General features: G+C 42.2%; 4 protein-coding genes across 5 annotated transcripts; all 4 read left to right on the forward strand.

Annotated features, from left to right (window-relative positions):
- Positions 1-25500: 25500 nt before the first annotated feature.
- Positions 25501-84203, forward strand: LOC105048585 (malonyl-coenzyme A:anthocyanin 3-O-glucoside-6''-O-malonyltransferase-like). Of its 2 annotated transcripts, none has more exons than XM_073261293.1 (2): positions 25501-26291; positions 83295-84203. In XM_073261293.1, exons 1-2 carry the CDS (start codon positions 25629-25631, stop codon positions 83985-83987), a joined length of 1356 nt encoding a protein of 451 aa, XP_073117394.1. In that variant the 5' UTR covers positions 25501-25628; the 3' UTR covers positions 83988-84203. The 2 variants fall into 2 exon arrangements, with proteins under 2 accessions (XP_073117394.1, XP_073117395.1); XM_073261294.1 differs by lacking the exon at positions 83295-84203 and adding an exon at positions 26964-27841.
- On the forward strand, positions 59657-66904 carry LOC140859454 (malonyl-CoA:anthocyanidin 5-O-glucoside-6''-O-malonyltransferase-like). The gene has a single exon (XM_073261295.1). It carries the CDS (start codon positions 59951-59953, stop codon positions 60662-60664), a length of 714 nt encoding a protein of 237 aa, XP_073117396.1. The 5' UTR covers positions 59657-59950; the 3' UTR covers positions 60665-66904.
- Positions 84204-96966: 12763 nt separating the features above from the next.
- Positions 96967-98182, forward strand: LOC140859340 (uncharacterized). The gene is made up of 2 exons (XM_073260990.1): positions 96967-98096; positions 98141-98182. Exons 1-2 carry the CDS (start codon positions 97050-97052, stop codon positions 98180-98182), a joined length of 1089 nt encoding a protein of 362 aa, XP_073117091.1. The 5' UTR covers positions 96967-97049.
- Positions 98183-107015: 8833 nt separating this feature from the next.
- LOC105048586 (pentatricopeptide repeat-containing protein At4g19191, mitochondrial) lies at positions 107016-111840 on the forward strand. Its single transcript, XM_010927932.4, is given in 8 exon segments — positions 107016-107480; positions 107483-108076; positions 108079-108927; positions 108930-109450; positions 109721-109826; positions 110993-111054; positions 111322-111539; positions 111628-111840. Coding segments are annotated over 4 exon segments (1947 nt in total). The 5' UTR covers positions 107016-107344; the 3' UTR covers positions 109298-109450; positions 109721-109826; positions 110993-111054; positions 111322-111539; positions 111628-111840.
- Positions 111841-141284: the final 29444 nt, after the last annotated feature.

Here is a 141284-nt window from a genome sequence, read left to right on the forward strand (position 1 = left end):
TGTTGGATACATTCAGGGCAGTTATGAAGTTCAAGGAGAAAACATGATGAAATATCTTCAAAAGGTTAAAGATCTGGCATTTACTTTCAATAAGTTCGAAATTCAATGGATGCCTAGGTCGAAGAATTCAAAGGCGGACTTATTGTCCAAACTAGCAACATCGATGCCATTCGAGTTGCCAAAGAAAATATTCTTCAAAGTAATGAGCCAACCAAGCATTGGAGAGCCAATGAACGTACTGCAGATTGATGAGAAATCCTCCTAGATTGATCCATTGGTTGGCTATCTCAAGACGGGATCCAGCCTGTAGATCAAAAGATGCTCGGAAGATCAAATATCAATCGGCCAGATATCTCCTTCATAAGAAAAAATTGTACAAGAGGTCTTATTCACTACCTCTTCTGAAGTGTCTGCGATCATCCGAAGCCGACAATGCTCTCTGAGAAGTACATGAAGGGTTCTATAAGAGCTATATCAGTAAGAGGGCACTGGCTTATAAGCTTCTCAGACAGGGCTACTACTGACCGACCATGCAGAAAGATTCTGAAGATTATGTGCAGTGGTGTGATGAGTGCCAGAAGAACTCCAATCTATAGCGATTGCCCACCATACTGATCACTCCCATCTGCACCCTTGGCCATTCGTGTAATGGAGAATAGATATCCTCGACCCTTTTCCACAGGCATCAGGCCAGTGCAAGTTTTTGCTCATCGCCGTAGATCACTTCACCAAATGGATAGAAGATGAACCACTTACCCGCATTACAGAAGTAAGGATGGTAGACTTCATGTAAAAATTGATTATCTGTCGGTTCGACCTACCTCGAGTGCTAATTACTGACAATAGCTGTCAGTTCATAGGGGCTAAATTTGAAGGATTCTATGATGAGCATGGGATAGGACAACACCTCACTTTCGTCGCCCATCCTCAAGCTAATGTTGAGGCCGAGGTGACAAATCGCATAATTCTGCAAGGGCTGAAGATAAGGTTGGACAGAGCCAAAAGATCTTAGACTGACGAGCTTCATCATGTATTCTGAGCATACAGGATGACCCCAAGAGTTTCAATAGGGGAGACTCCATTTTAGCCTAACCTTCAGGATGGAAGCAGTGATACCAATCAAAATTGGGGTCTCATCGACAAGGATAGAGAATTTTGACGAGCAAACCAACTCACAAAAGCTATGCACCAATCTCGATCTACTTAAAGAGGCTAGGAAAAAGGTGCATGTCTGAATGGTAGCATATCAACAAAAGACCATCTGGTATTACAATGCCAAGGTCCGAAACAAGATCTTCAGAGTCGACAACTTGGTGCTGCATAGGACGGAGGTATCACAACCAGAGGAGTGACGCAAACTGGCCTCAGTTTGAGAAGGTCTATATCAAATCGAGGAGGTCATCAAGTCAAAACTTATTGACTCAAGCAACTGACAGAACAGTAATCTTCGACCATAAAATTAAAAAATCTCTGAATCTATTATTGGTATGTATCACACACCCTCCTCAATGAAATTTAATTTGCTAAAGGCATCGTTCCTTATCTTCTCATCAATTATAGGAAATATGAGCGGCCTCTGACTGGCTAGTCATAAAAATGGGAAGGCTTCAATGACTGAGAAATAGGGGCTAACCTATAAGATCCTCAAAGGCTATACTCACTCTTCAATGAGTCAATGTTCTTGAAGACTTTAATCGTACGAGAAGCGAAAAAATCAAAGACCTTCGAAGGGCTAACCTACAATACCTTCATATGATGCCTTGATTGTCCTGTCATGAAGACCATAGATATCCTTTGATCGTTCTATCATTGAAGATCATATAACGGTGTTTGATCGGTCCTATCATTGAAGACCATACAAGGTTCTTAATCAGCCAAAGAAAAAAGAAATTGACAAGCATCTACAATGCACAAAGACATGGAGGAAGCAAAATGATACTTTCATTTATAATATTTACAAAAAATATGGTGCCCACAACACTTTTCAAAAAAGAAAAAAGAAAGCAGAAGAAAGATGAGGGGGCTCAATCCTCATTTGAGGAGAAGGCCCCTACCTATCACTGTTTCCCGACTGAAGATGGTGGAGTCCAGCTGGGCATCATTCGCCACAGGAGGGCCTTACAATCCTCAAATCTGAGGATAGGTGGCAGCGGTGATGTCGTGGCCTTTCTTTTGAACACTGTGGAGGCCTGGAACTCCCAATACAATGCTCCCGACCAAGGGGGATCATCTCGAACTAGGGGGCACCCTCATCCCCAGAAGATGATGAAGACCATGAGGCGGATGGTGCCCTGTGGGAAGAGGACGGACCAACATGCCTGGCCCTCTTCTGAGCCCCCTTTTCGGTAGCTCTCCTCTCCTTCATCTTGTCTTTGATGGCTTCGGAGTTGGCATCAATGGTGGCGGAAGGGAGAGAAGTTTTTTTGCAAGAACAAGGGAAAAAAGATAGAAGATTGAGTTCAACCAGCCCCTATTTATAGGCACCAGCACCCATGCTAACCACCAATCGCCAGCTTGAAAAATGCAGCCATCATCGGCCATAAATGGCACGTCTTTCCAACTCCAGAAGTTAAAAAAAAGATGGTTCATGAACTAATATACCACCACGTGGCGCATTCCTAAAGATCACTGTCCTTTTCTAGACTTCATCCTATCAGAAGGGGCAGTAGCCGCTATTCCCTACGACTAACATGCATGATGGTCAAATCCGGCATAAATACATGGGAATCACAAAGCGTTAGAGGGCCATACATAATTAATGTGTGAAAATCTGATAGAAAGAGTGCCAAGAGGTCTTCATCCGAAAAAAGAGTTATACCAATCAAAGGTCAGCAATGACATCAGACGGCTTTCACATAAAAGAAGAAAAGACAACATGAGATAAGTGCTTGTCACAATATTTATGTGACTCATCATAATTACAGGAACGTCATCATCGTAAGTAAGATGACTTCAGATATTTTTACAATCATCATGACCAACCTCAGTCTTCGAAGTCTTGTCAAGAGCCTCTTCACCAGCGGACCGAGTTTCTCAGATCTCCATGCTCTTGGACCTACCTTGAGTGGTGAAGGTCTCGATGCTGCGATCGAAAGAAATAATGAAGAGATCAAGTCCCGAAAACACCATCCTGACCCGATTTGACATGTCCAAAGCCCATCATGTACCCCGCATCGAACATACGCCTGACCGTGTCATCTAGAGACATGGGATCGACTAATTCATGTCCGACCATGCCTCAGGATCCTCTGGTTGTCCATACTATCCCTCAAATCGTATTCGACGATCGCATTCCTCAAATGCTCGAGCTTGGATATTTTCTCGTAAATAGCATGGAGATCTTTTTGAAGCTGTGCCACATGATTGGCGGAATGTCTTCTTACCTTATTGGTAGCAGCCTCCAATGACTTCAGCTTCAAAATTCTACTTTCAGACCAACAAAGCCAGACACAAAGATCTTATTCCCAAACAGCTGCATCCCAAGTGGCATCCTCAATAAATTTCAACAGTCGTGCAAACTCAATGGCAAGTTGGGCCTTTTCGACAGAGTATGCCACGACACTCCGATGATTGATTGTCCTTAGTCGGTCGGCTTCCACCAAGATTCATTTAGAGCTATTTTGATCTTTGACAGCTCCTTTCGAGTAGAATCCCTTTTATTTAACTTCTTAATAGTCTTTTTAAGGTTGCCTATACGGGACTTGATCCTTGCTGCACATACTGCTGATAAATGCTCCACGAATAAAAGCTTGGCAATAGGAGTTGCAGGAGTACATTCGACAAGAGCACACAAACGGAAGTGGATAAACGAAGAAAAATATGAAAAAGATAAAATATCATATTATTAGTGATTACTCTGTACAAAGTGAAGAAGAAGAAAGTACAGGCTTCATTTTTCGATCTCGTCCAAAGATCGGGGGGATTAGGCGCGGCTTCTAGGGGACCCAGAGATGCTCCCAATGGACCGACCATGGGAAGTAGGAGGAGCTGCCTCCTCCATATCCTCATCATCATCTTCATCCTCATCCTTATCCAGGAAGGAGAGATCGATGTCAGAAACTTAGGCAGCAACCCAACGGCAACAATCTTCAAGTCCGATCCCATATCCCACATTGAAGGATTCCTAATCGAATGCAACCTGAGCGTCGTAATACTCTTCTGATGCCTTGAAGCTATCAATCGCCCGAGCTAGCTCCTACTTGAAATCCTCCGAAGCCTTGAAAAGATTCCACGATCGAGCGGTGGGCCTCGTCAATCTTCTCTTCGACCTCCCACCTAACCTCAGTGATTTGATTCTTGAACTCCGTCGTCGCTCCTCGACCTTTTGCTCAGCCTCGGCAAGCTTCGCATTGGCCGACCAAAGTTCTTTTCCCCACCGTGCGAGATCGATGGAAGTTTTTTGAGGGACTCTTTTAGCCTATCGGCTTTTACCTTGACCGCTTTGGCTTATTCGCGCTTCTCGACTATGTCAGATTCGGCTTCTTTGAGCAAAATCCTATTCATCTTCTCACTACACAAATGGTCCAAGGCATCGACCAAAAAATGGAGAACCTACAAATAAGTTATGATCAGCAAAGGAATGAGAAGAAAAATTCTAGAAGGAGACTAGAGATAAGAATGGCACCCGATGAACGACAGTCATGGAGAATCACTACCAAGTGCTAAGGGATATGCCGTCGATGCCCCTCATCTCCACAAGAAGCATCACCCTTTCGGTCAACTCTTTGATAACACTCCAGTCATCAAAGATCACATCCTCAGGAATAAAGGTGAGGCAAGCATCTGGATCCCTCTCATCGAGAGGAGGATGCACGCTGCTTGAGCCTATTGCGGCAAGAGGCTGAGCAGGAGAAGGTTGGCCCCCAATCTTTCGAGGAGGCATCGGAGTAGCAGATGAAGAAACCACAGATGGAGGAGATGTCGGTGTTGGAGCAACTATAGAAGTCGGACCCACAGTCGATGGAGTTGAACTTATAGGAGGAGCGGCCAAGATAACGATGGCCTCGACCAATGAGCCACGCTCGTCCGCAATCTTTTCTCAATGGGTCATCGACTTTTTGGAGGCACCTTCGGACATGGTAGCTTTCCTTTTCTTCGGAAGGTTCCGCTTCATCTTAGTAATATTTTCCGATCTCATTTTTATAATCAGCTAAACTTAGTCAACAGCACTAAAGAAAGAGACAAGTAAGGAGGATAGTTGTAGCATTCAATCCTGGGGTTAGCCTGACTAAGTCTAGCATTGAATGGTACCTCATCGGATATCAATTCATCGATTGAGGGAGCATTGAACTCTCTAAGGACCTTGAAGCGACCTTCTTTCTCAGTCTCCAACTTTGAGATCTTAAACACTGAAGTCTACGACTACGACCGACCCCAGCTCAGCCAGTTTCAATCTTTGACCATAAAGCTAGAAATAAACAAAAATTGCTTCTTCCAACCATGAACGGAAGATGAAGTGCCTTTAATCAAAGGAGAAATCCCCCTCCAAGAGAAAAAATATCACCAATCCTTAAAGTGAGGATATTTTTTGATGGTGAAAAAAATCCAAAGAGATCGACAGACAGCTGGATGCTAGCCATGAAATAAAGAACCAAAAAACCTATGGCAAATCTAAAAGAGTTTAGAACAATGGTACAAAAAATAAACCATAAAAATGAAAGAGATAGAAGATGAATGGATGAACGAGAAATCTTGAGCCCACTCGGAGCACTTCCTCGTATACAACAAGCCGATTGGGGGGCAGATTGTTGACACGCTCATCGATCCTGAAAAGGCTAACGTCAAAAGCTAGAGGGATTCTGTACCAGATCCAAATTTGGCTTGGATCATCCAGGTTCAGCATGGAGCGATAGTCATCGGGACCTAGCTCACCCTGCTTGGCCATTTTCAAGCAAAAAGATTGGAAGGATTCCGAAAGAGAGAGAGGAGGAATAGAGGAATAGATGGGTGAGAAAAAAAACCCATATGGAAGCGAAGTAAGGAGAGGGAGGACACGAAGCATTCGCCAAGAACCTTCAAAAATTCTTCGAAAAGGGTCGCATCACAAAAGAAAAAGAAACACCCCTAATTTCAAAAAGCTACTGTAATGGATAAGAGAAAGAAGGAATAGAAGACTCTGACAGCAATTGAGAAAGTTAAAGATAAGCATTTCTTCTATTTATATCCAGGAGAAGATAACATACAGATATCAAATCATATCTTCCCCAACAAGTCGAAGAACGTGGCACATGTGCCATTCCTCTATTCGGCAAATCATTACCATCTATTATGCAAATCGACGTCACAATTCAAAAGCAGATGGTGAGGTGACGGCCATTTAATTCCATCATGATGACTCAAGTTGTGCCGTCTCAAGACTGTCCCGAAAAGTTGTGTACGTCCCATCAGTCATAGAGCCCTTTTCACATCATCGATCTTAGGATGATAGGTGTACTTCCTTCCTCTGATTGAAGTCGGACTCGAGAACAGGGGATATATATTGAAAAAAATTTCATACAGATTGAATTTATGAAAAGGTCCAGAGCCCAAAATGACTGAAGCTTTAACTCGCCAACTCAAGGTCGGCCACTACTTTCTCCACCGATCTAAGGTCTCTTGTTGTCTTCTTCCGCAATCATCCGACTGGAGCTCTATTCATCGACGGTAGGTTAGTGACCCCTACACATCATTATCGATCACTTAGGCATCATTGAACCCATCCTGACTACGGCACAAGGCGATCGACCCCTAGTTGTCGCGGATCAATTCTCGCCTCTACAGTACTCAGATTGATAATTTTATTCAAAATACGGTACCCACTGGGCAACAATTATCGTTGGACTGATAAGACAACTGCAAGCACCACATCTTAAAAGTATCGAGTGACAATCTCGTACCCAACGAATCACATCCTGATTATATGGGATCATGCCAACTAACTTGTTAACTGAAGCTCCAACTCTCCACCATAAAGAAGATAAAAAGAGAACCCCTAAAAAAGGTATGTAAGAACTCTATCTCTCACACTTCTCCTTCTATTGAATGAGATTTTGGCTTGAGCGTCGGAGGATCCTCACCAGAGCCACCTCTGCTTTGGACTTTTTTGCAGTTCGCATGCCCAGGAGGCCCATCTTATCATCAACTCCAGTGCCCCGATCTCGACAATTTCTCGCACCAACAATCATAATAAAGCATAGGAAACTTGAAAAAAGAAAATAAAAGTAACACCTAATAATTTGCATCCAAGAGTAAAATACTAAATCTAAGTGGAAGCCCCAAATGTAGATATTTTGAATGGTTCACTTTGTTTGTTTGACATTGATTATGATATCATCAAATAAATATACTATTATTTTCAATATAATAGTTTGATGCACTTCATCAATATGATATCATTGGAGTCACTAGGTCATCATGAGGATATTTTACTTCTTAAAAGTTAGCATTGGAAAAAGTAATTTCTTCATCCTTAATCTTCCGCTTCTACTTTTCCTCATCGGCTCGGCTTGGATTCATTGAGTCCAGCCCCGTAGCATTTCGATCCACTACTACATCTTCTGAAATCTTTTCTCCACCTCGACATCTCGAGCAGTATAGGACTCTCAATGCCAAGGAGCAAGTTTGTCCGGATTGGAGCCCTTTACCGAATGGAGTCCTTCCCCAACCGTGGAGTCGCTGAGCATTTATGTTGTCCTCAACTGAGATTTATAAGTTGACTGTGTCGATTGTACCCTTGTCTTAAACTATGAGAAAATGAATGCTGCATCACCTATTTAGTTTGATATCAACAAGTAGTATTTAAAACAGATTGAGGTGCGGCAACCTGCCACATTTCTTACACTATGACAGTCAGGACCTGCACCATCGAGGCCCTCCTCACCCTTGAACATGTCCACGCCCTTGGTTTCATCTCCTACAACTCAAGCCTTAGAATAGAACATCATTCTCCATGGGCACAGCCACATCACACTCTCTGTCTTCCACCTTTACTTCTAGCCCAACTTCAATCTCACCCTTTTCCACCATCGTGAGCAGAAGTAGCCCAACTCTCAACCCCATCGCAATCTCACTTCGGTGGCATCCAAACTTTAGATGATGATGATTTAAGGGATGATTAGTATTTCTCTTTCTTTGCTATGCCTAAGGCAAAAGACGACACTTGAAGGTAGGAGTGCCAGTTCTATCAAAGTTATCATTCAGATTCAAACAAACTGAAAGCTATCATTGCTCTCTGTTGGAGCATGCCGATGCAATTACCCTTGCACATGGGGTGATCGGACAGCCCGACAATAATTTTTTGATTCAAATTAGTGATACACACTTTAAACTTTTAGTGATTCACCCTTATAGCTAAAAAAATCTAAATTTTTTATTAGTTTCCAAAAATTACAAACTGATTGTGATATACCTCGAAATCGATGGAGTAAATTTTCATTACAATAGTGATACCGCGTCACCGTTGTAACAAACCAATCCACAGTCGGAAGTGGGTGAAATACAAGGGGGTAGTGTGGGGTATTATCCATGGGAACTGATGAAATACACAGCAACCGATAAAATATAAAAGTTTTCATTAATTTGTTGTAGATTTGACATGGTATCACTATTGCAACGAATATCTTTTTCATTTTGAGGACATGGATAAATTCAAATTTTCTACCACTCGATGATAACTAGACCATAATGGCAAAATAGCCTTTCTAACCGTGAATCCGTGTCTCACTAAATTATAATAAATTTGTGGATATACGAGCGGTTATCCCCAACCTCCTTTGTATGTTCCCATTGCAACAGGCTCTAGCCCTCATCTATATATACTCTTCATTAAGATCCTCTAGGTAATCTTTCCAAGTTTTCTAAAGTCTAAGTCCTTCCAAGTATTGTAAGTCCTTAGAAACTCTCTGAAGTCCAACCGAATCTCTAGAGAAAACTCTGGGCCATCAAGTTCCTAACCCATATGTTTGGAGATCCGTATCAGTGGAGATCCGCTCGAGAGTCTGTCATAGTTTTAGGGTAAGAAATGTCCTGGGGTACTAAACATCTCCTAAACTTACAGAGCTCTTCTCTTTCTCTCTCACATAAACTTAGAATTTTCACTCACTGCCACTATCTGTTTTATCACCATTTCTTATTCTACTATCTCTTTCAAAATCCCTCCATTCCATCGAGGTAGATTAACTTAGGCATTGATGGATCTCCTATCGGGAAACCCCTAGCAATAGAATTTTCTCTACTTATGGTGCTTCAAGATGCTTATAGAGGTTGGAATGAGGATTTGGCTCTCTTCGACTCCCCAAAAATCTTTGACCAGCTTTTAAAGTTCTTGAGTCATCATCCACTACCTCTTGACATCAGCTCCAGCTCACCAACCTGAGCCAGATCAACCATTAGTAGTAATAGATTGCAATATGCCCCAGCCCAGCCACCACCAGAGCTCTCTGCCATTAATGACAAATATGAAATTACTAATTTATCCTCTTGTTTTAAAATTAAATTTAAGAAAAAGAAGTTGTAATGCATGTTTTTGATTCTAAAACATCAAAAAGCATAAGAAACAAAATTTATTTATTTGGTTTGGGCATATTACATCTCTTCCAACGAAAACTAGCGATCAAAGGCTAACTTTTATATAAGAAGGTATAGACGTAGAATATCAGCAGCATAATGTCTTCTATAAGAGATCATAGGTTGGTATCGATGAGATGAGTTTAAAGTGCTACATAATTATTGAAGGTTGATTGCCTTACGATGATTGTGTGCTGGTTCATCTAGAAGAAGCAGAACTAAAGAAAGTCCTTATGAGAAGCATCCTCACCAATGGTGGTTATGCAAGAAGTATCATATTATCTAAGGGGCATGGTGCACTATAGTACTTAGGACTATTGCCAATGCTAATAAGCATCGTTCTCGAAGCTAAAAAGGGTCACAAAATTTAATCCCAACACCTTCAAAAGCATAAAAAATGTAGTGGTAAGTGAAACATGAAAAATTAACTTTCCTATTCTTGAGAAAAGCATCGGCGACTGCCGAAACTTTTTTTAGAAGTGTCGGGAACATCCGATGCATGTTTGCATCACTAATCATGGGGAAGCCGATGCTTTTTAAAAGCATCAATATATTTTAATGAGTTATCGATATTTTGAAGTATTGAAAAGATTACGGGCTGCAGCGATACTTACTGATGCTCATGTGTATCGGTAATACATACAATATTGATACTATAAAGCATCGATATTATAAAGTATACATAATGCCAATGCTTTAAAGCATCGACAATATTTTTTTTTTAAAAAAAATTCAAAATAATTTATTAAATTATACAAAATACATAAATCTATCCAAAATTATATTGTCCAAAATACATAAATTTGTACAAAAAAAAAATCAAACACCAACATCAAGTCACAATAAAAATTCTATATAACATAATAAAATTATGAATACATTGTCCATCATGTTTATTAGTTACAACCCATAATTGAAAAGAAGAAACCAAAAGAAATGTACATCTATGAAACTAAAAAAAATATAGCAACATTGGGCTATCAATGACCTATAGAAGCATAATCATCGTCAACTTTATGACTACTAAAATTATCGAAAGTCTACAATAAAGATATGAAAACATTAGAACTTGATAATAAAAAAATCATAATGTAAATTAAATGATTAAATGTATACAAAAATAAAAATATAGTTAGATATGTACCCTAAAAGAGTCCATAAATGTCTGTAACACAAATGTCAACTGCTCAATCTGAGTCCTCATGAAAGATATCACTATGGCATAGTTCTGTCTAATCACCTCATTTGCACCTCCATCCGTGCCTCTATCTGTGCCTCGAGCATACGAATATTTATATTGTTAGAACTCTCTAATATCTTGAGTGTATCGTGTACTTCAGATAACTAAGTGGGGATGACTCTAACTCCATAATCCCTCATCTGACCATAATGGTTCGATTCCAGCAACTCTATCATCACCTAAGTCTTGACATGATTGATTTTCGTAGATATTGAGGACTCACTGATATGCTCTACAACAAGAGATGAAGCTCTTTTCGATATTCAAAAAATATATATATTAATTTTAGAATCAGACTAGAATCAGATCGATCATATTTGGATTCAAATCCGATCAGATTAAAACTCTATAATAAAAATTCTACATCAATAATTCAAACTGTTGAATGGGATCTATTATCTCATAACTACTTACATATAAAAAATTATATAATTTGAAGACCCCTAGTCTATGCATCAAGTAGTCAAAAATTAGATAGCCTAAATAAAATTAAATTAGATATATTTTTTGATCACTTGATGTATAGACTAAGAATCTTCAAATTATATAATTTTTGGTATGCAAGTAGTTTTGAAATAGTAGATCACATCTAACGGCTTGGATTATTTATATAAGATCTGTATTATCTAGTTTTGATCTAACCAGATCTAAGCCCAAATTTAGCGGACCTTACCCAAGTCTGCCCCTTAATTTTATACTTAAAAATAAAACTACAAATCATTGCATTAAATAATTATCAATATATACAAATATATCTCTCAACTCCTTACTAACAAAATGACCATCTCGATGGACATAAGTCATCCTTTAGAACTCCACCTGACTGGGCTTCCTCCCATGCTCATCTATCTACAGAAAAAATAAAAGAATAAAATAAATGAACCATGATAATGAAAAATCTAAGAGGAAAGGTCTTTTCCATATGGCAAAGTATAACTACAATATCCAACTCTAATTGATCAAGCTCTCATGCATGAATCAAAAATTTTGGAACATGACGACTTAAAAAATGATGATAATTGAGCAACAATGGCAATAACTTGTTTTGACATTGATGATCTTAAAGCTAGTGGTAAAAGATTTTACATCAAAATATAACCATCATGACTTTTAAGATTTAAAAGTTTTCACTCTTTAAAATTTATGCATCTTAAAATATTTGATGCATATCTATCAGGAACCTTAATATTCTTTAGAAACATTAAAAAAAAATTTTCTCTCAAATGGATATTATGTAACATGCAAAAGGTATATAAACTTTACCATTAACGAGCTCTATAGGATGAAGTTTCTATCTTATACCTATCTCTTTCAAATCTAAACATATCTTTAAGTTATCTTTACTCTTTTCATCAAGATTTAATAATATTTCAGTCAAATTATCACAAATATTCTTCTCTATATGCATCACATCAAGATTATACCTAAGAAGATTATACTCCCAATGAGGTAAATAAAAAATACTTTTTTGTTCCACAATTGCTTAACAACTTTATGTAGATACTTTTAATATGTCACTATCATTTCTACTTTTGTCTATATGATCATCACCATCATAGAAGTTATCAGCATCCTCAAAAACTCTTGCATCAAGATTGCGAGTCGTGACATCCTCTATTAACCCTTCATTTATTGAGCTTTCAACATCTTTTCTTTCTATTTTCTTAGAATACTTGGAAACCTTATCATATCTATAATTGTGCCATGCATTTATTTAAGAACTTCAATTCTTGATGATGGTATAGAGGCAGATCATAATTCTATAGTACCATCAAATATATCTTATTGAAATTAAAATGAATGATCGGCTTCTAACGATCAATGATGGCCCATATAGTAGAACATCCATCCATATTTTAACCAATATAAATGGATAGAATTTCCACAAGAGGAACATGCAATATGCCCCTTTGTGGTCTATTCGAATAAATTGACATATATAGGAAAATCATTGATAATCTAAATAAGAGCTACCCTCAGTTTGAATGTCTTACCACTGCAAGTATCAAATGTATCGATATCCTTCCATAGTAATTTCAATTCTTCTATTAAAGATTGCAAAAAGATATCAGTATCATTGTCTGAATCTTTATTGCCTAGAATACCTATTGATAAAATAAGTAAAATTATTTGAGATATATCCATGATGGCAAATTATATAGAATCAAAAAAACCAGTCAAGTGCTATAAGTAGAACTCAATATCTAAAATGGATTGAAGTCATCAGTAACTAAACCTAATAATCTAATACTGTGAATATTTGAGATAAAATTAGGATCCCTATTATCAAATTTTTTTCATTCTAAACTATCAATAGGGTGTCTTAATATTCCATCTTTGGTACGATCTTCATTATGTCATCTCATCGATGAAGCTATCTTCGATGATGCATAGATCCTTTTCAATCTAAATATTTAAAAAAAATAACATAAAATTTTAGCTGATTTTTTTAATTCCGAATGACATCCATTTCATTCAATACATCATTCTTATCTTTTTCATGCGATGCCCATCCTAAAGATCCACAAACATTGTATGATTCTTGATTAGTATTTTTATCCAGATATAATATACAGTCATTTGGATAATTATGAATCTTCTCGTATCCAAGTTCTAAATACTTTACTAGCTTTTTGGTTTCATAAGAAAAAGTTGGCAAAGTAATGCTCTTAGAAAATGCATCCTTTAATAATTAAAGTAGCATAATAAAATTTTTATCAGGCCATCCGTTCAAATATTTCAAATGAAATAGATGCACAAAAAAAATTTCAAAAAATCTTTACAACCTAGATATAGTTCTTGATCATAATCTTTCAACAAATTATGATACCACTATTTTATCTTATCACTAGATGAATGCTGAGGTCTCTCAACATGCATAGGATCAGTAAATATAAATCTCTCAAGTATCATAGTTATTTCTTGTCCTTTATTGAAATCTTCTAAATTTTTAATACCAAATTCCAGAGTATCTCTAAATAAATCTCTCATATCATTTTCTCTTATAGGATTTCTTTGTAGGTTACTGGTTTTAATATCAGGTGTATGTTCTATATGTAAAGGTTGATTATATAGAAATGACAATATGGATTCTCTATGAAATATCCATTCAGCATATCCTTTTACAAAATCATTCCACACCAAATATTTTTCAATAGTTTATGGATCAAGAGAAGAATTATTTACATATTTTCAGCATGGATAAAAAAAATTTTCTATTCATTGATCCTTCTCAACAGCAAATGTAATAAAATTTTGGACTCCTTCAAAATAATCTTTATCAGACCTTGGCTTGTTTATCTAACTTTTGTAATAAGAACAATAATCAAATAATAATTCATCTAAAAAAATTATATAAGTAAAATATTAGCTGAGTTTTTTCTATAAAAAATAAAAAATTCAAACTTACATAAAATTCCAAAAGCTAAAGGTTCAATTTCAAATTTTTTGGTAAATGGCATTGAGCAAGATAGTGAATTTAACGCCTGTAATTTTCAATCAAACTAAAATATATAAGAAAGATCCTAAGATCCATAATGCTTTGGCTCATAGCACTGCATCAATATATTTGAAGAGTTCCAACATGTAGGTCCATAAGCCAGCAGTAACTAATATCTTGTGCAACTGAGCATATGTAACGCCCATTCAATCACCATCAACACTCTTACTAAAAAAAAGGTCACCTATCAGACCCCCATGATGGTGTTTGAGGGAACAAAGTTTTTTGGAGCAATAGAGGCAACCTTATTAGCTCGTAATGATAAAGTCCTCAAGGACATCTCTCTCTATGCTACGAGGTCACGTTGATGCACAATAGTCTATGAAATTTTATTTTAGACATGAGTTTTCCATAAAATCTGAAGTAAGTTGAAATTTCAACACAAAATTGATAACAACTGTGAAGTTGAACCTGGAGATATGGCACTTGGGCTTTACTAGCATGCAGAAATCTAAAATAAGCAAACAAAAGGATTTGAAGGGCTCTTGAATGATTGATCTCCAGTAGTCAGATAAATTCAGGTTATCCACTGCCTCTCCAAGAAGAGAAACCAAACATAACGGAACTCGATGCGTCAACTCTTTTAAAAGGATTTAACCCACACAAATACTGGATATTAGCTTAACGGACTAAGATATAAACCACAAAGCCTCATCCCCTCAATTTTTGGGGTTGGCTACATGGATTCACCTTCCCCTATCAAGAGCCAATCCTCTTGCAACAAAAAAATGTCATCAAATCACATCTCGCTGCATCCATCCAAGTCTTCACTGATCTCAACCAAGCATTAATTTGCAACCATTCGATCTTTATAAAAGACATGATGCCCTCCCTTGCCACTGCATTCTGACCTATACTGAGAACTTTAAACCATCTCAAACAGTTTTCCCCCATTCCTGACCATCATCTGATTTGTGAATTCTGTAATACTATACGTTCGAGCTTCACCACACATCCACCTCAACATCCTCATCTCTCTCACGGTCCTCAACCCCCCGCAGTTCCACTTTGCACATGCAATATCTAAAAGACCTTGATGAAAAAATTATAAAAATTATAACATTAACAACCATAAGAGTACCTTGACACTACATAAGAAAAACCATATCTTGATAACCATAATTATCACAAAACCATATTTTTTTTTATAGATTACAAACATCATCCTGATGTAAATGATCAAAACAAAAACAGGAGGGGGGTATACTTCATAGCATAATACATGAAAAATGAATAAAATTATTCTATGTATCACTATAAGAAAAGAGAGTTTTTACGACGAATTTATTGACGATGAAAATATTTTCGTCGCCAATAAGATTATTTACGATGCAAAATTAAATTCATCGCTAATAATGAAATATTTACGATGAAAATTAGTTTTCATCAAAAATAGCTTCATATTTAGGATGAAAAAAAAATTTCATCGTAAATACCTATTATTTACGACGAAATTAATCATCTTAAATAATAAAATATTAATTTAAATTTTAAATTTTTAAATATTCATGATGAAAATAGTTTTATCATAAATAATATAAATATTTATGATAAAAACTCATTTTTCATCGCAAATACTGGTTATTTACGATAAAAAATTTTCATCACTAATATTTAAAAAAAATAAAAAAATTTAAAAATTTAAAAATTAAAGATTATTTATGATGAAAATATTAAGTCATAAATAATAGAGTATTGATGATAAAAATTAAATTTTCATCATAAATACCTCATTATTTACAATGAAAGTTTGATATCGCTAAAATATGAAAAAAATAAAAAAAATTTAAAAATTTAAAAATTATAGATTATTTATGATGAAAATATTATATCGCAAATATGAGAGTGTTGGCGATGAAAAGTCATTTTTCATCGTCAATATTCGAGTATTTATGATGAAAAATTTTCATCGTTAATATTTGAAAAAAATAAAAAATTTTAAAATTTTAAAAATTATAGATTATTTATAATGAAAATATTACATCATAAATAATGGAGTATTGATGATGAAAATTAAATTTTTATCATAAATACCTATTATTTACGATAAAAAAAATTTATTGCTGATATATAAAAAAATAAAAAATTTAAAAGTTACAGATTATTTACGATGAAAAAATTACATCACAAATACTTGAGTATTGATGACGAAAACTCATTTTCCATCATCAATACTCGAGTGTTTACAATGAAAAATTTTCGTCACTAATATTTGAAAAAATATAAAAAATTTTAAAAATTTAAAAATTATAGATTATTTACGATAAAAATATTACATCATAAATAATGGAGTATTGATGATGAAAACTAAATTTTCATCGAAAATACCATATTATTTACGATAAAATTTTTTTATCACTAATACATGAAAAAAATAAAAAATTTAAAAATTATAAATTATTTATGATAAAAATATTACATCATAAATACTAGAGTATTTACGATGAAAAGCTACTTTCTGTCGTAAATAATATACTATTTACGATGAAAAATTTTTGTCACTAATATTTGAAAAAAATAAAAAATTTTAAAAATTCATAAATTATAGATTATTTACAATGAAAATATTACATCGTAAATAGTAGATTATTTACGACAGAAAGTGACTTTTCATCGTAAATACTTAATTATTTATGATAAAAATTTTTCATCGCTAATACATGAAAAAAATTAAAAAATTTAAAAATTATAGATTATTAGCAACGAAAATATTACGTCGCAAATACTTAAGTATTGATGATGAAAAGCTAGTTTCCATCGTCAATACTCTACTATCTATGATGAAAAATTTTCATCGCTAATATTTAAAAAAAATAAAATTTTTTTAAAAATATAAAATTATATATTATTTATGATGAAAATATTGCATCATAAATAACTTAATGTTTGTGATGAAAACATATGTTCTATTGTAAATAATTTATTATTTATAATAAAAAAATTAAAAATTGATCATTATTTGTGACAATACTTTTCGCCTCTAAGTTTCTCTGAATCTGTCTCATTACTCAATTTTGCATAGGTTGTTGGTTCTATGGACTGATCAAAAGTCACAAAGTACAAAAGACTTATATCTGCCCAAGAACATAAAAAGAAAATGATACTGAATCTTTATACGTTAAAACATGATCTATAAAAAAGTTATTCACATGGTACTTGATCTTTCTATGTTAAAATATGATACTGGATCTTAATTATTTATGATAAAAAATTTTCATCACTAATATTTGAAAAAAATAAAAAATTTAAAAATTATTGATTATTTGCTATGAAAACTAAATTTTCATCACTATATTTTTAAAAATATAAAAAATATAAAAATTATAGATTTTTTATGATGAAATGCTTGAAACATTGTAAATACTTCATTATTTACAATGAAATAATTTCATCGCTAATAATTAAAAAATTATAATTTTAAAAAAATGACTTCTAATACTGAAAAAGAATCATTCTCCCAGTATCCAGATTTTATTGGATGATGCAACAAAATTCTTCACCCACAGTTGAATTAACCATCTGTAAGATCCAGGAGCAAACTGCTTCAGAAAATTAAATACAAAAAATTTGATTCAGAAAAAATATCAACTTCCAACTGTATAAAGAATAAAGCTTTATCAACTATTCGATAGACTAAATTGTATCATATACTTCTAAATTGCATGCAGAAGGCCTTTGCTGGATCTTTCAATATTATTTTTCAAGAGTACATTCACAATCTTAATTAGTATGCGATGATTGTTTGTCACAGATACTCTCTAACTAGCTGTACTCTTATTATTCCTATCCAGTTCAAGATTTATCCTAAGATTGACATACTCTTGAGCAGGTATTATCCTTTCTACTATGCTCCTTTTACGTTAGATCTTAAGGATCTTAGCTGCTCGCAGATTAAATTTAAGTTCAGGTGTCCATTCAAATCTTTTGATTAACTCATGGTAGTGTTGCCATCAAAAAATAAATCTAATTAGTTAATTTTTTTAATTATAAATTATGTTTAATTATTTGTTAACATCTGCAATGTATCAGCAGAAAAATAATTCTCATCCGATGGTACATGATTACATAATTTTTTGACATACGTAATTTTTTTATGTACGTAATTTTTTTGAAAGAAAAATCAAAAATTAATTATTTATATAAATTTTTTTATTAATATTTTATTTTTCATTATGAATATTTTTTTAATATCATTTTTTATTGTTAAATTTTTTAGATAGAAAATTTTCTTAATGAGAAAAATATAAAATTAAATTTTTATGAAATTGTTATTGGAGATTTTTTTTTTGCAAAAATTATTTTCGATGAAAACTATATTTACGTTGCTAATAAGATTATTAATGGCTAAAATTTAGTTTTCATTACAAATAATTTTTTTTATAAAATTTTTTAAGAGAAAAAAAATTTTTAGTGGGGAATTTTTTATTTTTTTGATAGAATTATTGATGATGAAGTTTTAGTTTTCATTGCTAATAACATTATTGACGATGAATATTTTTCATCATAAATAATTTTTTTATTTTTTGGCAAAAATTATTAGCGATGAAAATTATTTTTCATTGCTAATAAGATAATTAATGATGAAATATTTTATTTTTATCGTAAATAATTTTTTAAAAAATGAGGATAATTTTTTTTTGGTGGAAATATTTTATTTATGTCTTAAATAAATTTTTTTGATGAAAATTTTAAAATTTTTTGAAAAATTTTCCATCGCTAATAATGTTATTAGCAACGAAATTTTTTTTTCATCGTAAATAATTTTCTTTTTGTGGTAAAATTTTTTACCAGAGAAATTTTTTTGGTAGGAAGAAAATTTTTTTTATGAAAAAATAGGAGAAATTTTTTTTGGTAGAAATTATTAGCGACAAAAATTATTTTTCCATCGCCAATAAAGTTATTAGCGATGAAAAATTGTGTTTCATCGTAAATATTTTTTTTGTGATAAAATTTTTTTTATCGAAGAATTTTTTTTAAAACTATTAACGATGAAAATTAGCTTCCATCGCTAATACTATTATTAGCAACAAAAAATTGCAGCGCTAATACTCCTACTTTCAATCAATATTAAATCGATGTCTCTTCGCACGAAACCGCATGATACCCTTATTCCCCCCATCCCCTCTCTTCTTTCCCTAATCTCTCTCTCTCTCCTTGAGCTCTCCTCTCTCCATGCTCTCCCCTCCATCTCTTCCTGTTGGTGAGCCCCTCTCCAACGCCACCATTCGTCGTCCGATCGTGTCCGTCGACCACGCCGCTCGTTGTCTGCTGTCCACCGAAGGTAAGGTTTTCAACCTTTTTTTTGTATTGATCAGGCCATCGGGGGGCGGAGCCATTCGCGGGGGGGGGGGGGGGGGTTGCTGTGGGCCACCGGCGGTGCCATGGGGTCGGAGAGGGGTCAATCGACGGGGAGGGGGTGGGATCCAAACGGGGGCGGGATGGGGCCGGAAGGGGGGATGGGGCTGGAAAGGGGGCGGCCGGCGGCGATGGAGATGGGGCCGAGGAGGGGGTCGGCCGATGGGGAGGTTGTTGGCTGATGGAGAGGGGGTCAGAGGCGTAGGCACGCAAGATGGGGCCGGGGGGGATGGGGTCGGGGAGGGCGCTACCGACGGCGATGGAGATGGGGCCGATGAGGCTGTCGCCGATGGAGACGGGGCCAGGGAGCGGGCGGCCGGGGGAGACGGGGCCAGGGAGGGGACGGCAGCGGGGAAGGGTTTGCACGGTGGGGAGGGAGGAAGGAAAGAGAGAAAGGAGGGGGAAAAAAGAAAAAAAGAAAAGAAAGAAAAAAAAGAAAGAAAAAAGAAAAAAAAAGAGAAAAAAGTAAAAAAATAAAATATTAATTAAATATTTTATTATTTAATTAATAAAAATAAAATTTGAATCATGATCCGAATTGGATCGAGGTCGAGATTCGAGTCGAGACCTCAATTCGGATTGAGATCCAGATCGGGATCTGATCCGGGCAGCGCAAGGCCGTGACAATGCCAGCACCGTAGGAGCAGGGGCTGTGGGAGGCCAAGTCCATGCGACGTAGAGTGTGTGACAGCACCAGTGCCGGCACCGTGGGAGCGGGGTTCACGGGGGTCGAGTCCGAGCGGTACGGGGTGTGTGACGGCTTCGGCATCGTTGGAGTAGGGGCCATCGGAGGCCGAGTCTTCGGGGAAAAAATTATTTAGGAAAAAATATTTTTAGAAAAAAAATATTTTTAAAAAATAAAAGATTATAAAATAAAATTTAGGTAAAAAATATTTTAGAAAAAAATAAAAAACCATTGAGTCTTTGAGATTAGATTTCGTATTATTATTTTGCATTAATATTATTTTGCATACTCAACTGCTTATAGTTTATTTTTTATTTATTGTATAAATTTATTTTATATTTATTGCATGCTCAACTATTTGCAGTTTTTATTATTATTATTTAATATTATATTCATTTATATATCAAAAATTACAGATATGGCATCAGGAGACAGACGGCGACGTTCATGTTCGCTGTCTACCTCGGAGGCTAAGACACCTTCATCGATTTCTATTGTCGTACCAGTTCCGTCATCAGAAGGTCTTGCACTGACAGGTCCTAGTGAGATGGGTTTGAGTGAGGCAGATTTGAGTGGTATTATTATTCTTTTTATATAATAAAATTTAATTTTTTTATTTGGATAGTTATCATATTAATGATTTATTTATTATTGTTTCAGGTCGGTCTCCACCGGTAGTGAGATGAGGGCGAGGTCCATCGAAGAACCAAATTTTTTTTTGGTTTAATTATTGAATCATTTATTCTTAAATTAAATTTATTATCTACTAATTTGACTGATAACTGTACAGACCGTACCACATTGTGGAGGTTCGAGATCGTTCGCTCATCACATAGAGCAGATGGTAAGAAATTTTTAATTAGTATATAATTCTCTAGCTATTTAAAATTTTTTTAATTAATTATTCTCAAATTACAAAGAGATACTGAGAGTGACGAGCTTCCTGATAGGATCGATATCTACCAGTGGATCCACCAGTGACGGTCAGGAGAGTGGACGACGGAGAGCCAGGAGCTCTTTGCAAGTTTTTTCAATTATTTTTTCATTCATAGTCTGATTTTTATTACAAAATTAAAATAGCTATAACTTTAATTTTCAGGACCGTATGACAGACATGAGATCCTAGCCTATCTCTGAGGGCTCGATCGCACCCACAGATGATGAGATCTGTGATCAAGTGCTTGGTACGAGATCCTGTTATGTTAAAAATCTAGGGTATGAGATCACTGCTCCCTCATCCTCATGCTCATCTAGGGCTAACATCCATACTGCCAAGCTCATAAGTTGGCAGCACGCATCGACGAGCATCAACGGCTTCAAATCCAAATGATGGAGCAGATGGCGCAGATGAAGCGAACGATAAAGCTAATGAGGCAGCAGTAGGCTGGTCTGAATTCTTCTGAGCGGTTCTCTTCTCCAGCTCATTCTTCTTCTGCATATGCCGACACTTGACGGCCTTTTTATGTAGTTTTTTATTTTTATTTCAAATCTCTTGTAATTTTAATTTAATATAATAAAATTTATTTATGAATTTATTATATAAATTTTTTATTTTTAATTTATAAAAAATATTATAAATATAAATTAAAAATATATATTAATAAATTATTTTTTTAAAAAAATATTTACAAATTATTAGCGATGAAATTATTTTCAATGAAATATTAGCCGTCAAAAATATTTTACTATGATGAAAAATTGATCGTAAATAAATTTTTTAATAAATTTAAAAATATTAAAATTTTATATTAAATTAATAATGGGGAAAATATTTTCATCGCTAATAAGGACATTTACGATGAAAAATTTTCGTCACTAATATTTTTATAAATTTAATTTTTATAAATATTTTTAATTAAATTAATAGTGATAAAAAAATTTTATCGTAAATGTGCTTATGAGCGACGAAAATATTTTCGTCACTAAAAATTTTTAAAAATTTAATTTTTGTAAAAAATTTTAATTAAATTAATAGCGACGAAAATATTTTCATCGCTATTAATCTATTATTTATTAGCAACGTTAAATTTTATCATAAATATTTTTTTTATGACTAAAATTTTTTATCGTAAATAGTTTTCAAAAAAATAAATTTTTTTAACGACGAAAATTTTTCATCGTAAATAAATGATTATTTACAATGAAATTTTTTTTTCCATCATAAAATATTATCAACGACACGATTATTGACGATGAAATATTAACGATGAAAATTTTACCGTTAATAACTATTAACGACGAAAATAGATTATTATTTTTTATCGTTAATAACCTGTTTTGTTGTAGTGTACGGTGGGAAAAAAAATGATGACAAAAATAAAACCAACGAACTCACCCATTGATATAGGACCAATTGCTCCCCAATAGTATAAAGTTGTCAAATTATATCTAAATAGGGCCCGTGTGAATCAATGAGGAATTGAAAGGAAAAAAGCACCACAGAATTCAGTATAAAATCCAGTAGAAAGAACGGCATTCGAAAAAGTAAGAACGGATAGGCTTCGGCTTCCACCATCTCTAACTCTCCGCCCACGGTGTCAAAGAATTAGAATACAAGAAAGTATAGATTCCATGGCTTACCCATGGAATAAACCATACAAGAGAACTAGCAATCGGGATCCATGGAAGCAGAATAAGTTTTACGTAAAATTGATTTCTCAATGAACAATTTTTACCAAAAGAACAATTTCTACCTAAAAAAGAAGTAAAAAAACAATGCAATACCTCATCAAATTAAAAAATAAAATAAAAATTATATATTAGATTAGCTAGATTAGGACCGACAAAATATGACCCAACCTACCAATCCGATCCGTATTCAACCTGTCATAAATATATTTGGATTTAAGCTAAACGAGTTTGGATTATAAATAGGTCAATCCATATAATTCGTTTAATATTTGGATCGAATTTGGATTTCAGATATCTGATCCATTTAACCCATTTAATACTTAAGTCGAATTGAGTCAGATAATCTGTTTAATCCATTTAACCTATTTAAATTGTTTAAGATCTGTTTAATCTGTTTAAAACTCACTTAACCTATTTCTAATTCATTTAACCTGACCTATTTAACCTATTTAATCCCTTTAACTTATTTAACATAATTTGACCTATTTAATAAATATATTAAGCAGATCGAGTCGGATTATCTATTCAATAAATAGGTTGGGTTTAAATTTAAATTTTTAATCTATTTAATAAATAAATCAGATTTGGATTAATGATTTTCTGATCCGACCTGTATTTGATTCAATCTGTATTTGATCTGATCCGATCCAATTGTCATCCCTAGACTAAATCTCAGATGTCAATCTCAATCAAACATCCAAAAATGAATAGTGCAATATCTTGAGGAGAAGGAGTGAAGTGGAAGTGTAGAGAGGTCAGAGGAGGAAAACTATCGGCAATAAGAGATCGGAGGAAGGAGATCATCAGAAATGAGATAGAGAGATCGAATCAGAAAAGAGAGAGATTTGGCTTGGAAAAGAGAAGAGGAATCGATGAGGGGAGAATGAGAACTAGGACACCAGATTTTGAGGATGGATCAGGAAGAGGGGGTTGGAAAAAATAAGCGACTTCCGATGATGCTTTTCTACGTCAAAATTTAAATCTTTTTTGATGCTTATAAGTATCGGTAATTCTTGATATATTTTAAAAATATTAAGAATATTTTGCACTATTCAATTTTTTTTGATATTTTTTATATGCATCAGCTTAAAATTACACCAACATTATTTATTTTTACTGTAGCGGTGGTTGTGCAATAAGTATTGTATTATCTGGGACCTGGATAGCTTTCCATTCCGAAAGGCACCACCAACATTTATTAGGGGCCCTTCAATATTAAACTCATGTGTGGAGCCATATTCTACCACCTCTTCCTCCGATTGTAACTGATTGGATTGATTTATCTCCCCTCCTTTTGTGTGTAGCCGTCCACACTTTTGATGAGATCTCTTTTTTTTTTTTTTTTTTTTTTTTTTTTTTTTTTACAAGCAGGTGCTCATACTGACGTAGCATGTGTGCATTTCAAAAGATCCAAAAACAAGATATTCTACGATGCATATGGATAAATCTAATCCTGACGTCAAACTCAATCACCGATGTGCTCAATCATATAGGAGATGATACAGTTAGCAGTGCTGTTCATCTCTCGAAAGATATGCTGAACAGAGACCACAGTGAAGTCACAAAGACAGATCCGAGTATTTTAAAAGAGCAGATGGGTCCTCGACTGTGTCATATCATTTCGAATCCAACTTATTATGATAGTAGAGTCTCCCACAATAAAGATTCTCTCCGTCCATAGCTCTTGTCGGACATAAATAATACTAGTCCAGGCGGTGTGAAGCTCAGCATCTAAGATAGAAGGTTCAAAGAGATGTGATCCCTCTATCGTCAGTAATCTAGCATCAGATCCTCGAATGACAAAATTAGTACCATCTCTACCATCTCTAATGCTGTCATCAAAATTTATCTTGATATATCTGAAAGGAGAGGGTCTTCAAGAAAATGAAAATAACTCTTTGGATCGCTGCAAGAGCAATATGGAGGTCTTAAGAACCGGAGATAATAAGGTATGGTCCAGCAGCATCGAAGCAGTCAAACAAAAAATCCACTTTAATATGTGATGAGTAGAAATTATCTCAATATCAAAAATCAAATTATTTTAGAAGGATCAAATGTGACAAGTGATATATATTATTCTATCCCTTCAGTAGATCTCTCAACAGTATTTTGATGGGTTGTGTCCACGAAGCAGCCCAGCCAAGGACCACATCTTCTTTCCCTGTTTTTCCTCTTCTAGGCATGCCTGTGCCCACTGCCTTTTCCTCCTCCTGCCAGTGATTCTAAGCACCATCTCTGCCCTTCACAACACCACATAATACATCCTGGATGGGTGACCTTCCTGTTTTGACCACATCCTCTTTTGTTTTTTACCTTGGGCATGCCTGTGCCCACTGTCTTTTCCTCCTCCTGCCAGTGATTCCAGAGTACCACCTACATCCTTCGTAACGCCGCATATTAAGTCCTAGATGGGTGGCCTTCCTGTTTTTATCAATTATTGAAGGTTGACACCAATAACGTGGCTTGGAGAGTGTCTACTACTTCAATTGATAGTATTAATATCACTGGAGTGGGTTTAAATTTTGCCTGCATGTGGATGGGGTAAACGCCCAACATTTTATTATTTTTCTTCAAAAAAAGCGAGAGCTCACACCAACCCTTCCTCTGAGTCCTCGCTCCATAAATCACCAACAACAGGCCTTGATCCATTCAGCAGTGTTCCCTTCCCTTCCAAGATGCCTCGCGTGCTCATCACTAACGAGTCCCGCGTCCCTCTCCCTGCCGGCCCGTATCCTCCTCCGGGAGACACCGTACCACTCTCCTTCTTTGATACCTTCTGGATCATCCTCTCCCCCGTGCAACGACTCTTCCTCTACCCCGACGCTGCCATCCCCTTCTCCTCCATCGTCGATTCCCTCAGGTCCTCCCTCTCTCGAACCCTTTCCCTCTTCCACCCCTTCGGCGGTAAACTCATCTACCTCCCTGGCTCCGGCGACGCCGTCATCGACTGCTCCGCCGCCACGGCGGACGGCGTCGCCTTCGTCGAGGCGGAGTCGGACCTCGACATCCGCCGCCTCGCCGGCGATGAGGTCCACGATTGCGAGTCCTTCCTCCAGCTCGTGCCGGATCTCCAGGCCGCGGAGCTGCCGGCGCCCGTACTGGTCGTCCAGGTGACGGCGTTTGCCGGCGGAGGGGTCGCGGTGGGGCTCGCCGCCCACCACGTGTTGACGGACGGGAAGGGGTTGTGGCTGTTTTTGGAGGCGTGGGCGGCGACATGCAAGGGGGACAGCGCGCCTCCGGTGCCCGTGCCGTCACATGACCGGGCGGTAATCAGACATGCTGGTGGCCCGGAGATCGCCAGGCAGTTCTTGAGGCAGCTGGCGCCGGCTCTACCCAAAGTAAGATTTTTTCTATAATAATATTTTATAGTATCAAAATTATATTGTATTAATTAGTATTGGTATACCAATATTACCATCTTTAATGCTTCATATTAAATTTTTAATATCCATATTATAATATGATGCCACTACACAAAATTCTAGTAAGATATTTAATATGATATATATACTTATCAATGTAGTAAATTCATACATCAGTATAAAATAATATTATTATTTAATATTAATATAGTATATTTTATTTATATTATGTTAGTTAAATAAAATATTAATAATAATCATGTAAAATATACTGTCAACACTATATTATTGTAATATGTATGATATATAATGTTGTTTTTCAATATTAATATAATATAATATTATCGTACATCAAGACTAAAATTTTTAGCTTATTTTGAAACTTTAGATACTATGAATGTTTTGGATATTATGAATATTCATAATATTATGAATGTTATGAAAGTTGCTTACTTCCATTTCTTTCGTCATATTATGAATGTTATAAATATTATGCATGTGGATGTCCTTTTGCATTCTTCAACTCTCAAAACTCTTCGCATCCCATGGCACCCAATGTGTTCCTTTTCTCCTCTCTTTTTCGGACTAACACTTTTCGTCGCTAAAATTCCCTGCCCTATTAATGATATGCTGGAATTTGACTACGAGGTGGCCCTGCTCGGTTCTTCCATCCAAGACCGCCTGCGTCTCACACGAATAACCTTCGCGCTCGACGGCGCCACCATCCAATCCTTAAAGCAGCGAGCCGTCCATCAGAGCATCGAGCTCAGCCACGAACCCATCCCAACCCCTTCAACGTTCACGGTGATCACCGCCCATGCCTGGCTCTGCTTCTCCCAAGCCAAAGCGGTCGCGGCCGACGAGGTCATCCTCCTCGGCTTCATGGCGGACTGCCGCGCTCGCATCGATCCGCCTCTCGACGAGGGCTACACGGGGAACTGCATCCGCACGTGCTTCGCCAAGGCCACGGGGTCGGAGCTCGCGGGGACCGGCGGGCTCGCGAACGCCTGCGCGGCGATCGGGCGGGCCATCAAAGCGGGCGTGGAGGAGCCGCTGAGGGATTGCGAGGGCTGGGTGGACTGCGTCAGGGGTTTGCCGCCGGGGAGGATAATGCACTCTTCCTCGTCGCCGAGGTTCAAAGTCTACGAGATGGACTTCGGCTGGGGGAGGCCGGAGCGGGTGGAGCTGGTGTCGATGAACCATGATGGGGAACTGGTGCTGGCGGCCGGGAAAGAGCAGGGGACGGTGCAGGCGTCGATGGGGCTCGCAGCGCACCAGATGGAGGTCTTTGCAAAAGGATTTGTGGGTGGTTTGGAGGGTTAGAGGGAGGAGAGTAGTGAGTAGGGAAGGTTTCCGTTTCGCCGATGGATATTTTGGAAAGGTTTCGAGGAAAACGACCGATGATGCACCTGATGTCGTGTAATTTCCTTTTTGAATGTGTGTGCTGTGCCGTTGGGTAATTCCGTTAAAGGGTTGCCCTTCATGCGCACGGAAAATAAAAATAGTGTGGTAGTTATTAAATTTGGAGGAACTTAGCCTCAAGCCCCTTATTTATCACAAAATAAGCATGCTCATTATTTTGAAGGGATTTATTACGTTTTAGCAGAGAACTATTAGCATACTTCAACCACTTTGTAGGAAAATGATAGTTGAACCCGAAGTAGGACAGAAAAGGACTTTTAAGGCAATGAATTAATATAGGCATGATGTCATCAGTCTTGATGCGGTTCTATCCAGCTTGATGTTTTTAGTTTGATTGCAAACTGAGAGTAGAACGGACCAACTTGCCGATTCCTAGCAGGATATTCAGAACATTCAAATTGGCTCTAAATATTAATTTCTTGCTCTCTCTCTATGTTTTTTCCTCTTATATATTTTGATTGTTGTATATGAATGAGCCCGTTTTATGCTGGGATCTATCAACCATGACTGGGATTCTGTCCCAAAGAGAGAACACAATTGATGGATCCCTCGCCAGTGTCTGGAAGTGCATCACTACTGTCGGGCTTCGGATTGGCAAGGGAGGAGACAATGGGGGGTGTGGAAGAAGGAAGGGTAGGCTAACGAACGAAGACGGGCACAAGCCAAGACAGCGGATGTTGGTGGTCGGTTCCGATGAAGTGCAGGTTTTGCTTCTGAGGTTCTGGTGGACCAGAAGCATAATACAAAATGAGAAAAGTCTAATATTATTGGTCTGTTTTTTGGATTTGTTGCGGCTAATCCCCTCGTCATTTGGTCATCGGGAACGAGCACCTACAAAAGAAATCTGCACTGATCGGAGGTGACTCCGACGGGGACCCTCCGACGGTCAAGTCCGAGAGGAGACTAGGCAACAGTAGAAAAGAATCAGGGGAGCTCAGCGAGAGAGAGAGTAGGTCCAAGGGTTTCGAAGGAACCTCCTCCAGCACTGTTGCCTTCCTCATTTTATAGTAGAGCGTGGTATGGCGCCGTCATTAATGGCGTAGACAATGGGAGGAGTTGTCAAATCGTCGGAGGCTGTTAGAGTCGCCGCGGACTGTCAAGTCACCGTGGGCTTGTCACAGTCGCCGCGTACTGTCAAGTCGCCGTGGGCTTGTCACATCGCTGGGGTTAATTTATGTCCTTGGCAGGACAATGTTCCAGGGCAGCAATGCCGCATGCCTTTGTCAGGACGGCGGCCCTCAGTAGTCGTACGGCGTTTGAGGAAGCCGACCGACCATACATCGGTATTCGATTGTGGGATGTCGGGTGAAGACCCAGGGATCCCCCGACGGTCGGTCTGGCACGTTGCAAGAGTCGGAGAAGACACTGTCGTTCGGCCAATCGGGGACGGAATGGGTCTGCCCGACCGACATACATTCGGTCGGACAGTGTCGGCAGTCGTCATTCGGTGCGGTTGGTAGAGTCGGGCGCCGGCGTGAGAGGGACCGGTCGGTATATCCCAACAGTTGTCCCCCCACTCCTGAGTCGGATGGCATGCTGGCCAACATCCTCGTGTGGGACGGCGGCGTCGGACGAAAGGAGTGGATATCCATTGCATTATGCTCCAACTCTGGCGACCGTATCAACGTTCGGTCCGGCACCAGATGTCTTATGGGTGTCAGGCGACTCGTCGGTGTCAGACATCCCATCGATGGCAGGCGTCCCATCGATGTCAGGCATCCCATCGGTGTCAGGCGTCCTATCGGGAATAAAAACCGCCATTTCCGCCGTCTCTTCGGGAATGCGAACCGCCACGGCCTTTCCACCGCGTGGCAGGGGGCCATTGGGCGGAATCATTTCAGGCGGATGGAGGCGACGTAGCCTGATCTGGGGCCGGTGCGTCGAACCGTCGGATCGAGGGAAGGTCCAGATGCTGTCACGTATCACGATCTGAGAGATCCTCGTTGGGCATGCTCTCATCCCGACCGTCAGGGGACACTATATATACAGGGTCACCTGCATCCAGAATTTTACTTTTCAAACCTGTTGTCGAGACCCGGGTTGAGTGGTCCCCCTTTGTCTCAGGTAGTTGTCCCTGCCACCCTTCTTAGAAAATTTTTCAGGGGCCTTCGTCCTCGTCTTCCTGTTTGCTTTCTACTTCCTTGGGATTTTCTATCTCTTTCTTCTTCTTCATTCTTCATCCTCGGTTCTGGCATCATGGCTAGAACCTCACCACGAGGGAGTCGGTCGGGGAACCCGACTGACGATTATCGGTCGACCCCAGAGGTGGAGGTCTCTTCACTTTCGGGGCCGAACGTCGATCGGCTTCGGGAGTAGTACTGCATCCCGGAGCAGTTTTGGCTGTTCGCCCCTAGAGCCGATGGTCGGGTTAACAACCCACCTGCAGGCTAAGTTGCTTTCTACGTCGAGGACCTCCAGACCGGTCTTTACTTTCCGGTTCCGGAGTTTGTCCGGAACGTGCTGGACTACTACGGGCTGTGTCCGACGCAGTTTGCGCCGAACTCGGTCCGACTAGTAGTCAGCTTTGCTTTGCTGTGTCGGCTTTTGCTGACCAATCCTCGTATTTCGCTCTTCCGAGCTTTTTTTGTTCTCCGATCCCACCCTAAAGCCCGAGGGTGGTGGTATTTCAACCCTCGAAAGGGTCTCTCCTTTATCACTGGTCTTCCATCGTCAATTCATGGATGGAAGAACCAGTTCTTCTTCATCTCTTCTCCCGTTCCTTGGGGGTTCCCTTCCCGCTAGGGGGACCCCCGAACCCAACCAAATGAGAACAGTCGGGTGGAGGCCGGGGATCGAGAAGACTTCCACCGTCTGAAGGACATCTCGATGCCGAAGCAGAAGGAGCTTGTCACCGAGCAAGCCCTGTACGACGTCGGTCTGAGCTCGGTTCCTCACCTAGGTCTGTTTTTCTTCTCTTTTCTCCTTTTTTCTTTTCTTTATTTTTTGGTGCTAATTCGCTGTTGAAATTACAGACATGCCGCCGAGGGTGAGGTTGACGGAAGCTGACGTTCGGCGACACGCAGCTCGGAAGAGGTCGGTGCCTGGAGCCGAACCATCACGGCCTCCCAAGAGGCCTCAAGTAGCACCGTCGAGCGAGCCAGCGGTAGCGGGAGCGGAGTCGGATCGGGAGCCGATCGTCACACTGTCGGTGCCGACAGTGCCCATTGAAACCCCATCCGAGGAACGATCGATCGAGGGAGCAGCCCCATCCGAGGGATGGATGGCCGAGGAATCGATCGAGGATGTGCCGGCCACTCAGCCGGCGGAAGAGGTTCGGGTAGAGGCGCACGAGCCCGAACAACCTGCGTCGGTAGCTGCCGCGCCTTCGGGAGGGACTCAGTCGGGCTCGAGCATGCCCTCCCTTTCTGACGTCAGGGCCTGGATGTCCGCACGAGGGAAGGCCCCGATGGCACCTAGCGACGACAGGAGGTCGGTCGACCGTGGAGCGTCGACCGACTCCCCGCTTCCCGAAGGAGCGTCGACACTGGCCAACCATGACTTGGCCAGGAGGCTATGCCAGGCAGTTATCCTCCCGACCGATATTGAAGTCATGAGGAATCAGCGGGTATCTGACATGCTATCCTCTTTCTACCCGACCATGATCCGGATAAGTCTCTCTCCTTTACTTTTCATTTTCGTTGTCGTTTTTCATAAGTTCGGTCTTCTGACGGTCGGCTTTATTATTTGCAGCTGATTTATAACATATCCGAGCTGGAGGCCGGATATCGAAGATTCGACAATCTCCGTGCGGCCTGAAAAGATAAGGCCATGGCTGTCGAGGTCGATAAGGTGGTATTGGTCGACCAGCTGAAACAGTCGGTCGATCGGGAGATCCGGCTTGAGGGGGAGATCTCCCGCCTCACCGAGGAGGTCTCCCGCCTTACCGGCGCTCTGGCCGCTTCGGGGACCGAGCTGCAGTCGGCTCGCGAGGATGCCAAGCGGAAGTCCCGCATCATTCGTCGGCTGCGTCACGAGCGGGACGACTCCATGAATGAACTCAAGGCCGAACGCGAGCAGCTCCGAATAAGCTTAGGGAATCTCGCCAAGGCCGAAGAAGACCTGTCCACCGCTCAAGCCGATGCGAACATAGCAAGGGCGGAGGCGGAGTCAGCGAAAGAGGCCATGGGTCGGGCCGTGGAGGACTTCCGCGGCTCCGAGGAATACCGGAAAGAACTTCTAGAGAGCGGCTTCCTCTCATACCGAGTGGGGTACGAGGACGCTCGGGAAGCCGTCCGGAGCCTGTATCCGGAGCTCGATCTCAATAGCATCGTTCCGCCAGAGTCGGAGGCCCAAGTCGCGGGAGAGATGGCTGACCCATCGTCGGGAGATCGCACCACCATGGTGGAGGCCGACGCAGACCAGGCTGCCGAAGGCCAGGTGGCTCCGACCCCTGAAGCTACCCCGACCCGAGCGGTTATGCCAATCGCCCCCGGTCTTCTCCCGATGGAAGAAGCCGACTCCGGTGATTAGTCAGAGTTTTGTTTTTACTTTTGTTTGATGTACTTGTAGTCGAGCTTCGGTCCATTTTTGTAATCTCAATTTCAAGTCTGAATGAAATCAAAAACATACTTTTCTAACTTTCTCTCTTACTTGAATTGCTTGATATGCTTGGCATGTATGTTTCGCCGGAGCATCTTTGGACATATAAGTCGTAGGCCCAACGTATTAGGTAAGATCCCAGATAGTTAGCCGGGATAGTCGGTGGCGCGCGCGCCATGTTAAAGGTGGAGCGAGCCCCGATTTTCGATCGGCCTCCCGACTGTTGTATGGCCCGACAGTCGAGAGTTTAAGTCGAGCATCCGTTGCCCAGACCTTAGTCGAGCATATTCGTCGAGTCGGGCATCATCTGTCCTTCGGGCGTAGCCCTTCGACCCGATCATCTTGTAGGGTCCAGTAGTTGAACGATGTCCGACACGTTTAGTAGATGACAAGTCGGTCACCCGTTGTCCGATTCTCTGTCGGGCATATGCGCCGCGACGTGCGATAAACGGTGGCAAACCGAATACCCTTCGACCGATCGTGACCTGGTTGGTATATTGCGAACGTGACATTGGTCGCGTTGGCTTTTTGCCTTTCTTGGCTGGAGCCAAGTCGGCAAGTTAGCCAGTCGCCTTGCTCAGGTGCTGGCTGAGGAAGGGGCACGTCTTAAACTTAGGGGGGTCCCATCGCCATCGCCGGCCTTCCACCAAAGCAGATAATATCGGTCGTCGTAAGAGTCTGACGCGCTGTCGGTAGTTGGGCCGCAGATTTCTAGTGGAATGCTGGGCCCAAGTCACAGCGTCGAGGTTCGGACTACTAGCGAGCGCCAACGCATCGTTGGAGAGCCGAGATTGTAGACTTCGAAGTTTTGAAGCTAAGGTTGTATTCCGAACAAGGGTACATAGAATTTACTGGTAGTACAGTCTTAGATTGTCGGCATTCCAAGTTCAGAGAACGGCGCTTCCTTCTAGAGTCTCCAATTGGTAAGCTCTCGGCCCGTAGGTGTCCGCTATCTTGTAAGGTCCTTCCCAGTTCGGAGCCAACTTCTCCTGGTCTAGAGGCTTCGAGACTTCTGCTTTTCTTAAGACCAGGTCTCCGGGCCTGAAGAGCTTCGGCTTAACCTTGTTGTTATAGTATCGGGCCACTCTCTGTCGGTAGGAAGCCATGCGGAGTTGAGCCTCACACCGAAGTTCGGGTAGGAGGTCCAGGTCGGCTCTCCGACATTCGGAGTTGCCCGGCTCTTGGTACTGCTCGACTCTAGTCGATGGTAGTCCGATCTCGAGTAGGATCATCGCCTCCGACCCATAGGCCAGGTTGAAAGGAGATTTCTCGGTCGGGACATGGGGTGTCGTTCGGTACGCCCATAGGATGGAATTCAATTCTTCGACCCAGAGGCCTTTGACTTCATTCAGTCAGATCTTTAGTCCATACAGAATAGTCCGGTTGGTCACCTCGATCTCATCGTTGGACTGTGGGTATCCGATCGAAGTCAGTCGGTGCGTGATATGAAATCTCATGCAGAACATCTAGAAGTCCCAGTTGTCGAATTGCCGTCCATTGTCGGTAATAATGGTGTGCGGTAGTCCGAACCTGAAGATGATAGACTTCTAGATGAAGTCTTCCATCTTTCGCTCGGTGATCTGCGCTAGAGGTTCGGCTTATACCCACTTAGTGAAGTAGTCGATTGCGACGACTATGAACTTTCTTTGGCCAGATGCCGGAGGAAAAGGACCGAGTATGTCGATCCCCCACTGGGCGAAGGGCCACGAGGCGACGATAGGAGTGATTTGGCTGGCTAGTCGGTGTTGTGGCTGTGGCCTCGATGAAATCGACAGTACTTTCGTCGGTCAAGACCCTTTGCCTTCAAAGGCGGAGGCCATCGCAGATATTCTTCCCCTTCGATCTCCATCAAAATCTGCGCACGAGGAGCAGAGAGAGGAGTATAGGAGTTATACCTGAGATGTGTCGGCCTCGGACTCCACCGTCGAGGCGATCTCGGGCTCTGTCGTTCAGGTGAGACATGTCTGTTGGTCGGGGGCCTGCTAGGCTCGGCAGGAGCCCGACCTTTCCTTCGCTTCTCCTTCGGGCCCTTGGCTTCGGTCAGGCATCGGTCGGAAGCTCCTTCGTCTGTGCGCATGTATTTGTACGTGCGCTCCAGCAGTTTGGCGTATGTCCGGGGGAGGGTTTTATCCAAGGAGTATGTAAATCGGAACCCCCTTAGCTTCCTCTTCATGGCTGAGATAGCCATGTCTTCGTTGAGGTCCCGAACCTCGAGCGTGGCTGCGTTGAATCGCGTCACGAAGTGTCGGAGTGTCTCATTTTCTCCCTGCTTGAGGGAAAAAAGGCTGTCGGAGGTTCGTGGAGGCTTCCGGCTGGTGCTGAAATGGGCCACGAAAGTATATTCGAGCTGTCCGAAGGAGTGGATGCTTCCTGAGCGGAGGCCGGAGTACCAGGCCCTGGCGGCCTTGCGAAGTGTGGCGGGGAAGCCGATGCAGAGAAGGACATCGGTCGCCCCTTGGATCATCATGAGAGCCTTGTAGCTCTCCAGATGGTCAACTGGGTCAGTGGAGCCGTCGTAGGGCTCCACATGAGGCATCTTGAACCGACTAGGGATCGGCTCGTCGAGGATGAGTCGAGAGAGAGGTTGGGCGGTCTGGAAATCAACATCGTTCGAGGACTTCTGTCCGTCCACCTGCAGCTGGACAAGCCGATGGTTGATTTCTTCGAACCTGCGTTCGTAGTCGTCGGCCCGTCGGTGCTGGGAGACCCCAGGGGTGGAGTCTTCCGACGAATCTGAGAGGGAGGCGGACGGTGTTCGCAGCCGCTTCTCCTTCCTCTCTCGTTCCAGTTGGGAAGGAGACGGTCGTCGGGATCGGTGGGCATCATGCCGTGTCCGCCTTTCTCCCTCTCGGTGGGAGTGCTGTGACGGCTGCTCCTGAGGAGGGGACGGAGACCGACGCGGGTGTCAGCGGCTGCTCCTGGAGGGCATCAGATTTGCCGTCGGTTGCTCCGCCGGCGAGTGCGGCAACCGGGTTGGTTGTTGTTGAAGGCTCTTGACCGCATCCGTTAGCACGGTCATCTGCCGCACGATCATCGCGATCTGCACCTCCGTGGTCACCACAGGATGCGGAGAGCTACGTTCCGCCATGGAGGGTGGAGGAGAGGCCTCTTCCCGATGGAAAGAGTGTCTCGTCGATCCGGTGGCCCTCAATCGCTGAGCCCTAGTTCTTGTCATTTCAAAAGGGTGTTTCGAGTTCTGTGGGGGTCGTGATCCCTGCTCCCCCTACTTGGCGCACCAAATCTGTTGCGGCCAATCCCCTCGTCGCTTGGTTGTCGGGAACGAGCGCCTGCAAAAGAAGTCCGCACTGACCGGAGGTGACTCCAGCGGGGATCCTCCGACAGTCAAGTCAGAGAGGAGACTAGGCAACAGTAGAAAAAAATCAGGAGAGCTCAGCGAGAGAGAGAGTAAGTCCAAGGATTTCGAAGGAACCTCCTCCAGCACTGTTGCTTTCCCCATTTTATAGTAGAGCGCAGCATGGCACCGTCATTAATGACACAGACAATGGGAGGAGTTGTCAAATCGTCGGAGGCTGTCAGAGTCGCCGCGGACTGTCAAGTCGCCGTGGGCTTGTCATAGTCGTCGCGGACTGTCAAGTCATCGTGGGCTTGTCACATCGCTGGGGTTAATCTATGTCCTTGGCAGGACAATATCCCAGGGCAGCTATGCCGCATGCCTTTGTCAGGACGGCGGCTCTCAGTAGTCGTACGGCGTTTGAGGAAGCCGACCGATCATACGTCGGCATTCGGTTGTGGGATGTCGGGTGAAGATCCAGGGATTCCCCGACGGTCGGTCTGGCACGTTGCAAGAGTCGGAGAAGATACTGTCGTTCGGCCAGTCGGGGACGAAATGGGTCTGTCCGATCGACATACATTCGATCGGACAGTGTCGGTAATCGTCGTTCGGTGCGATCCATAGAGTCGGGTACCGGTCAGATGGGCCCGACGATGAGTCGGCATGAGAGGGATCGGTCGGTATATCCCAACAAAATTTATGGATGCATTTTAAACTCCGATCACAAACTCGAAGGCTGGTTTTGGGCGAAGGTTATAATCCAACACTGGATTTGTACGAAGGGAGGTGAATCCTTCTTTTTAGATTTTGGTCCTACTACTTTATTTTTAATAAATAAAATTTATCTTTTCTTTTTCTGAAAAAACTTTATGAATAACATAAATTTGATGTTCTAGAATTTGGATGATTTTAGTAATGACTTATCATAATTCATGGTATGATTGTTTGACTAAGATAGCATGCTTTTACCTCTGACTCTGTTGGTGATACGTGTGTTACTACGTTTGGACGATGTTTGGATGTTAGGCATGCCTTCTTTCTTCGGGAACCAATTGACTTGTCGCTTTGATCTGGATGCTTGTCCCATGTTCTTGCCAAGATCGTATACCAATGGACTAATTGATTTGTCATGTAATAAAAGTGCAACGCTTCCTGTCTCAAAAACCTACTAATAAGGGCACCCGGTAGCATTGCCAGATCTACATTCATCCGAGCGAGAAATTGGAGAGCTGTCGCATTCAATAGCTGGGAATGCAAGCACTCTTTGAAATCTGAATCTTCTTATCATGAAGTGTACCCACTTAATACAATTATCTTGTACCAAACTTCATCGATTAATTGGTACATGTTTATGGTAGTTATAATAACTGAGCTAGCACATTAATAAGATAGATGTCTTGCATAACAACATTGCCTATAGGCTGGTAAAGACACGTCATGTCTAATGGTCATTTGTGCTATCTACTAAACCTTAAAACAATACATTGGCCTTGTATGATTGAGGCAATAAAGATACATTTGTTTCTGCAAACACGCAAGGGATAAATTATACCTCACATCATGGACATTAACATAGCCAAGCATCACACCAATCATCATTTCTTCTTTCTATGAGTCAATCACCAGAACAAGTATATAATAAATGAGATCCATAAAAAAGAGAGACATCATGATTTATATATACGGTCATATGGTGCATACGTATAGTATATAATTTCTCCTCCTGTAGATTAGTTTATCTCATGGATTTTCTCCCAGTAACTTGCAAGGCCATGCCGTACGCCATTGGTGCAGGGCAACCATGCTGTTGTACTTCTTCATGCACCTGCATTTCATCTTCGAACGAACTTTTCACGGCCTTGCCATTTAGTACCAGATCATATGCAACAAAGCTCGTCATATAGAGTGACAAAAATGAAATGAAGTATTTCTACGAGGAAGTTTATACTTGGCAAGGGCAATAATCTTCGATGGGACGGCGATGGTCGACATGTACGTCTAGTGCCGGCAACTGGATGCTTCGAGTGTTCTGTTTTAAAGTATGCCCGAAAGAGATGCCGCCACTTGGAATGTCATGATCACGGGATTTCTGACGTTGGCTCCCTTGACAGGGTTATAGCTCTCTTTCACCGCATGAGGTTGTCCGAGATCAGCCCCAACTCAATCTGTCTCGGAGGCTCGTAATATTATGCCACATTCATCGATAAATTTATTAAAAAAATATAAATTTATTTTATAAAGAATAAATTTGATATATTTATTATTTTCAAAAATTAAAAAAATTTGATAGAGAATGAGTCTGATAAAAAATTTAAGTGCCTGAGATTAGATAATGGAAGCGAATATGACAACACCAAATTCTACGAGTTTTGTGCAGCAAGTAGAATCAAGATGGAAAAGACCATCCGAACACACCACAACAGAATGGGGTAGTTGAGCATATAAATCGAACCTTGAACGAGAGAGCTCGGTGCATGAGGATTCATGCTGGTTTGCCTAAGATGTTTTGGACTGAGGCAGTTATCACTGCTGCCTACCTGTTAAACAGAGATCCCTCAGTTCCTATTGATAACAAGCTACCAGAAGAAAAATGGACAGAGAAGTCAGTGAATTTATCTCACCTAAAGATCTTCGGCTGTGTCTCTTATGTGCTCATCAATGCTGAAAGGAGAGACAAGCTCGATGCGAAATCAAAGTACTTCTTCATTGGGTATGGCACTGATGAATTCGACTACAAATTTTGAAGTGAGCAGGATAGAAAATTCATCAGAAGCAAGGACGTGATCTTCAATGAAAGAAGCCTTTACAAGGACAAGGATGCTCCTGACAGTACAGGGCAGTCAGTTAAAGAGAAAGAATAGATTGAGTTGGAAGGTATCACAGAGGATGATATTGCCAAGCGAGCTAATGAAGATCATAAACCAGAGCCAGAGACATCTCAATTAAGAAGATCCACGAGAATCTTGAAACTATCAGAAAGGTATTCACCTTTTCTTCATTATCTATTATTGACAGATGATAATAAACTCAAATGCTATCAGAAAATTGTGGAGAGCAAAGATTCGATCAAGTGACAGCGGGCAATGAAGGACGAGATACAGTCCTTAAAGAAAAATAAGACTTGGGAGCTCAGCACACCATCAGAAAAAAAGAAGGTTCTACACAACAAGTGGGTTTATAAAATCAAGAAAAAGCATGATGGTAGCAAGAGGTACAAGGCCAAGTTAGCTGTTAAAGGCTTCCAACAGAAAGAAGATATCAATTACACTAAAATTTTTTCTTCTGTTGTTAAACTCTCTAATATTAGAGTGATTCTAATTATAGTAACAACTGAAAATTTATACATAGAATAGTTAGATATTACTACTGCTTTCCTACATGGTGAGATAGATGAGGACATATATATATATAGCAACCTATTGGCTTTGTAGTCTCTGATAAGGAAGATCTTGTGTATATGTTGAAAAAGAGCTTGTATGGTTTGAAACAGGCCCTTAGATTATGGTACAAAAAATTTGATGGATTCATGACTAACAATGCTTTTGCACAGTGCCAGAAGGATCATTGCTGTTATTATAAGATACTCGATGACAGTTTTATTATCTTGTTCTTGTATATTGATGACATGCTGATAGTCGGACCAAACATGCGAGAGATTGAAAAATAAAAAAGGGAGATGTCAAGAGAGTTCGTAATGAAGGATATGGGCGTAGCAAAACAGATACTTAGACCGAAAATTGAAAGAGGCAGAGTGGCAGGCACATTAAAGCCGATTCAAGATAGCACACATTGAAGCTGATTCAAGATAGCTACACTACAACAAAACAGGTTATTAGCGATGAAAAGTTTTCGTTGCTAATAACAGATTTTCGTCGCTAATAGATATTAGCGATAAAATTTTTGTCGCTAATTTTTCATCATCAATAATCTCATCGTTGATAATATTTTATGATAAAAAAAAATTTCATCGCTAATAAAAGATATTTGTAATAAATATTTTTTATTGTTAAAAATAAACGATAAAAAAAATTAATCATAAAAAAAAATATTTACGATGAATTATACCATCGCTAATAAATAAAAAATTAATAGCGATAAAAATATTTTCATCGCTATTAATTCTAAAGTTTTAGTGACTAAAAGTTTACATCGTAAAAAATATTTTTTGCAACAAAAAAATTTTGTCGCTATTAATTTGATAAAAAAAATTTAAAAAATAAAATTAAATAATATTAGCGATAAAAAATTATATCGTAAATAATTTAATTTATGACGAACATTTACATCACTAATAATTATTTACGATGAAAAATTTTTCATCGCTGTTAATTATATATTTATTGAAAAATTAAATTATGTTAATAAAATATTTTTTGCAATGAATCTTTCATTGTAAAAAATTCCGTCGCTAATAATTTAGTCATATTTTTTTAAAAAATTTATAAATATATATTTTTAATTTATATGTATAATATTTTTTATAAATTAAAAAAATAAAAAATTTACATAATAGACTGATAAATAAATTTTATTATTTTATTATATTAAATTAAAATTATAAAAAAATTAAACTTAAAAAAAAGTACATCAATAAGCCATCAAATATCAGTATCTAGAGAATGAGCTGGGGACAGAGAGCGCTCGACGGAGCTCGGACTGGCCTACTGCTATCTCATCAACTGTATCATCTGCTCCATCTGCGTCATCCACTCCATCATCTAGATCTGGAGCTGCTGATACTTGTCGACGCATGCAGCCAACTCCTGAGCTCGGTGCTTAACCTGCTGTCGATCTTTGACAGTCTGCTGTCGATTTATGACAACCTACTGTCAATCCTCGACAATCTATCTCTGTACCTCCGTCAGCTGAGCCTCGCACGCAGAATGGATATCAGCTCTAGATGAGCGTGAGGATGAGGGAGCAGTGATCCCATACTCTAAACTCCTAACACAACAGGGTCTCATACCGAGCATCTGATCACAGATCTCATCATCTATGGGTGCGGTCGAGCCCTCAGGGATAGGCTGGGATCTCATATCTGTCATATGGTTCTAAAAATTAAAATTAGAGATATTTTAATTTTTTAATAAAAATCAGACTGTGAATGAAAAAATAATTGAAAAAACTTACAAAAAGCTCCTAGCTCCCCGCCGTCCACTCCTCCGACCGTCGCTGGTGGGTCTGCTGGTAGATATCGATCCTACCAGGAAGCTCGCCACTCTCAACATCTCTCTGTAATTTAAGAATTAATTAAAAAAAATTAAATAACTAGAGAATTATATGCTAATTAAAAATTAAAAATTACCTACCATGTGCTCCATGTGATGAATGAATGATCTCGAACCCCCACAATACGGCACGGTCTGTCTCGTCTGATTCACCACATTCTGGGCACATCGTCTCTGTAAAATTACCAGTCAAATTAATAGATAATAAATTTAATTTAAGAATAAATGATTCAATCATTGAACTCTAAAAAAAAGAAGTTTAAATGCGTAACCTGATATGTCAGATCCTCGTACTGCCGGCATATGGTAGTCCAATCATCCATGATGATGCTGTCATAGGGCTGCTGCCGTGCTGCCTCCTCCCCATGATCTTTCACCACCCGGTACTAATACTGATGCATGTGATGGCGATAATCCATGAAACACAAGGATAGATGAGTATCGACGGCTCACCTCACACAATCTTCCTCAAAATCAACGATGTCGAATACACCCTATCAATAACAAATATTAAAAGAATATTATACAAATTAAATATTCATAATATAATTTATTTTACTTGTAAATAGATGCAGAAAATCTCTCTCTGAGCCGTAGAATGTGGCGCCAATCGAAAAGCATCACGGGGGTATAACTGCGGCATATGATGCCCAGCTCAGTCTGCCATGGCTCGCACCATCTCCTAATAGATCTGGTGTAGTCGGCTGGTGTCTCGATCTAGAGATACTGTCCCGGATGCTCGTATTTCCAATGCTCTAGAGTGAAGTTCTTCGATGGACCTCGCCCTCGCCTCACTATCGATGAAACTGACCTGAAACAACAATAAATAAATCATTAGTATGATCCAAATAAAAGAATCAAATTTTATTATATAAAAAGTATAATAATACCACTGGAACCCACCTCACTGGGATATGTCTCACTGGGACCCGCCTCACTGGGACCCTTTGATAGTGGAGCCGGTGCGGCAACGGAGATTGGTGAAGGCGCCTCAACCTCCGAGGTAGACTGTGAACACGAACGTCGTCGTCTGTCTTCTGATATCATATCTGTAATAATTAAAATATAAATAAATATAATATTGAATAATAATAATAATAATAATAATAATAATCAAATAATATTCTAATGAATACAATTATATCGCATACCATTATTGCAACACAAGATTAAATGAAGAATATAGATCTACTCATCAATATTCGTATCTTTCTCGATGTGTAGATCCTCCTCGAATCACAATAATTGATATATGTGTCGTCTTCTATCTCATCATCATTTATGAACTGATCATACTCTTCGACTCATTAAGATTAAATACAAAATTAGCTTCAACTTCGTTGGATGGCAGATCAACCCTATTCAAAGGTACTGTTATAAGTTCTTCATCAATCAAAAGCTCGACTAATGTTTGTTCTTCTTGCTGAAAAGCTACTCTTCATGTAAATCTAAATTTTCATCCATCTCTAATCGGATTGGTATGTCACATACACCTCTAGATGTTATTTTTATACAATATGCCAATTATCTTGATACTTTAGATCCTTCAAATATATTACTTGTTTCGCTTGAGTTGCTAATATATACGACTCATTTTGGTACCATGTTCGTACAAAATTTACATTGATAAATTATGAATCATATGAATATTGATCTTTTTATTACTAATATCCATCATTCATACTGAAATAAAAATATAGAATTACTGGACCCATACTTCAGTTCTATAATATCTACCAATACACCATAATAATCAATCTCTTCTTCTCCTTCAGATCCTGTTGTAGCAATCTCACTATTCTGGATCCGTCGTTGCATCTCAAACTCCCTTGTATGAAATCTCATTCCTCCAATGATATAGGATGCGTAGTGATTAATCCTTCGATCGGGACCACATGCTAAATCATGCAACTCATCGGTCGCACCCACTTCTTTATTGAAATATTATGTTTCATCTACATCATAAGATAAAAAATTATGTTAATTCAAATAATATTATTTATAATAAATAAATAATGTATCATTAATTTAACTTATAAGATCATCAAATTATTTTATAAATTCTCTCAAATATCGATCATCGGTATCTGTATTATTCTCTCTACATAGTATACTCTTGTGCTTACTGCAAGAAGTTACGATTTTTAATTTTACATCGATATGAAAAAATTTTTAAATATTAAACAGTATGAAAAGATGGTACTTACTTCATAAAATTTTTAATTTCTTTATAATTATTTAGAACGTAAAAGTATGCCTTCGATAGCTCGTTCACGTCCATAAATTCATATCTTTTTGCATTAATAGGTCGAACCGTTTGTTTAAATATAGATAATGTCGGTTCATGGTCATCCTATTCACGGTCTGCATTATAATCTGTATGATTGAATCTTGTTTCGACATCGTTAAGATTCATTGAGCAGAATGTGACACACTCGGTAGTTATATATGCTTTCACTATAGACCCTTCAGGCCTTGCTTTATTGCGCACATACTTTTTTAAGATGCACAAAAATCTATAAATAAAAATAAATTTAAATTTTAAAAAAAAATTATATTTTATAATTGATATGATAAATTACATATAATTTTTTTATCTTTCAATAGAATACATCCATTGATAATGTATCAGTCCGGTCAAAAGAGCTTCCTTTGGAAGATGAACAGTCAAATGTACCATAACATCAAAAAATAATAATAAAATATTTTTTCTAACTTACAAAGAATGAGTACGATATCTTTCTCTGATCTTTCAAGTAAGTTAATCTTCAATTTTTGACAACACAGTTCTCGAAAGAACACTCCCAGCTCAATTAATGCAGTTGGAACATCATCACTCAAATAGCCACACATGACCATAGGAAGCAAACATTGCATCATCACATGAGAGTCATGACTTTTCATGCCAGAGATATTACCGTCGTTGTTCCCAACACACCGTGATACGTTTGAAGCGTATGCATCAGAAAATTTTACAATTTTGAACCATCCATAGAAATTCTTCTTTTCCTCACCAAACAGCGAATAACATACAGGTGGCATAAAAAATCTTTACCTCGACGAACTAAATGCAACTCCGATTGGATTCTTATTTCCTGCAAATCAAGGTGAGCTTTTGCACCATCTTTTATTTTTCCTGAGATGTTCAATATAGTACCGATGATATTATCACAAATATTCTTTTCAATATGTATTACATCCAGATTATGATGAAGTAGTAGCTGCTTCTAATACGGTAGTTCAAAAAAGATGCTTCGCTTCGTCCAATTCAGCTCAGCTTCAGTATGCTTCCACTTGCGAGTACCCGATATTTTTTCAAATTGGATATTTTCAATGACTTCAAGTTGTTCTAAAATTTTTGCTCCACTTAACTCTTTAGGTGGCAGATGTCGATCAGACTTACTATCAAAATATTTATTATAACGATCCTCCAAGAATGATTAGCAAGAAGAAACCGTCGATGACCCATGAAACATATTTTCTGTCTGTACTTTAAATGTAAGGAGGATGCATCCCTATTGTATATTGGACATACAAGATATTCTTTAGTGCTCTATCCAGATAAATTTTCATATGCAGAAAAATTATTTATGGTCTATAGAATCGAAGCATGCAACTTAAAATTACTTCGACTCATAGAATCATATGTCTATATCCCATTTTTTCATAGCTCCTTCAGATCATCGATTAAAGGTCATAGATAAACATTAATTTCATTATCCGGTGCTTTCAGATCTGAAATCAATAGTGACATAAAAATAAATGATTCTTTTATGTACTTTCAAGATGACAAATTATATACAACTAGCATCACAAGCCACATGCTGTAAGAGGTACTCAGATTGCCAAAGAGATTAAATCCATCTGTCGCTAGACTAAGCCGGATATTACGCGGGTCACTCACAAAGTGCGGATGCTTTGCATCAAAGTCTTTCCATACTAAAGAGTCGGTCGGGTGGCTAAGTATGTTCTCCTCCAAAACCCACTGCTCATAATGCCATCTCATTTTTTCAGCTGTCTTTGTGGACATATATAACCTTTGAAGTCTTGAAATCAATAGAAAATATCTCAAAATCTTTTGAGGTATCTTCTTTGCTTTTCTATTATCGATTTTGTATCTAGGCTTACCGTATTTCGGACATTCAGTTGCTTATTCGTTATCCTTATAAAATAATATACAGTCATTTTTGCAGGCATGTATAGGAATATAGTCAAGTCCCATTTTTTGTATGTATATTTTTACTTCAGAATATGATTTTAGAAGTCTCTCTCCATTAGAAAGAGCTATTTTAATCAATATTAAAATTTGATCAAATAACTTCTGACTCCATCGGTTCATGATTTTAATATGATGCAATTTTATCGAAAACTCTAACTTAAAAAATTTTATATAATTTTGATAGAGTGGCTCTCATGCATCCCTTACAAGCTTTGCAAACTGTTCAGAAGTCCCTTCTATCTCAAGCCGGATATTATGTTCATGATCAGAATTGCTTTCAGATGCAGTAGTACTCATGCGTATATTTGAACAAGCACCTTGATGTAAATCATCTAATAATTATTCTATACCACTATATTCGACAGGTCCACCAGCATCACTATCATCTTCAGTATCATCATCATCGTGCACCACTTCATTCGGATCATCCTCCCCATGTCATATCCAACAAGTATACTTTTTATCCATACCATATTGTAGCAGATGCTCCTCAATAAGTGTTATATGATGATATACCAAATTGACATATCTCTTATATGGACACTTTATCCAACTAGCACTGTCACCCTTATGCCATGCAAACTCAATAAAATCTCAAACTTCTTTTCGATATTCAGGCAAAAAAATACCTCTAGCATTCATTCAATTTTTGTTGATATCCATCTAACAACAAATACAAAATCATTAACAACTAAAAAAAAGTTCAGTGGTATTCTAGATCTTGATCCGAATTTCGGATCGAATCACGTTCTGAATTCCAACCAAAATTTCGATCCGGATCTAAATCCACATCATTTTATACAAAACAACATATATTAAAAAACACAGACTGAACAGTAACACAGAAAATATGTTACATCAATTTAATGAAATAAAATGCATGATCCTATCCATTTTAAATCATTACTAACAGGTGTGGCCCTATCCCTTTCAGAAAAATAATAATCTCATTATTGTTATTAGTGAATATTTTGTCTCATTTTTGTGAAAATTTTGACAGCATCTCTCCATGGTTCTCCAAGTATACGATGTGGATATGGTGCCTACGCACCCTATCCACCATATATCCGAAGAACAATGGACAAATAACTACTGAATACCACATAATGAAACAAAATATCAACTATTAACAATAATAATATTATTATTTTTTCAAAAAGTCCGAATACAAGACATCCAAGATTTGATCTCGATGAAGATCGACTTTTGAACGAAAATCTACGGCTCAATACAATTTAACTACCATCTTTGAACAAGCATTCGAAGATGAATTTTTAATTTATCAAAAAAGAATAACTTTGTATTGAAATTTCTTCATCAAAAATTTCAATAGAGTTTTCTCTAAAATAGAAATACTTTTTATATTTATAATTTCAGCAGCATACAAAACAGCACATAAAACAATTAAATTATAACAAGTAACAGCAATGTGCATTGTGCTAGTGAAAAAAATAATTAATCAAATAATTAAATAATTTCAGCAGTAATACTAAAAAATAATATGCACCAAATATAATTAATCAAATAATATGCGTCTCCTTTCCACGTCGGCCCGACCCGGCCCAGCCTGCCTAACTCGGCCTAGCCCGCCCCATCCCCGACCCCAGCCCCATCCATGCCCAGCCGACCCCATCCCCACCGGCCTCGGCCCGACCCGGACCCATCCCCATGGGCCCCGGCCTGACCCACCCCGTTGAACCGGCCTGGCCCGGTCCCATCCTCGGAGGCCTCGGCCCGACCCGGCCCGAACCCGACCCGACCCGGCAAGACCCACCCCGGCCCGACCCAGCTCGACCCGACCCCGGCCTGGCTCGACCCGACCCAACCCCGGCCCCGTCCTCGCCGGCCCACCCCAGCCTCGTCTCCGCCTGCCCGACCCTGTCCGTGTCGGCCCGACCCGGTCCACCCATCCCCATCCCCGTCCCCGTCCCCATCCCCATGCCTGCCGGCCCCGGCCCACCCATGCCCGCCGACCCCAACCCGACTAGGCCCGACCCAGCCCACCCATCCACGCCGGCCTGACCGGGCCCCGACACCGTCCACGCCGGCCTGACCGAGCCCTGGCACCGTCCACGCCGGCCCGATGACCCGACAAAAGAACAAAAAAAAATAAAGATGGATTACCGACGGCGGACGCAGGTGCCACCGGCCCGACCCCATCTCCGCCAACGTCTCCCCCATCCCCGACGGCCCACCGGTGGCCCGAGAACCCCCCCCAAAAAAAAAAAACAAAGAAAGCATACCTTATCGGCAGAGGCGACTGCGGCAGCAACAGCGACGGCAATCAAGGATGGCGACGACGGCGAACTCGACGATCGGGAAAGGGGGTAGAGTAGAGAGGGGGATGCGGCGGGGAGGAGCACGCGAAAGCACAGTGGGGGGCATCGGGGAAGAATATGGGTGTCAAATGGGACTTGACGGGATGTAATACATTAGCAACAAAAATTTTCATTGCTAATAAAAATTTTCATCGCTAATAATTTAAACAAAAAAAATAATTTATGATAAAAATAAATTTTTCATCGCTAATAATGTTATTGATGACGTAACTATTTTTCATCGCTAATAGTTTTCGTCAAAAAAAAAAATTTTTGCTGAAAAAATTATTTCTCCCCCCCAAAAAAATATTATTTACGATGAAACCATAGGTATCGTCACTAATAAATTTCTAACGATGAAAAGTTTTCATCGCTAATAGTTTCCATCAAAATATTTTTCAATAAAAAAGTTTTTTCAATAAAAAAATTATTTACGATGATGAATTTTTGTCGTTAATTACATTATTAGCGACAGAAAGTCTTTTTCGTCACTAATAATTATTGAAAAAAAAATTATTTTTTTAAAAAATTTATGTTAATTTTTTTTAAAAAAAATATTGTTGCAATTTCAAAAGGTTCTAATGGTCGACAGATATGAGGATATTTAAAAATTTTAAGAATAATATTAAAGTATACAGCTTGAGATCCTCAAATTTTACATTATAGATAAGATGGAGATGGATAGAATAAAGTAATTATAAATGTAAAACTCTTTTTCTAGCATCCAGCCTTACTGTTCAAGAATGTCGGCAGCAGAAGATAATTTTCAGATGTTGTTGTCCTTCTGGGGTAATGATGCTGCCGTCTTCCATAATATAGCTCCACCATAATCGGCCACGTCTACTATTAACTAAAACCTTATCAGGGATAGTGTCGTTTAGCTTGGCTACTTATTCTGCTGTTTATGCTTAATGTAGGTATTTTTCTAAGCTTCGAAACTATGAATTAGACAAGGAACCAGATCATCAGTTTGAAATTTTTCAAGTAAAAGTTTTGATTAAATCTCTAATATTTTAAATTATATATAATCGGGCACATGTGGGTTGGATGATCCCATCTAGACCTTGAAGTGACCAGCATGTGCTTGTGGCTTACAACTCTGAATCCAATTAAGTATTTGTTTAGATAGATGGGCCTAAAATTCTATGAGATGCATGAGCCAACCATCAAATATACAGAATTATAAGCTGAGCTTGGCCTATTTTACCATTGTCTAAGATTGATTTTTGAGTTTCATAATATTTTAGATCCAATCATTTAAATAGATCTTAAATTGAAATCAATTAAGTCTTTATTAAAAAAATAAAAAAAAAATTAATATTTTTAATTTTATTTTTTTATACTAGTACATATTCATCTTAATATTCTACAGACTTTTTTGTACACATATTATTTTTTAAAAACTATCTAATATTTATTTTTATAAATATAAAAAAATTAACTATAATATATCTAAACATCTTTCAATAATTTTTTTTTTTTAAAATTTTTAAAATATTAGTGATAAAATTTTTTATCGTTAAAAAAGCCATTAGCAACAGAAATCTTTTATTCCATCGCTAGTAGTCTAGATTTTGAAATTTTAAATTTTTTTATTTTTTAAATATTGACAACGAAAGGTATACGTTGTAAATAAGCAATGATTTTATGATGGTTATTCGATTTAGCATCATAAATAGTGGATTATTTATGATGAAAAATTTTTATTATAATTTTTTTTTATTTTTAAATTTTTAAAATAGATTTATTAGTGACGAAAAAATTTTCTTCCATCGTAAATGTGCTTAATGATTTACGATGAAAATTTTTTACGTCCCTAATACTGTTATTTTTTAAAATTATTTTTTTTATTTTTTACATATTAGTGATAAAAAATATTCATCATAAATAAATAATAATTTTTTGATGGAAAATAAAATTTTTATCATAAATAGTTTATTATTTATGATGTAAAGTTTTATCATAAATATTTCATAATTTTTAAATTTTTAATTTTTTAATTATTTATTACCAAGGTAGTTTATCATAAATAATCAATTATTGATGATGTAACATTTTTATTAGTCACAAATAGCTTACATTTTAAATTTTTTTATTTTTTTATTTTTTACATATTAGCGATGAAAATTTTTATCGTAAATGATCAATATTTGGTGATGAAAAAATTATTTTTTATTATAAATATTTATGTTATCTATGGCATATTTCAATTCATCATAAATAATCTTTAATTTTTAAATTTTTAAATTTTTTTAAATATTAATGATGAAAAGTTTCATCATTAATAAGGCTTATTTGTGATGAAAATAATATTTTTATTATAAATAATTAAATTATTTATGATGGAAAGTTACATCACAAATAATCTATAATATTCAATATTTTAAATTTTTTATTTCTCTTCAAATATTAGTGATGAAAATTTTTAGTCGTAAATAAAGGTTATTTGCGATGGAAAAATATTTTTCATCGTAAAAATTTTAATTATTTGTGATAAAAATATTTTTATGATTAAAATTTAAATATTTAAAATTTAAATAATATTTTATTATTTATGATAAAAAAATTATCAAAAATAATTATTTATTTATGATAAAAATTTATTTTTCATCGCTAATATTCTTTATTTATGATGAAATAATATAATCATCGTAAATATTTTTTTATCGATGGAAAATATTACATCGCAAATAATACAAAATTCTCTAATGTTGAAACCATAATAATTAAGCTGATCTAAGAGAGTTCGTGACCTCTTACTTAGTTTAGGATGCCTTATGCTTGTATCACAAAATAGAATGAGCCTAGTTCATATCAAGAAGCTCGTGAATTTGCTGATCCCAATCATTGAAGAGCTTGCATAGAGGAGGAGATGGAATCTTTGCATAAATATAAAACTTGGGAGTTAGTTGAACTTCTGATAGGTTGCAAAACTATTAGTTGTAGATGGTTATTCAAGCTAAAGAAAAAGATGCTAATGGCAATGCAGAAAGATACAAAGCGCACCTTATAAAAAAGATATGCTTAGAAATTAGATATTCACTTCAATAAAATTTTTTCTCCCATCGTTCATGTAAGCACTATTCTTATTATGTTGGTTATAGCAGCAATACTTGATTTAGAGTTAAAATAATTAGGTGTTAAGCTGCCTTTTTGCATGAAAGTTTTGATGAAAAAATTTATATGACTCAGAGGGTTTTATTGAAGAAAATAAAAGGAATATATATGCTTTGTTGATTGACCAAATTATTAATTTTATGGTTTAAAACAGGCACCTAGATGTTGGTATAAGCGTTTGATTCCTTCATTATGAGTTTGTGATCCTATAGATGTGAAGCAAATTATTGTGCCTATTTCTAAAAATTAGCTAGTAGTAGTCTCATTATTTTGCTACTATATGTGGATGATCCGATTGTTGCAAACACCAACAAAAAAAGTGTTGTCATGCTAAAAGCTTATTTTGCCAAAAAGTTTGATGTGAAGTATCTTAGGTTGCATTTGATAGCTGGCAATCTATCTAAATTATTGGTAATTTAAAGTGGGCCCAACAGATTACTGTGTTTGTATGCTTTTTAGATGGTAATCCAGATTATCTTTCAGGAGGCAATCCAGAATGTCTTGGAGAGAGGCGACTATCCAGATTACCACTTATTGAACAATATTATAAAAAAAAAATTGAATAAAATTATTTTTCAAAAAAATCATATAAAACCCACCCCTCCACCCCCTCCCCCGATGGCTCTCACCCTCCCCTTCTTCTCCGAAGTCCCTCATGCTCTCGCCGCCCTAGATCACCTCTCCTCCACCCATGCCCTTGTTATCTCTGACCATGGCCCCCACTTTTATGCCGGCATCAACCTCTTCTACTTTGCCTACATCACTGCCACCCCCTCCGACGATGATCCAACTGCTGCCCCCTCCTCTTGACGGCATATTTTGAATTTTTTTTTAAATTTAGAAAATAAAATCAAACTCTTCTCCAGTAATTCAAAATTTTATAAAATTTTATGAGAGTATTTTAGAAATTTAATTTCATATTACTGATAATATCAAATATGTCAATCAAGATTTTCAGTAATTTTACTGTAATATTATCTACGTGTATCAAACACAGTAATCAACATTACCAATAATTTAATAGTGACAATCTATCTTGAAGGCAATCCACATTACCTTCCAAGATAGCCTGGCGATGCACCAAACACAACCTTAGGGCTGTTAATCAGATAATTGGAATGATTGTACTTTAAGACAAAGAGAACAGAGAAGTCTAAATAATTCAAAAAGATTATGTTCAAAGAGTTTTGTGCTGCTTTAATATATATAACTCGAAGTTTGTTAGTACCCTCTTTTTTGTTTATTATAAATTATCTTCTAATTAGTCTCTAACATAACTGAAGTGAAGAAGGTAGATACATTGCAAGTACCATATTCATCAATAATGGAAAGTCTGTCTACCATGCTGTGTACTAGATCAAATGTTGTTCAAGCAGTGGGAGAAGTTATAAGATATATGGTGATCTTGGGCAGAGATCATTGGGCTGTTGTCAAAAATATTATTTGTTACTTGAAGGACTCAACTCTTCTATTCGTGATAGTAGTCAAAATATGAACTTAGTTGGTTTATTGTTGTTGATTTTGCAGAAGATCATGATAGAAGAAGATCTACTACGTACTAGTTATATTTTCATTTTAGCCCGAGATGTAGTTTACTGGATGTCAAAATTGCAATTCACCATAGCCTTGTCAACTATAGATGCTAAGTACATATCAGTTACACATGCATGTAAAGAGACTATTTTGGTTGAAAAGATTATTTGGGTATCCAACAAGAAAGGAGCGTAATTCATTATGATAGTTAAAGCACTTCATATCTAATAAAGAATCTTGCATTTTATGCTCGAAAAAAATACATTGATGCGCGATATCACTTTATTCATGATACAATAGAAGATGGGAAGATCTCATTCCAAAAAATTTACACTAATGATAATGTGGTTGATATTTTGATGAAACCTATAGTGCAAAAGAAGTTTCTCTAGTCTAGAACTTCTCTTAGACTTGTTGTCATTTAATACTCGACGGTTTGATAGCTATTCTTATTGGAGTTTTTTTTTTCATTTATCAAGCTTCAAGGGAAAGAATATTAATTTTTTATCTTTGCACCTTTTTTAATATAATTGGGTGACACCTAATTACCCTAAATACATGATATATATGTATGTTATAAGGGTTTGGGGGTATAGAGAGTATAAAAAATATTGTTTGAGATTGAGAAGATATTGAGGTTTCAACTTGTAAAATCTTTTCCTAAATTTAGTAATTTACTGAAGAAAAAAATTCTACTCTTGCTGCCCATGATGTAGATAATTTATCGAATGATATAAAATCTTAATATTCTATATATATATATATATATATATATATATATATATATATATATATATATATATATATGTTGACGCAAAAATCTATCCGAAGCTGGAGGTGTTGGAGCGAGGTGACGTCCGACGGGTCGACGGTGGCCGAACCTGTAAGAAAAGCTTCATCAGAGATGGCTCCGACAGAGACCCTCCAACGCTCAAGTCAGATTCATGTGCAACAGGTGAGAAAGAGCATTTGCAAGAGAAAGAGGAGATATACCTTTTGAGATCTCCTCTTTATCTTTATTTATAGTGGAAGCCTAGAGGTAGAAACCATGGGAGATCGCTTAAGCAGCTCTTGCATCGCATTCGATCTCTCCATCTAACTTCGCTCTTCAAGTGTGCAGCTCCAACTCGCACCCACTCTGGCCTGCCCTGCGAGGCCAGAGTGAGCTCAGCGGTCAGCCCCTGATGTTAGGGGGTCTTTCGCCTTTGCCAGATCTATAGAGATATTACGAGTCCTCCATCCCAGATTCCCTCATCGAGACCATCTGGTTCACCGGTACTACCAAAAAGTATCATGCTTACGTTACTGTGACTGATATATAAAATACAGGATTTCCAATAAAACCTTCTCGTAGAAGTATTTTAACAATATTTTCGGATATGTAAAATACAGGATTTCCAATCCTAGCAAGAAAAGGAGGGAAACGGATACTCAATTTAAAGTGAGTAAACAGAATTCCAAAAGATAAGATAAGGATAAAGATACAATCCAAATTAGAATGAGACATTCTTCTGGTTTCATTCGAAAAAGGAAGAGATAGAACAGTATATAAGTTATTTCTAGTGGAACATCTTTCACAATCCCTGGAGAGATAGTTCTCTAATAGACCGAGGGATAAGTAATTCGACTCATTCACATAGATTGTCAGAAATATTTTATCTCCCATTAAATATCTTCGAGAGTCGTGCATAGCAATGTTGACTCATGGTGCATCGGGAGCCGTCCATTTTCATGGCGCGGGCTGACAGGATGTGGCTGGAGGGGATGGAGGACTCACTTTATTCATGATTTCCTCCATTAATTAATGAGGAGATGTGACGGGCCATAGAAGAGGCCTTCCTCAATCATTATGACTAGCTATCAGTAAATGTTTTGGGGCCATCAAAGATGGATCGGTAAATGAGAAAGCTTTGGACCATCCACAGATGACTTCGGCATGGTCAAAGTCAATACAAGGGACCGTGCATGCAAAAAAATAGGGAGGAGCTTCAGTTCTGACAAGGGCAAGTGAGGGCACATTCTTTTTTCTTCTCCTTGGCCACCACTTTTTCTCTTTTCGTGGCTTTCTTATATATATTTTTTTTTCTTTATTGTAATACCTCTTGGGAGGAAGAAATGAGTGGGAAAGAAATATTTAATGCAGCTCGTCAAATCCAAGTGAGCCAGGGGATATGCCAAAGTATGTGTATAGTGGGTGGCACGATCTGAAGGCCCTTCACCTTATGTCTTCGATTGGTACAAAAATAATCCTCCAATAATAAAAAGTGCGATCCGAAGGTCCTCCACCTCATGTCTTCGGCTGGTATACAAATACCCCCCAACAATAGCCCTCCCACTCCCGAGTCCGAGTCATAACTGGGTTGGGCAAAGGGAGTATTGTAGATTTGCCGAATATATGTCAAGGTCATCTTTTATGAGGTTTGTTTGTCAGAAAGTGAGGTGCCTTCTACATAGCAGAGTTGGCTTTTTAAAGCACCCTTTTTGAAGCTAGTTTCATCCAAAAGTGAGTTGTTCTTAAGAAAATTCGTCGAGTCGGTCGTCGTGGTCACGGCCTCTGATCAGCTCGCTTACAGACAAAAAATATTGTTGGGCCATCATAGACCTGTACAAAAGATAAAAGCATCCCTTTTAGTTTCTAAGGGTCTTGGCCTTGCTCGCTAAAGAGCGAGAGGTCTTGGACCGTTGTTGGTGCCGCTCGCTGAAGTGCGAGGGGTCCTAGGATCCTGGTCGGCACTTTTCAGCCTCAATTATATTCCTGTCACTGAGATTATGCCTCTTTATTTCTGATTAGTTGTGGTAGTATTTTTGCATATCATTAGTCAGGGGCCCTCTTTTAGTCTATTTTTGGTGTAATCGAGATGTTGCTTGCTCAATAGTGCCTAAATGGCTAACTTTTCAATCTCAATCTCTCCACTAGTACCATTTTCAAGAGATTTTCTACTAGCTCTTAATGGATATATCACATAAAAATAAATCTTAGATGTCTGTCATGTTGGAATGCTCCCACAGCTAATCTGAACCTCAACATTAGAAAGGTACCAGTTGGATCTTTCATGACTCTTTGCTAACTTTTTACCAGCTATACTATTGGCCAATGATATAGAACATAAAGTTCCTTCATTCCCACATTAAGAAGTATCCAAGATGGTCTCAGCATTCTGTTGGTTGTGGAAGACAATTCTAAGGATGTTTTCCTCTCTTTCAGGCCAATTAGATCTTCTGCAGACATCTCACCATGGAACTGGTTCTACGTTTACATATAACTCCTCATCTTCAAGTTGTAAAAGAGAACTAGATCTAACACTTGAACTACCAACAGATGACTCTATAGAAGATGGCAGAAGTTCATATTGAATCACATGACCAGATGGAGAGTAAACCAAAAGATGCTCCAACGAATAGACCTTTCGGGTGATTGGTAGATTACCATAGTATACAGAATTATGGAAGACAGCAGCAATAGCACATGACGGTATGGATATACAGATGATGCTGGGGTTGACGGTGATGGAGAGAAGAGCTTAGATCTAGAGTCAGGGAAGGTTGGTGGACGTGCGGAAGGATGGGCTCGGCCATCCTCCAATTGCCTTGGTGTTGGCCGGCAAGAGGAGAAGCAGTGTCACGCGCTGAAGAGGTGGTCAGGAGGGTGCATGCAAAGTGTTGGCTGAATGGGGTTCGATGCCACTCAGGAGGGAATCGATCAGAGGGGATCGGTCAGAGGGGTTCGATCGGAGGGGTTCGATCATGTGGAAATGTGTGGAAGCATGCGGAGGATGCATAAAGGGAGTCCACAGAGAAGACTTACAGGCCACTGTGAGTAGTTTTGAACCCGCCATCGGATGCTTGGGGAGGTTTTGGTCGAAGGGCACGGATGGAGGTGTCGACCGAAGAGGGTTCGGTCGGAAGAATGTTCACAAAAAATTGGCTATGTGGGGTTTGTCCAAAGCATGAAGAGAGCGTCGGACCTCGAGACCGCCACGGAGAGGGATCAGTCGCACACGAGGAGGATGCTGGACCCTGAGATCACTGCTGACAGGGATCGATGCCGCCCGATACCTCCCGTGATGGATCGATCGGTGGGACCCAGCACCGCCTAAAGGGATATCGACCGATAGGGTCCGGTGTAGCTCAGAACACACAGCAAAAAAAGGGCAGGGTCCGACCATCCAGAATTAGGCCGATAGGGGGATGTTGGGATCTTCTAAACCCATGACAACTGGAGGGGCTTCAATGTCCATACCAGAGGCTGGATCGGTCGGCAAAGGAGCCCTTCGCTGGCCTTCGCACCCGATGATGCTAAGGGCCGGATGCATGCGTGTGGGTGTGTAGGGTTTTGGGGTCGGATCAACTGGCATCGACGGGTGTGGTTGTCCAGAAGGGGTTGCTCATAGTGGCGTACAGGAGTGGTCATGCGAAAGAGATGGAAGGCTTGCTCCCCCCACCCTATTTATTATTATATTTCTCTCTCTTTTTTTACCACCTTTTGTAGCTCCTCCCCTTTTACTTTTTATTCTATTCATTTTGTTGTGCCATAAGAGCAATGAGGTGCTTATTATTCTGGTGCATAGTACGAAAGTGATTAAAGATGCGCAGGTGCTTCGCATTGGGGGTGAGTCCTACGATACCAAATGGATAATTTTGGAGTTATTCGCAGCAAGCACGAAGACACAGACGGGACTTTGGGCCCCCACGAGGGACTTCGATACCATTAAAGGCTAGACCTATTTTCGAGGTTGGCCATGTCCACCAAAGAGGCTCGACCACTCATGGGGATCCATGCATCAGTGGCCTCGTCAATCGCATGAGGTCCTCTTTTTCTATAATCAAGCTGTTGTCAAAATATATTGAAATTTCTCACCTTTATATTTATTGCTTCAATTTCCTCACATTGTTGCATTTAAGGCCGAAAAGTTAGATCTTCGCCAGCAAGTGGCTTCAATCTTGATCACAGATCAACATGAGGACGCGCATGTAAGGAGTTTGTGATACAATCACAACCCAACAAATACGTAAGCATTCAAATCGAGATCTTTATCTGTACTCTTACCATGATGGGATTTTGCCGACTCTCCCACCAAAGAATGGGGGCTTTGGCTGTACTCTTATTAGACCGTGAAAAATTCAACTATGCTCCCATTAAGCAGTGGGGGCTCCGGTTGCTCTTCCGCTGAAGAGCGGGGGCTTTGCCTACTCTTTCACTAAATAATGAGAGCTCCACCAGCTCTCCTACTGAGTAATGGGGCCTTTGCTGCACTCTCATTGAACAGTGAAGAATTCAACTATACTCTCATTAAGCAGTGAAGGCTCCAACTGCTCTCCCACTGAAAAGCGGGGGCTTTGCCTACTCTTCTATTGAATAATGGGGGCTCCATCGGCTCTCCTACTGAACAATGGAGGCTTTGCCTACTCTTCTCAGGGATATAAGTGGCCATTCATGCCCTCCATAGAAGTTATAAATTTGTTAGAGAGCTCTTGAGTCTTATTTGACTCTTCATTAATTGCTTTGACTTGCACCTGAACGCTTCCTCAGTTCGAGCTTATTTTTTTTTAGATCAATCTAATTCTAAACTTCAGATTGATTTAGATCTGGCTTCAGATCGGACATGATTCGACTTCAGATCGGCTTGATATTGGGGTTCGGATCGGCTTGATTCTAGGGTTCGGATCGGCCTGATTCTGATGCTCACAAGCCTGCAACTTTTCCAAAAAGAGAGAAAATGAAGTGAAAGGTGAGCGCTTAGAACCTCTTACCAAGAAAATTTTGTGCAAGTCTTTTGAAGCTTGCTTCTCCTTCCGATATGGAATGCATGCCCCTGTTATCAGACCCGACCAAGAGTGACTGGAGGGGCATTTTTCAATCCATTAAATTTGTGACAGTGGAAAAGGAAGTACTTGAGCAGTTGGGTTCGGCATCATTTATGAATCACTTAATGAGCTTTCTTTGAGAAGTCCCTCCTACTCTAACAAGAGCAAGGAAAAGACATTTATAATAAATAATGGAGTAGGTGTAGAGTCCCATTATAATGAGGTATGGACAAGAGAGGGGAGATCGGGATCAGTTAGAAATCCCTTGCATATTTCTACTCTCTTTTTCTATTAGTTTTTGACAGACCCTTTCCCCTTCTCTTTCTCCCTCTTCTTTTAACGCATATTTGAAAAGAAGAAAAAATCATGTGAAGAGAAGGAGGGTCTCTCAAGCAGGAGAAAATTTCTTCCGAAGACTGGACGTTCGGCCAATTTTTATTTTTGAAGATATGATGCCGCTGGGGTGGCATAGTAGAGTTTCTGTGATCACTCCTCATGAATGAGCTTGCATCCTTCCGACTTAAATTATTTGTCCTTCGTTCTTAGATCTAATCCAGAGACCTTAAAAGATACCGGTGCCTCTCATTTAACAAGAGCTTGACGGTCGTACAGTGTAGACCATCTCATTTTTTTTGGAAGCTAGCAGAGGGGGTTGTGAGGCTGGGAGCCTATAGAGTGGGTTGTGGGACACCTCCTGTGAGTAACGCGAAGCATAGTCTACAATCAAAAGTCCCACCGATGAGGAAGCTCTCCGTGGCGGTATAATGGTAGATAAGGCACTCTTTTCCAAAGATGGGCAATCGCACGGGTGCCTGGCACCAGCACAAGGAAGCCCCCACTTCCTCTAGCACCAATCTGTTGATGCAAAAATCTGTCTGGAGCTGAAGGTACTGAAGCGAGGTGACATCCGATGGGTTAACGATGGTCAGACCTACAAGAAATGCACTATCGGAGGTGGTTCTGATGGAGACCCTTCGACGCTCAAATCAGATTCATGTACAGTAAGTGAAAAAAAGCATTTGCGAGAGGAAGATGAGGTGTACCTTTTAGGATCTCCTCTTTATCTTTATTTATAGTGGGAGCCTGAAGGTAGAAGCCATGGGAGAGCATAGATTATCAGAGATATTTTGTCTTTCATTAAATATCCTCGAGAGTCATGCATAGCAATGTTGACTCATGTGCATTGGGAGCTGCCCATTTTTATGGTGCGGGCTGACAAGATGTGGCTGGAGGGGATGGAGGACTCACTTTATTAATAATTTTTTTTATTAATTAATGGGGAGATGTGATGGGCTATAGAAGAGGCCTTCTTCAATCATTATGACTAGCTGCTAGTAAATATTTTGGGACCATCAAAGATGGATCGATAAATGAGAGAGCTTCGAACTATCCACAGATGACTTTGGCACGATCGAAGTCAATACAAGGGATCATATATGTAAAAAAAAAAAGGGGAGCCTTAGTTCTGATAAGAGCAAGTGAGGAAACGTTCTCTTTCCTTCTCCTTAGACACCACATTTTTTTTTTCATGACTTTCTTATATATATTTTTTGTCCTATTGTGATATCTCTTAAGAGGAGGAAACGAGTGAAAAAAAAAAATTTAATGCAGCACATCAAATCCAAGTGACCCAAGGGATATGCTAAAAAATATGTGTAGTAGATGACACGATCCGAATCCGAAGATCCTCCATCTCATATCTTCGATTGATATAAAAATATTTTAAAAAATAAAAGTGCGATCCGAAGGCCCTTCTCATAGTATCTTTGGCTGATACAGAAATATTCCCAACAACATATATATATATATATATATATATATATATATATATATATATATATATATATATATATATATTTGTACACATATTCGCTTTACCAAAAAAACGGAGAAAAGCCGCGAGAGCTTACACATTACTTCCTCTCGAGTCCTCACTGCATAAATCAATCCTGGATCTGTATCCTGTATCCACTCAGTTTGTGCTCCCTTCCCTTCCGGGATGCCTCGCGTGCTCATCGCTAACCAGTCCAGCGTCCCTCTCCCCACCGGCCCTTATCCTCCTCCGGGAGACACCGTACCACTCTCCTTCTTTGATACTTTCTGGATCTTCCTCTCCCCTTGGGTCCTGTATCCATTCAGTTTGTGCTCCCTTCCCTTCCGAGATGCCTCGCGTGCTCATCGCTAACCAGTCCCGCGTCCCTCTCCCCACCGGCCCTTATCCTCCTCCGGGAGACACCGTACCACTCTCCTTCTTTGATACTTTCTGGATCTTCCTCTCCCCCGTGCAACGTCTCTTCCTCTACCCCGACGCTGCTATCCCCTCCTCCTCTATCGTCGATTCCCTCAGGTCCTCCCTCTCCCGAACCCTTCCCCTCTTCCACCCCTTCGCCGGTAAGCTCACCTACTTCCCCGCCTCGGGCGACGCCGTCATCGACTGCTCCACGGCCGCGACGAACGGCGTCGCCTTCATCGAGGCGGAGTCGGATCTCGACATCCGCCGCCTCGCCGGCGATGAGATCCACGATTTCGAGTCCTTCCTCCAGCTCGTGCCGGATCTCCGGGCCCACGAGTTGCCAGCTCCCGTGCTGGCCGTCCAGGTGACGGCGTTTGCCGGCGGAGGGGTCGCGGTGGGTCTCACTGCCCTCCACGTGGTGATGGATGGGAAGGGGTTGTGGCAGTTTGTGGAGGCGTGGGCGGCGGCGTGCCGGTTGGGCAGCGCGCCGCTGGTTCCCGTGCCGTCACACGACCGGGTGGGAATCAAACATGCTGGTGCCCCGGAGATCGCCAGGCAATTCTTGAGGCAGCTGGCGCCGGCTCTACCCAAAGAAGTTTTCTCCCTTCTTTTTTGCCCTTTTCTTTTTTTAATTATTTTTTAGTACCACCCCTATTGAGCTTCTACCACCGGTGCATCGGCAATTTTTGAGGGAATGGGGAGCCGTCAACATAGGGCTCATGAGGGCGGTCCCGCTCATATATAAATTAATAAAAATTATGTTCATATGAGTGCAGGTTACTTAGGCAAATCATCCTAAATTAGTTTGCCCGTGGCTAAGCAGTCTTTGTTTCAAATTTTATTGTCACCATTGCTGTGATCGTGGATTAGGCCAAGCTGCTGCCCCATTATATAATCAATTTTAGAGGAGGTAGTATTGTGGTGCAGCAGAAATGGACTCCATTAATTCTAGATTGATTATGAGTAAAAAAAAATTTTGATTTATATAGGATAAAAAATTATTTTTTTATATGAGATATTTTTTTGATGGATTATAATTATAAGATTTTTTTATTTATATATCAGTTTGTGATAAAATTAAAGGACAAAATATCTTCTATTCGTAGGGAGATTTTTTCTTGATCGGAAGGATTATATTATGGGGTGGAAGATAGTATGCTTTTAATCATAATTTTTTTTGATTAAAAATATATATATATATTTTTTTTTATTTTAAATTTTAAATATTAAAAATATAATTTTGGATGCGTAAATCCAAAGCCAGTCGATTAGACAATTCTGTCATGGCTGTTTCTCTTTTTTTTTTGTATGTTTGGCAAGTTATGACTGCACGACTTCTACATTTGACAAATCTGTGACGTCAAAAGATTCGGAAAATTAGATGTATACCTTAGCCCTTTTGTCAGTCCCGCGTGTGGAGAACGCGGCTGTTTATCCAAAAAAAACAGAACGTGCCCCGATGGGTATGCAAAGTAAATAGAAATTTACAAACTCATAATTGAGGTGTTGAAACTAACTGAGCAAATTTTTTTTTTCAAAAAAAATATTTTTAGAAAAAATTTGCTCATGGATGAGCTCTGTTGCGGTTTGTTGCAATTTGTCTCCAGTGATATAGTTGGACCACCATGTTTGAGTGTAGAACGACAGAAAACTGATGGAGATGGACCACTTATCGAAGAGAGAGCATAGTCGAGAGGATCAAGAATAGGAGCGAGAGCTCGTGGTACGACAAATGGAGGTAAATCAATTCGGCCGGATGGAAAGGATGGCCGGTGGTGTCTGGTGGCAGCAAAGATACCTACAAGAAAAGCCCACGTTGGAGATGGTTCCGACGAAGACATTCCAATGCGCAAGTCAGTTTTCAGCTCAAGAGGTGGAGGAATGAATGAGACAGTTTTGAGCTTTGAATCTTGGAATGTGCGTATCTTTTGAGGATCTTCTCTTACCTCCATTTATAAAAAAAGCGACGTGAAGAACGAAAGGATAGGAATGTATTTCGATAACGTTCTGTCATACAGAGCCGTATAAGGGCATCTTTAAATGGCCTCGTCAATAAGCATGCTTTTTGCCTGGCGCGTCAGTGGTCGCGGCGACAGACCTTATCGCACACGCATATGGCATAATTGATGACTTTGTAATGTCCTATCACGGCATGGAGCAGAGCATCTAGGATATGACCTCAGGATGATGTGATTTGATGTGACTCGATATGACCACATGACAATCTCACTTGATCGCCTGCTGTTTGGCCGATATCGATATTCAGGTCGTCACTAGCCGGAATAAGATGAAATTAATTGGAAGCGGTTCGGGGTGAATGACCCGCATGCCAACAGTCTCGGACTCGCTAAGTAGAGTTGGTAAGTCAGGTCGGTCGGTAGATGACCGATCTGAAGTGTCAAGCACTGTAGGCAACTGAAGAACTCGATCTGTGGATCAGGATTGTCGTGACAGGCAAGTATGTCGTTTCTTGCCAATGTCACTGGAGAAATAGGCCGGTCGTTCGTCGACGTAGTCTTCAACTTGGACTATCACCACATCCAGATGATGTTGAGGTCAAACTTTCACCGACCTCAATTTTCAGATGAAGTCGATCTCCTGGTGAGACGGGCTTCCTAGGGACTACAGTCTTCTGATAAGGTCGGCTTTTGTCGAGGTAGGCCTCCGGTTGAGGTCGATTATGTAACGAGAACCTATCCTAACAGTTGTCCCCCAACTCTTGAGTCTGATTATATAGTTTTGATCGGCAAAAGGAGTTAACTGATGTGTGGGTCCGAGGAGCTTTTCCCAACGACCATCTCTGGAAGCCGCATGCAGCGGACTTGTTGTCTTGGGTGCGGGTCACCATTCTGTGGAGCATCTCATCGAGTTCGAAGCATGATACTTGAGATGGAGTATGCTCGTATTTCCACTTCACTTCGGATCAACTGATCCTTGGTCAATTAGGCATAACCCGACTGACCACAACTTTTTGCTTGGGTCTGTGCCGCGAACTGAAACATATTCTCCAGCGGCCCTTTGTCCATAGCTGGCACGCTAACAGTTGTCGGACTTCACAACTCCGTTAAATGAGTATTAGCCAAATAATATCGAATTTTGTCTGGGTCTGCACTGCGAACTGTAGCTTATAGTCCAGCTAGCGGTCTTTCAGTCAGAGCTGGCACGCTAACAGTTGCCAGACTCTATGGCTCCGTTAAATGTGCATTAGCCGAATAACGTCGGATTTCGTCTGGATCTGCGCTGCAAACTATAGCTTATAGTCCAGCGATCCTTCGGTCATATCTGGCATACTAACAGTTGCCAGACTCCATGGCTCCGTTAAACGGGTATTAGCCGAATAACGTCTCATCGGATACCAGTGACTAAGTTACTAACGTCTGGAGGAGTTTTTCGAATCAGAGGAATATCCCGAGTCACCTGCCCCCCATAGTGTTGATCTCGTCGAGGTCACGGTCGACACATTTTGGAGGGGTTTCTCAATGATTTCTTTGGAGTTCCTCCTCGAATTTTGTCGAGATGACCTCATGTCTCGTCAGTACTGTTGTTGCACCTCAAATTTTATCGAGGTGACCTAGCATCTCGTCAATATTTTGACCATACTGCACCTCGAAAATTGTCGAGGTGACTTGGGGTCTTGATGAGTGTTTTTATTGTAGGCCATTCCATCATAGAGGAGCGTCGTCGCTTGCTGTGCCTCGAATCTAGCCGAGGTGGCCTTGGTCCTTGACCAAAGGTTTCCGTGTCACATCTCGGACCTGACCGAGGTGACCTCTAATCGGGTCGAGGGTTAAGCCTCCATGAGTTGAGATATTTAACACAAAATTGTAGGAAAGAAAAATTTTTATTTACAAGGTGTTCCAATTGATAATACATCCATAAATTTTTGGTGTTCCAGATTCGAAGAATCTCCATGCTATCCAGGCTCTCGATCTTGTATGCTCCAGGTCGTAGAATCGTGGAAACCTTGTAGGGACTTTCTCAATTCGGGGCAAATTTTCTTGCTCGGTTGGTTTGAAGATTTCAGCTCTTCTGAGGATCAGATCTCCGATTTGGAAGATCTTAGGCTTGACTCAGAAGTTGTAGTACCGAGCTATCTTTTGCTGGTAAGAAATCATCCTCAGTTGGGCTTATCTTCGAATCTCATCGAGCAAGTTCAAATCAGCTCATCGCTTGTCCAAATTGAGCCATTCATCATAGAGCTCCATCCGAGTCGAAGTTAGGCCGATTTCGATCAGGATCATAACTTCCATGCCGAATGCCAGTCTGAAGGAGATCTCTCTGGTCAGGATCTGAGAAGTTATTATGTAAGACCATAGGACGCTGGAAAGTTTGTCGGCCCAACACCCTTTGGCTTGGTCGATTCTTATCTTCAGGCCTTGTAGAATTATCTATTGGTCTCTTCGACTTCTCCATTAGACTGCAAGTGCCCGATTGAGTTAAATCTATGGATAATGTGATACTTTGTACAGAATTTTCAAATCTAACATTGTCGAATTATCGATCATTATCAATGATGATCACTCGAGATAGACCAAAATGGTAGATGATGGATTTTCACAAAAAGTCGGTAGTTTTTTTTTTCGTTATCTGCACCAATGATTCGATCTCCACCCACTTGGTGAAATAGTCGATGGCAATAATGATAAACCTTCTTTGCCACTGACTGGTGAAAAAGAATCGAGTATATCGACTCCCTATTGATCAAAAGGCTATGGTGCCGAGATGGTCGTGAGTTAACTTGATGAAAGTCTTGGGATATTGATAAACATCTGACATTGGTCGCACTTTTGCACTAAGTCGACAGCATCATTTTACATGATCGGTCAATAATATCCTTAACATAGTATCTTGTAGGAGAACGACTTATCCTCCAAGTGGTTGTCCCAAACGCCCTCGTGGACCTCCCAAAGAGCATAATTGGCTTCGGAGGGCCGGAGGCACTTGAGCGGGGGTAAAGACGTCGACCTACGGCAGAGTTAGTTGTCGATGATCACGTACCCAACCATCAATCTTCTCATTTGGCGTGCCTCAGTAGGATCAGTTGGTGAGGTTTCATTGATCAGAAACTCAACAAATAGATCGATCCAGCTTAATTCATGACCAACCTGAACTTGGTGAACTTCCTCCTCGAAATCGATACTTGGATTTTCGAGGTGCTCGATGAAGATCCTCTCCAACTCGCATCAGCTAGATGTGGCAAGTCGAGATAAGAAATCAGCTCGAATATTTTCTGAGCGGGGAATATTGTAGATCTTGAAGTAATCAAAATTTATTTGCAAAGATCTAAGTTTCTATAGGTACCTAAAGAGAATTGGATCTCAGGCCTTATATTCTCCTCAGGATTGTCTGGCGACCAGCCGTGAGTCGGTGAACACTCTTAAGCATTTTACACTGAGATCTTTGGAGATCTTCATTCTGGCTATCAAAACTTTGTATTCAGCTTGATTGTTAGAAGCTTTGAAGCCAAACTGAAGGACGTACTCGATCACCACCCCATCAATGTTGGTCAAAATGAGACTTGCACCACAGTCTTGGGCGTTTGAGGCTCCATCCACATGTAAAATCCATGCAGGCTCTGAATTTTCTCCTTGGGGGTAGTCTTCGACTTAGCTGTCGTCAGTCAGAGTACACTCGGTAATAAAGTCGGTCAGTATCTGAGCTTTCATCGAGAATCACAGAACATAAAAGATATCAAATTGCTGAGTTTGATCGTCCATTTGGCCATCCTTCTTGAGGTGTCTAATCGTTGAAGTAGAGTCCTCAGAGGGAGGTCGGTCAGGACTTCATTGAGTGGGCCTGAAATAAGGTCATAGTCGCTGAGTCGTCTTGATGAACATGAAGACCATCTTTCAATTCAGGGATACCTGACTTTCACCCCACGCAGCATCCGACTTATATAATAGATCAATTTTTGTACTTTATTTTTTTCTCAAACAAGTATCGAGCTCACGACTTCAGGAGTTACAACCAAATACATAAGTAATTCATCGTCGGTATTTGGCTTTGTCAGGAGTGGAGGAGAACTCAGGTACCACCTCAGATCATTGAAAGCCTTCTGACATTCTTTCGTCCTAATGAATTTCATTTGCTTGAGGATTTTGAAGAAAAGGAGGCACCGTTCTGCAGACTTGAAGATGAACCGGCTCAAAGATGCAACACGTCCCGTCAGTTTCTGAATATCCCGTCAAGAGGTCGAGGGCTTTATATCGAGAACTATCTTGATCTTTTAGGGGTTGGCCTCGATGCCTCGCTTCATCACCATGAAACAAGAAACTTTTCCAATGTGATGTGAAGGCATACTTTGTCGGGTTCAGTTTCATCCGACGTCTCCTCAGGGACTCGAAAGCTTTTGCCAGATCGTTGATATGGAGAGCAACTTTCTTGCTTTTCATGAGCATGTCGTTGACGTAGACTTCATATTACGACTGATCTAATTTTTAAAAATTTTATTGACCAGCCTCTGATATGTAGCCCCGATATTTTTGAGACTAAAAGACATGACTTATAGCAGTACAAGCCTTTGTTGGTGATGAACGTCGTCTTCTCCTCATCCTCTGATGCCATTCGAATCTGATTGTAGTTGGAGAAGGTGTCTATGAAGTTGAGCAGCTGATGGCCCGACGTGGCATCAACCAGTTGATCAATCAGGAGTAATGGAATGCCGTCCTTCGAACAAGCTTTATTCAGATTGGTGTAGTCGATGCATATCCATCACTTGCCATTAGCTTTCTTGACCATCATAATATTCGCAAGCCAATCTGAATAGGTCGTCTCATGGATGAAGTCAGCTGCTAGCAATCTATCGATCTCCTTGTCGATAGTCTTCTATCACTTGGGAGCGACTTCTTTTTTTTTATCTCACCAGCTTGTGCTTGACATCGATATCTAATCGATGGATAATTACATCAGGTGAGATGCCTGACATGTCTGAGACAGATTAGGCGAATACATCTACATTCTTTCTCAAAAAGTTGATCAGCTTCTCTCTCAGTTCATCGCTCAAGGAAGATTCGACCTGAACAGTTCTGATCGGATCCTTTTTTAGGGGCACCAAGGTGAGTTACTCTGCGAGTTCTCCTTGACTTTTTTCCTCTCTTTGATCCAGTCTGTCATCGATGGGAAGAGCTTCAGCTGACTTCTTTTCTCTAACTATGGTTAGGTAACATTGTCGGACCAGCTGCTGATCTCCCTCATCTCATCGATTTTTTTTCTCATCAGAAAGCGTATGAGCAAGTGATACATTGAGATGATTGCTCAGAGTGCATTCAGCCCGGGTCGGCCCAAGATAACATTGTAAGTGGAAGAAATCTGGACTACAAGAAAACTAAGCTGCACGATCGATTGCCAAAGTAGTCGTCTGGTAGTAACAGAAAGTTTTATCTCCCCTTCTACCTCAATCGAGTCATCGGTGAATCCAGTTAAGGAAGCGTTGACTAGTTTAAGTCGATTAATAAAAAGTTGCATTCAAGAAAAATAATCATAGAAAATTATGTCAGCTGAGCTTCCATTATCAATAAGACATCATTTTACATCATAATTAGCTATTGCCATTGGTACAATAACAGCATCATTATGAGAAATTTGGACTCCTTACAGATCTTTCTCGGAGAAGATGATGTCATCATTTAATCATCGACATTTGGGAGAGCTTTTTGAGTCATTGCCTCTCAGAGGTCTTGGTCCTGTCGAGATCACGTTGATCACGTACGCCAGCTATAGGTTGAGTGTGAACTTCCTCGTCAGGACACGACTGAGGCTGGAGTCATCAAATAGCTGCATAGGTCAGTCCTGCACGTACTTCTCGAGATATCTCCGTCTTATTAGGTCCTAGATCTCGTTCTTCAACTCGATGCACCTCTCAGTGTCATGGCTGTAGTCGCGATGGAACTGACAGTAGCACCTCCGGTTACAGAACGTCGCTCTTGTCTTTATCGGGTGGGGTCGTCTAAGGTAGTCTTCCCCTTCTATCTCCATAAGGATCTGTGCACAAAGAGTGGTTAGAGGGATGTATGAATCGTACCTGAGGTCGAAGTTCTTTGGCCTCGACCTTAGTTGAGAAGGTGGGACCTCCCTCTTAGCGTGGGCTCGACTAGGTCCCATGGAGGTTCTTTCTTTCTTGGTTTTTTTCTTCGAGTCTTTGCCCTCAGATCGACGTTGGTCCTTCTTACTCTCCTCGGATTGGATGTACTTCTGCGCACACTCGAGGAGTTTGATAAACATCTGGGAAAACATTTTGTTCGGAGAATAGGTAAACTTGGAGCTATTTAGTCCCTGCTTTATGGCCGCAATGGCCATCGATTTGTCGAGGTTCCAGACCTCCAAGGTGGTAGCATTGAAGCACGGCACAAAGTCTCATAGAAACTCTCCGTCTTGTTGTCTAACGAAGAAAAAGCTATCAGATATCCACAGTGCCTTCCGATTGGTACTGAAGTACGTCAAGAAAGCTGTCTGAGCTGGTCGAACGAATGGATATTCCCTAATTGAAGTCTGGAGTACCATGTCCAGGCGATCTTCCTGAGGGTGATCGAGAGGACGATGCAGAGAAGGGCGTTGGATGCACCCTGAAGAAGTATGAGAGTTTTGTAGCTCTCAAGATAGTCGAGCGAATCAGTGGAGCCATCGTACTGTTCCACCTGCAGCATTTTGAACCGACTTGAAATCGGTTTGTAGAGAATCCATCAAGAGAAAGTTGAATGGGAGCTGATGTCAAGCTCATCGGTAGGATCTTAGTTGTTCGCCTGGAGCCGATTCAAGCGTGATCAAACTCCTTCAGCTTGAGGTCGTCTTCGTCCAGCCACTGCTGAGATTCATCAAGATGCTTGGAATATCGGGGGTAGAACCTTCTTCGAAAGAAGATTTTGATAGAAATCGTGGCCTCTTCCCCTTGTGTGAAGCTCGTCGAGGGGAGGGGGACCAGCGATCATCAGAGTGGCGCACAGAGTGCACCAAGAGTCAGGTTGTGGCGACCGTCGGACGGGCTGAGAAGCCATCCGATGGAAATGTCGAGATGAGTGGCAGGACGGAGAATGGGGTCGAGACTCTGCATGGAGGGTGCATCCTGCGGTGCTGAATCCTCTGTCCACCATTACTGTTGTTGCTGCTGCTCTACAGTCTGCTGGAGACTGTGGACAGCCTCCATCAGTGCACTAATTTGCTGTATCAAAGCGGCAAACTGTTGCTGGTCCGCTGTTTTCTCCAGTCGCGAGGCACTCGGCTCCCCGAAGGTCACCGGAAGTGCATCACATCGCGATGAGCGCCCAGCGAAACTAAGGAAAGTATTTTGCACTCTTATCTTGGCCATTATAATTCCTGGAAGGATGTTTCTTCTCCCCCTCCTGGTATGCCAAGATGTTGCGGCTCGTCTCCGATGGGGTAGTCAGATCATCGTGCCTGAGTGCGGAACGGCAGAAAACTTGTGGAGAAGGATTGCTCACTGGAGAGAGGGCACAGTCGAGAGGGCTGAGAATGGGAGCGAGGGCTCGCAGTGCGACGAACAGAGGCAAGATCAACTCAGATCGGATGGAAAGGATAGGCAATGGCATCCGATGGCAGCAGAGAGATCTACAAGAAAAAGCCCACATCGAAGATGACTCTGGCAAAGATACTCCGATGCTCAAGTCAGTTTTCAGCTCAAGAGATGGAGGAGCGAGTGAGGTAGAGTTTTAAGCTCTGAGTCTTGGAATGTGCGAACCTCTTGGGGTCTTCTCTTACCTCCATTTATAAAGAGAGTAGGATGAAAATGAAAAGACGAGAATGTATTTCAATAACGTCCTATCATACGAAACTGCATGAGGATATCTTTAAATGGCTCCATCAACGAGCATGCCTTTTGTCCGACGCATCGATGGTCGCGATTGTGGATCTTATCGCGTGCATGTGGTATGATTAATGATTTTATGATGTCCTATCATGATGCGGAATAGAGTGCTTAGGATATGATCTCAGGATGATGCGATTTGATTGGACTTGACATGACCGCATGGCAGCCTCACTTGACCACCCACTGTTTGACCGATGTCAATATTCAGATCGGTCACTAGCTGGAGCAAGATGAAATTGATTGAAAGCAACCTGGGATGAATAATTCGAGTGCCAGCAGTTTTGGACTCTCTAAGTAGGATTGGTAAGTCAGGTCGGTAGATGACCGACTTGAAGTATCAGATGCTGTAGGCAGTTGAAGAATCCGATCTGTGGATCAGAGCTATTGCAGCAGGCAAGCTTATCAGTTTCTCACTAATGTTACTGGCAGGTCGGTCGTTCATTGATGTAGTCTTCAATTTAGACTATCGTCACATTCAAGTGATGTTGAGGTTGAATTTTTATGATTTCAATTTTTGGATGGGTTTGATTTTTTGATGAGATTAATTTTTTAAAAATTATAATTTTTTTATAAGATCAATTTTTATCGAGATAAATCTTCGATCAAAATCAATTATACGACGTAAACCTATCCGAACAGCTCCCATATATATCTTTTTTATTTTTTTATATGATCTGGTACCAACCGGACGTCGAGTTTATCATGGGGACACAGTGTCCTAGGTTGGATGGCTGCCACACTTGTACAACAAATGGAAAATGGCATACAACCCTAGCACCACTCTAGGAAATTTATATGGTTTGCGGATGCTGAAAGACTTGTCAGTAGGCAGTCTACAAAGCATCAATCACTTGAAAATGTTGAGACTTGATATGAAGCAATTGTACGGATGCTAGAATATGTGAGTTAGGCATTTTTCAAGAAAAGAATAATTTCATGGCCTTTTGTTGTATGAGTAGTTTCCTTGTTAATCATGAAATTTGTTGGCCTATATGAGGATTGATTTATTATTAAATGACCAAATTAATCAGTATATATAAATGCTCATGGTAAGCATCCTGAAGCATATTAATTATTAAAATGGATGACAATACATTTCATAGAGATATTTGTGGCCCTCTCACTCCAAACAACATTTTTTTAAAGAAGAAGAAAAAAAAAAAAAAAAGATAAACAGCAGCTTTATGGGAGGATTGGAATGTAACACCCCGGATGAGCCTTATACCACCCTAACACCATTCTCAAAATAGGCGTGACTTTGAATAAGCTAAATACCTGGTCAAACATTGTGTGCCCATTTTTTATGGATATAAGTTTTTCCATATCTATGAATAGAGTATTGGCATCTGTTGCGGTCAATCGCCTCGTCGTCCGATCGTCGGAGAGCGTGCACCTGCAAAATGAAGTCCGCACTGACCGGAGACGACTCCGGCGGGGACCCTCCGACGGTCAAGTCAGAGAGGTGACTGGGCAACAGTGAAATGTAGACAGAGAGCTCTTATCGAGAGAGAGAGAGGAGCGAGCCTGCGTTTTTGGGAGAGACGGAGCGGATCGATCCTTTGCACTGTTGCCTTTCCCGGTATATATAGTGGAGCTAGGTATGGCGCCGTCATTAATGGCGCAGACAAGTGAGGAACTGTCAACTCACTGTAGGCTGTCAGAGCCGCCGTGAAAAACGTCATGTCGCCGTGTGGCCGTCTAATCACCAGGGTTGACCCGGCTCTCGGCGGGACAATGCCCCTAGGTAACTGTGCCGCGTGTCCGTGTCAGAGCTGACGACGTCTGGCGGCTGTACGGTGGTTGGAGGAGCCGACCGACCTAAAGTCGGTAGCCAGCCGAGTGGTGTCGGGCCCCTCCATCGGTCGGCGAGCTTCATGTAAGTCGGCCATATAACCTCGAGGTTCAGTCGGTCGGGATGGATACGCCCGACATACCCCAGTCGGCGATGGGCCGTTGGACGGCCGGTGGTTAGCCGCAGATGGCATCCGTCAGTCGGTCGCCCCGACCGACGATCGGTCGGTCTATCGGCCAGTCGGATTCGTCCAACGGAGGCGGTCAGGCCGTCAGCCGGTCGGGCGGTCGGGCCCTCCGGCAGTCGGTCGGGCCCTCCGGTCGGTCGGGCCCTCCGGTCGGTCGGGCCCTCCGGCAGTCGGTCGGCGGGTATCCCCCAACAGTTGCCCCCCTCCACTCCTAAGTCGGGTGGTGAGCTGGCCGAGGCTTCCATTCGGGCAGCAATCCCGGACGACTGGGAGTGGATTTGTCGCACATGTAGATCCGACCGTACTGCCGGATGATCCGATGTCAGACGCCTCATGAATGCCTAGCGATCCGGACGTCCAGTCGATTTCAGAAGTCACGTCGGCGTCAGGTGTCAGACGCCACGTCTTGTCGTCGTCAGTCGTTACGTCGGTGTCAGAAGATCGGGCGCCGGACGATACGGCGTCAGTCGATCGGATATTCGGTGCCGATCGCGGGAGAGAGGGCCACTGTCAGGCGTCCCATCGGGAACGCGAACCGGCGCAGGTGCGTGAATGCAGGACTGCGCCCCGCATGCCACGTGTCAAGGTGGTTGGCCGGCGCCCCCTCCGGCATTTAATGCAGGCGGTGCGGCCGTCCCGGGGCGGGGAGCGCCGAATCCTCCGCCAATCGGTGGGCGCCACGCATCGCGCATCTACAGGTCTTCGGTCGGCGCGAAAGGATCTCGACCGTCGGTCGGCCCTATATATATAGGACCCCCCGGACCCTGACCCACATTTGCAACATTTCGCTGGGGAAACTCTGTCCGGGCGATTTTTCAGTCGTCGCGGGCAGAGCTCTTCTTCGTTTGCGGAGGGTCCATCCGGTTCGTGGTCCCTCCTTCTCCTTCTTCCTTCCTTTCTTCTCTCTTCTCTTTCGGTCCCTGCATAATGACCAGGAAACCGACCCAGGGAGCTCGGTCGGGGAACCCGACCGACGACTCCCGATCGGCTCCGGAAGATGAGGCCTCCTCGCTTTCGGGGCCGAACGTCGATCAGCTTCGGGAGCACTATCGCATCCCGGAGCAGTTTCGGCTCTCCGCTCCAGGGGCCGGCGGTCGGGTCAACAACCCTCCGCCTGGCGATCTGGCGCTGTACGTTGAAGACCTTCGCGCGGGTCTTCGACTTCCGATTCCGGAGTTCGTCCGGAATCTACTTGATTATTACGGACTCTGTCCGGCGCAACTGGCGCCGAACTCTGTTCGTTAATCATTTCTTTCGCGCTGTTGTGTCAGCTCTTGCCGACCAACCCCCGTGTTTCGCTCTTCCGGGCCTTCTTTGTGCTCCGACCCCACCCTAAAGCCCGAGGGTGGTGGCTCTTCAACCCCCGAAGGGTCTCGCTTTCATAACTGGTCTTCCGTCGTCCATTCATGGATGGAAGAACCAGTTTTTCTTTGTTTCCTCCTCTTCTTCTTGGGCTTTCCTTCTCGTTGGGGTATACCCCGAACAGAGGCCAACGACAACAGTCGGGTGGATGCGGACGACCGGGAGGACTTCCACCGACTGAAGGACATGTCGGTACCGAAGCAGAGGGAGCTTGTTACCGAACAAGCTCTCTATGACGCCGGCTTAAGTCTGGTCCCCGAATAGGTATCGCCCGATCCTCCGGCTTTTCTTTTTGTTCATCTTTTGGTCGGTTTTGGTCCAGCCTTTAACTCTCTTGTCGGTATTGCAGGGACACCACCGAGGATGAGGCCGACGGATGCCGAGATTCGGCAGTTCGCCAAGAGGAAGAGGCCAGCATCGGGGGCCGACCCTTCGCGTCCTGCAAAGAAGCCAACCCCAGTCCCGCCGATCGTCGAGTCGTCGGCAACCGACCAGTCGGAGCCGGTCATAGCTCTTGCGGCTCCGACGGTCCAAGTCGAGGAGAGGCCGACTGAGGAGGCGGCCGAAGGAGTATCGGTGTCTTCGCCTATGCGGGTGGAGCCGGATGACGTTCGGGAAATCGAACATCGTCCGGCGGCGTCCGTTGGCGCAACGGGAGGCGTCGGGTCAAACTCCAGCGTCCCGTCGCTGCCAGTCCCGTCGGTCGGGGCAGCTGATCGGGGGAAGTCCCCGATGGAGCCACGGAAGAGGATGGGTCGGGGGCCGGTCGATGCCTCCAAGCGCCTACTACCCCGAGGGTGCGTCGGCGTTGGCCGACCACGATCTTGCGAGGAGGTTGTGCCAAGGAATCCTCCTCCCAACCGACGTGGGGTTGCTGCGAACTCGGCAGGTGACCGAGATGTTGTCTCGGTTCTACCCGACGATGGTCGAGGTAAGCTTCGGGTCCTCTCTTCCTTAGAAATTTTCCTTAGGAATTTTTGTTTATCATGCGATTCTGACGAAGCTTCCTTCCGCCGGCAGCTGATCTTCACAATGTCCGAACTGGAGGCCGGATACCGAAGGTTCGGCAACGCTCGGACAGCCTTCAAGGAAAGTCGGCGACGGCCGAGGCTGAGAGGGCAATGCTGGCCGACCAACTTCAGCAATCGGCCGATCGGGAGGCCAAGTTGGTCGACGAGGTCTCTCGGCTTGGGTCCGAACTCCGGTCGGCCAAAAGGAGGCAAAGCACAAAGGTCGGGCCGTACGCGCCTTCGCCGTGAACGGGATGGTGCCACCGCCGAACTCCAAGGTGAACGCGAGCAACTTCGGGCTGGCCTGGAGAAACTTGCGGAAGCCGAAGAGGAGTTGTCCATCGCCCAGGTCGACGCCGAAATGGCTAAGGCCGAGGCGGAGTCGGCGAGGCAGGAGCTTGCCCGTGCTGAGGAGGAGGCAAGGTCGGCGAGGGAGTCGGCCGATCGGGCGGTGGAGGACTTTCGGGCCTCCGACCGATACCGGGAGGAGATGCTCAAGTCGGGCTTCGCCTCATACCGGGTCGGGTTCGAGGATGGTCGGGACGCCGTCCATGCCTTGTACCCGGAGGTGGACGTCAGCCGCGTCGTCCCGCCGTTCGTCGAGGAAGGAGCCGAAGAGGAAGGAGCCGAAGAAGAAGCCGACCAGCCGTCGGGAGGCGTCATCCTAGCGGAGGAAGCTGTCCCGGAGCAGGTGCCGACCGAAGCTCCTTTGCCGACTGAAGCCCACTCTTTGCCGACTGAAGGACATCCTTCTGTCGTTGACCCAGCGCTGCTCACGGTCGAGACGCCGATCATCCCCGATCCTCCGTTGGTTGAAGAGATCGACTAGGACGAATGATCGGCCCAGCCGACCGTCTCCCTCTTTGTTTCTTTTTGAAAATACATGTAATCGGGCTTCGACCCGACTTTGTAATTTCCTTTCATCAATGAATGAAATTTTCTTCTTTTCCTTCTTGTTTGTAATGCCGACCATTGCTGCGATGCGGAACCTTAGTCACTAACTTAAGCAAGTCGCCAACTTACGTAAGTCGATAGGACTTCGACAATTTGTGCAGCCCCGAAGGTAGAATGCGTCCCGACTTTAGGTCGGCTTCGGGTAGTCGAAGTTGTCAGTCGGGTCCATCTGTTGAGTCGGGATCCGACCGAACCTGGTAAAGGTTAGGGAGTCGGACTTCCGTAGATGCGTTTAGTCGGTCATTTGCGTCGCCATGTCGGGGAACGATAGTAAGTCGAGTCCCCACTCTCCTGCGTCGGGTCCTGTATCCTCCGACAGACGGTAGCAAGCCGAATGTCATTCAGCCGGCCGAAAATCGATCGGCAAGTAGTGGTGCGACTAAGGTCACGTCATGTGATAGACGGTGGTAAGCCGAATATCCCTCGACCGGCCGTAGCCTGGTCGGAAGTCGCGACAATAGTCGCGTGGGCTTTTAGCCTTTCTTCGGTCGGGGCCCGATCGGCCTGTCGGCCGATGGATTCTGCCCGAAAATTCGACCGTAGAAGGAGTATGAACTCCCGTCGCAACAGCTGCATCGGCCTTTGGGCGGATGTGTTGCCGAAAGTCGAAGGAGTGTAACTCCCGTTCATAAGAGTCCGTCGGCCCTTGTGAAGGTCCGACGAATCGTCGAAGGAGTGTTAACTCCCGTCATTGTAGATGCATCGGTCCGTGTAAGGGTCCGGTGTATCGTCGGTGTCAGGTCCACGTCGATACGTCGGGGCTGAGCGCCGATTGCTAGTCGAAGAGTTAGAACTCCGATTTTTCAAACTGAACTTGTATTCCGACAATGGAGTTACAAAATTCACTGATAATACAGCTTCAAATTGTCGGCGTTCCAAGTTCGGGGAATGGGTTTCCCCTCAAGGGTCTCCAGCCGATTGCTCTCGGCCCGAAGGTGTCTGCAACCTTGTAGGGTCCTTCCCAGTTGGGAGCCAGCTTCCCTTGGTCCAAGGGCTTCGACACTTCTGCCTTCCTCAAGACTAGGTCGTCAGGCCTGAAGAGCTTTGGTCTGACCTTGGCGTTGTAGTACCGGGCGACCCTCTGTCGGTACGAGGCCATTCGAATTTGAGCCTCGTCTCGTAGCTCGGGGAGGAGGTATTCGAATTTGAGCCTCGTCTCGTAGCTCGGGGAGGAGGTCTAGGTCGACCCTCCGACTCTCGGAGTTGTCTGGCTCTTGGTACTGCTCGACCCTTGAAGACGGTAGGCCGATCTCGAGCGGGATCATCGCCTCTGTCCCGTAGGCCAAACTGAACGGTGACTCCCCGGTCGGGACGCGGGGGGTCGTTCGGTAAGCCCACAGAACGGAGCCCAGCTCGTCGACCCAGAGACCTTTGGCTTCGTTCAGTCGGGTCTTGAGTCCATGGAGCAAGGTTCGGTTGGTCACCTCAACCTCACCGTTGGACTGTGGGTGCCCGACTGAAGTTAGTCGGTGGCGGATGTGGAACCTGGCGCAGAAGTCTCTGAAGTCTTGGTTGTCGAATTGCCGTCCGTTATCGGTGATGATGGTGTGTGGCAATCCGAACCTGAAGATGACGGACTTTTGGATGAAGTCCTCCATCTTCCGCTCGGTGATCTGCGCCAAGGGTTCGGCTTCGACCCACTTTGTGAAGTAGTCGATGGCGACAACGATGAACTTTCTCTGGCCCGACGCCGGTGGGAATGGGCCGAGAATATCGACTCCCCACTGAGCGAAGGGCCACGGAGCGATAATGGGAGCGATTTGGCTGGCCGGTTGGTGCTGAATATTGGCATACTTTTGGCATGGCTCGCACCTTCGGACCAACTCTGCCGCATCCTTCTTCATGGTTGGCCAGTAGTAGCCTTGTCGCAAGACCTTGAAGGCTAAGGACTTGCCCCCCAAGTGATTCCCACAAATTCCTTCGTGAACCTCTCGGAGAGCGTAGTCGGCGTCGGATGGCCCCAAGCACCTGAGCAGAGGGAGGGAGAACGACCTTTTGTAGAGTCGGCCGTCCATGATCACATATTGCGACGCCGACCATCGGAGTCGCTTGGCCTCCGCGGGATCTTCGGGACTGGTCCCGTCGGTCAGGTACTGGACGATCGGGTCCATCCAACTTGGTTCGGACGTTAGCTGCTGCACCTCTTCGACCCGATCGATGCTCGGCTGCTGGAGATTTTCGACGAACGTCTGGCCCAAAGAGTCATAGGCCGACGTTGCCAATCTGGAGAGAGCGTCGGCGCGGGCATTCTCCGTCCTGGGGATGTGGGAGATCTCGAAATACTCGAGGCGTGCCACGAGGTCCTTCACCTTCTGAAGATACTTGACCATGGTCGGATCTCGCGCCTCGAAGTCGCCCTTGACCTGCCCCACGATCAGCTGAGAGTCGGAGAATGCCCGGAGGCTGTCGATGCCCAGCTCCTTCGCCACCCTCAAGCCCGCGAGGAGTGCCTCGTATTCGGCTTGATTGTTGGAGGCCTTGAAGTCGAACCGGAGGACGTATTCGGCGACTACCCCATCCGAATTCGTGAGCAGGAGCCCGGCCCCGCTTCCCTGAGCGTTGGAGGCTCCGTCGATGTGGAGTACCCAGGTGGAGATCGGGTCTGGCTCAGAGATCGAATCTCGTCCCGGGCCTTCAGCTCCCGACCCTAGGTCGGTCGTCGGGCATTCGGCGATGAAGTCGGCCAGGACCTGGGCCTTCAAGGCAGGCCTTGGCCGGTACTGAATGTCGAACTCGCTAAGCTTCATCGTCCACTTAGCGAGTCGTCCGGATGTGTCGGGTCGGCGCTGTATGGCCCTCAGGGGCCGGTTGGTGAGTACCACGATGGCGTGGGCCTGGAAGTATGGTCGAAGCTGTTGCGCGGAGACGGTCAGGGCGAAAATCATCTTTTCAGTCTCCGAGTATCTGGCTTCGGCACCGTGGAGTACTTTGCTGGTGTAGTAGACGGGCTGATGAGTCCGGCACTCGTTTTCCCGAACAAGCACCGAACTGATCGCCTCGGAAGATGTGGCCAAGTAGAGATACAAGGTTTCCCCGACTTGCAGCTTTACGAGCAGCGACGGGGAAGCCAAGTACCTTTTCAGGTCTTCGAAGGCCTGTTCGCACTCATCCGACCAAGAGAAGCCGTTCGCCTGATGCAGAGTCTTGAAGAACGGGAGGCACCTTTCAGCTGACCGAGAAATGAATCGGCTAAGAGCGACGATTCTTCCGTTCAGCTGTTGGACCTCCTTCTTGGTGTTCGGATGACGCATGTCGAGGATTGCCTTTATCTTCTCAGGGTTGGCCTCGATCCCTCTCTGAGAAACGAGGAATCCGAGGAACTTCCCTGAGGTCACCCCGAAAGCACATTTGGTCGGGTTGAGCTTCATTCAGTGTCGTCGAAGGGTGCAGAAGGTCTCCTCGAGATCCTGAACATGGTCCGGGATCTGCGTGCTCTTTACCAGCATGTCGTCCACGTACACTTCCATATTACGCCCGATCTGGTCTTTAAAGACCTTATTGACGAGTCGCTGGTAGGTGGCGCCGGCGTTCTTCAATCCAAAGGGCATCACCCGATAACAGTAGAGGCCCTTGGGAGTTACGAACGCGGTGTGCTCCTCGTCTTCAGGCACCATCCGGATCTGGTTGTACCCGGCGAAGGCATCCATGAAGCTGAGCAGTCGAAATCCGGACGTCGCATCCACCAGCTGGTCGATCTTCGGAAGTGGGAAGCTATCCTTCGGGCAGGCTCGGTTGAGGCCGGTATAGCCGATGCAGATCCTCCACTTCCCGTTGGCTTTCTTGACCATGACGACATTGGCGAGCCAGTCGGGATACGTAGATTCCCGAATGAAGCCCGCTTCGAGTAGCTTGTTCACTTCTTCGTCGATGGCCTTCTGCCTTTCTGGGGCGAAGGACCTTTTCTTCTGCCTCACCGGCTTCATCGTCGGGTCGATGTTGAGTCGGTGAGTAATTGTTTCTGAAGGGATGCCCGACATATCTGCTGCCGACCAAGCGAATATGTCGGCATTGGCCGTCAGCAGCTCCGCCAGTCGATGACGTTCGGTGTCGGGCAATTGAGACCCGACCCAAACTTTTCTGTCGGGATTTTCTCCAATCGGGATTGCCTCGAGCTGCTCGGCGGGCGAACCCCGTTCTTCCTCCTCCCTTTGGTCCAGTTTGTCGACTGTCAGAGGATCCTTCGTCCCGTCGCTTTGAGCGGAGATTTGGAAGCATCGGCGAGCGAGCTGTTGATCTCCGCGCATCTCCCCGACTCCGTTCTTGGTCGGAAATCGAACAAGGAGATGGTACGTCAAGACGATCGCCTTGAGGGCGTTCAATCCAGGTCGTCCGAGTATGGCGTTGTAGGCCGAAGGAACTTGGGCGACCGCGAAAGAGAGGGAGACCGTGCTTTGCCGTGGTTCGGTACCGACCGTCACGGGCAGGGTAATTTCTCCCTCTGTCGTGATGGTGTCTCCGGCAAAGCCGACAGGGGCACAGGGATCCTCCTAAGTCGGTCAGTTGACAGTCGCATTCGGGAGAAGGTCGAGTAAAACAAAACATTTGTCGAACTTCCATTATCAACAAAAATTTGTTTTACATCATAATTGGCTATTGTCGCCGACACAACAACAGCATCGTCGTGGGGAGTCTGGATGCCCCGAACGTCGTCTTTTGTGAAGGTGATTACGTCGTCCGGGCGTGGCCTTTTCGTCGGCTCCCCCTGCTGACGTCCCCGGTCCCAGCCGCTTGGAGATCATGCTGATGACTCCGGCCGTCGGCTGGTTAGTCGGTGCCTCTTCAGTCGGCTGGGGCCGTCGTTCGGCAATCGGTTGGGTCGGCGGACCCTTCCGGAATTTGTCGAGATACCCCCGGCGGATGAGATTTTCGATCTCGTCCTTCAACTGGATGCACCGCTCGGTGTCGTGGCCGTGGCTCCGATGGAACCGGCAGTACTTCCGATGGTCGAGATCCTTTGCCTTCAGAGGCGGAGGCCGTCGCAGGTATTCTTCTCCCTCGATCTCCATCAGGATCTGCGCACGGGGAGCGGAGAGAGGAGTGTAGGAGTCATACCTGGGACGCACCGGCCTCGGAGTCTGCAGACGGGGCGATTTTTGGATCTGTCGGGGTGGAGAAAGCCGACTATCGGTCGGGGGCCGGCTTGGTTCGGTGGGCTCCCGACCTTTTCTCCGCTTCTCCTTCGGGCCTCTGGGCTCGGCCAAGCGTCGGTCGGACGCTCCTTCGTCCGCGCGTATATACTTGTATGCGCGCTCCAGTAGCTCGGCATACGTTCGGGGGAGGGTCTTGTCCAGAGAATAGGTAAATCGGGACGACCTCAGGCCCCGCTTCATGGCTGAAACAGCCATGTCTTCGTTGAGGTCCCGGACCTCGAGCGTGGCCGCGTTGAATCGCGCCACGAAGTGTCGGAGCGTCTCGTTTTCTCTCTGCTTGAGGGAGAAAAGGCTGTCCGACGTTCGCGGCGGCTTCCGGCTGGTGCTGAAATGGGCCACGAACGAGTGTTCGAGCTGCGCAAAGGAATGGATACTGCTCGATCGAAGACCGGAGTACCAAGCCCTGGCAGCCTTGCGGAGCGTAGCGGGGAAGCCGATGCAGAAAAGAGCGTCGGTTGCCCCTTGAATCGTCATGAGAGCTTTGTAGCTCTCGAGGTGGTCGACTGGGTCGGTGGAGCCGTCGTATGGCTCCACGTGCGGCATCTTGAACCGACTGGGAATCGGTTCGTCGAGGACCAGTCGGGAGAGAGGTTGGGCGGTCTGAAAGTCGACATCATTCGAAGACCTCTGACCGTCCATCTGCAGTTGGGCGAGTCGGCGGTCGATTTCCTCGAACCGTCGCTCGTAGTCGTTCGCTCGTCGATGCTGGGAGACCCCAGGGGTGGAGCCTCCGGAAGATTTTGAAAAGGAGGCCGACGGTGCGCGCGGCCGCTTCTCCTTCCTTGCCCGTTCCAACGGGGAGGGAGAGGGCCGCTGGGACCGTTGGTCATCGCGCCGTGGTCGTCCCTCCTCCTCTCCGTGGGAGCGCTGTTGAGGGCGCTCACGTGGAGGCGACAGGGATTGGCGCGGTCGCCGGCGGCTGCTCCTGGAAGGCATAGGTCGGGCCGCCGGCTGCTGCTGGAGGCTTTTGACTGCGTCGGTCAGTACGGTCATCTGCCGTACGATGGCCGCGATCTGGGCCTCCGTGGTCACTGCAGGGCGCGGAGGGCTAGGCTCCGCCGCTGGCGAGGGCGGGGAGGCCTCTTCCCGACGGAAAGAGCGCCTAGCCGACCCAGTGACTCTCGATCGTTGAGCTCTTGTCTTTGTCATGCTGTCCCCCTACCTGGCGCGCCAATCTGTTGCGGCCAATCGCCTCGTCGTCCGATCGCCGGGGAGCGTGCACCTGCAAAATGAAGTCCGCACTGACCGGAGGCGGCTCCGGCGGGGACCCTCCGACGGTCAAGTCAGAGAGGTGACTGGGCAACAGTGAAATGTAGACAGAGAGCTCTTATCGAGAGAGAGAGAGAGAGAGAGGAGCGAGCCTGCGTTTTTGGGAGAGACGGAGCGGATCGATCCTTTGCACTGTTGCCTTTCCCGGTATATATAGTGGAGCTAGGTATGGCGCCGTCATTAATGGCGCGGACAAATGAGGAACTGTCAACTCACTGTAGGCTGTCAGAGCCGCCGTGAAAAACGTCATGTCGCCGTGTGGCCGTCTAATCACCAGGGTTGACCCGGCTCTCGGCGGGACAATGCCCCTAGGTAACTGTGCCGCGTGTCCGTGTCAGAGCTGACGACGTCTGGCGGCTGTACGGTGGTTGGAGGAGCCGACCGACCTAAAGTCGGTAGCCAGCCGAGTGGTGTCGGGCCCCTCCATCGGTCGGCGAGCTTCATGTAAGTCGGCCATATAACCTCGAGGTTCAGTCGGTCGGGATGGATACGCCCGACATACCCCCAGTCGGCGATGGGCCGTTGGACGGCCGGTGGTTAGCCGCTGATGGCATCCGTCAGTCGGTCGCCCCGACCGACGATCGGTCGGTCTGTCGGCCAGTCGGAGTCGTCCAACGGAGGCGGTCAGGCCGTCAGCCGGTCGGGCGGTCGGGCCCTCCGGCAGTCGGTCGGGCCCTCCGGTCGGTCGGTCGGGCCCTCCGGCAGTCGGTCGGCGGGTATCCCCCAACAGCATCCATTTTATATTAATTACTGTATATCATAGTAATATTATTATGGTCATATTGTTATATTGCAAAACTATTATTAGTAATTATTATATCATAGCAAGTTATATTGAATTATTATATATTATCATATAATATAATATAATAATATATATTACTATAATATTTTATATAATATAGTGGTATTGTAATGTTCAGATATTTATGATAAAAAAAATATTTTATATTAGTGATGATATATAATATATAACAAATACCTTACTGACATAGATAATATTAAAAATACTATAAGATTTTATATTTCTTTGATAATATTTTATAATATCTAATTTATATTGTATTAATTAGTATTGGTATATTAACATTACCATCTTTGATGTTTCATATTAAATTTTTAATATCAATATAATTATTTGGTGTCACTACACAAAATTCTAGTAGGATATTTAATATGATATTTATACTTATTAATGTAGTAAATTGGTATATCTATATAAAATAATATCATGATATCATTATCTAATATTAATACAACATTTTTAAATACCAATATTATATTTTTTATGTTAATATATATTATATTTTACTTATATTATGTTAATTAAATAAAATGTTAAAACAATCATATAAACTATATTGTAACACTATAGTATTGTAGCATACAATGTATAATGTTATTCTTTAGTATTATATTATATAGTATTATCATACTGCAAAGCGAAAATTTTTAGTTTATTTTGAAATTTTTAAAAATCAAATAGAATTTAGTATAAATATCCGATATAAATGTGCCACATGACATAGCCTTTCTTATTTTCATTTTTCTTATGCCACCAATACCATCATATACCACGTATATTATGCTTCCTTATACATTCGCTTGGATGTTTTGTCATTTTTCGTCCTTTTTTTTTTTTTTTTTTTGGCTAACACTTTTCGTCGTAAAAATTCCTCCTCCATTATTGACATGCTGGCATGTTACTGACGTGACACTGCACTAAAAGATGGCAGCGATGGTACCGCGCGGCTCTTCCATCGGAGCCCGGCTCCATCTCACACGAATAACCTTCACGCTTGACCACGCCACCATCCAATCCTTAAAGCAGCAGGCCGTCCATCAGAGCATGGCGATCAGCCCCAAACCCTTCAACGTTCGCGGCGATCGCCGCCCATGCCTGGCTCTGCTTCTCCCGCGCCAAAGTCGTCGCGGCCGACGAGGTCGTCGTCCTCGGCTTCCTGGCGGACTGCCGCGCTCGCATCGATCCGCCTCTCGACGAGGCCTACACGGGGAACTGCATCCGCCCGTGCTTCGCCAAGGCCATGGGGTCGGAGCTCGCGGGCCCGGCGGCCTAGCGAACGCCTGCGCGGCGATCGGGCAGGCCATCAAGGCGGGCGTGGAGGAGCCGCTGAGGGGTTGCGAGGGCTGGGTGGACTACGTACGCGATTTGCCGCCGGGGAGGATAATGTACTCGTCCTCATCGCCGAGGTTCAAATACTACGAGACAGACTTCGGGTGGGGGAGGCCGGAGCGGGTGGAGCTGGTGTCGATGAACCATGATGGCGAGGTGGTGCTGGTGGCCGGGAAAGAGCAGGGGTCGGTGCAGGCGACGATGGGGCTCGCAGCGCACCAGATGGAGGTGTTTGCAAAAGGATTTGTGGGTGGTTTGGAGGGTTGGAGGGAGGAGAATAGTGAGTAGGGAAGGGTTCGCTGACGGGCATTTTGTAAATGTTTCAAGGAAATCCTTTTTAAGCGTCTGTATGGCTGGGTGTTGTACCATTGTGTAATTTCTTTTGTTGAAGGGTCCTTGAGAAACCGTTGATGAGCATGGAAATTAAATAAATGTTGAGGAACTTAGCCTCAAGCCCTTTGTTTATCACAAAACAAGCATGCTTATTATTCTGAAGGGATTTAATATGTTTTCGCAGAATTATTAGCATACTTCAGCCGCTTTGTAGGAAAATGGTAATTGAATCCGAAGTAGGGACAAATTCCATGGCACTGCTGACATAGCAGGCTGCAACTCAATCGATGATGATTGATGACATTTTTATCGATGATACCACTGGTGGTGCGGTCGAGAAGTCTCAACATGGATTTGCATATTGGATGAGAAGACTAGAAAGATGGAGAGACTTGGAGGTGATCATAATTCAGAGAAGAGGAAGCAAAGAGATCATGTTGTTCTATTCTGTATTTTAATTTATAAATAGAGTTTTTTTCTAAAAAGAATAGGTGGTGGTGGTAGTGGTAGTCACGGCCAACGCAAGGGCAACTAGGGTTTAGAAGTCCGTTTAAAATTACAAACGGAGGTAGGTCGAAGAGTTTCATATGCAATTGCAGGAGCTTTGTATCAACAAGAATTCTACCAAAAAGGAGTTCCCCTTTGCTCTTTTCTAATTTCTCTAGATCTCTTGGGTGGAATAAATGATGTTATAAACACTTATTTAGTCAATATTGTAGGGTTGAGTTGAATTTTTTTGTTGCATTCATGGATTGGTCAGTCCTTTTGGATATTGGGCCAAATTAAATCGTCACCCTATGGAAGTGCAAAAAGGAATCAATATAGGCCTGATATCATCGGTCTTGACACAGCTTGATCCAGCTTAAGCTGAGACTTAATTTACAACAACTTAGAACCTCATCCAAAAAGACTAGCTAAAAGATGGAGGTGAAAATAGCATGCATATATTCATTTGGATCTGTTTCCGTATCTAAATCAATCTGGATATGGATAGAAATTTGAAGATTCAATTAATATCTATTTTATATCTATATCTATTATAGAAAAATAGATATGGATATGGATAGATAACTATCTGATCCATATCCGAATATTCAAATTTATATATAATTCTATATAAATTTGTATAGTACTTATTAATTTTTAAAAAAAATATACAGCTCGGTAGTAGAATGGGATGTTTTAGTGCGAGAAGCTCCGAGGACTTTAGTGTGAGAAAACCATCTCCAATCTCCGTTAACTCTTCCTACCCTTCCACCATGCGAACACCTTACCACCCATTTACAACCCACTTCTGTCCTTTGGCCACAGGTGCAAGTGTGGTCCCGTTGCCCCACCACATTCCTGGAACGTCATTCTGGAGAAGCAGCTGCATTTACGCACCCTGAGCGATCGTCTCCCAACGTTCCATCGCCCTCGTCTCGTTACCGGTGTTTCAGTAAAGTGCCTCCGATTGAAGTAGGCGGTTGGTGGAAGAGAATTAAGTCCAGTAGATGACGTCCACGGAACCGCATATCTCGCCATCGTCGAAGCCTACCTCATGTCCAGCGAAAGAATGATGCACGCTTGCCTCTCTCTCATGAAATATCTGCTCCGGTTGGGCATCTGAATGCTGCATCTTAACTTAGTAATAGCCTCCCTCAATTCTAGGCAAGTGCCTCAGGAGTCGGGTGTCACCTCATCTCTATGAGGGTATTGCGGCCAATCCCTCCATCGTTCGATCATCGGGATCGCGCACCTGCAAAGAAAGTCCATACTGACCGGAGATACTTCCGACGGAGACCTTCCGACGGTCAAGTTAGAGAGGAGATTAGGCAACAGAGGAGAGAACCAGGGGCTCAGCTTGAGAAAGCTTAAGAAAGCTTAAGAAAGCTTGCCAAAACTTACCAAAACTGTTGCCTTACCCCCTTTTATAGTAGAATGCGGTATGGTCCCGTCATTAATGATGCAGACAACTGGAAAGTTGTCAAATCATCGGAGACTGTCAAATCGGCATAGGTTGTCAGGTCATCAGAATTAACCCATGTCCTTGACAGGACAACGCTCTAGGACGGTCGCACGGCATGTTCTTGACAGGACAACAGTCCATAGCGATTGTATGACGTTTGGATGGGCTGGCCGACTATATGTCGGTATTCGATTGACGGGATGTCGGGTGGTGACTCGGAGACACCGTCGACTGATCTGGTGCCTTGTGGAAGTCGAACGTTGGCTGCCACCCCCGACAATGAATCGATGATGTGGATTCGATCGTTCGATCGGTTGAAAGCAGTATTGGTTTGTTTGACCGTCATATCTTCGGTCGGATATTGTCGGTAGTCATTATCGAATCATTATTGGAGTCGTTGTTGGAGTTGTCTGTCGGTTTGATGAATAAAATCGGACATCGATCGAACTGATCCGAAGATAAGTCGGCGTATAGGAATCAATCGATATATTCCACCAGAGGGCAAACATAATCCCACTGTAGGAAGGTGGCTGTTCTTCTCTTGGACAAGGCAATCGCAACCTCTCAATTAATGCAGGCCCATTGTGGTGGAAATCTCAAGGGACGACAGTCTCCCAAAAGACGTGCTCAGGCAGTCCCTTCCACCCATCAACCCATAAAGATACTTGGTCCAACCCTAGCAGAATCTCCCGCTCCCTCGAGACTGCCGTTGGCTCGGACTGGACTGACTCCTCTTACATCGATGCCGTCGGAAATGGCATGTTATCGTATGGTGCCGAATGAACCCGGAGGCAAAAAGAAACATTATCTTGTATCTCAAACTGGTCTAATGTCCGAAGCTATGTGGAGGTACTCCAACAAGGTCCCATAATTCCACTCCCACCCTCTCTTTAGGCCCGAAAGGTCTTTCGCCGCCTGTCGAACGTCACTCACCATTCAAAACCATTCCCTATCGGGTCTTGTTTCAGATGCAGGGATAAAGATCATTCTACGAATGCTTGTCGCAACCCTATAAAGTGCTTCAGTTATCGAAGAAATGGTCATCGAGCTTGTTCAAGCAAAATCTTCCCTCCCACTAACTTCAGAAGGAGTCGAAGTCTCCCTCCAGACGAGATGCAAGCCAACCAACCTCCTCTGAGGAGGCAGCGCCCTGCTATCATTGCTCCTTCCCTTCCCACATCTGATCCCCCTACTCCTCCTCAAAGACCTGGAGCATGAAAAGCTTTTGTTTTAATCTCTTCTGAAATGGAAGAAATGGAGCTCTATCTTGATCAAGCGATGCATGTTCTGGCGTTTGGCAGAATCATTAAAGCGGATGATGTCCAAACACACCTGGCTCTTGGACCACGAGGAAGCTTGCTAAAACTAACTCTTTTTTTTGTGGCTTGCCCCTCAAGAGACACTGTGATGGCCCAGCCCGAGTAACAAATTTCAGCCCACAAAGCCCAAATAAAAAAAAAAAAAAAAAAGGAGAAGAACTCCCAAAGGAAGTCTTCTTCCTCCTCTCGTCGGCTCCCAATCGGAGTCGGAAAGAGCCCCCTCCAGCTCTATTTAAGGAGGAGAACCCTCCTCTCTCCCTTTCACCAAAGATCCGAGATCCAGTCGGCGGCAATCATCAGAAAACCACCATGGAGACCCGTCCCTGTGCCTGTCCAATTGCTCGTCGGAAAAGCTTCACCGGCGTCGGAGGTAAGCCTCCTCCCCTTCCTCTCTTCTCCCCTTTCCTTCCCATGCCTGTGTGCATGCTCGCCGGCGATCGGAGTCGCCGGATTTTGTTGCAGAAGAAACCTTTATTTTTGCCATTTTTCTTTGATTTCCGACGCCGGTGGTCACTGCCGACCACCGGTTTGGCCCTCCTCTTGTCGTTGGGTCGCCTCCTCCTGCCGACGGCCGTCCTACACCGGCTGCGCCGTCGGTCGGAACTCCAATGAGGGAATTTAAGATCCCCTGTTTTGGTCAAAGCAAGTCCAGGAAGAAGAAAAGAAAAAGAAGAAGAAGAAGGAAAAGAAAAAAAAAGAAGAAGAAAGAAAAGAAAAAGAAAAGAAGAAGAAAGAAAAGAAAAAAAAAAGAAAAAAAAATAAAAATAATATAATAATAATAATATAATAATAAATAGGATTTTCTCTCCTCTCTCTTTCGTGAAGAAAAAGATAAGAAAGAAAGAAAGAAAAGAAGAAAGAAAAATAAAATAAATTAATTAATTAATAATAATATAAATATAAAATATGAGAAAGAGAGTTTCTCTCTCTTCCCTCTCTTTCTTCAATCTGGACTAGTATTTTCTCTCTCTAGAATTGGACTTTCTCTCTCTACTTTCTCTCTCTAGAATCTTCTCTCTAGATTATTTCTCTCTCCTAAGATTTTTTAGAATCTTGAGAAGAATGATGATAAATTTAAATGATCCTAGTGATGGATTTTTGATCTGTGATCGTCGGACGGTACACCGACATCCACTTTGATCAGATTATGTATTTTTAAGATTCTATTTTTCATGATTTTATTGAATTATCTACATGATAATCTTAGCATGATTTGATCTGATCGATCGAATTTGTTGAATCATATTGTCTAAAAAATTCAAGATGAATTTTCTCTCTCTAAAATATTCTCTCTCTAAAATATTCTCTCCCTTGATTGATTCTCTCTCTAAAAAGGTTAGTGAATGAAAAAATTTCTTTTAATAGTCCTGATCTGATTCTAATGAAGAATCCTGATCCATGATTGTTAGACAGCGTACTGGCACCCACCTTAATCAGACCATGAATCTTTAGATTTGATCATCAATGATTTCGATCTAGCCATGATTTGATTTGATCATGTTGATTTCACCAATCAAGATATTAGACCAATCGTAATGTTGGATTGTGTCACCTGATCAATTCAAATTGTACCTCATAGATTCTCTCTCCTCTAATTGTCTCTCTCTACTTGATTTTATGAAATCGATGAAGAAACCTCGGTCCTATCACTTCAAATCCGATTTGATCTGATAGTCAAACTTTGGATCGTTTAAGTCCTAATTAGATTTTGATTAGATGAAATTAGATGATCGGACCCAATCTAAACCGTTGAAATATGGTATTCGTATTCTTTCTAATTATTGAAATTGATTCTGTATAGGATTGTGGATGTTTGATCATGAGATATCGCAATATGATCTACGAATAGAATTTTTGAAAGAAAATTTATAGAATTATGTGGATTTATTGGAATGCGTTCAAGGTAAGTAATGTTTCACTTTTTCTAGATTTATCGATAAATTATAATATATTTTTTTGACATGATTTGTGAAACGATGCATGAATTGGATGAATGTATTTTGTTATGAAAATATCTTATTTGAAATGTTATGATGAAGCATGATTGAATATATTGATTTCATGATGCATTATATTGATTGATTTCGATACTACATGATTATATGTTTTATTATCGAAATTAGAATATGAAATATGATTTATGAAGAATTATGATATAAGAAACATTATGAATTGACAACCTAACTATATAAAGGACCCCGCCAATGGGGGCATATATATTGGCAATTAATTTGTCCTGAGGATTTACGTCGCCAGAGAGACCAACGATAAACCGCCAAAGAGACCAGCAGTTCCGAAGGACTTTGCTACCAGATGATTCGCAGCTCACCGCAAGAAGATACGCGGTGTTATGACCTTGCCACAGAAAAAATATGGTCATAGCTCATGGTTGACGAAAAGAATTTAAGAACGAAAGAAATTGAAATCTGGAAAGAAACTTGAATTTTTGAAAAAGAAATAAATTTGACATGAATTATGTTGCATAATTGAAATTGATTTCGAATTGATGAACTCTATATGCTTATTTTTTATAAATGATTATTTACTTAAATACCTGATGAAATCTGTTGAGAAGTGATCATTGCTTACTGGGCTGTCTAGCTCATTACCTTCTATTTTACTTTTTTTACAGATGTTGAGGAATTAAGATGATACAAGATATGAATGGAAGAGTGATCAGAAGCAGAATCTCTATACTTTTATTTTGGGTTGAAAGTCTTATTGAATTTGATGTAAGGCCTATGAATCATTGTTGAATTTATTGAGATATTAAAGAAGAAATTTAGGTCGTTATGTTTTAGATTTAAATTATTGACTAATTATTCCGCTGTTGTTTTAGGATAGCATGATAAGATGTCTTGCATGCTTATGGAAAGAGTTTTCTATTAGTATGCGGCGGTTGCCATGACCCTCGATTCACAATCTCGGATCGGGAGCGTGACAGACACGGTTCATCCGCTGATGACTGGAAATCAAATCAGGGGCAATGGTTTCACTCTTTAAGTCAATCACTGGATTTGTTCAAGGGTGGAGTTCCAAATCGGTTGAGGCTTAAGGTAAGTGCTAGCCTACTTAATCTTCCCCTTATCTGGTGGAACTCTCACGCCATTGCCATGATTATATCAAGCTTTGGGTTACCACATTGAGCTAGCAGAAGCTGTCTTAAATGGAAAAATTTATCATCTTTCGACCTTGACTTCTTTTGTGATGACATCGACGACATTCCAGACTCTATTAATATAACCATTGGACCTCACACCTTTAATGTTCAAATTAGAATTAACTTTATTTCAGAACAGGCTCCTTTGGGTTCGCCCTTATCCGAGGAGAGTTCTGCCAGAGATGGGGAAGATTAGGATTATTGGTTCATCTTTGGAGATCGCTCTCCCCCAGTGCAAAGTGAGAAGAGGCCATTGAATCCGTCTAAAGGGTCATCTTTGAGGAGACAATCTACGAGATCTCGAATAGACCATAGTCCTTAACTATGTTTGAAACACACAATATCTTTTCAAAATCTCTAGGATCAAGAAGTCCTATGTTGCAGTAACATAGCTAGGGAGGCAGAAGGCATCATGAAGAGATCTCTTCTATGGCCGGACCCTAGGCCTAATCCTGCCATCATGCTGACCATCATTTCTTCTTCAAGGGTCCAGGCGCTAGCAAGTTCAAATTTGAACTCCTCCTCATCTAGCCACAGCCTAGCAATGTTACATGTTCAACTCCTAGCACAAATAGCCTATCTCAATAGTAACTTTCTTGCCGCACAGACTGGAACTCTCCTTACTGAAGGGATGACAAGGTTTGAAGCTTCTAACCCTATCCTATTATCTAACGGTTTGAAACCCATTGAACCTGTTGTGGGCGGGCATCGGGGCTTCGAGCCCGAAAGTCCCATACCGGAAGTTTACAAAAGAGGCTACTGCTTAAGTATTGCCAGCCTCCCTCTCCCACGTGAGGCGCCTTTTGCGGGGCAAAACCGTGAGGGGCGGAGTGTTTACCGGGTCAAAGGCCCGGGCCCCGCTCCAGAGCGGACAATACCTCACGATTGGCGAGGGCGATGGGTTGGTACGACTTGGATAGTAGTGCTCTAACAGTGGCGCCGTCTGTGGGAACCCGTCCCCGTCCGCGCAGTAGCCTCCTTTGCAGGGGGCTTCTGTTGTGGGCGGGCATCGGGGGCTTCGAACCCGAAAGTCCCATACCGGAAGTTTACAAAAGAGGCTACTGCTTAAGTATTGCCAGCCTCCCTCTCCCACGTGAGGCGCCTTTTGCGGGGCAAAACCGTGAGGGGCGGGGTGTTTACCGGGTCAAAGGCCCGGGCCCCGCTCCAGAGCGGACAATACCTCACGATTGGCGAGGGGCGATGGGTTGGTACGACTTGGGTAGTAGTGCTCTAACAGAACCCATGCCCGATGCTGCTAAGCTCTACGCCCCTCCTAGCCCACTCAAAGTACATTCTCCTTGCCTCTTGGGGCCCTCACCTTCCAAGATGCACAAGAAAATTGCAGTTCTCACTCGGCATATCATTCCTGTATGTCGGGCTTTCAAATCCATTACTAAGGGATTAGTTCACAGCCAATCCTCGGTCACCCTAACAGCCATGGCTAAACGAAGTGCACGTATCAGATCTAAGAAGCTTAAAAACTTGGGGATTGCTAAACAAAGCTTGCGAGAGAAAGATGTTTTTTTCATTAATTCTCTCACAGCTAGAGATATTACTAAGATGGTTGGTAAGTGTGGACTAATCCTTCCTGCTGATGAAACTGCAACTCCGATCATGCTTCTTAAGAGTCTTGAATCTCAGCATTGCCGTCTTCCCCCTTCGGATGTAGGAATCAAAACCTAAGCTGGTCATCAAACCTTGCTACATAGGAATTCATCTTGTTTTGTCTCAAAAGGTTATGCAGGGTTTTCGTCTAAAGTTCTCTCTTTTGCTTTGTAAATCTAAGGTGTCTGTTAGTTTCTATATCCTAATGGTGCCAGTTTGTCTGCTACCAAAGCTGACTTTTTGCAAGCCCACTTAAGCAAGTAATTTCTATCTTGTTGTCAACCTACAATTTGGTTACCAGTTTGATTCTTCATCGGTGTTGCCCAAAATTTCTCCTTTTTGCCTTTCCTCTGTCAGGCAGGGTCTACTCATACAATCCTCTGTGGTCTTTACCTCGAGGCTATTTTGCTCCTACTGTTAACTTTACTGATGCACTGATGCAGATACTCTTTTGGAATGCTCGAGGGCTTGGTTTACCCTCAAAAAGATGGATTGTCAGGGATTCAATGAAAGAGGCAAAGTGCATAATTTTTTGTCTTCAAGAAACAAAACTAAACCATATTTTCTAACATCTCCTTAGATCTATCTGTGGTCCTAAATTTGCTGGTTATCAAGCTTGGGAAGCCTCCGGCTCTTCAAGTGGTCTTCTAACAGCATGGGATGAAAATGAAGTAACTGGGCGACCATTTCAGATTGGTAAATACTTAATTAGCACGGAATTTTCATCCAAGATTAGTGATGAGAAGTTCATAGTGTTGGATGTGTGCCCTAGAAAATCAATTGTTGGTTGATACATTTGCATTTTTAGAGCTTGTATTTATACTTATAAAAATTTTATTATTAATAAAAAAATTTATTTTAATCATATTTATGTGTCCATGATTTACTTTGAAATTAACAAAGATGATTTTGTATATTTTCAAGAATTAAGAATTTGAGATATATATTATTAATGGTTAGTTTCTAAATGCTCTTGATCGAAGAATCGTCATGGAGGACAGTGATCAATCTATTTAAGATCGATGCATGGATCACCTCCTTTCTAGATAGATGAGTCTCGAGTCTGTAGTGTCGAGATACTGTGGTGAGAGTGCAGGTGGTTGTTGAAAAATAACTTATATTAAGCTTGATTAATATGAAAAATTACTTGGATGTCTACTCATTTGTCAGTGGTCTTCTCGATGTTGCAGTTGTGTGAGTGATCCTTTGACTTGCGGTGTATTGACTATTCGTAGTGAGACTACTGAGTTTGACTGCACGTTCTCTTGATTCCTAGCCATTCGAATCCTTGCTGTATATGTTGGCTATAATAGATTCAGAGTTACTGTTTGAAGTAAGATGCACCTAGATGGAATCTATCGATCTTGATAGAAAATGAGTAGTTTTATAAGATTCACAAGACTGAGTTCAGAAAGTCTTTAGCCAAAGCAAGTGTGAACAGTAGAAAAGAGTTTTCATAGGATTTACAAATGAATTTGAATCGAGCCAATCTTACATATGACTGACAATGGGATTTGATGAGTTCTCCATGATCTCCGTCTAGTCAGAACTCACATAGAAAGATGAAATTACACGATAACTATATTTAGAGGTTCGATATTTTTATTCTACTGGATTGCCACTATATACTATTAGGTGTCATTGATGGATTATGAGACTCATCAGCGTCGTCTTGATGATTGATGATTCTCAAAGGATAAAATTAAAATTATTTCAATTCATCGAAAAGAGTTTCGATGATATTGTAATAGAAATTATAATATATTTCACTATCAAATAGAATAGAACCTACGATATCACACACAAAAGTGGTTCTTGTTTGATCAGATGGATTAACGATTATAAATCGTTGAAGGGTATAATCATCAATATGATTGATGATGAATCTTATGTAAAAGTTGCAATAAAATAATTCACTAAGAGTTAATAAATTATAAGAAGATTTATTGATAATTGGATTGTTAATTGGCTCAATTTGATTGAGCAATGAGGTTCAAGTTTAATTGAATAGGATTCAGTTTGGCTTGAATTAGATTCAGTTTGATTGCAAGGGAGATTAATTTCAGATTTGATAAGAACTTGGGCTCAATTAATTTCTGATTAGATTAAGATTTAATTGAGAGATTAGGTTTCTAATTTGATTAGGTTCACTATCTCTTTAGGTCTGACTAAATTTGATTTGGTTTAGGACCAAATTGGAAACAACCAAGAGTCCAAATCAGATTGGACTCTTTCCTTGCGCCACTTTTTTTTGCACCAATTTTTCTTCATGCAAGAATGGTTTTTGCATGAGTTTTCTCCATGCAAATCAGGTTGTTGCCCACTCTATTCCACACCATGATATAGTTGAAAGATGGAACAAATCAGATTGATAAGATAAGTTCAAATTTGATTTGAATTTAATGCCTTATCAAAATAGAGTTTGGTTTTATCCAAATTCTATTGGATGCCTACCTTAAAAAGGAAGTATTTTGGTGTTGAAACCTGGTGGACTATCATGAAAACACCTAAAACTCAAGGTAAAACCTAGTTGTGCGTGAGACCTTTTGAGGCATGAGTTCCAGGGGTGGGTGTCTCCTTGTTTGGTGTGAGAAAGGCCTAGAGTTTCTAGATTTGAGCTTTGGTTTTGGAAAGAGAGAAAAAGAGAAAAGTATTTCTCCCATTCATTTTCTTCTTCCATCTCTTATTCCTCCTAAATAGCCTTCTTCTTCTCTGAAAGAGTCTAAGAGATCTAAAGAAGGAGATTGATCAGCCATTAGGAGAGGAATTCTGCAAGGGAGCTAGCACCCTGGGGAGTTCGATGGATCTCTGATCAGATAGGACTCATGTGGATACCTGTGGAGGTCGAATGCTTGCATGACTCGATGAACCTCATCAAATCCACAATCATCAGCTACGATGACGATCGATCCGCATTCAAATATAGAGATCTGATCTCTATTTTATGGTAGATGTGATCTACACCATAGATGCGATCTATGGATTTTAAATTTTAGATTATGTATGCTATGTTTTATGTCATAAGATTTGTGCATAGATAGTTTATATATTTGATCTAATGCATATTATATTAAGAGTTAATCTAGATTTCTTCCACTACTTATTTATTTGAAAAAGTTTTTGAAAACTATGCATGAAACTATTCGGGCTTCTAACACATGGTCACCAACTTATATGGGCCTCATGATAGAACTACCCGTATTGCTTTCCTAAGTGAATTGAAAGTTTTAAGCCACTTTATCAACTCTTCTTGGGCCTTAGTCGGTGACTTCAATGCCACTAGATTCACATAAGAAAGATCGGATGCTTCTGGTTACACCCACCTTTTCTGTGAACTGAATGACTTCATTAACTCCTTGGCCTTGATTGAAATTAACATGGCTGCTCGAAGATATATGTGGCGAACTTTAGGTAGCAAGTTAGTCTGACAAAATTGGGCAGATGTTTAGTCTCATTACATTGGCATCAATAGTCTCCATCAGCCATGCTCGCTCCTCTGGCTCGAGTAATTTCTAACCATATTCCTCTCCTCCTATCCCTTAAGCCACCGGCCTTTAATATAAGTTCTCACAAAAAATCCTTTTAGTTTGAAAAGATTTGGTACAGCTACGATAGTTTTGATGAATTGCTTAGTGAATGATGGTCGAAAATCCCTTCGTTGGAGGAGGGAGCTGCCACTTTGGCTCTCAAATTAGGCATCTTCATGCTAAGCTTAGAAAGTGGAGTAAGATAAATGTAGAAAATATCAGTGGGAAGAAGCACTATTTATATACTCAAATTAATGGTCTGGACGAGATAGAAGAACAACAAAACCTTATTCCTAAAGAACGAAAACTTTGAGCAGAACTCAAATCTCACTTGGACATAGTTTTACAATAAGAGGAGGTGCTTTGGCTGCAGCAATCTCGCAACACTTGACTGCGAGAGGGTGACTGAGTTTTTTCATATTAGTGAATCTAATAAAATGAGAAAAAATTGTATCACAGCAATTCATCAAGACAGTAAGGTTCTGAAGTCTCAAGCGGTGATTGAGCAGGCTTTTCTTGAGTTTTATTCCTCTCTAATTGGCTCTACTGGTCTCAAACACGTAGCAGTTGACTGGGGCACCCTTTATCCTGGCTCTCCCTTAGATTTGCACCAATTAATTGACCCATTCACTGAGGGTGAGATTAAGTTGATCGTTTATAGTTTGGCAAAAAATAAATCGCCAAGCTCGAATGGATTTCAATTGGCATTCTACCAGAAGTATTGGAACATCATCAAAAATGATATACTCAGGTTATTCTCTGATTTCTATAATGGAGTTTGTGATCTTTCTAGACTTAACTACATCTACATCACACTCATTCCAAAGAAATCTAATCAACCATCGGTAAAGGACTTTAGGCCTATTAGCATCAAGAATGGATTGACACAGATCATTTCCAAAGTCCTATCGACCAGCCTCAGGCATAAGATGGAAGCTTTAGTCTCAGACTCTCGAACGGCTTTCATCAAAGGAATCTTTGATAGCTACATTTCAGCCGCTGAGTTAGTCACCTTCTGCAATCGATCCAAAATATCAGGTGTTTCTATGCAAGATCGACTTTGAGAAAGTATTTGATAATATTGTTGGATTATTTTAAACTTATCATTAAATGACTTTGGAAAACTAAAAGACCTCTTGAAAAACTAAAGGGTCTCTTGAAAATCTGAAAGGCCTCCTTGTAAAAAAGAATAGGCTTCTTGATAGATGAAGAATACATAGAATTCTGTAAATGCTTCTTAGTATTCCATGCATGAATTAAATGCTATGGAATATAAAAAGGCATCTAGGCATCTATAAATAGGAAGGTGATTTGTCCATTGTGGTGTGTGAAGCAAGTATTCTTCTTGTCATCTTTCCATCATAAGAAAAGAGTGTTTATTATTTTTATTTCAGATTCTTCAATTTTATCATTTGGTATCAGAGCCTTGTCTTGTTGAGAAGACTGATCCTAAGAGAAATGGCTAGTGATGGTGTGCAAATGCAAATCCCAAAGCTTACTAAGGAGAACTTTGGGAATTGGTGTATCCAGATGAAGTCATTGTTTGGCTCACAAGATCTATGGGAGATCGTTAATGATGGCTACACCGAGCCTACACCAGATCAAGAGAGAGGGTACAATCAAAATCAAAAGGAGGCTTTGAGAGTTACAAGGAGGAGAGACAAGAAAGCTTTGTTTCAATTGTATCAAGCCTTGGATGAGGTGACATTTGAAAGAATTGCTGAGGCAACTTCTGCAAAGCAAGCATGGGATACTCTCTCCATCATATTTAAAGGAGAAGAAAAAGTGAAGCGAATTCGACTACAACAACTACGGAGAGAATTTGAAGTCGCCACCATGAAGGAGACGGAGAATATCTTCAACTACTTTTCTCGAATATTGGTTATCGTAAACCAATTGAAGAGGAATGGAGAGAAGATAGATGATGTTCGAGTGGTAGAGAAGATACTTCGGTCTTTGACACCGAGGTTTGAGCATATTGTTGTCGCTATTGAAGAAGCTAATGATGTGGATACTCTATCCATCAATGCGTTGATGGGTAAACTTCAAGTCCATGAACAAAAGAAGCAAAATAAAATTGAAGCAGCTAATACAGAGCAAATACTTCAATCAAAGGTGGAGGCCAAAGATCAAAAAGGAAAGGATCAAGGGCAATCTCAAGCATTTCGAGATGCTAGTAACAACATAAGAGGTGGTGGCAACAACTATCGTGGTCGTGGTCGAGGCCGTAGTCATGGTCGAGGAGGCTACAATGGTGGAAGAGGCCGAACTCCAAATTTCAACAATGGAAGAGGTGGTAGAAGAGGTGAACATGGTCGAGGTAGAAGATTAAATGGAGGTCGTGACCAAGCAAGATCCAATGTTCAATGCTATAATTGCCACAAATATGGGCATTATAGCTATGAGTGTTGGAACAATGAGCAAAGCAACTACTCCGAATCCAAAAACCAAGAAGAAGAGCCAACTCTTCTTTTGGCATGCCAACAAAATGGAGACTTGAAGAATGTATGGTTTCTTGACTCAGGAGCCACAAACCACATGTGTGGAAGAAAAGACCTATTCGTGGAGTTGCAAGAAGGGATGCATGGTGATGTGAAGTTTGGGGATTTCTCTAAAGTTCCCGTCAAAGGAAGAGGCAAGATCATGATTCAACAAAAGAATGGTACGTCTGATTTTATTTCCAATGTATATTATGTGCCAGACTTGAAGAGTAATATTCTAAGTATTGGCCAACTTTTGGAGAAGGGTTATATAATTCATATGAAAGGGTCATCACTAACCTTAAGAGATTGGAATGGGAAGCTGATTGCTTGTGTCCAGATGGCGAAGAACAGGATGTTTCCTCTTCTCTTGAAGACAGATTCTCAAAATTGCTTGCAAGTGGATATCAAGAATCCTTCTTGGCTTTGGCATCTCAGGCTTGGACATTTAAATTTTGAAAGTTTGAAATTGCTATCTAAAGATGGTATGGTGAAAGGTCTTCCGCATATATATTATCCAAATGAAGTTTGTGAAAAGTGCACACTAGCAAAGCATACAAGAGCTCCCTTCAAAGGTGGAAAGTCTTGGAAAGCAATGAGACCATTGCAGTTGGTGCATACTGATATATGCGGCCCTCTTCCAGAATCTCATGGTGGTAACAAATATTTTATAACATTTGTTGATGATTTTAGTAGAATGTTGTGGGTTTATTTTCTTAAAGAAAAGTCGGCTGCACTCTCTACATTTAAAAATTTTAAATCTTTAGTTGAAAAAGAATGTAACTATAAAGTACAAATTTTGAGATCCGATAGAGGCGGAGAATACATGTCAAATGCTTTCAGGAACTATTGTGATGAAGAAGGAGTTCGACATCAATTCACTGCTCCGTACTCTCCACAACAAAATGGAGTAGCCGAAAAGAAGAATCGGACCATCCTTGACATGACAAGAAGTATGTTGAAAGAGAAGAACCTTCCCGAGCAATTTTGGGCTGAAGCGGTGGCATGTGCAGCCTATCTCATCAACCGAAGTCCGACAAAGTTCATCAAAGGAATGACACCAAAGGAAGCTTGGAGTGGCTACAAGCCAGGAGTGAGCCACTTGAAGATTTTTGGGAGCATTGCTTATGCCCAAGTGCCACAAGAGAAGAGAAAAAAGCTTGATAATCGAAGCCAAAAGTGCATCTTCATAGGATACAGTGAGCAATCCAAAGCCTACAAGTTGTATGATCCAACGGCAAATAAGGTAATCATCAGTCGAGATGTGGTCTTCAAGGAAGATGATGTATGGGATTGGAGTGGCACAGATTCTCATACCAAATATGTACCACTTCATAATGAAGCTGAGGAGAACATAGAAGTGGAGGCTGTCCAACCAATATTATCACCAGCAAGATCATCTCCACCACCACAAGCTACACCGGCTTCTTCAAGTCATTCTATATCAACAAGTCATGGAAGAAAATTTAGAAGTCTTAATGATCTTTATGATGAAACAGAAGCAGTTGAACAAGTTGATTTATATTGTTTATTTGCTGATGTTGAATCTCTAACATTTGATGAAGCAGTGCAGAAAGCTGAATGGAGAAAGGCAATGAAGGAGGAGATCCATGCCCTAGAGAAAAATAATACGTGGGAGTTAACTACACTTCCAAAAGGACAAAAGGCGATAGACGTTAAGTGGGTGTACAAAGTGAAGCACACTGCTAATGGAGAAGTAGAAAGATACAAAGCTCGTCTTGTTGCCAAAGGCTACAAGCAAAAGAAGGGATTCGACTATGATGAAGTCTTTGCACCAGTTGCTCGACTTGACACCGTGAAGCTTATCTTCTCACTTGCATCTCATCACAAGTGGAAGATGTACCATATGGATGTGAAGTCAGCATTTCTCAATGGCTACCTTGAAGAAGAAGTTTATATTGAGCAACCGGAGGGTTATATCCTTAAAGGCATGGAAGATAAAGTGTATAAGTTACGAAAAGCTTTGTATGGGTTGAAGCAAGCACCCCGAGCATGGAATACACGGATCGATCATTATCTCCAAGGATACGGCTTTGTCAAGTGCCCCTATGAATATGCCACCTATGTGAAGAAAAAAGGAGATGATATTTTGATAATATGTTTATATGTAGATGACCTTCTTGTGACAGGTAGCAGCAAGGAAATGATTTATGAATTCAAAGCAGCTATGGGCAAGGAGTTCGAAATGACGGGTGGAGACTTGATGTCCTATTTTCTTGGCATCGAGGTAAAGCACAGAGAAGATGGCATCTTCATTTCTCAAGGGAGATATGCAAGAAACATTCTAAAAAAATTCAAAATGGAGAGTTGTAAGGAAGTAAACACCCCGGTGGCTTATGGAGAAAAACTTAATAAAGAAGGAGAAGGCAAGGAGGTGAACTCGACTCTCTTCAAAAGTCTTGTTGGAAGTCTTCGCTATCTCACTATAAGTCGGCCCGATATTGTTTTTGGAGTTGGTTTGATTAGTAGATATATGGAGCATCCAAAGGAGTCACATTGGATGGCGGCAAAGAGGATTCTTAGATATCTTAAAGGAACTCTTGATCATGGTATGTTTTATGCTCATTCCAATGATGCAAGTTTAATTGGTTTTTCTGATAGTGATTGGGGTGGAGATCTTGATGAACGGAAGAGCACTTCCGGTTATGTTTTTTATTTTGGTGCTAATGCTTTCTCTTGGAGCTCAAAGAAGCAATCTATTGTGGCACTATCTACATGTGAGGCGGAGTATGTTGCAGCGGCATCATGTGTATGTGAGGCTATATGGTTGCAAAATTTGCTAGAAGAATTGGGTCATCCACAAAAAGAGCCTATAAAGATCAATGTTGATAACAAATCTGCTATTGAGCTAGCCAAGAATCCAGTCCAACATGGAAGAAGCAAACATATCGACACTAGATTCCATTTTCTTCGTGATCAAGTCAAAAAAAGAATTGTGGAGGTTGTGTATTGCAAATCAAAGGAACAAGTTGCTGATATATTCACAAAATCACTCAAAAGTGAAGACTATCAAAGGCTGAGGAAGATGCTTGGAGTCATAGCACCAAGATGAACAAGTTTAAGGGGGAAATTGTTGGATTATTTTAAACTTATCATTAAATGACTTTGGAAAACTAAAAGACCTCTTGGAAAACTAAAGGGTCTCTTGAAAATCTGAAAGGCCTCCTTGTAAAAAGGAATAGGCTTCTTGATAGATGAAGAATACATAGAATTCTGTAAATGCTTCTTAGTATTCCATGCATGAATTAAATGCTATGGAATATAAAAAGGCATCTAGGCATCTATAAATAGGAAAGTGATTTGTCCATTGTGGTGTGTGAAGCAAGTATTCTTCTTGTCATCTTTCCACCATAAGAAAAGAGTGTTTATTATTTTTATTTCAGATTCTTCAATTTTATCAAATATTTCATGGTCTTTTCTTTTTGATCTCCTAACCCATAAAGGTTTTGATATCAAATGGATGAGCTGGATGAAGCTCTACTCAAATCTTCCAACTTTGTGTTGATCATTAACAACACTATTAGAAAATGGTTTCATAATAGACGGGGACTAAAACAAGGTAACCCTCTTTCTCCCATCCTTTTTATCTTAGTAACTGATGTTCTCACTAAAATTCTAAGAACAGCAATCTCTGAAAAGATTATTATTGGAATTGGTTCGAAAGCGCTTGAGGTGCACACCAGCTATTTACAATTTGCCGATGACACCTTGGTGTTTCACAAAGCGGATTTTTCAAGTATCAAATCCCTCAAACTAATTTTGTATGCTTTTGAGTTAGCCACGGGTCTAAGCATCAACTTCTACAAAATCCAACTCATTGGTTTGGGTACTAGTGAATTTCTTCCTCACAACCTGGCTGCCATTCTTGGCTGTCAGGTGTCTAAGCTTTTCACTTGTTATCTGGGTATTTTTCTTCATCACTCTAAACTGACCAAGCAAGATTGGTCTTTCTTTACTGAAAAGATATCCAAGAAGCTATGTGAGTGGAAACAGAAGACCCTTAGCCTTGCAGGTAAACTAATCCTGACCAACTCAGTGATATGTGCCATACCAATCTTCTGGATGTCGGTGCTTAAACTCCCCTCAGCGATCATTCGAGAGATTAATCATCTATGTCAGAAATTTATTTGGGACACATACCACATAGAAAGCAATATCAGGCACTTGCTTAATTGGAACCAGGTTTGTAGGCCAAGACATTATGAAGGTTGGGTGTCAAGGATCTCTCCACTATCAACTGGGCCCTCCAGCTTAAGTGGTGGTGGAGATACTTTAATAATCGTCAAAAGCCATGGTGCAGCTAATTACTACCATCTATTACTCAAGAAGTTTACCCCTAAAGCCATCAAGTTACCTGATCAGAACTACCTCGCCATTCTGGAGAAGCATTCTTACTTTATTCAGGGCTGTTTAAACAATGCTTTCGGCCGAAGCTGGGCAACAAAGGCCTCATCCTATTCTGGTGTGATCACTGGATTGGAGACAGCCCTTTAAACATCTCCTATCTGAGCATGTTCTACTTTGCTAAAAATTAGAACATTTCAATTGTAGGGTTTCTCCGGCATAACCTTGAGTAAAACTTCACACACCCAATGAGCTTCCTAGCCCAGAGAGAATTTCACTGTTTTATGGATCTCCTTCACTAGCATCCTTTGATAGCTGAACCTGATGAATGGGTTTAGAAGTAGAATATCACTGGTTCATATCGGGTAAGTCAATGCTATAAGTTCTTTATGCATGGTGGTGTGATTTTTCACTTCGATCACTTCATTTGGAAGCTCTCTATTTCAGAAAAAGCTAAGCTTTTCGCATGGCTTTATTATCATGATAAAATCCTATGGTAGTTAACCTTAGCAAAAAAGATGTCCTTGTGGGAAGAAGATGTCCACTATGTGGCGAAAATGAGGAGTTTACGAATCATCTTCTGTTACAATGCAGTTTCACTAAAGATTTTGGTCTATCATTTTCATCAACCTAAACCTCCCAACACTCCCTAATACACTCAAGGCTTGCTGGGATTTATGACGACATCAAAGGCAATAAGAAGTAGGTTTCCGACTATAGAATGTTTACTAGCCACTGCTTCTTGGTGTTTATGGAAGGAGTGTAACCGTCGTGTCTTCTACTTCCAAGCTACCATGTCCCTAGGTACAGCACGACTCATAGCATTTACCTTCTAGAGCTGGATATCCATTTCCTTAGATCCTAGGGTGCAACAACTAGTGCTTCAGCTGACTTATCTTTCTGACTCTGTTTGCATCTGCAAATTTGTTTCAGCAGGGGCACGTTCGGTAGGCAAAATCCAAGCATCTCTTCGTGCTATCTGTCGAATGTAAGACAACTTTGAAAATAGACTCTCTTTCTCCCCTTGGGTCCCTCAGTTCTTTTACTTACTTTCCATCTTCTGTTTGATGGGACTTTCCCATACGATGGGGTCCTAAGTTCTATACATGCACGCTAGGCCCCAATCTACTTTTGTTTCAACTTTAATATATAACACTTTCTCGGAGAAAGAGCCTCTCTTTCTCTTAATTTCTCAAAAAAAAAAAAAAAAAAAATTCAAAATAATATAAAAAAAAAATAATTATCAAAATAATTCAAAACCTAACTTTTTTTTACCAAACTAATGCAAAAGGGGAAAACGCCATTTTGAATGGCGTTTTTTCCCCCTTCCACGTCACCCTTTTTTCCACGATGGCATCGTCCCAAAAAAAAAAAAAGAAAATACCTTAAAAACGCCATTTTGAATGGCATTTTTAAATTTTTCCCACCAAAAAAAAAAAATCTAGAAAGAATGAAAATTTTTTTTTAAATTTTAAATTAATAAATAAATTAAAATTTTAATTTTGATTGAAATTTAAAATATAAAGATTTGAATTTGTAATTCAAATAAAAAAAATAATTTTAGATTTTTTTTCAATTTTTTTTTAAAAAATGTCTAAAAAATCTTAAGAAATTTAAAAATAAAAAATATCATAGAAAATAAAAAAAGAGAAAGAAATATGAAATAAATAAAAATTTTAAATTTAATTGAAAAACATCATTTCAAATGCTTGTCAAAAAATATAAAAAATAAATTTAAAAAATAAAATGTACCATTAAAAAATAAAATTTTTTAAAAAAAATCAAAAAAATAAGAATTATAATTTAAATTTTTAAAAAAATTAAATTTTAAAGATTAATTGAAATAAAAAAATTTGTAAATTGAACTTTAAAAAAAAAATTTAATTATTGTAAAAAATTATCTCAAGAAAAGAAAAAAATATTGTAAAAAAATAAAAAATACCCTAAAAAAGAAAGAAAGGAAAAAAATAGAATTGAAAAAAAAATAAAATTTAAAATTTTTACAATATTTTAAATTTTAAATTTTTTTCTTTTCTTTCTTTTTTAGGGTATTTTTTATTTTTTTACAATATTTTTTCTTTTTTTGAGATAATTTTTTTACAATAATTTAAAAAAAAATTTATTTTTTTTAAAGTTCAATTTACAAATTTTTTATTTCAATTAATCTTTAAATTTTATTTTTTAAAAATTTAAATTATAATTCTTATTTTTTTAATTTTTTAAAAATATTTTATTTTTTAATGGTACATTTTATTTTTAAATTTATTTTTTATATTTTTTGACAAGCATTTGAAATGATGTTTTTCAATTAAATTTAAATTTTTTATTTTTTCATATTTCTTTCTCTTTTTTTCATTTTCTATGATATTTTTTATTTTTAAATTTCTTAAGATTTTTTTAGACATTTTTTAAAAAAATTTGAAAAAAAAATCTAAAATTATTTTTTTATTTGAATTACAAATTCAAATCTTTATATTTTAAATTTTAATTAAAATTAAAATTTTAATTTATTTATTAATTTAAATTTAAAAAAAAATTCATTCTTTCCAAATTTTTTTTTTTTTTGGTGAGAAAATTGAAAACGCCATTTTGAATGGTGTTTTTAGAAACGTCATTCAAAATGCATTTTTAAAAATACCATTTTAAACAGCGTTTCTTTTTTTTTTTTTTTTTGGGCGATGCCATCGTGGAAAAAAGGTGACGTGGAAGGAGAAAAAAACGCCATTCAAAATGGCGTTTTTCCCTTTTGCATCAGTTTGGTAAAAAAGTTAAGTTTTAAATTATTTTGATAATTAATTTTTTTTTTGTATTATTCTGGAAAAGAGCTCCAAAATATATATATATATACAACCATATGAACATGATATTTATTTGATTATCATCTATTTTAATAATATCATTGATTCTTTAGTCATAAAATTTAATTATCCAACTTATATCCATAATTATATCCATACTCTAGTATTCAAATTGCATCCATATATGTTTAAAATAAATATAGATATAAATTTTATATTTTAATAATATTCGTATCCATATTTGTATTCATCAGATAAAACAAATATGGATATGGATATGTTAGTAGCTAATCCGTATCGATCTAGTTTTAGCTCCACTAGAAGATGTTATTTGAGTTCCTTAGTTTTATATAAGCATCCAAGATCTTCTCAGCGAATAACTAATATACAACTAAATACACGTCTACACAAAACCTCATATACTCTCCTTGTTTAGGCTCTAAGGTCTTTGCTAGGCTAAGAGTCCAAATACATACATCCATTCATAAATATCATGATTGGCCCATGATCAATAGTCCCGATAAATCCATTGTTAGCTTATATTCATCTGAGTGGAAAATTGCAGAATAGTTGCATTTAATAGCTAGGGATGTAGTCATACACCAAAAATAGTTAAGAATAGAAGTACTCTTTGAAATCTAAATTTTTTTATCATGGTTGAAGCATACCCACTTCATACAATCATCTCAGACTAAATTTCATCAATTAACTATGCATATTTATGGTAGTTATAATTACTGAGCCAGCACATTAGTAAGATAGACATAATAGATATATTGCATGATAGTGTCCTTCTAGGCTGGTAAAGAAGCATCATTTCAAATCTGGTTGTCCAAGAAGAGCTTAGTTTTCGAAGTCAAGGTTGTATCTCTGCAATGGGTATTGAAGAGGTTTGCTGCTTAGCTGAAAGTACTACCATTTTGACACTATTGCCACATCCTTGTTGCCCCCAGTTTCTAGGACTCTCTTGTTATGCCTCAGCGACCTAAAGGGTTCTTTTAATTTTTTGGAGCCCCCATCTCGGAGTTTATCAAGATCAATTTTGATGGTAGTATTAAGGATGACAGAGATAGTGCGAGCTATGTCATCCGAGGCTTAGATGCCAAATTTTTGACTGCTAGAGGCTCTCATCTCTTCAAGCCGTCTGTTTCAGAGTGGAGCTCTGTGCCACTTGGGCAAACATCACTATAGAGGCATGAGTTCAAACGAAGAGGAACTTTATTGAGGACACTCCGACCATAGTCATCGGATGGATCCCAAATGAGGCGAACATCTGGAGGTTCATCCACTACTCCAAAACATCTAAAGATCTCTTCATCATTCCACACGACGTCTGTTCGGCATGTATTTCGAGAGATGAATAGTACTGCGGATTTGATTGCATCTTTGTTGCAAGCACACTAGAAATTGGATCTAGCATCAAGATGATGACTATCTTCGAGTCCTACGAGAATTTTATATTTTAATTTTCTGAATTTACTCGCACTAGAATGATATGATGGCCTGCTTGTACCAATAAAAAAAAAAATGAAGCATCATTATCACATGGATTCTTTACTAAACCTTAAAATCATGATCGAGACAATAAAAGTATGCTTGGTCTTACAAATTCATGGAACAAATTATATCTTACATTATATGCACTAAAATGATCGTATCCTATAATATTTTTTTTTTTTTTTTTTGGACCAGTCAATAAGATGGGCGTATGATAAATGTGATTCATAGAAAGGAGACACGATGATTTATATGATGCACGGCTATATGGTACATAAAGCGTGGGATATAAACAAATTGTTTTATCTTATGCACTCCCTAGATCTGTAACTTGCAAGACCATGCCGTATGCCATTGGAGCAGGACAACCATGCTATTTTCACTTCTTCAAGCACCTGCATTTCATTTTTGAACGAACTTTTCCGGTCCATGTCATTTATTATTACCAAATCATGTGCAACATGGCTCGTGACATAGAGTGACAAAGATGATATGAAGTATTTCTACGAGGAAGTGTATACTTGACAAGGGCAATATTATTTCCAAAACCGTTTGCTGATATAAATCAGATCTTGTAGCCTCACACCAACAAAGATGACCTGATGCCGTGGGTATGGCCTCCCATGCTCGGGCTCTCAACCGTTTCTTAAGTCCATCGACCGTTAACGCCTGGAACTCCGCCATCCGAGCATCCGCCAACGAGGGCCTCCACCGGGAAGCCCTCCTTCTGTACCGCCAGATGAAGAGATCCGCCTCCACCCCGACCACCTCACCTTCCCCTTCCTTCTCAAAGCCTGCGCGCTCCTTCCTGATACCCCCCTCCCCCAAATCATCCACGCCCACGTCCTCAAATCCCCTTTCTCCTCTGATGTCTTCGTTGGGACGGCGATGGTCGACATGTACGTCAAGTGCCGGCAACTGGAGGCTGCGAATGTTCTGTTTGAAAGTATGCCCGAGAGAGATGCCGCTGCTTGGAATGTCGTGATTATGGGATTTTCTGACCTTGGTTCTCTTGACAGGGTTTTAGCCGTCTTTAACCGCATGAGATTGGCCGAGGTCAGCCCTGACTCAATCACCATCATAAGCTTGACTCGGTCATGCGGCTGCGAGAACAACCCGAGCATGCTGAAAGCTGTTCATTGTTTGGGGATTCAGATGGGAATCGGAGCTGATGTTGCAGTGGCCAACACCTGGATTTCTGCCTATGCCAAGTGCGAGGATCTGGGCTCGGCTGAATCTGTCTTTACCGAGATCTCCATCGAAATGAGGTCGGTTGTGTCATGGAATTCCATGATCGCAGGTTATGCATATGTTGGAAGATCCAATGAAGCCATTGGTTTCTTTGTTCGATGAGTCGAGAAGGCGTTCGACCAGATTTGAGCACCACTGTCAGCTTACTTTCGGTCTTCGCGCATTCTGAAGCAACATCAGAGGGTAAGCTCATCCATTCAGTTGCTATTAAAGCAGGATTGGATTCGGATGTTTCTTTTATGAATACTCTGATTGCATTTTACTCGAAATGTGGAGATGTCGATGCTGCACAATATTGTTTCAACAACATGTCTGAGAGGACTCCTGTTTCTTGGACCGCACTTATCAGTGGCTATGCCGAAAATGGATATACGGATGAGGCTATGGATCTGTTTCATGCCATGGAAGCTGCTGGGGAAAGACCTGATGCAGTCACTGTGGTTGCTGTTCTCTCTGCTTGTAGCCAAATGGGAGCTCTTGATCTTGGCAGATCAATGAATAGGTATGCAATTGCAAATGGGTTTGAAGGCACTGTCCTAGTTTGTAATGCATTAATAGACATGTATGCCAAATGTGGTAGCCTCGGTGAAGCTCGAAGACTTTTTGATGTCATGCATCGAAGAACGATAGTCTCTTGGACTGCCATGATCATGGGTTATGCCATAAATGGAGATTTTACAGAAGCTTTAGATTTATTTTCTCAGATGGTGAAATCAGGATTGAAGCCGAATCATGTAACACTTTTGGCTGTTCTGCAAGCATGTGCCCATGGTGGCTTGCTGGAGAAGGGGTTGGTCTTTTTTGATATGATGAGTAAAGTGTATCACATAAAGCCTAGATTAGAACATTATGCTTGCATGGCTGATCTCCTTGGCCGTCGAGGGAGACTAAAAGAGGCATTCAGATTCATCCAAAGAATGCCTGTCAAACCGGATGCTGGTGTGTGGGTGCTCTCCTTGGTGCTTGCATAACTCACCACGAGACCGAGATTGGGATGTATGTAGTGAGCCATCTTTTTGAATTAGAACCTCAAGCAGCTGCATCGTATGTTGGTATGGCCAATATTTTTGCTGCAAAACAGAGGTGGGAAGGTGTAGCAAAGTTGCGTGTGATGATGAAACAGAAGGGGATCAGGAAGTCACCTGGACGGAGCATTGTTCAGGTGAATGGAAGGTTTCATATATTCACTGTTGAAGATAGGACTCATCCCGAAGGCTTGCAGATTTATGAAGTCCTCGATAATTTGGCTCTGCTCTTAAAAGAAGCAGGTCATCAGACAGATTTTGAATGTTTATTGGCATTTGAAATGGAATAGAAGTGGAATTGAGTCATCCATTTTGCTAGAAAGAGGCATTTTCCTTCTATTGTGCCCCAAAGTACTTACAATGGTGGGAAATATAAGCTTAATAACTTGTGTTCAGATTTGGTTTGCCCAGCAGCATGCATCGTCTGAAAAAAAAAAAATGCCGTAAGTGCCCTGTTTCTTATATGCGAAGATATTATTTATAATTGGAGAGCTAAGCGTAACTACAAAATAAAGCCTAGTAAACAAAGATACCACATCCACATATAAGAACATGATCACTGTGAAGATTAAATGACGCATTATCATGCAGTCATGGCATATAAATTTCAAAAAAATGAATATATTTGAGGTATGCATGATTCCTACTTATGCAGTCTTACCCACGATGGAATCTCACTAATCCTCCGGTGCCAAAATATTGATGCGTTGCAGGGTTTTAGTGAAGGGGGTGATGCCCCAGTCTTCTCACCCCTCCACTGCTTGGGGGAAATTCTGTGTCTGAATCTTAGGCAGTGCTTCTCCAAACACTTGGATCTAGGTAATTTACTTCAGTCAGGTCCTTTCTCTCTTTCACTTTCTATGAAAGGAAAAAATTAGTTGTGTTATATACAAAATAAACCAAAAATATAGCATTTATTACACTTGTCATCCCCCGCATTTTCTACATATCCAAAAAACAGCGACCAAATGCTTTTGTAAAGTAGAAAAAACTACTTCCGTAAGTGGATTTTTATTGTGATTTCTTAAAAATAGTACTGCATAGAGTCACATTCTTGATTTGATTGCTTTCTGACCTTCTTAAGAGAAACAATTCCAAGCACCCACACCTAGTTCAAGCTATTTCTTCCTTTCAGATAGGCTTGTCTAATTTGGATCAATCTGAAAATGTTTTCGACCTTTCGTGTTCAAGCTAGTTCAAAATTGCATTAAGTGCATCAATATTTACATATTAATAATAGTAACATAGACTAAAAGCCATACTAGCGTACATGTTATTCTTCTACTTAAAAGCCTCCTTTTCAATTGTCACAAAGTGTTTGCTGTTCATTTGGCTCTCATGTTAAATATTCATTGCCTTTACTTTAGATCTAGAGGAATTTGCATCAGAGTTAAGTAATTTGGTTGACAGTTATACATTCTACTTTAATATATTTAGGGTGACGATGCAGTTTTCATGTACAACCTTGTTAAGATAGTTCTCTGGTTAAAATGTGTTTCAAGAAATTCAATCATGTAATCTTTGTATTATTATATTATTCTAGTTGAGCAGAATAGGATATAACAAGGTGGTTGGAGAAAGAGATGCATATTAAGTGTATTTAATTGAAGCATGCTAGTAGAAACCTTGATTATTTGACTTTTTATAACTTCTGGTAGATGATAGATCAAGAAGAGACAGTAGTAGCAGCATGACTAATGCATCAAACAAGCCTGCTGACCACCTGTTACACATCATAATTTGCATGGTTTTCTTTGACATTGTGTAAGCTCATTAAAATGGAGGATGATTTGGCATGCCTTCTTTCTTCCTCACTCACTTTACTACTTGGTCAATGACAATACATATGAAAAAAGCATATGTCACCTAATTTTGACCATTATCTCCTAGAAAGGCTTTATTTAGTTGCTTCATGTATTGCTTGAGCCTAAATACATTCTCATTTTTTGTTAACCTTGATATCACGTATTTTCGGTCGGGTGCAGGGAAGGCATTGGTTATGACAAGCTCGCAATTGAAGTATCAATCCAGTTCCCCATCATTATAGGTAACAAAAGAAAGATACACTGTTGGCTCTTAGGAGTGATTCAGATGAATGCTTGTTTTGTTAACCTGCAATGCATGGATGGCAAAAGGAGCTTACATAATTTATAGTCAATTTCGGTTAGTAGTGATAATATGATAATGGATAATGTACTGAACAACCTGCTATTAAGTCAAGACATTCATATGTCAATAATCTTAAATTTGTAAATTACTAGAGTCATGTGGAGATGGTTCTCATCAGTTAATGTTACCTTGTTTTCTTATACAGAGATGGATTTCTACTAGAAATGCTGAAGATCAGACCTTCCAAATGTTTAAACTTCTGGTTCCCATGAGGCTATATATTATACTGCTATAAATGCTCTGGAAGTATCCTTTAGCGCTTAAAGAACTGCAGCTGGTTCAGATGCTTTTTGCAGCCAAATATGGGAAGGAATTTGTGAGAGCTGCATTAGAGCTTCTGCCAGATTGACTGAAAATAGCCAGGTTTTATGGACTGTCAAGCAGGGTTATCAAATTGTTATTGTGCATTTCCATTTGAGTCTGTCTCCTAATTGTTAACCCATTTTTGCAGATAACTGAACTGTTATCTGCTCGGGCTCCTTCGGTGGAAACCAAACTGAATTTGCTGAAGGAAAATGCTGAAGAACAATAGTTAGATATGGATCCATTTTTCTGTAAAATAAAGTTCCTCAAGCCACAATTGGAGATTTAATGGTAAGCTGCTGTCATTATGTGCTATTATCAGGATACATATTCTCTTCAACAGTATTGGAGATTATCTCTATTAATCATCAGAGCCGGCCTCATCATTCTTTGGTTTGTCTGATATTGCTCTATCCCGATGAGAAACATGACGGAAAAAACAAAAAAAAAAAACAAAAACCTTCCACCCGTGTGGAATTTTTTCATGAAGAACCTGATCCAGGTACAGGTTCTGATTCCTTCAATATTCCACAAGTCAGAATGTTTCATCTGATCAATTTCTTATGATTCTTCATCAGCAAAAGAACTAGTTGGACCATTAAAACTATCCACTCCCTTGCATGACTGGGGGCTTGACCTGCGAAGAGTATATTCGATGGCTTTAGATTGCCATGAGTCTGTTCTTTTCATGATGAAGATAGAATTAGAACCATGCCACATCTATGGCAACCTTCAGCCTTTGGCTCGATAAGCACGATTATCTTCTTGGTGTTGACTCTGAATAGTGTAGGTGGAGCAAAGATAGGATCTTTTTTATGAGAAAAGGCAAAGATAGAATCTTCTATCTCACTACGAGCACCTGTTTGGAGGAAAAAGACAAGGTCAGGCACGTGGCCCCCAAAAGCATCAAGTCGCAAGTGCCTGAGCAGAATGTCAATGCTTAGGTGTCGGTAAAATTACAAAAATATTCAGCTTCAAGGAATATTTGTAAAGAACATGTACGATGGGAAATGGGATGCAGGAATAAAGCACAATATTGGAGTAGCAATCATGATCAATCCAAAAAGTATACCATTGATTCTAGTCAAATTCGGCCAAAACCTAAGTCAAAAAGAAAAATAAGCTCTATTGTTAATGGAATAAAGATGGCATTAATAGAAGAAAAATGGATATATGGATGTGGTACGAGCAATCAGAGTGAAGTCCATGACATTAAATTTTTTTTTACTTAACATCCTACTAAGATCAGCAAGATGATCTAATTTATCAATTTGATTACAAGCAAATTTGAGTTTAGGTTAAACGGATTCAGATTATAAATAGATTGATCTATTTAATATTTGAATTGAATTTAAATTTCATATATCTTATCCATTTAATCCATTTAACATTCGGATAGAGTTATATTAGATAATATATTTAATCTGTTTAATCTGTTTAAAATCTATTTAATTTATTTTTAATCTATTTAATTCAATCTATTTAACCTATTTAATTTATTAAAAATCTATTTAATCTATTTAATCCATTTAACCTAACTTGATTTGTTTAATAAATAGATTAAATGGATCGGATCAAATTACTTGTTGAATAAATAGGTCGGATTCAAATCTAAATTTTGACATGTTCAATAAATAGATCGAATTTAGGTTGACCATTTTGTGTCCAACCGGCGTCAATCATACCTATGTCCGATCCGACTTGATCTGATTGCCACCTCTACATCCCATTGGGCCATATAATCATTCAAATTCCATCTTATATTGTGTGTTTATAACTGACAAGCACCAGGAAGTACTGTGAGATTGATCAGATGAGCAACATTATTTTTCAGTGAACAGCCTACTCTTAAGATTGCATTTGGTAGCTGGCAATCTATCCAGATTGTTGGCAATTTAATATGAGCCCATCAGATTACTGTATTTGGTATGTTTTTTGGGTGGCAATCCAGATTACTTTGGCAATCCAGATTACCTCTCAGGAGGTAATTTGGATTTTCTTAGGAAGAAGTGGCTATACAGATTACCACTTGTTTGGTAATATTGTAAAAAAAATTTAGATAAAATTATCCTTCAAAAAAAAAATCATACAAAATTCATCCCTCCACCCCCTTCTCGACGGCTCTCATCCTCCCCTTATTATATATAATAATATGATATAATATATTATAATATAATATACTATTATTATATTATTATTATATTTTTATAGTAATTATATTGTATTACAATAATATAGTATATGATAATATATTATATGAATCCTATTATATATAACAATAAATTATATTGTATTATAATATGTTGTTATATTATATTATATTACATCATTATTATATTATTATATATTACAAAATTATATTAGTATATATTATTTGATTATTATTATAATATATTATAATAATATATATTATATTATATTAATATCTTATATTAAAATAATATAGTATATAATATAATATTATTATATATAATAATCTAGTGTATTATATTATATTATAATAATTTATTATTATATAATCATATATTATTATATATTATATTAATATATTATAGTATATATTATATAAATATTATTCTATATAACAATATATTAATTATATTGTTACATTATTATATTATAACATATTGTAATATGTTAATATATAAATATTATAATATATAATATAATATTATTATATATAATAATATAGTATAATATATTATATTAATATATTATATTAATATATTATATTAAAATAATATAATAAATTATATTATAATATTTTATTATAATATTATAATATACTATATTAAAATATATTATGTTATATTAATTATATAAATATCATTAATATTACATTACTATATATTATTATTATATTATTATTATATATTATAATAATATATATTATATTATATTAATATCTTATATTGATATAATATAGCATATGATATAATATTATTATATATAATAATATTGTATATTATATTATATTATAAAAATATGTTATTATATTATCATATAATATTATATATTGATATATATTGTAATGTTTATTATATAAATATTATTCTATATAACAATATAATTAACTATATTGTTATACTATTATATTATAATATATTAATATGTTAATATTATAATATATTATAAGAATATTTTTTATTAATATAACATAATATATAATATATTATTATATATAATAATATAGTATAATATATTATATTATTATATTATTAAAATAAAATGATATATTATATTATATTATAATAGTTTATTATAATATCATAATGTAATATTGCAATATACTATATTAAAATATATTATATTATAATAATTATATAAATATCATTATATATAATAATATAATATAATATATTATTATTATTATAAAATTAAGGGGGTATTTTAAAATTTTAATTTTATATTACCGATAATCTGATTGTCATATCAAACATATCAATCAAGATTTTCAGTAATTTTACTGCAACATTACTTACATATACCAAACACAGTAATCAACGTTACTAGCAATTTAATGGTAGCAATCTATCTTGAAGGTAATTCAGATCATCTTTCAAAATTATCTGACGATGCACCAAATGCAATCTATTCAAAATTGCCAAGGATTTTATCAAATCCACTTCATAGTTGTGCTAACTTTTATTTTTGAAAGATCGAGCATGGGAAGTCATCCCCACAGCAGCAGGTCATTTTGTTGGCGGGAAGGTACAGGAGTTGATTTGTGTGAGTAAAGAGTCTGTTGCCGTCATGAGTATGGAATAAAATTTTATTGGCCTCGCCGGTTAAAGTGTCCCCACTCTGGATCATGAGGAATGCTGAATATGATCCCGTAATAAATAGTATGGATGTTAAAATTTTGTTCAAAGATGGAACGCAGGTGCATGAAGAAGAAAAAATAGCACAGTTGTCTTGCTCCAACGGCATATGGCACGGTCTTTTAAGTCATAAAGAGGAAGCCCATAGGAAAATCTGTATTGAGTTTGCGCTATCATTGAGGTTAATGAAGAACCAATATGACCAGCGGACACAACGCCATTTTGCCACCCTAGAAGCGATGCTGTTGTACAATATTTGATCATAATAACTACTATAATATGTACCGATTTAATAACAAAATTTAGTTTGAGATGACTGTATCAAGTGGGGACACTTTAACTTGCATGCCTAGCTATTGAATGCAAGAGTCCTCCATTTTCCCACTTCGATGAATGTAATGTAGTTCCTGCCATGAAGGGAAGTGCCTTATCAAGGGGGTTGTTGATGCTGGAAGCATTGCTCTTTTATTTCAGCACCAGGCATCCAGTCCATTGGTTCCAACTTGGCAAGAAAACGGGCCCAGCATCCGGATCAAAGCAACAAGCCAGTTGCCGGCTCGGGAAAGAACGTATGGCAAAATCCAAACCACGTCCAAACATATGCATCAATAGCATGCCATAGTCAAGAAATCGTATCATGAATTATGATATGATATTTCTTATATGTTTAGATTTGATTTAGATTCGGTATGCCCCCAGCAGCACCCTGTAGACAAAAACGAGCTGTAAGCGCCCGTCTCTTATATGCGAGGATTTTACTTATGCTTGAAGAGCAAGGCAAAACAAAATAACATTTCTTTCTAAGCACTATAGAGATCTCATTAGCCAAGCAAAGATTCGATTTTTCTGCTCTGCAAACAGCGATATTATTCTTTAAATTAAAATTTCCTCTTCATAGTGATTCATGCACAAGCAATTAGGCCTCTTGGAGAATGGAGACTGGAAAGAGGTAGTAGACAAAACCAGGAGCAGGTGGTAGCGAAGACCAGCTAGTTCGAGATGGAGAAAGTGGCGAGGTAGACGAAGAAAGCAGAGGGTCACATGAGGAAGGCAGAGAGAAGAGGAAGAAAGGAGTAAAAAAGAAGAAGCTAGAGAGAAGTAAGGAGAAGAGTCTTGGGAGGGTCGATGGACAAGGAGCATGAAGGGACAATGGGGTAGGTTAAGGCAGAATAGTCCTAATGATCAGAGGAAAGCCAAAGGCAGGAAACAGGGATAAAACCTATTCTGGGGACCCCTAGAACCACGGATCTCCATTTCTTTATGGTTTAATCGAAACCATCAGGGATCCACGGTTCCCATCCCTAGTAGAATGGCTGCTTGGCGACAACCCTTGAATAGACCAGGGTAACACTAGGATGATGCCCTTTACAACATTTCCAAGCTGGGCCCAAGAGAGCAAGCAAGGAAAAGAAATGCTTTTGAAGAATAAGAATGACCGAAACAGCTTAAAATCTAAACTCACTCTTCTTGTCTAACATAAACCATGGTAGTCTTGGAAAGCAAAGTTTTTCCAACACGAATGCAGAATACCAATAGCAAAGGTGCTGGTTTTTGAGTTTTTGTGAAGAATTAGATCTAATTACAAGAGACTTATAGTGGAGCAATTGCACACCATTATTTAGCTTTTGCTATTCTTTTTTTGATCGGTGGCCATATGTATAGGACCAATTCAGACATTGATTATTGTTGGTGCAAAAATCTGCCTGCGCCGAAGAAGCTGGAGTCGAAGGAGTCGCGGTTGCCGCCGGGACCTGCAAAAGAAGTCTAAACCGGAGGTGGGGTTGCTCCGACAAGACCCTCCGATGCTCAAGTCAGTTCTCTGCCTCAACAAGAATGGAGTGTTCGAATGGAAATTTTAGCAGAGTTTCTAGATAAAAATGAGAGCTTATAGAATAACGTATCTGGGGTCCCCTTTTATAGGCGTAGGGGGCTGTAAGCTGATAGCGACATCTGTAACCGTCTGGTCGTGGGCTGCCTAGGGTCAGGTAGAGTTTGTTGCGAAGAGTAGTGGAGTAGACCCGTGGCTATCACCGAAGCGCGCCACGTGGAGTCTGCCGCAGGGAGTGGAGCGGCGTCCGTTGTCGCGACTTGCCAGAGGATGGAAGAATCGCGCGGTATCCATCGCAGGAAGTGGAGCAGGATCGTGGGCATCATAGCGGTCTGCCAGGGAGTAATGGAGCCGCGCAGAATCCGTCGCAGGAAGTGAAGCAGGATCGTGGCCGTTGCTGCGTCACGCCAGGGAGTGCAGACCTGTCGGCTGAAGTTCGGCTGGAGAGTCTGACGGAGAGGGGTGGTTAGCTATCCATTTGAGAGGAGCCCGGAGTCCGGCTCCCGTAAGAGTCCGGACGAAGTCTTCCTTTAGCCGAAGTCGGAGACGAGGCCGGCTCCCGTAGGGGTCCGGGCGGAGTCTTCTTGCAATTAAAGTCGGGCGAAGTCCGGCTCCCGTAGGAGTCCGGACGAAGCTTACCAGCGGTTGAAGTTGGTGACGGAGCCCGACTCCCGTAGGAGTCCGGCGGAGTCTGCTTGCGGTCGGAGTTGTGGGCGGAGTCCGGCTCCCGTAGGAGTCCGGACGAGGTCTGTCTGCAGCCGGAGTCGGGGACGAGGCTCGGCTCCGTAGGGGTCCGGGCGAAGTCTTCCTGCAATTAAACTAAGGGGCGAAGTCCGACCCCCGTAGGAGTCCGGACGAAGCTTACCAGCGGTTGAAGTTAGTGACGGAGCCCGGCTCCCGTAGGAGTCCGAGCGGAGTCTGCTTGCAGTCGGAGTTGTGGGCGGAGTCCGGCTCCAGTAGGAGTCCGGGCGGGATCTGTCTGCAGCCGGAGTCGGGGACGAGCCCGGCTCCCGTAGGGGTCCGGGTGGAGTCTTCCTGCAATTAAAGTCAAGGGCGAAGTCCGGCTCCCGTAGGAGTCCGGACGAAGCTTACCAGCGGTTGAAGTTGGTGACGGAGCCCGGCTCCCGTAGGAGTCCGGGCGAGTCTGCTTGCAGTCAGAGTTGTGGGCGGAGTCCGACTCCCGCAGGAGTCCGGACGAGGTCTGTCTGCAGCCAGAGTCGGGGACGAGGCCCGGCTCCCGTAGGGGTCCGGGCGGAGTCTTCTGCAATTAAAGTCAGGGGCGAAGTCCGGCTCCCGTAGGAGTCCGGACGAAGCTTATCAGCGGTTGAGGTTGGTGACGGAGCCCGGCACCGTAGGAGTCCGGGCGGAGTCTGCTTGCTGTCGGAGTTGCGGGCGTAGTCCGACTCCCGTAGGAGTCCGGACGAGGTCTGTTTGCAGCTGGAGTCGGGGACAAGGCCCGGCTCCCGTAGGGGTCCGGGCGGAGTCTTCCAGCAATTAAAGTCAGGGGCGAAGTCCGGCTCCCGTAGGAGTCCGGACGAAGCTTACCAGCGGTTGAAGTTGGTGACGGAGCCCGGCTCCCATAGGAGTCCGGGCGGAGTCTGCTCGCAGTCGGAGTTGTGGGCGGAGTCGGCTCCCGTAGGAGTCCGGACGAGGTCTGTCTGCAGCTGGAGTCGGGACGAGGCCCGGCTCCCGTAGGGGTCCGGGCGGAGTCTTCCTACAATTAAAGTCAGGGGCGAAGTCCGGCTCCCGTAGGAGTCCGGACGAAGCTTACCAGCGGTTGAAGTTGGTGACGGAGCCCGGCTCCCGTAGGAGTCCGGACGGAGTCTGCTTGCAGTCGGAGTTGTGGGCGGAGTCCGGCTCCCGTAGGAGTCCGGACGAGGTCTGTCTGCAGCTGGAGTCGGGGACGAGGCCCGGCTCCCGTAGGGGTCCAGGCGGAGTCTTCCTGCAATTAAAGTCAGGAGCGAAGTCCGGCTCCGTAGGAGTCTGGACGAAGCTTACCAGCGGTTGAAGTTGGTGTCAGAGCCCGGCTCCCGTAGGAGTCCGGGCGGAGTCTGCTTGCGTCGGAGTTGTGGGCGGAGTCCGGCTCCCGTAGGAGTCCGGATGAGGTCTGTCTGCAGCCGGAGTCGGGGACGAGGCCGGCTCCCGTAGGGTCCGGGCGAATCTTCCTGCAATTAAAGTCAGGGGCGAAGTCCGGCTCCCATAGGAGTTCGGACGAAGCTTACTAGCGGTTGAAGTGGTGACGGAGCCCGGCTCCCGTAAGAGTCCGGACGGAGTCTGCTTGCAGTCGGAGTGTGGGCGAAGTCCGGCTCCCGTAGGAGTCCGGAGAGGTCTATCTGCAGCCGGAGTCGGGGATGAGGCCCGGCTCCCGTAGGGGTCCGGGCGGAGTTTTCCTGCAATTAAAGTCAGGGGCGAAGTCCAGCTCCCGTAGGAGTCCGGACGAAGCTTACCAGCGGTTGAAGTTGGTGACGAAGCCCGGCTCCCGTAGGGAGTCCGGGCGGAGTCTGCTTGCAGTCGGAGTTGTGGGCGGACTCCGGCTCCCGTGGAGTTCGGATGAGGTCTGTCTGCAGCCGGAGTCGGGGGACGAGGCCCGGCTCCCGTAGGGTCCGGGCAGAGTCTTCCTGCAATTAAAGTCAGGGGCAAAGTCCGGCTTCCGTAGGAGTCCGGATGAAGGCTTACCAGCGGTTGAAGTTGGTGACGGAGCCCGGCTCCCATAGGAGTCTGGGCGGAGTCTGCTTGCAGTCGGAGTTGTGGCGGAGTCCCGCTCCCGTAGGAGTCCGGACGAGGTCTGTCTGCAGCCGAAGTCGGGGAAAGGCCCGGCTCCCGTAGGGGTCCGAATGGGGTCTTCCAGCAATTAAGTCAGGGGCGAAGTCCGGCTCCCGTAGGAGTCCGGACGAAGCTTACCAGCGGTTGAAGTTGGTGACGGAGCCCGACTCCCGTAGGAGTCCGGACGGAGTCTGCTTGCAGTCGGAGTTGTGGGCGGAGTCCGGCTCCCGTAGGAGTCCAGACGAGGTCTGTCTGCAGTCGGGAGTCGGGGACGAGGCCCGGCTCCCGTAGGGGTCCGGGCGGAGTCTTCCTGCAATTAAAGTCAGGGGCGAAGTCCCGCTCCCGTAGGAGTCCGGACGAAGCTTACCAGCGGTTGAAGTTGGTGACGGAGCCTGGCTCCCATAGGAGTCCGGGCGGAGTCTGCTTGCAGTCAGAGTTGTGGGCGGAGTCCGGCTCCCGTAGGAGTCCGGACGAGGTCTGTCTGCAGCCGGAGTCCGGGGACGAGGCCCGGCTCCCGTAAGGATCCGAGCGGAGTCTTCCTGCAATTAAAGTCAGGGGCGAAGTCCGGCCCCGTAGGAATCCGGACGAAGCTTACCAGCGGTTGAAGTTGGTGACGGAGCCCGGCTCCCGTAGGAGTCCGGGCGGAGTCTGCTTGCAGTCGGAGTTGTGGGCGGAGTCTGGCTCCCGTAGGAGTCCGGACGAGGTCTGTCTGCAGCCGGAGTCGGGGACGAGGCCCGGCTCCCGTAGGGGTCCGGGCGGAGTCTTCCTGTAATTAAAGTCAGGGGCGAAGTCCGGCTCCGTAGGAGTCCGGATGAAGCTTACCAGCGGTTGAAGTTGGTGACGGAGCCCGGCTCCCGTAGGAGTCCGGGCGGAATCTGCTTGCAGTCGGAGTTGTGGGCGGAGTCCGGCTCCCGTAGGAGTCTGGACGAGATCTGTCTGCAGCCGGAGTCGGGGGACGAGCCCGGCTCCCGTAGGGGTTTGGGCGGAGTCTTCTGCAATTAAAGTCAGGGGCGAAGTCCGGCTCCATGTAGTCCGGACAAAGCTTACCAGCGGTTGAAGTTGGTGACGGAGCTCGCTCCGTAGGAGTCCAGGCGGAGTCTGCTTGCAGTCGTAGTTGTGGGCGGAGTCCGGCTCCCGTAGGAGTCCGGACGAGGTCTGTCTGCAGCCCAGTGTCTATTTAAACCCGCCCTTCCGCCTTTCGGGGCCCTATTCCTGAGAGTTCCATCAGTATTCGCCCTTTTTTCGAGAGTCCCAATTTTCCTTAGGCGTCTTATTGGGCCATAGGCGTCCTTCGAATCGTCCCCTTCCTCGCCCTCTGCATCCCTCAGGGCGATCTAGGTTAGTCCCAGAACCTCCATCCTTCTTCTTGCCATTTAGAGGCCTTTTCTTCGCATTTTCTTCTGTCGTATTCCTCCGAGTTAGTCTCCTGTGACCTCTCATCCTTTGTCCCGTCTGTCTTCTTCGGGATCTTTAGAGTCTTCATTCGAAGTTATTTGAAATATCTTCCGGCTCTTCCGCTTCCAGCGGTTCCGGGAGTTCTTCCGCCTCAACCCCCCAGGTCCCTCGTTCTGTGACGAACCCGCATCTGGGGCTGGGCTTCGCTCGATTTTTGCGTCGGACGCCATTCCATGCTCCTGACTCCGGATGACTCCTTCTGATAAGGGTCAGTATGGAGTTCCTCCGGAGTACGACCTGGAGCTGCTGGCCCCTCCGACCGGGCTAGCACTCCTCCACCCGATCGTTTTTGCCTGTATCAGGAGGCGTTCCGTGCCGGGCTCCGGCTTCCGCTTCCGTCCTTTGTTGTCGCCCTCTTCGCTTCTTAGATATCTCTTTGGCTTCAGTTGCTCCGAATTCTTTTAGGTTTTTGATAGGATTTCTCTCTCTTTGCCACGTAGTCGAGGTCCAGCCGTCCCTCTTCTGTTTAGGCATTTCTATACCTTCAAGCGTCATCCTTCGACGAAGGACTGGTGGTATTTCTCCCCTCAGTTCGACAAGAAGGGGTTACTGAAAGGTGCCCCCTCTTCAATCCACAACTGGAAGGGAAATACCTCTTCGTCCACTATCCGACCCTGAGGCTGGGCCTGCCCCTTTGGGCTCTTTGAGGGATTCTGTCCGTCGGGCCCCTAGCCTGGGGGAGGACGACCTCCAGGCTGCCCGGAAGCTTCTTGACTACTCGCTCCTTCCCTTCCCAACCTTCTGAGGGAGCAATTTTGTTCAACATCGGCCTGAGCCCCCAGGATCCTCGAGTACTCCATCTTTTCCTTTCTCTTCTTTTCTTCCTTCTTCTTTTTCTTTCTTTTTCTTCTCTCTTCTTTTTTTTCTTTTCTTTTTTTTTTTGTGCCACTCCTTCCTTTTTCATCCCATTATTGATTTCTGATCTCTCCTCTTTTTTTTTTTTTTAAGAATGGACGCCGAAGCAGCACGGATGCTCGCCAGGGGCCTCAAAGCCCACAAAAGAAAAGGTGCCGCGGCCTCCGGATCAGCAAAGAAGGCCAGGAGGAGGAGATGAGCCTGGCCGCACTGTCCAGGCGGCTCCCACGATCGACGTTCCTTCGGACGCCGAACCAACAGGCCCCCGGGCCTCTTCGAGGAGTCCGCCGACTGGGGCTCCCGTTTCGGGGGTCCGCTCCACGGAGGTGCCCGTAGCGAGAGGGGGAGGAGAAGGAAGTCGGTGGCCCGCAGGGTGGGTAGCCGCCGAGCCGCCACTGACGAGTCCCTCGGTTCCGAAGAGGAGCCAGAGAATCCCTTCAATGACAGGGACCTGATCAAGGGTTGATCGACGGCTGCATTCTGCTTGAAGTCGTCGAGAGGATCGACCGCGCCGATCCTGAGCAGTGGGTTTGGGACTCCCTAGGGTTCTTCTCGAGGTAAACAAATCTTCATTTAACCGGCTATTCGACCCTTGTTCTGATCCCCTAGCCGCCCTTGCAGATTGGGCACCAGCTCCTCGCCAATATCGAGGTGACGAACCGGGCGAGGAGGGATGCCATCTAGGTGGAGGAGCGTCGCCAGGGCCGAGGTCGCTCGCCTCAAAAAAAGGCAGCCGAAGTAGTCGCCCTCCAAGAGGCCCTGGAAAGAGAGAAACAAGCCCGGGAGGAGGAGAAGCAGACCTTGGAGGAGACGGTGAGAAAGGCGGAGGCCGAGGTTGCCAATTTGGCTGAGCAGATTTCAGTCCTGGTCTCGGAGGCCAGGATTCTTGCGGTAGAGGAGTTCAAGGCTCCGCGGAGATGAGGGACCTGAATGTCCAATTCGGCCAGGAGGCGTTCATCAAGGGGTTCGAGCTCTGCCAGGAGAAGGTGGCCAGAAAATTTTCGGAGCTCGACCTCAGCTTCTGGGTGAGGAGTCTGAAGACGAGGCCGGTCCTCTCTCCGCTACCACTGCTGCGCAGCCCCCCTCCAGGAACACCGAGCTCTCCAACTCCTGCTTCTGAGGTCTGAGACCTCCGACCTTGTATCTTTCTTTTACTGCTGTTTTTCTTTTCCTTTTTGTCTTCAAGAATCATTCAATCAATAAAGTTGAATTTCTTATCGTGGATGGCTTCTCCTTCCTTCCTTTCTTCTCTCTGCTTTTCTTTCTGTGATGAGATGCGTCTTGACGCTTTTGTCTCCCAATGGCAGTGCCCTGCCGAAGCACTTCCCCTGCCCCTGGGGATCCCGCTGAAGTCCACGATCCGGCGACTGAGGAAGGAAGTTCTTCACTTGACAAAAGGGGCGAAGAAGATGGAAGGCGAGCTTCGCAGGTTGAGAGAGGGTCATTCTGAAGCCACCGCGGAGGCCACCCGCTTTCGAAATCTCCAGTGAAGGGGATCATGGAGTATAGCCGGAGGAAGGCAGACTTCGCGAAGGAGCTTGAGGAATACAAGAAGAGCGCCAGCGACCGAATTTGGCTCAAGCTGCCAAGATTAGTGCTCTCAGGGTGGAACTGTCGGCTGCGAAGGAGAGGATCGGCCAGCTGGAAGGAAGTTCATCCCGACTCTTGGCTCGGGCCGACGGCGATCGGGAGTGGTCGAAGAAGGTCTCCGACCTTCAGCAGCAGCTTCAGGACGTCGAGGTGAGCCACGACGTGCATCGGGCGGTTGGCGCAGGCAGGTGGATGAATATAAAGGGAGACTCAGGGTGGCGGCCGATGAAGTCGTCCATCTTCAGAGGCAGCTGGCTGACAGGGCTCAGCTTACTTCTGCTCGAGATTCTAATGAACTCCAGTCCCTAAGAGGAACCGTCGAAGGGCTTTCTGTTGCCCTCGGAGAAAGGATGGCTGAGTTGCAGTAATTGAAGATCCAGCTGCATATGAGTAGCAGGCCGTCACGGACGCGGAGGCAGAATCTGAGGTCCTGAGAAAGAGCGTCGAGAGGCGAAGATCGAAAGCCAACGACTTCATCGGGCGCTCCAGGATGCGCTGCTGAAAAAGAGAGAGCTAGAAGAAGAAGTTGAGAATCTGAAGCAGTCCTGGATAAGGGGTGGAGCAGATAATTCTAGGTCGGAAGGAGCAGAGCTTCCCTAGGGCTCTTTTGGCCTTCCATCTTTCATGTATACATTTTCCTTTTGTTGTTTTTTTTGCTTCGTCTTTTGCTTTTCTTCCTTTGGCCTTCTGGGCTTCGTGGTGTATATTTCGCAAATGAATGAAAAGGGATTTGTGTTACCTGTCTCGATATTGTTAAATTGTCACCGTCGAACTTCTTTCGTCTTTTGACTTGTCCGACTTGACGTCGTTTGGAGGTGCCCAGTCGCTACGCCGGTTTGCTTTCCTTATCGTCATGGCCGTAGGCTCGAGCTTGATGGTCCGAACTCCGCATTACTCGAGGCGTCGCTGTTTCTTGACCTGTGTCGAGAGCCTTCTTAGAGGCCGGGGTGTTTGGTAGGAACTTCCCATCTTTGTTGAGCGAGGTTCCTTAGTCTTTGTGTGGTTTGTCTTTCGTCTATTGCCGACGTAGTTCATCGCTTTTCTTTTTATTTTCCTCCTCTTTTCAAGTGAGGGCCTCCCTTTGCTTTTTGAGGGGTTGCGTAGAAGTGTGAAGGTGCCTTGAGGGCTTTCCCTTTATCCGATTTGTTGGGCGGTCGGTTTGTTATCGTCGGGATGAGGTTCTCCTTCTGTTCCTGACATAGTCGATCTCAGCTTAGGCTAGGATGAGGTTCTCTCCTATTCCCAACGGGGCTGTGGGGGACATAAGGGCGTTGCAAGGGCCTCTCCCCCATCCGATCTAAAAGAACGGACCTTCGACTTTGCTCATGTTAGGGCGAGATTCTCCTCCTGTTCCTGACAGGCTGTGGGGGCACATTAGGGCGTTGTAAGGCCTCTCCCCCCATCCGGTCTAAAAGAACGGACCTTTGACTTTGCTCATGTCAGGATGAGGTTCTCCTCCTGTTCCTGATATGGCTGTGGGGGCACATTAGGGCGTTGTAAGGCCTCTCCCCCCATCCGGTCTAAAAGAACCGGGCCTTTGACTTTGCTCATGTCAGGACGAGGTTCTTCTCCTGTTCCTGACATGACTGTGGGGGCGCATTAGGGCGTTGTAAGGCCTCTCCCCCCATCGGTCTAAAAGAACTGGGCCTTTGACTTTGCTCATGTCAGGACGAGGTTCTCCTCCTGTTCCTGAAATGGCTGTGGGGGTGCATTAGGGCATTGTAGGCCTCTCCCCAATCCGATCTCAAGATAATCGACTTTCATTTTAGTTATGTTAGGATGAGGTTCTCCTCCCGTTCCTAACATAACCTTGTTTTAATTGTTTGAAGGGGTTATCCCCAGTCGTAACAAATCCATGCCAAATGGGAGGAGCATGCAAAGTCGAAAGGAATTTAGATTCAGGGCAAAGTCGTAAGCGATACATTTACAGGTTTCTCGAGTTCCATGATCGTGGAAGGTCTGCTCCTCCTTGAGGCCCTCCGGCGATGGAGTCGATGGTCTCAATTGGAGGCCGATCTCTGGGCTGCTCCTCCCTCCTTGGCGGTTCAGGTTGCGGCAGGGCCCTTGGCCTATCTTCTCTACCCTCAGGCCGGCGTCGGATGAACCTGTCGAGTCGACCTCGCCGGATGAGCTCCTCGATCTCATCTCGGAGCTGGATGCATTCCTCCGTGTCGTGGCCGTGGTCGCGGTGGTAGAGACAGAACTTGTTGGGTTGCGCTTTTCGGGGTGTGTGCGCATTCTCTCTGGCCTAGGGAGCTGCTCCCTGACCTCCATCAGTACCTGGGTCTTCGAGGCATTAGGGGGGCATAGTTGCGGAATCTTCCCGATGGAGAACCCCGCCGAACCCCGCGATCCGAACTTCTCTGCCTGCATACCCGGGGCGGAGTATGGGCACGCTTGTGCCCAGGAGGGGATCGAGAATGCGGCCGAGCTTCTCTCGACCTTTTTTTCGACTGCGGGCTTACTCGAGTCTCCCGCCTGCCGCTCTCTCGCGGTCTCCTCATCCTTCATTTTGAAGGCTTCTTCTGCTTGGGCATACCCTTCAGCCTGAGCCAATAAATCAGCAAAATTCCTGGGGTACTTCTTCTCTAGAGAGAACAAAAGGTCATTCTTCTGAAGGCCGCCCTTCAAAGCGGTCATTGCGACTGATTGGTCCAAATTTCGGACCTCCAGCGCTGCGACATTGAAACGGTTGATGTAGGTCCGAATGGACTCCCCTTCTCTCTGCTTGATATTGATGAGGGACTCCGAACCCTTCCGGGGGTGCCGGTTGCTGACAAAATGGCCACGAATTGGTGGCTCATCTGATCGAAGAAAAGATGGTACCCGACTTCAGCACCGAGTATCAGTTTCTCGCCGCTCTCTTCAAGGTGGATGGGAAGGCTCGACATAGAATGGCATCGAGAGCGACATGAAGCAGCATCATCGTCCGGAAGGCTTCCAGATGATCAACCAGGTCCGAAGTCCCGTCGTAGCTTTCAAACTGGGGGAGTTTGAAGTTTGGTGGGATCGGTTCCTGCATGATCATTTGAGAAAAGGGAGGGTCAGTGCAAATATCCTCACCATAAGCGGGGGGAGCGTGGCAGAGTTCTTCGATCCGCCGGTTCATCTCTTGGAGTCTCCGATCCAAAAAATCCTCTCGACTTCGGGTCTCGAGGGTCCTCTGGCAGAATGGGGACAGGGATCTTCCAAGGGTGGAGTCGTGATTCGATTGGGGGCTCTCCACCCTCAGGTTCGTCTTCCCAGGAAAGACGGGATGACTGGCCCAAGTGGCCCGTCCCACCGTCAGATTCTGGTATTCCGGTGACACCCTTTCCAGGCGCACTGATGCATGCGGCTGCTGCTGCTGCTACATGGCCTCCACAGCTTCAGTAAGGCCTCTGACCTGCTGCGCTAGCAGATCAAACTGCTCTGCACCGACCGCCGTCGTCGGAGGAGGAGGAGGAGGAGGTTGGGAAACAGGAGGTGAGGTCGGAGCCTGAGATCTGGCCGCGGAGGCCGTGGATCGTCGCGTGGACGCCTTGCGGGGAGGCATCGAGCAAAGACCAAGTGGAGGAAGGAGGAGAGGATGTCGGAAAAGATGCCCGGGGGTGGTCCCATTGAGCGCTCCTTTAAGAACAAGGATACTGCGAAGACACACCCCTTCCTCTAGCGCCAATCCTATTGGTGCAAAAATCCGCCTGCATCGGAGAAGCTGGAGTCGAGAGAGTCGCGGTCGCCACCGGGACCTGCAAAAGAAGTCTAAACTAGAGGTGAGGTTGCTCCGACAAGACCCTCTGACGCTCAAGTCAGTTCTCTGTCCCAACAAGAATGGAGTGCTCGAACGAAAATTTTAGCAGAGTTTCTAGGTAAAAATGAGAGCTTATAGAATAACGTATCTGGGATCCCCTTTTATAGGCGTAGGGGGCACTAAGCTGATAGCGACATCTGTAACCATCTGGTCGTGGGCTGCCCAGGGTCAGGTGGAGTTTGTTGCGAAGAGTAGTGGAGTAGACCCGTGGCTATCACCGAAGTGCGTCACATGGAGTCTGCCGCAGGGAGTGGAGCGGCGTCCGTTGTCGCGACTTGCTAGAGGATGGAAGAATCGCATGGTATCCGTCGCAGGAAGTGGAGCAGAATCGTGGGCATCATAGCGGTCTGCCAGGGAGTAATGGAGCCGCGTGGAATCCGTCGCAGGAAGTGGAGCAGGATCGTGGCCGTTGCTGCGTCACGCCAGGGAGTGCAGATCTGTCGGCTGAAGTTCGGCTGGAGTGTCTGGCGGAGAGGGGTGGTTAGCTATCCATTTGAGAGGAGCCCGGAGTCCGGCACCCGTAAGAGTCCGGACGAAGTCTTCCTTTAGCCGAAGTCGGGACGAGGCCCGGCTCCCGTAGGGGTCCGGACGGAGTCTTCATGCAATTAAAGTCAGGGGCGAAGTCCGACTCCCGTAGGAGTCCGGACGAAGCTTACCAGCAGTTGAAGTTGGTGACGGAGCCCGGCTCCCGTAGGAGTCCGGGCGGAGTCTACTTGCGGTCGGAGTTGTGGACGAAGTCCGGCTCCCGTAGTAGTCCGGACGAGGTCTGTCTGCAGCCGGAGTCGGGGATGAGGGCCGGCTCCCGTAGGGGTCCGGGCGGAGTCTTCCTGCAATTAAAATCAGGGGCGAAGTCCAGCCCCTGTAGGAGTCCGGACGAAGCTTACCAGCGGTTGAAGTTGGTGACGGAGCCCGGCTCCCGTAGGAGTCCGGGCGGAGTCTGCTTGCAGTCGGAGTTGTGGGCGGAGTCCGGCTCTCGTAGGAGTTCGGACGGGGTCTGTCTGCAGCCGGAGTCGGGGACGAGGCCCGGCTCCCGTAGGGGTCCGGACGGAGTCTTCCCGCAATTAAAGTCAGGGGCGAAGTCCGGCTCCCGTAGGAGTCCGGACGAAGCTTACCAGCGGTTGAAGTTGGTGATGGAGCCCGGCTCCCGTAGGAGTCCGGGCAGAGTCTGCTTGCAGTCGGAGTTGTGGGCGGAGTCCGGCTCCCGTAGGAGTCCAGACGAGGTCTGTCTGCAGCCGGAGTCGGGGATAAGGCCCGGTTCTCGTAGGGGTCCGGGTGGAGTCTTCCTGCAATTAAAGTCAGGGGCGAAGTCCGGCTCCCGTAGGAGTCCGGACAAAGCTTACCAGCGGTTGAGGTTGGTGACGGAGCCCGGCTCCCGTAGGAGTCCGGGCGGAGTCTGCTTGCTGTCAGAGTTGTGGGTGGAGTCCGGCTCCCGTAGAAGTCCGGACGAGATCTGTCTGCAGTTGGAGTCAGGGACGAGGCCCGGCTCTCGTAGGGGTCCGGGCGGAGTCTTCCTGCAATTAAAGTCAGGGGCGAAGTCCGGCTCCCGTAGGAGTCCGGACGAAGCTTACCAGCGGTTGAAGTTGGCGACGGAGCCCGGCTCCCGTAGGAGTTCGGGCGGAGTCTGCTTGCAGTCGGAGTTGTGGGCGGAGTCCGGCTCCCATAGGAGTCCGAACGAGGTCTGTCTGCAGCCGGAGTCAGGGACGAGGCCCGGCTCCCGTAGGGGTCCGGACGGAGTCTTCCTGTAATTAAAGTCAGGGACGAAGTCCGGCTCCCGTAGGAGTCCGGACGAAGCTAACCAGCGGTTGAAGTTGGTGACGGAGCCCGGCTCCCGTAGGAGTCCGGGCGGAGTCTGCTTGCAGTCAGAGTTGTGGGCGGAGTCCGGCTCCCGTAGGAGTCCGGATGAGGTCTGTCTGCAGCCGGAGTCGGGGACGAGGTCCGGCTCCCGTAGGGGTCCGGGCGGAATCTTCCTGCAATTAAAGTCAGGGGCGAAGTCTGGCTCCCATAGGAGTTCGGACGAAGCTTACTAGCGGTTGAAGTAGGTGACGGAGCCCGGCTCCCGTAAGAGTCCGGACGGAGTCTGCTTGCAGTCGGAGTTGTGGGCGAAGTCCGGCTCCCGTAGGAGTCCGGACGAGGTCTATCTGCAGCCGGAGTCGGGGATGAGGCCCGGCTCCCGTAGGGGTCCGGGCGGAGTTTTCCTGCAATTAAAGTCAGGGGCGAAGTCCAGCTCCCGTAGGAGTCCGGACGAAGCTTACCAGCGGTTGAAGTTGGTGACGAAGCCCGGCTCCCGTAGGAGTCCGGGCGGAGTCTGCTTGCAGTCGGAGTTGTGGGCGGACTCCGGCTCCCGTGGGAGTTCGGACGAGGTCTGTCTGCAGCCGGAGTCGGGGACGAGGCCCGGCTCCCGTAGGGGTCCGGGCAGAGTCTTCCTGCAATTAAAGTCAGGGGCAAAGTCCGGCTTCCGTAGGAGTCTGGAGGAAGCTTACCAGCGGTTGAAGTTGGTGACGGAGCCCGGCTCCCATAGGAGTCCGGGCGGAGTCTGCTTGCAGTCGGAGTTGTGGGCGGAGTCCGGCTCCCGTAGGAGTCCGGACGAGGTCTGTCTGCAGCGGGAGTCGGGGATGAGGTCCGGCTCCCGTAGGGGTCCGGGCGGAGTCTTCCTGTAATTAAAGTCAGGGGCGAAGTCCGGCTCCCGTAGGAGTCCGGACGAAGCTTACCAGCGGTTGAAGTTGGTGACGGAGACCGACTCCCGTAGGAGTCCGGACGGAGTCTGCTTGCAGTCGGAGTTGTGGGCGGAGTCCGGCTCCCGTAGGAGTCCGGACGAGGTCTGTCTGCAGCCGGAGTCGGGGACGAGGCCCGGCTCCCGTAGGGGTCCAAGCGGAGTCTTTCTGCAATTAAAGTCAGGGGCGAATTCTGGCTCCTGTAGGAGTCCGGACGAAGCTTACCACTTGTTGAAGTTGGTGATAGAGCCCGGCTCCCGTAGGAGTCCGGGCGGAGTCTGCTTGCAGTCGGAGTTGTGGGCGGAGTCCGGCTCCCGTAGGAGTCCGGACGAGGTCTGTCTGCAGCCGGAGTCGGGGACGAGGCCCGGCTCCCGTAGGGGTCTGGGCGGAGTCTTCCTGCAGTTAAAGTCAGGGGCGAAGTCCGGCTCCCGTAGGAGTTCGGACAAAGCTTACCAACGGTTGAAGTTGGTGACGGAGCCCGGCTCCCGTAGGAGTCCGGGCGGAGTCTGCTTGCAATCGGAGTTGTGGGCGGAGTCTGGCTCCCGTAGGAGTCCGGACGAGGTCTGTCTGCAGCCGGAGTCGGGGATGAGGCCCGGCTCTCGTAGGGGTCCGGGCGGAGTCTTCCTGCAATTAAAGTCAGGGGCGAAGTCCGGCCCCCGTAGGAGTCCGGACGAAGCTTACCAACGGTTGAAGTTGGTGACGGAGTCCGGCTCCCGTATGATTCTGGGCGGAGTCTGCTTGCAGTCGGAGTTATGGGCGGAGTCCGGCTCCCGTAGGAGTCTGGACGAGGTCTGTCTGCAGCCGGAGTCGGAGATGAGGTCCGACTCCGTTAGGGGTCCGAGCGGAGTCTTCCTGCAATTAAAGTCAGGGGCGAAGTCCAGCTCCCGTAGGAATCTGGACGAAGCTTACCAGCGGTTGAAGTTGGTGACGGAGCCCGGCTCCCGTAGGAATCCGGGCGGAGTCTGCTTGCAGTCGGAGTTGTGGGCGGAGTCCGGCTTCCGTAGGAGTCCTGACGAGGTCTGTCTGCAGCCATAGTCGGGGACGAGGCCCGGCTCCCGTAGGGGTCCGGGCGGAGTCTTCCTGCAATTAAAGTCAGGGGCAAAGTCCGGCTCCCGTAGGAGTCCGGACGAAGCTTACCAGCGGTTGAAGTTGGTGACGGAGCCCGGCTCCCGTAGGAGTCCGGGCGGAGTCTGCTTGCAGTCGGAGTTGTGGACGGAGTCCGGCTCCCGTGGGAGTCCGGACGAGATCTATCTGCAGCTGGAGTCGGGACGAGGTCCGGCTCTCGTAGGGGTCCAGGCGGAGTCTTCCTGTAATTAAAGTCAGGGTCGAAGTCCGACTCCCGTAGGAGTCCGTACGAAGCTTACCAGCGGTTGAAGTTGGTGACGGAGCCCGGCTCCCGTAGGAGTCCGGGCGAAGTCTGCTTGCAGTCGGAGTTGTGGGCGGAGTCCGGCTCCCGTAGGAGTCCGGCTCCCGTAGGAGTCCGGACGAGGTCTGTCTGCAGCCGGAGTCGGGGACGAGGCCCGGCTCCCGTAGGGGTCCGGGCGGAGTCTTTCTGCAATTAAAGTCAGGGACGAAGTCCGGCTCCCGTAGGAGTCCGGATGAAGCTTACCAGCGGTTGAAGTTGGTGACGGAGTCCGACTCCCGTAGGAGTCCGAGCGGAGTCTGCTTGCAGTCGGAGTTGTGGGCGGAGTCCGGCTCCCGTAGAAGTCCGGATGAGGTCTGTCTGCAGCCGGACTCGAGGACGACTCGTGAGGGTTAATCCCGTTGAGAACTTCGGCTGAGGATATTTTATACCCAACAATTATGATCTTAAAGATATTTTAGAGGTTTATAAAGATCTATTTACAGGCTAAGGCCATAAAAGCCTATATGAAATCCTAACAACATCATGGCATATTCAATTATCTCTTAACTAAGGCTATTTAGGATTTTTAACCATTATTGTAGTTCATCATGGGGACATTTGGTACGAGATGATCTGCTCAAGACCAAGGATGATATGGATAGAGATAATGAGATTATCGTCTTTGATTGCATCATGATGATCCTATGTGGTAGTGATTTTAAATCATTCCCACTTCTCAAATCACCTCCTAATCCAGTGATGGGATATCCATCTTTAAAGTCGTAAATTCAAGATTATCCCGAGGCAGTGATTTTAGACTGAAATATAAGGACAAAAATACCCCTTAATCTAATAAAAAAATTGATGTATCAATATATCATTAATATATTATATCAATATTATATATATAATATTATATTATATATTATATTTATGATATATATTACATGATAATATATTATTAATCATATTATTATCATATCATAATTCCATGATAATTTTAAATTGGAGTAAAAATATCTTATTATACTTTATATTTATATAATAAAATATTTAATATATTACTTCAATTTGCCTTATTATTTTACTCAAAATAAATATTCATATTAATAAATAATATATTATAAGTATAGATAAAAATATTAATTCTATAATAGCAATTAATATATTTTTATAGGATTAATAATTTATTGAATTAATAAATATTTTTTTAAAATTTATTAGTTATTAAGATATTAATAAATATAGTAATATTTTTATTTATGATATATTATATATGATTAATAAATATATATATTTTTATAGAATATATTATGGATAATTTTGATATTATATAATCAGTGATCTTGAATTCTTATAGAATACCAAATTGATTATTCATGAATACTTGAAGATTTTTAATCATTAGATCATGGCCTACCACATGTCGTGATCTTAGATTACTAATAATCAAATCATCATAGGATTCGGATCATCGGTGATCTTAAATTACTATGGTGATCTCATTTGGATCACCAAATACTATCCATTTTTATTTTATATCCCTCTATTCATACCTAACTTTTGATTATGGTACACAACTTTCATTGTTCACATGTTATATGTGGCTCGATGGATTTTTCATAGCCGATGCTACTACACATGTAGTCATTTTTTGGATAAGAGATTATGATTCAACCACTTGATATAACAATCTATTAGATTAAATGCACCGCGATGTAATTATATCATATCTTAATTAGGCATGCATATTTCTAGATTTTCATAGTTTGGCTTGTATATTTATAATAATACCATAAATCTTTTAGGGCAGCCCAAACAAATATCTTCAAATGCCACTATACAGTTACTATCCATCTTTTCTCAATGTTAGAAGATATTCATGTTTTAGCACCTGGCATCATAACTCCTGATGCAATAATAAGTACCAGCTTAACTTGAGGGATAATGAGTTAATGGTTGTCAAAACAAAAACTTAAAATGCATCTAATTACAATGCTAGTTCACTTTATTTTTTTTGTATTATATAATAAATAATTTTTAAAAAATTAAAAATTAAAAAATTATAAAGCTTTTTATCTCATTAATAAAATATTATCTATAAAAATAATTATATAAGATAGCTTGTAGCTATCAACTGAAAATAAGAGAATGAAACCAGAATAAATATCAATTTTTGATATGGAGAAAAAGATATAAATTGAATCAAATAGTTCTAATAGTTTAGAATTCAAAAAATTAGAATGTGAAATATTGAATAGTTTGTATTGTGATATAGATAATAAATAAATAGAAATTAATATTATTCTAATTATTATTATATAAATAATTAATATTTTTTATATTAAAAGATATTTTAAAATATATTTTTTTGAAAAAAAAAAAGAGCAGAGAAGAGAGGGCAAAGTCTACGCTAAAATCCAAAGGAAGTGAGAATTTTGAAGCAACTAAAATTCAAAAGCAAGTCGGTACAGGTTAAGGTGGAGGTTGAGTGTTGGATTTCAATATTCGCTTGTTCTTATTCGACTGAATAAAGAAACTGAGTGTTCGCATCAAAAAAAAAAAAACATAAAATATTAGATCAATAAGGCTTAAATAAATAACATATCTAATCACCGCCATTCATCACATTTTTTCTTAAAAAAAAAATCGGACATTTCACATGCCGAACACTGTTTCGTTGAATTATAATAACCAGTATCCATCCGTACTTCATCCCCACTTTGCTGCCCAAAAAACAGAGGCGGCAGTGATCTAGTGCAGTGGAGCTGTGGGACGAATAAAAAAAAGCTGCCAGCCTTAGGCAAGGCCAGCTTTCCATCCCATGCCAGTTCCCTCGTTTTCTGCACTCGCCCACTTGTGAACTTTGGGATTCGCACTGTCGTTTGGCATCAAACAAGCATCACAGTATTTGCAACAAAAATTAAAAAAAAACAACCATCACAGTTTATGAACCCCCAAAAAAATACATCACAGTAGCTGGCTGACTGGCTCCAAGTGGTGCTGAACTTCTTTTTTTTTTTTGGTAAACAAGTTGTGCTGAACTTCAGAATTAGTTTCAGCGCAACAAGTCATGGGCGTGCACAGTGCGACAATATTTGTGCGTCAGAGCCTTCTCGCACAGCCATGGAAATTTGCCAAGACTCGAGTTAGTGCAATCGATCAGGATCCTAAAGGATGCATGGGATATTGTAGAATGCTGTGCTTCTTTGGAAGACCATCAGCAAAAAAAATGGATAACCAACAACTCATACATGCTGTACATAATATCGTACATACTGCTAATCTATCTTATTTGATGATTGCCCATTTCTTGATGATGGTCATCTATGACAGCACCATATTTGTACGTATATCATAAATGCTCTAATATAATATATTTAATAAAAAATTAAATATCTCTAATTCCAACGGTGGATGCATCTTATAAAATGCGGATCTATTGGCCCCACAAAAAATTAAAAATTATTAAATATATATTTATATTATAAAAAAAATAAAATTGATCCTATTAATTTTATAAATTAATTTTATATATTATATAAAATTTTGAAAAAATAAAAAAATAAAAGAGATCACATAATAAAAATAATTATAATATATAGTCTTTTTCTTTGATAACTCAATATATCGTATCAAAAGATGAAAAGAATAATTAGGATCTATATTCTCTCTCTTTAATAACTCAAGTATCCTCTCCATTCATCCATCTTTCATATTTAAACTTTACATCAATTTATTTTTATGCCCTAATCAATTCAAATATAATAAAAAACTATTTGCTTCATTTGTCTCTTTCTCAATTTGAATCAAGTATGTCTCTTTTAGCTTCTTTTATTTTTATCTCTCTTTTTTCTTACTCATATCAAAAAAGACATTGAAGATATTATATATTATTTTTATATATTTGATTATTTTAAAAAATATATTTTTTTTTCTTCTTTCTCCCTTACGACTTCTACGCCTAGCTGCCTCCCTCTGTGGCTCTGCTCGTGGCTTCTCCATCCCCATCTCCCCAAGCTCTTGGTGCCAGCCATGGCTCCTCCACACAGACTACACCCATTGGCCACCCGCCCACCACTCCTCTATCTTCCTTCGCCTGTGGCTTCTCCGTGCCCTCCCAGCCACCCGCGGCTCCTCCATCCGCGGCTCCTCTGACCTCAGTCTCCCCCATGAGCCTCACCCCCTATCGCCCTGTGGGTCCTCCGCTCATGATTTCCTCCCCCCCACCACGCAGGTCCTCTGCTCGCAACTCCTCCTGCCTCAATCCCCCCACCCTCTCTAGCACCTGTAGCTTCTCCATCCCTCCCCAATGCCTGGGCTCTTTCACCCTCATTGCCCCACTCGACCATCCCCTACGGCGCTTCCATCTCCACAACCCCTTCTTCGAGAACCAGATTGCCACCCGTGGCTCCTTCGCCTTCCGTGGCCCATGGCCACATAGAAGATTTTTTGAAAAAAAATAGTTAGCAATAATAATTTTAATATTTAATAATATCTAATAACTATAAACTATTAGCCTTAGGTCTGAATATAAAAATTAAGATTTTATTTTTTTGTGAATAATAGTTAATTTTTATTTAATTATAAATAATGAATTAGTATGAAAAATATTTTTTTATAATTTATATACATTTTTTTTATTAATATTGTTGATGATATGTTATTGTTATAATATGTAAAAAAATTAATTGATGTATTATTTTTGCCCGTAAAACATGGGGAGATTCTTTAAAAAAATAGCTCATTCTAGCTTTTTATCACAAAATTCATCTCAAACTCTAGAAAGTGGAGCAAAAATAGAAGTAGAAGTCAAAATGGAATTAGGAATAATTTTATTAACAACCCATACTAATTTTTTAAGAGAAGCCAAAATGATCTTAATTTTCTTCTGACTAATCTTAAAACTAGAAGAAAATTTTAGATTATCATTTAAATGATCAAGATGAAGTGAGAAGAGCGTACCTATAAAAAGGCCTTTGTCAATCTCTTAACCATGATTTTTTTTAAAGAAATATTAGAGGTACATTGCGTAGATCTAATCATTTTTGGTTTGATCAATGTGACAATTAGTTAGAATACAATATAGAAGAGGATGCGGTATTTTGTTTATATTGTTACTTATTTAAGAATGATATTGGAAAACATGCTGAAGGGGACATTTTTATTAGCGGTGGTTTTAAGGCTTGAAAGAAAAAAAGAGAGGTTTGATATGCATATTAATAGATGCAATAGTGTTCGTAATCAAGCCGTCAAAAAATATGAAGATCTAATGAAACAAAAATAATCTATACAAACGGCTCTTAATAAACAATTGGAGCAAACTAAGAATGAGTATCAAACTCATTTAAATGCATCAATTGATTGTTTGAGATATCTTTTATGCCAAAAATTATCATTTCGTAGATGTAGTCAGCATAAATATTAAAGTAATAGAAAAAATTTTCTGAAACAGTTACCATGATTTGCTGATTAAAATAAAAATATGAAAATGTTGTGTTGTAAAATGCTTCAGAAAATCAACAAATGATTGCCTCATTAATTCAAAAAGATATTGTGCATACTTGTGCAAAAGAAACAAATAGTACTATTACTGATGATCTTAATGATGATTTATTTGAAATATTGGTTGATGAGTCACGTGATATATTATACAAAGAGCAAATGGTTTTTATTTTGAGCTATATTAATAAAAGCTAAGGAGATTGCAATGGAATAGTTTATTGGCATTGTATATGTTGTTGATACTTCTACTTTATCTCTTAAGAAAGTAATTGGTTGTTTACTTTCTGAACATTCATTGAGTTCATGCAAAATACTTGATAAGACTATCATAGAGCTAGTAATGTGCAAGGTAAGATTAATAATCGTAAAACTTTGATTATGAGAGAATGTGAATCAGCATATTCTATCTATTATTTTGCTCATCAACTTAAATTGACATAAAAATTATGATGATGTTACTTGACTTTTTAACATAATCGATAATATTTTGAATGTGGTTGGAGCTTCTTGCAAACGTAGAGATATGCTTCAAGAAAACAAGCTAAAAAAGTTGAAGAAGCCTTAAATAATGGTGAGCTTCAAAATGGATGACGTTTGAACCAAAAAATTAATCTTAAAAGGGCAGGTCATACTCATTGAAGATCTCACTTTAAATCACTTTTAAATTTAGTTTGCTATGTTCTCTTCTACTATAGATGTCTTTAAAATTATTACAACTCATGGCTTACATCCCGAGTAGGGAGTTCAAACACAAATACTCCTTAATTCTTTATAATTATTTTAATTTGCTTTTGTCTTATACTCGATGCAAACTATATTGGAGCTTACAAATGAGTTAAATTTGACTTTACAGAAGAAGGAATAAGATATCATAAATGCTATGTCACTTATAAGAGTAGCTAGACAATGCTTACAAGTGATGAGGGAGAAAGGGTGGAAATCATATTTGGATGGTGTTTGTGAATTTTATAACAAGAATAGTATTTTGATCTTGAACATAGATAACATATATGTTCCTCGAGATAGATCGAGGCTTAAATCCCCATAAATTGTAAATTTATACCATTATCATGTTGAATTATTTTATACAATTATTGGTATGCAACTTCTAGTGCTTAACGGTCGTTTTAATGAGATAAATACTGAGTTGCTTCTTTATATGACTTATTTGAATCTAGTTGACTCATTCTATTGTTTGATAAGCAGAAGTTGATTAGATTGGCTCAATTTTATCTAGATGAGTTTTCATATGTTAATTTTTTGGCACTTGAATACTAACTTGAAAACTCATTGTTGATATGCATCAAAATGAAAGATTTTGTAAATTAAGAAGGCTCTATGATCTTTTGAAGAAGTTGGTTGAAATGAAGAACCATATTATATGTCCGTAGATTTATTTGCTTTTGAAGTTAGCATTGATACTACCTGTTGCTTCTATAGAAAGAGCTTTTTCTATGATGAACTTCATAAAAACTAAATTTTGTAACCTATATATGATCAATTGATGAATGATGAATGATTATTTGGTGATACATACGTAGAGAGATGTATTTGATGGTATTACTAATGATACTATCATATATCGTTAGAGGATAATTATAAAAATAAAAAATTTTAATATATTTTTATTGATATAAAAATAATACTATATTCTATTTAATTTTTAATATTTTTAATATTTATTTATTATTTATATTAATTTTATAAAATAAAATTTTTGAATCCGTCGTTGTTTGATCCAATGCACACGTACCTGTACCTATCCTGATCCCTATCCGTGGTGATACAACCGCTTTCCTACACTACAAAAAAAGAGGCCATTAACGACTTTTTCATGCCGACGCTTTTGAAAGCGTCGGCAGGTTGCGCTGACCTGCCGACGCTTTTAAAAAGCGTCGTTCTTTAACGACGCTTAAAAGCGTCGTAAACTATGTGCGTGTCAACGCCGACGCTTTTAGCAAAAGCGTCGTTAAAGTAACGACGCTAAAAAGCGTCGTTAGGTTCGTTTAATACCACCCTCCTCCCGTGCCTAATCTATCTACCGCGCCGCCCCTTTCCATCTTCTCCTCCGCGCGCCGACCCCATCTCTGCCACCGGTGCGCTCCGGTCTTCCTCGCCGCCGTCCTCGAGTACCTCTCCGCCGCCGTCCTCCGAGGTTGGTCCTTCTCCTCCCTTTTTCTCTTCGTCTTTCAAAAGCTTTTGAGTTCTTGGTAATGTGAGGGGGGGGGGCGAGTAGGTGGGGGGTTGGTGCCGTGGAGAAATCGCGGGCCATAGGAGGGGGTGGGCTGTCGGGGGGTAGGTGGGCGGTGGCTCCGGCGGGGCATGGTGGCGCAGAGAAGCCGCGATCGTGGGGGGAGGTGGGCTGCGGTGGCGCGAACCGGTTCTCCTCCCAAGGTCTCCGGCGATCCCTCTTCTCGCCGGAGTGTAGAGGGACATGGGCTCAAGGCCGTAGGGTCAGGCCAGTGGCATCTGGGCCGATGGGGTCGGGGTGGCCGCAGGCATGGAGGGACGTGGGCTCGGGGCCGCAAGATGCCAGAGGGATCAGGTGGGGAAGGAGGAAAAGGGGGTTGGGGGCCATTAAGGGGGGTTTGGGCACCGACGAGAGGAGTCTCCAAATTTCTTTTGATACTCTCATGACAGTTTTTCTCACGATACTTGATTCTGTTACAATAGTAATTGCTATTCGTAGTTTAACAAATAATTTTGTTTTTGTAAAATTCTTAGCATGAAAGATCAATTTTTTGTGTTGATAATGTTGTTCTCTGAACTTTGTGGCTGTTCCTGTTCTTAAACCAGTAAACTTCCACAAAATTCTGGAATTGCTTTGCATAATTTTGAACGACGTTTGGGAAGTGTTTTACCTCCTCCAAGGGACAATTTCTGCAGCAGCAACAGTAGTGTTGCTAAGGACAAATTTCTCATCCACTCTGTTGTTTATGTAAGAAACAACATAAAACAAAATTACTATTTATCCACATGATTTTGTTAAAAATTTTATGAACAACATTGCATGCAAGCACATTTTTGCTTTCTTTCCTCCTTTGTAATTAGGATAAATTATAATGGCATCTTTTTAATTTTTCGTAATTTATATTTGCTTATAAAAAAATTTTAATTTTTCAATTAGATCCCAAGCTGAGCCATCCGGCTCTTTTAAAATTCACGACCATATGATAGTCACATGAGATAATTTTAGATGAGAAGAAAGTTACTGAGTTTTGGTGAGAATGGAAGGAGATCAGGTAGAATGGGGCTTCTTAGTCCAGTTTCAATCTAGTTAAAAGAGAGTTATTATTATTTTTTTCTTATTGAATGGGGGCTTCCTGATCTAATTTTAATCTAGTTCAAAGAGAGAGAATGAAAAGAGGAGAGACCATTGAGAAACAGAAGGAAGAAAAGAGGAGAAAATAGAAGAGAAAGAGGAGGAGAATCTGAAATTTATATAAGTATGAACTCTAATCTTTCACCAGCTCCTTCTTATGTTCTAGAACTGTAGGTCAAAGGGCTCCATTGAGGATCTCATAGGCCATAGCAAATTCCAGCATCAGTTTATTGGTGCTCCATGTACAAGACCAGAAAAGAATGCTATTTTTAACTGATTTTTTTCAAACAAAATTTCTCCTATTGAAAATTATTACAACAAGTTCGTTGGCATTGAAATGAAGCGTTAGGAACTGAGACGAGACGGTTACTACGAAGGATTCATCAAATAAACAATTGTAGATATAAGACGTTATAAATATTTTAGGATGCACATAAAAATTGTAAAAAATTATGAGGATGTTTTATAATTTTTCAACAAATTTTTTAGATTTTTAAATAAAAAAATAAAGTAGTGTTGCATGTGCATGTGTGTTTCTGTAAATTCATGCATTTTATCTATAACAAAATTAGCAACAAACAAGCCATCCAAAGAATAAAAAAAACCTTTTCAAAATCATCATAAGTTCGAAACACATGCTTCAAATCCATGAATACATAGATCATAATACATAGATCAAATTAGGAGAGATTGAAGTGGTGACCCACATGCATGAAAGGAAACATAAGATGGCTCAGATGGCAGATGCTTTTATCACTTTCCTGGTGGATATGGAACGTTTGAAGAGTTGCTAGAGGTTCTTACGTGGGCTCAACTTGGG

This window comes from Elaeis guineensis, chromosome 7, assembly GCF_000442705.2.
Source record: "Elaeis guineensis isolate ETL-2024a chromosome 7, EG11, whole genome shotgun sequence".
Classification (NCBI taxonomy): domain Eukaryota; kingdom Viridiplantae; phylum Streptophyta; class Magnoliopsida; order Arecales; family Arecaceae; genus Elaeis; species Elaeis guineensis.

What these genes read in the sequence shown, in the direction of transcription:
- LOC105048585 (XM_073261293.1), top strand. Translation starts at nt 25,629, where the DNA reads ATGCCTCGCGTGCTCATCACTAACGAGTCCCGCGTCCCTCTCCCTGCC. An exon ending in TGGCGCCGGCTCTACCCAAA is followed by an intron (nt 26,292 to 83,294) that starts GTAAGATTTTTT and finishes CTGCACTAAAAG; the next exon opens with ATGGCAGCGATGGTACCGCG.
- LOC140859454 (XM_073261295.1), top strand. Translation starts at nt 59,951, where the DNA reads ATGCCTCGCGTGCTCATCGCTAACCAGTCCCGCGTCCCTCTCCCCACC.
- LOC140859340 (XM_073260990.1), top strand. Translation starts at nt 97,050, where the DNA reads ATGGCTAGTGATGGTGTGCAAATGCAAATCCCAAAGCTTACTAAGGAG. An exon ending in AAAATGGAGACTTGAAGAAT is followed by an intron (nt 98,097 to 98,140) that starts GTATGGTTTCTT and finishes CATGTGTGGAAG; the next exon opens with AAAAGACCTATTCGTGGAGT.